The following is a 144,179-nucleotide window of genomic DNA, read 5'->3' as shown; positions in this document are numbered from 1 at the left end:
GTACCAGAAATTACCCTTTGGACATCTACATCATGAAAGAATGGGAACAAATATCGTTTGTATCCTAAGTTTGTGATACAAATCCCACCAATTGGGTGTCAGAGATCTGCCATTGTATTGCGTAGAGAAGGGAAGTGAACAACACTATCCGTTAGACATCGCCCCACCTAACAGAACTGGTAGTTCCTATCGACCACCCCTGCTTCCTCTTGAAACGCCTCCTCTTCATCATCTAATAAACTCAGACCAGCTGACTCTTCTTCCATAACAAATAAATACAGAAAAATCTCAAACCGAAACAAGGAACTTAAAGGTAAAAGAGAAGAAAACCAGAATCTGACAAAAGAGAGAAAAGACAGAACCGCAACAAGACTTCGTGCCAAAAGGCAAACAGAGAATTCGTGCCAAAAGGCAGACTAGAATTTTGACTAACTAATTGTAAGGGTTTAGTTAAAAACACAATAAACTTATCAACATCTTAAATGCACTTTTTTGATTTAACCAAATTAAATCCATGGGTGAAAATTATTTTATATGAAATCAAGATATAATCGAAATTTCAACTGTGAAATTTAAAAGATATTCGTTATATACAGTGGCAGAGCTACTAAGAAACCTAATGGGCCATGACCCCTAAGGTCGAAGATTTTTTAATTTCCTCTTTATATATATACTATGGCCATCCCAAATATAGAAGTAGATCCCTCTAATATTTTTATAATATTAAAATAATATTAAAAATTATTTTTAATAAAAAAAATCTTCTTGAAGAAACTAAATATGAGTAAAAATTGAAATATGAAAACAGTAGTGCCCACTTTTTTTAAATATGCATTCATATTATTATTTTTTTAACTTGTATATATTTGAAAATATAATGCAGAACATAATTTTTATCCAATTTTTTTAGAATAATTAACATATATAATATATGTTAATAGGAAAAAAATTTACCTGCTACGTCTAATTTTAGTTTGGTCCTGTCAAAGTTAACATCCTTACTCTGCCGCCGATTATATATATGTATGTTTTAGATTTATTAAAAGATGCTTTAAATTATATATTATTGATTAAAGTTCTTGACTTGTATGGATAATAGAAGATGATTTGATTTAATTTTATTTATATTTCAATATAAACAAAATGCAGAGTGTATGTTGATGCCCAAAGCAATGGCGAAATTAATAGACTGTAATCGCCTCAATCTGTGTTGTCTCTTCAACTTTAGACGGAGCTTCTTCTATCCAACAAGTAAATCGTCGTCTATATCCTTCCTTCACTAGCAAATGTGCCACTTTGTTGCCTTGTCTTTTGATATGCTGAACTTTTGAATCCATCAAAACCTTTTGCTATCTGTTTTGTTTCCCAAATGTAAGCACTCATCACCTGAACTAGCTGCTTTAATGTTTGCATGAAATCCAGGATCAAAATTTACCTTCACAAATGGTTCTAGAGTCGGAACCCAACCCTCATTCATGTTTGACAATTGTTGATGTTGTCTGATATGCACTGTAAATGGGAACTTCAAAATAGGAATACAAAGTATCCTGCCAGCTTCAACAGCAGTAAAGAAGGTTCGGATCAGCTCTTCATTCCAACGCCCTTCTTTGTTAATTAAATCAGCAACCACATTGATATCGCTAACTCTTGGTGATTGAACCTTGTAGGGGCCCTCTCCAGGTAACCAAACATCATCCCGCACCGATACCGTGCTTCCTGAGCCTACTTTCATCCTGGTGCCCAACTCCAGCAGACCATGAGTACTCCAGCATAGGGGTGAGCATTTGTCAAATCGAATCGAATCGAATCAAAAATTTTCGAGTTAATCGAATTTTCGAATCTTATTTTATCATCCTAACTTAATTTAAAGTTTTCTTGAATCGAGTCAAGTGAGATGGAATTCGAATCGAATCGAATTGAATATATTGGTTCGAGTTAAATTTTTTAAAAAAATGACTTTAGTTTTGTTTATTTTTATGTAATTTTTCAAAAAAATATTTTTTAATATAACAAAAAATTGAAGTAAATAAGTGAATAAATAAGTGAGTAAATAACTAAAAAATAATTAAGAATAAGAAGAAGGAAGGAGGGTTTATTTTAGGGTTTTCTAAAAAAAATAGATTTTAAGATTTGAATTGAATGGAAATGGAGAGAAGAAGAAAAATAATTTAGGGTTTGGATTTTGCTGAGGGTTTGGTTTGGGGGAGGAATTGGGATTTGGGAAAATAAATCTTTGGGGCTTGGGTAGACGGGCTTGGGGAAATGGAAAATATAAAATGTTTGGGTTTGGGTTTGGGAGAAATTGGGTTTAAGTAAAAACCTAAAATTTAAAAAAATTTAAAAAATATAGTTTATATTCGGTTTATTCGAATTATTCAAGTTATTCGAATTCGAAAATTCAACTCGACTCGAACTCAAAATTCGAAAAAAATTCGAGTTGATTCGATTAACTCGGTTCGAATAATTCAAAATTCGAAATTTTTTTCAATTTTTTCGAATCGAATCGAATTTTGCTCACTCATACTCCTGCATCTCATCTTTGAGCCCAGAAAAAGCAGCCTTCCTATTCCTCCCAACCAGTGTTGGTAGGCCCAGATACCGTCTAGGATTATTAGAACTTCGAACCCAGGGGCGTAGCCAGGGGGGCTGGCATGGGCCCCGGCCCCCCCCTAAAATGGAAATTTTCATTTTAGGCTCTTGAAATTTTTTATAAATTTTAAATTAGTAAAGGTAAAATTACACTTTGGTCCCCCTAAAATTATAAAAATTCAATTTAATCCTTTACAAATTATAAAAATATAAATTATAAAAAATTAAAATTTCATCCGGCCCCCTAAAAAATTTTCTGACTTCACCCCAAGCACATTCTATATCATCTCCCAATTCCCATGATCAACATTGCTGCTGAAAACAAATCAATGATTTGTCGAAATTTATACATTGCCCCCAACAGCTTGCATATATCTGTATAAGAGACTTAATATTCTCCGCCCTATCCACTGTTGCATCACCAAAAAAGAAACTATCATCGGCAAATAATAGGTGTGTAATCGAACGCCTTCCATGTCTAGCTTTCACCCCAGCTACCAAACCTGCATCTCTTGCCTGATTCAACAAATTGTACCCTTGTTCCTATACTTCATTTAGATCACCCTCCAGCCAAAACTAATCACCGTTGAAAACTGTACAACAACATTTTACATACAATGAATTTGGATTTGAAGAAGTTTCTAGCTTCAACAGAATAAATGCTCTTTTAGTCTCCTATAAAAATTATCAAAGCCTTTTGTTAAATAGACGTTTTAGGCTTGCAAAAATCTAATCAATGTGAATTTCAAATTCCTCTAAAATAGCATTAGAATAAGTCTTAAATATAAGGAATAAATTTACAAAGATTTTCTTAGTATAAATATCCTTATAAATCTAACATCTTCTGTTAGTGTAAAAATAATAGTGACAATAAAATTATATAATATAATAATATTATAATACGAGATAAAAAATAAACTAATTGCACCGCATTTACTGCTTATCCAAATCCACCCTAAAAATTCTCAAAAACATATTTTCTCGACATGATTCTTCCACGTTTTATCATTGATCAATGAACTTCTAAAATCTTAAAGCCATATAATAAATGGCAGGTCAAAGAAAATTTTGAAAACTAATATTAGAAATGCGAAAATTTCCATAAAAAAACAATAACGCAAAAATGAGTGGTACAAGTTTTAAAAATTCATAAAATAAAATAAAATACTAAACTTTTTATAAAAAAATATAAACTAAAAAGAAAATTTCAAAATTTTCAAAATTATGTAATTATTAAACATAGGAAAGTTGTCATTTTTTATTTCGAAATCATATAATTTTTAAAAATATAAAATAAATAAAATTGAAAATTTTTTCGAAAAATTAAGATTCTTTTTTAAATTTATAAAAAAAATTGCAATTAAAACAAGGAAAATAAATCTAACTTTTTTTCTAGAAAAAATTAAAACATTCAGAAATTTTAAAAAATAAGAAATCTGAAAATTTTAAGAAATTACAAGAGCACAAATAGATTGTAAAAGAATTGTTTTAAATTTATAAAATTCTAGAAAAAAAACTTATAATTCTGAAAAGTTACAAGATTTTTAATTAAAATTCTAAAAAGAAATCCCTCAAATTAGAATATCGTAAAAATTCATAAAATTCTAAAATAGATTAAAAAAAACTAGAAAAGTTTCGGATATTGTTCTTAGAATTCCCTGGATTTTCTGAGATTTTTTTTTTCTATTTGTTTCAGAATTTTATGAATTCTTTTGTACTTTTTTGTTACTATAATTTCAATTTTTTATTGAATTCAGAAAAGTTTATGAATATTTGGATTTTTTTTATTTTTTGATAATTTTGTGCTTTTTAATTTGTGTTATTATAATTTTGAAAATTGGATTTTTTTTTCGAAGTTTCAAACTTTTTAGAATTATGAAATTTTTAGATGTTTTGGGAATTATATATACTAAAAAATGGGAACTTTTTAAAAAATTGTAAAAAAGTCTGAATTTTTCAATTTTTTGAGAATTTATTTTTTAAAATTTTTTATTTTAAATAATTTCAATTTTGAAAATTTCAGAATGTTTTTTTTTTAAAGTTTCAGAATTTTTATTTATTTTTCTTTTTATTTTTATTGGATTTTTTTATGAGATGATGTGGTTTTTAGGTGGAAATCTGTGAACTTGTCTCACGAATTTATTGGTTATTTATTACCATGTCCTTTTCGTTTTTGCATGAGAAAATAGTGGGGGATGGATGGGAACGAAAGTTGATGTGTCAAACCGACCAAATTTTTTCAAGTACCAACTTGATAATTTTCTTATTTTACAAGGGTTACTTTACGAATTAAACCTAAAAACTGGGAGAGAGGGTGAGGCCTATACTCTATTATTGAAAGTAGTTTTTATTGGGTATGGTCTCTTTATTTTTAGTTTCTAGTTTAGAGAAGTAGATCAAATTTTGAAGCTTTTTATTTTCTTCCATTCCTTTTAAGTGTGTGTTTGGATGAGCGGTGTGTTTACTTGTGGTTAGTATAAAAACAGCGGTGACTATGAAATTAGATACTGTAACGTGAGACAAAAAAAAAACTAAATGCTTCACACTATACCCAACCGCCTATCCAAGTCCATCGTGAGTGGAAATATAATTCGAATTTATAAGGCCACAAAAGCACCAATTAAATTAACTCATTATATTATAGACAAGTTACGAAGAACAGAGGACTATGTTGTGTGGAGAGTTCAACGATAGGGAGATATGGATTGACAGGCGACAACCCTAATCAACAAAATCAGTAATTAGTGAAGATTTTATATCTCTAAATCTAATAATATGTGGTCACCAATTTTTTGAGCCGGCGGCTCAAGTACCAACTCTTCACTCGCATCACTAACTCATCTCTTGTTAGTCGACTCACTTTTTTATTCAATGTTAGTAGGCTCCCACATCGGGCTTTTTCCTCCTTCCAAACATCAGATCAGAATATAAATTAATTATCTTTAAGGCATTTAAGAATTAAATTTATGTGCAATTATTTGGAGTTATATAAGATGATACGTTTGGATAGTTATTGTACTTGATTGGTCTTACTCGATTGAGTATGATTAAAGTACTCAATTATATTTTTTAATTCTTAAGGTAAATATGATAATTAGAGTAATTACGCAAATAATTACATCGAAAATGAATTTTTAAAATTTATATTTTATATAAGTTTAAATTATAATTTTTTATATTATAAAGTAGGGGTGAGCAAAATTCGATTTGTTTTGAAAAAATTGAAAAGAATTTCAAGTTAATCGAATCGAGTTATTCGAGTTATCCGAATTATTCGAGTTAACTGGAATAACTCAATTTGAGTTTTGAGTTCAAGTCGAGCTGAATTTCACAATTCGAAAACTTGAATAATTCGAATAACAGATTAGTGTAAATACTCTTTTGGTTCCTATTAACTTTGAAAATAAGCAAACTGGTCTTTATAAAAAAATTACAAAAAAAATCAAAATAATTTTTAAAATTCAAAATATTTATAAGATTTTAAAAAATATATAATTTTTTTAAAAAGTTCTAAAATATATATAAAAAAATTTAAAATTTTAAAAAATTTCTAAAATAATAATTTTGGAACCTAATTAATGATTCAAAATTATAATACTCAAGTATCTTATTTTTATTATTATTTTGCATTGAAAAGAATTTCAAATATATAACATTTCAAATTTATGTACTCTAACATTGAATTGGTCATATTTTAATAATATTTTTATTTAACATGTTTAATTTTTTAAATTTAACTCGAATAATTTAACTCGACTCAATGTGAAAAAATATCAAATTGAGTTAGGGTGATAAAATAGAACTGTGAACTTGACTAACTCGAATTTTTTTCACTTAATTCGATCGAACGCTCACCCCTAATTATAAGTATGAACATGTATGAGTGTTTGGAATAGTTATAGCGAAAGATTTATTATATTATAAATCCTAAAAATATATTATAAAAATAATTTATTTGTGTTTTATAAAGTTATAACAAAAAATTATATAATTTAAATCTTAATTTTTAAAATTATGATAAAAAAGTTTATTATAAAAATAATTTACATTTCATAAAAGTTCTATAATATATTTAATTGTACAATGTTACGATTAAGAAATATGGACATAACTTGTTATAGGCCAATTTTGGCCCAGTCCATTTACAAATAACCCAATTGTTAAACAGCCCAAACCCAATGGTCCATTACATACCCAACTCACAAACCCTAAACCTAGCCCACTAGTACTAAACATTTTCCAGCAAAAAGAGAAAGGAAGAAACCCTAGCCATCTAGCCACTTTCCCACTTGCCCCATTTTTCTCCCATTTTTGATATCCATTGTCTGCCACCATCACCTACAAAAGAAATAGAAAAAGAAATAATAGAAAATCATGTAAAAGATGGCTATAAAAAGCCATTCAAAAATCATATAAGAAAAAAGAGAAAAGAATTTTTGGCTATCAATACAAAGAGGTTTTTTTTTTTGCATCAATACTAGTAGGTTAAAATACAAGAATAATTCCAAAATACCAAAACAGTGCAATATCATCGAATCAGATCAAACCCTAAGATGAATCTACTATTTTTTTTAATTTTATTTTTTGTTCATTTTCGAATCTTTTTGTTCTTTCCTATCTAAATACATAAATAGAAATAAAAATAATATTTTAAAACATAAAAAAAGAGGAAAGCGACGGTGGTCCGGCGATCGGCCGGTGACCGGCCCATGGCCTGAAATCTCCTTCCCCCTCCCTTCTCTCTTCCTTTTCTCTCTTTTTTTTTCTTTCTCTCCTCACCAAATGATTTTTTTTTTTGCAAATTTTAGCCCTTTTATAGCCCCCAAAACGACGTCGTTTTGGGGTTGGCCTTTAAACCCTAAAACAATGTCGTTTTGGCCTAACCCTTTTATTGACCCAGCCCGCTCCAAGGATCTGTGTGTTTTTCATTAGAGGGGCTAATTGCACTTTTAGTCCCTCCGCTTTTTCATGCTTCTACAATCAAGTACTTTTTCAGTTTTTTTAATTTGGCCACAAAGCATGTAACGCTTTGTGATTTAGTCCCTTTTGTTGTGTTGTGTTTTGAGGGGGGAATAATTGTGTTTTTAGCCCTCATTTGTTTTGTGCACGTCCAATCAAGTCCTTTCTTTTTGTTTTTTTGCGAATTCGCCCCAAGCTTTCTGTTTTAATTTTGATTTAATATTTTTTTTATGGTTTAGCTATTTTGTCATTAAATTAGTTAATTTTATCATTTTTGCTATTATTTATACTGCTGTTTCCTATTATTATTATTGTTACTAATATCAATCTATTACTATTATTAATATTACTATGTAGTAATGTATATTTTACATACGTATATGTATATATATATTTATATATGTTGTTAATTTATTACTTTATTTTAATATCTTTATTATATTTACTTTCTATATTTTAATATTATTATTATCATGATTACTATATATTAGTGTATATATTTTTTTTATTTATATATATGTATATGTTTTTAATATATTTATGTATATACTTATGTAGCATTATTATTAGTCGTTTTTATCCCTAATATTTATGTATTATGTAAATATTTTAATATTATATTATGTATATCTATATATTTTTCGTATATATTATGTATATATGTTTTCAATATTGTATTATATATATATTATTGTGTATATATTTTAACATTATTAGTTTTACATCTTTTACACTATTTTATATATATTTCTAATATCATTGTATATTTCTAACATCATTATTATTTATATATATATGTATGTATTTATATAGCGTATGAATAGTTTTTATATTATTATCATTTCTAATATATATTATATGTATTTTATATATTATATATATATTAATGTTATTAGTTACATATAATTCTTATGCTGTTCCATGTATATATTTTTTATATCATCTTATGTACATATATAAATATTATGTTATATACATATATGTTATATGCTTTTTAATACCATATTTTGTACATATTATTATATCTATTTTTATCCCTATTATATTTATTGTTAATACTAGTACATATATTTTATTATATGAGTATATGTATACTTTTATATATAGTATTATTTTCATACATTATCATATTTATTATTATACCTATTATTTTCACTATTATCACTTATTATTTTATTTTAATATTATTATATATGTTCATATATGTTATGTACATATATATTTTTTTATATCTATTTTATACATATGTATATATTATATATATCTTAACATTACTAGTTATGTTTTCACTATTTTATGTATATACTTCAAACACTATATATCGTATATTTCTAACACTATTACTATTTATAAATATATATATATTTTACATACATACTCTTAATATCTTTATTATGTATATATTCGTTGTTTTTATTTCACATTGGATACTATTATTACGTTTAATATATCGCATGCATTGTTATTGTTTTAATATTGTTGTCATATTTATTATTTGTTTCAATGTATTTCCAACTCGTTTATTTTTGTCTCCCGCCTATTTTATATCATTCTGTTGTTCATTACTTTAAAGATTTTTATTCATGTTTTTACTAATTTCAATAAATAAGGCAATGTTTCGCATTTTGTAACATCGAAGAATTGTGCCCTAACTTACGGGGTTTCGGTTCTCTTGTTGGTTCTAAATAGCTAAATATCCTTTTGAGTTTTGAAATGCACGGATTTCCAATTTAAATCAAAAGACGACCTTGTGCTCGGGAATTCATGGTATTGTATCCTAACTTACGGGATGTGATACTCCGATATCTCGAGATAAGGAAATCTTTAAACAAATAGATTTAAGCTAATTCAAGAATTTTAAAATCAGCATTAATAGAAAAGATCGTATTTCAAGTCCCTTCCCGATTTTTAATTTTCGACATTAAGACACTAACTAATCAATTCGGTACCAATTTTTTGGGCGTGTCGAGGGTGCTAATCCTTCCTCGCACGTAACCGACTCCTGAACTCATTCTCTCAAGTTTCGTATACCAAAGGCCCTGTTTTAGTACACTAAAATTGATTTATTAAAACAAAGGTGATCCGATCACACCTGATAAAAGATTGGTGGCGATTCCTTTTTTAATTTTCACTTTCAAACAAAGTCGATCCCCGTTTTCAAAAGAATGGTTTCGACATAACTTATTTATGTATTTATGCAATATATTATAAAAATAATGTTTATTCATTAAAAAAAAGTGTTATAGTTTATAGCTAAAATTTATATTATTTATAAGAAGTGTTATGAAAATTATCGGACATTTTATGAATTTTTTTTATAAACGTTATTTCTTATAAATTTTATATTATTTTCACTTAATTTACATATTATAAAATGGCTTATAACCTAACATAATTCTTTCTCCAAATTAAGTTTATAGAAGTTTTTTATAATTAAAGCTACATACTATTTGCATTAAGAATCCAAACATTACATGGTAGATGTTGATTATGTAAATACAAAATGTTTTCTTGCACCATATCGTGGGGTAAAATACCATTTGAGAAAATAGAGCTAGACACAAGCACTAAAGACGACTCATGAACTCTTTAATTTGGGACATTTAAGGCTTCAAAATGTAGTTGAGGCTTGAGAGGACTTTTGTTTGTTATAAAAAAAATATTTCCAATATTAACAACACCACCTTAATATAGTATAGAAAAAATAAAGTTGGATTGTTTTAGCACGTTGCATACTTCATAGCTTCATTCGTAGGTGGATTTTGGATGATCTATACTTCAAAGAGTATATGGAAAAAAAATATTGATAATTTTAATGGTTAAAATCTAGATGATGATGAACTTAGTCAAAGACCAACATCTGATGAAAAGGAGGTTCTATGAAATATTAAGGAGGGAATAACTCAACAAATATAGAACACTAGAATAATTAGATAAAATTACATATGGTGTTTGTTTTTCTTGTTATTTTTATTAGCAATTTGTATTATCAACTACTTTTTTTGGATTAACATAATACATATGTTGATTTGATTTTAATTTATTACTTGTTTAGAAATTTTTTCATCTTGCTAATAATTTTTTAAAAATATATAAATTATGTGACTGTGTAATTAAAATTTTTACTATCAAATATGATATAGAAAATCACAATCTAATTACACTCCGTCAACTAATGTCTAGAGAATTACAATTTTTTGTAATTACGAAAAAGTGTAGTTACTACACTAGTAGTTACATTTTCATTCAATTACTTTGTGTTATCTAAACAGATCCTAAATGCTTTATTTGATCAATATTTGTTAATTAAAACTAACTCAAACAGAAATAATGTTTGAATTTGCAAATATATATATATTTATATTTGTATTTATTAATAATGTAATTTTATTTTTTTTTAAAATGTTAAAATATTTATGAAGCCATAAATTCGGAACATAAATAATAAAATTCACATTAAAAATAAAAAAAAATCTTTTAAAATAGAGGCCCAAAAGTTTTTTTTAAGTTATAATTTGGGCTGATCCCGTTAATCCACTGGCACCTCTAACATTTTTGGGCCTATATTTTTAAGACTAGCTATCTCCTTCATTAACTTTTTACATTTTGGGCCCGAAAGTCGTGATCATTTTTATGATAAAATGTTAAATTCTAATATTAGTACCTATACTATACATAAGTTATGGATTTAGCCCCTATTCTTTAATTTGATCATTTTTAGTCCTTGTTCTTAACAAAATTTAATATTTCAGTCTCGAAAAAATGACAATTTTAAATGCATTAGTTTAAGTTATAATATTTTCAAAATTTGATGCGGCAAACTTATTATCGTATGTGTAATGTCATGTCAATTTATTATTTCAGATATTACTAAAAACACCAATTAATAAATTTAACAATGGTCGTTTACATTAAAACTAAAATTTTAAAATTCGAGGAATATAGTGGCTAAGAATGATCCAATTGGAGAACATGGACTAAACCTACAACTTTACACATAGTGCATTATTAATAGTAGAATTTAACCAAACATATTTAACTACTATCATTTGGTTAGGACTAGGATTTCAAAATTAAAATGTACATGGACTAAAATTAAATACTTCGAAAAGTACTATAGCAACTAAATTTAATCAAATTAAAAGGATTAAATCCCCAACTTATGCAGGGTACATGGACTAATAGCAAAAGTTGACCATAGAAAAAAAATGATGTTATAAACCAGTTGAGGGGTTTCCTTTCAAGGTTTAACCTTGGACAGTATTAATATAAACAATCTTATAAATCAATATGATAGAGATATCAGATCGATTTGAAATTTTACATAAATGAATGTACAATTATATTAATAAATTCAACGATTAAATTATTAAAATATCAACAATAATTCTAAATATTGTATAAAAAATATTTAAATATTTTATAAAATATATTCATATATTTTTATATATAATTAAAAATAGCATAAATATAATAAAAGTTAAACGAGACATGCTTACACTAAAGGATAACAGCGTTTATCCAACTTAAAAATCAAGAAAATAAAATTATATATACATTTTGGTGCAAAGATAAGGATTAAACCATAGCTTAAAATAACAGGGTTCAAGCCATTCCAAAATAATAATTATGTAATAACAAGAGGATTTTATCCGACAGTTGCATGAAGAAGTATCTATCCACCAATCTTAAAAACGCCATTAATGCTAACCCATCAACTACCTTATTATTCACTCTAAAAGTACGAGTAACTTTAATCATACATGTAAGTTGTTACATATTTTTAATAGCACGTGCCACAGTTTAATAATACTAATTAACTATATTTTTTTAAATAATTTGAATAGCTTCAGTACTGTCTAATTTGAAAATACTCGTATTAATCTAAAATTGTTTTTTTTTTTTGAAAGAAAAAAGGTGACGAGTAACGAAGAAATGGCGGTTACATGATAATTAAAGCGAGTTATATAAGAAGCAATTGGGGGGGGGGGAGGGGGATATGTTGAAACAAATTTCTATAAATCACATGCAATGCAATTGGTAATTGACTACACGGCAACGCACTTAAAATATGCGTCTCCCTTCTTTCCATCTAAAATTTAATTTAATTTAATCATTATTTTATGTTGTACCACGTGTCGACATCAGAATATATTAATACAAAAAGGAATCTACAGTTGCAGATTACGTTACAAGTAACTTTCGGAGGCTTTTTTTTATTAAGAACCTAATTTGAGGATTCCGTACAACGACAGTTGTTGTACTCTTTGAATGACGGTACAATTCCGTAATCCCTCCCTTTCGAATTCAAACCCAATCCCCCCCCCACTCATTCGCCTAATTTTTTGGCATCAATTTTAAACTATATTTTTTATTAAATAAAATAAATAATTAATTTCCATGTATTTATAAACAATCGAACAATTTGATAAAATACGAAAATTAAATTCTAACCAATTAAAATAATGATAAATTATTAAAATAATTATTTTTGTCAATGAGTTAACGTAGCATATTAAATTATTGTTTTAAATGAAGATTTTAGGTTAAAAGAGAAAGGAGAAAAATAGGAGAGAAACAGAACATAATAGAAAATAAAGAAAGTTAAAAGAATAAATTGCTCAAAATGAAAAAGAAAATTTAGAGACCAATTATATAATTTAACTTAAAATTTTTATTTAAAATAATGATTTATCATAGCAAATTAACTTACCGTTATACCGTTAATTACAATTAACAACTCAGTAATTAAAATATTACAATATATTAAAATAAATGTCTAAAACGTAATATTTTAAACATAAATAACTAAAATATAACCCGAAAAAATAAAAGTAATATTTTAATAATTTAGCCTTAAAATAAAAGAGGTTAACTGCTCAATTTCTCTAAAGTAAATTTTAAAAAGTCTACTTATCTAATCTAAGCTACTAATTATTCAGAGCTTTAGTAATAAGATACTTTATTTTAATTAGCTTAAAAGTTAAGTTTAGCAATAATATTAAAATAAGTGTGATTAACAAACTAATTCTAATATATCTGCAAAAAATCACTCAAATTATCAAAAGAAAAAAAGGAAATAAAATAAATTACTCGCTTCTTTTTTATTTATAATAATCAAATTTCTTAAGGAAAGAAAGGAGTCTTTAACTTTAATTTTGCTGGTTTTTTCAACTAACTGCTATTTTACAGCAAGGAAAACTACTTTCCCTTCACCACATTATATACAAAGGACAACGAGGAATCTCACCTAATAAGAATTATCGTTTTTTTTTTGAAAAAAAAGAAAGAAAGAAAGAAAGGAAAAACAGCATTCTTCCTTTTTTCTTTTTTATCTTAGTAATTATGTAAAAAATCTAGATCAATTCATCTAGGCTTGAGGGATCTCGACCTTGCCTGAGAGATTCAAGAACACGTTCAAATACGACGATGTTAATGGGGATCCTCAACACTCCCCTTTGCTCGTACCCGTACTCTTGAGCCGATCTGTTCAACAACTCAACAAAGATCGGACGCCGCAGCAACTCAGCACTGACGATGAACCTACGTGTCGACGACTGATCCATCCCGACGTAAACAGGGAAATGCCCTTCCGGTACGTCGGATCTTCGCTTGGTGGGGTCCGCAGGAGGATCGGATGCCTCGGATCGGAGCATTGAGTACTGAGTCGAGTGGTTTACCCTAACTCGTGACAGTCTCCTCATCAGTTTCTTCATTATACCTAGAAAAAGAAAGATCAAAAAAAAAAAAAGAAAGATCAAAGAAGAGAAAAAAAAAAGCTGAGAGTAAAAAAAAAAGCGTTTTATTTTATAGAGAGGAGTGAAAATGAAAGAGTTAAGGTACAAAAAGGAGTACTTTAAAAGTACATAAAATATGAGAGAGAAGAGAGAGAGAAGGAATCAAAATATTTTTAGATTACAAGGGTGCGTTAGTTTTTTTCTTTAAGAGGGAGTAATGGAAGAGCCACATATCCCAACCACATGCATCATTTATCATAAAAAAATATTTAAAATGCGAAAACGAATATACACTTCATAAAAATATGGTTTAATTGCCCATTAATATTTTCAAGGACTTATATAATTGAGAAATTTCTTTTTATTTTACAAGGAAAAAAGATTTTGAGTACCTAATTAAAATTTTCAAAAATTTATTGAGAATGTTTAAAGTTTTTAGTAGATTTAATTAAAACTTTTAAAAATTTTAAAGACCTAATGGGAATTGATAAAAATTCAGGAAGGATCTAATTAAAATTTAAAAAGAATAAAAAGGTGTAAAGAAAATTTTCAAATTTTCAAATAACTTTGGGACCAAGGCCCCTGGGCCCTCTAATTATACTAGATAATATCCTGTGTTTTTCTTATTGTTTTAAATTTTATGGTTTTTAAAATTATTCCTTAAAAGATAAGTACTAACAAGTTTTAAAAAGGTTTAACGATAATTTTGGCCACTAACGTTTGCATGTTTTGTTAAAATGATCCTAATTATATTTTTGAGCTTGTTTTGGCCATCAACCTTTGTTCCTTTTTTCAATTTGCTTTTTCTAACAATTTTAATGAAAGTACGGTTAAAAAAGTTAATAGGGATTATGTGGAATTTCATGTGTGGAATATTTTTAATGATAAATAATTTATTACTTAGATAACTTAATAAGATAATTACACGTGAAAAATAATAAAATAAATAAATAATACATTAAATTAAAAAAATAACTCTTAATTTAAAGCAAATAAACGTAATTATCTAAAATAATTAACTCAGTAGAAAAACTTTTCAATAAACAAACATGAGAAAGATTGAAACCTTGAATTTATTCATTAAATCTCGTAAATTTATTTATTAAATCTGTTAGAAAATGTAGTTTGAAAAAAAAATCAAAGGTTGATGGCCAAAAAAGACTAAAAAATACAATTAGGACTATTTTGATAAAAAAATATAAATGTTAAGTGGTCAAATTTGTCATTAAGCCTTTTAAAAACTTTATCATTGATGGGTAAGATAAATTTTATGAATCCAATTTCTTATGGAATTTAAGCAAACTAACAACTCAAATAATTTAGTGTAATATTTAGAGGGGTTAATATATTATTTGGTATCTATATTTAATTTTAGAGTTCGATTTAATATTTATATGTTCTTTTTTATTTTTATACTTGAATTTGGTTTTAATATACAATTTAGTTTAATTGAACATTGGCTCTAAATATAATTATCAAATGGTATATTAAGCCTATTAAAGTTTAAAAAAAAATAAAATATTAAAAAATTTCATTTTAGGTCATTTAAACACCATCATTATATAATTTGATCAATTTGAGCGCTCCCCTTAAACTTACACACGAAAACCCACTTAGAAATTTTTTCCTAACATTCCGATTTTCCACCTATTTTTTGTAATTTCCAGCACAGCCTAATGCATTAAAAAAGAAAGCTACAGTTAAGATTCCTTCTTCAATGGGGTTGAGGCGGTGGTGATGATAAATTGGCAACTTGAGATTCTCATCTTCCCCAAAATTTCCAAGGAACAAAGCAACTGTAGCTGGCTACAGTTTAATTCCAATTTTCTATTGTGGTCCAAGGACAAACCTTCCCCATTTTAGCAAAATTTACGTGACAGAGGACCTTAAAATTTGGGGACATTTGCATTATTTTTGCCCCTTTTCTCTGGTACTAGTGATACAGCAGTGAAGACAAGAAATTGAGAGGGAAAAATGAAAGAAAGCAAACAGTGTGATGACAACGAAAAAGAAGAGGCATAAAGGATTGTCATCAGAGAATGAAAATCCACCATGGAGAGGTTCATCGAGAACGGCGGAAGAGAAGGTGCCGGAGAGCGTAGTGGTGATGAAGAAATCGGAAGATTCGTATGAAGACTTCGAGAGGTCGATGTTAGAAATGATAACGGAGAATCAAAGTCTCACCTCTAGGCCCTAACTCACCCTGTAATTTTTTCCTCGCCGAAACAATTGACTTAGGGTTAAGCTCCAATGGAGTTTTTTGCCCACTGACATGGAAATGAAATTATTAGCTGAAATTTTTTAAATAATATTTTAATTTAGAAAAAAAACACCTATGTTTTCCATATTTTCCATATGCAATTTCGACTAGAATGCCTAAATTGATCAAAACGAAAACTTTGAATAGTTAGGTGACTATTTGTGGAATTTACCTAAAAAACAAACCATCAGTGGTCCGGCTTTACTTTATAAGCCCATATACTATCCAAAACTCAGTGTGCAATGGTGTGGCCCACCATCCATAAAGAAGGCCTGCAACAGGAATGAACTCTACTTCTAAAATCTATTAGTCTTGGGTGAAAGTAATAAAAATATTTTTAAATATATTTAAATAATGAAAAATAATCATTATTGATAAGATTATTAAGTATCAAGATAGTGATTTTTTCATTTTAAAAAATAAATTACTTATATAAATTTATTAATATATTGTTTTTATTATATAATTTTAATTTTTTTCATTTTTTTCAATTAAATTAATATTCGACTAACACATTATGTAAGAAAATATCGAAAATTGAAATTAATCCTTTTGAGAAAATAAAATGTTCACGAAGTATTGAAGTGCTAAAGGTGATCGATCATGCTTCTTATTTATATAGGGAAATTATGCAAGAGTTTAATCAAAACAGTCAAAGCGGAGAAGTGTTAGTCCTATAAGGACACCCCATGGCCTATGGATTTCTTAGGGGGTTAAGAAACCCCATGGCTGACCATGCTTGTTCGAATTATCTTTGCTTGGGTGACAAGTAATTTATATATTTAAACAATTTCTAAACTTCAATTCTAATTTTGTTAAAATTATTTCAATTTTACTATATTCAAAATTATGTGCAAATTTAATTCAATGTAACTATAGATTATTTCAATTTCGAATAATATCATATTTAATTTATTTTAAAGTTTGGATTAAATTATTTATTTTATTCATTCAATTTAATAATTATTCAAAGAAATTAAATTAATCATAAATAATTTCTTGTTATTATGAGAAAATATAATTACTTTAATTAATAAACAATTCATACATAGTTGTAATGAGTTAATTAAAAAAATTAATTTAACAGATATGATATGAACTACAATAGTATATAATTAAGTTTCGATTCTTCATTTATTAATTACATAGCTTTATAATATGGTGTTTCGTCTATAAAGATTTTTGGAGGGGAGTTGTGCTTCATTTAGAGACGCTTGATGAATTTAGTATCAAGTAACAACCAATCTAAAATAAAATGATTGGGTGAGGATATAGATCTTATTGATGGTGGCGTTGTCATAAATATAGCAGATAATATTCCATAGATTTAATTTGTGGAAACTGGCCAAGAGATTTACGTTGCCACAAATACATTAGACGGCATTCCATCGATCTAAATCTCGGAAATAGATTAAGAGACTTATGTTGTCACAAATATAATAGATGACATTCCATCGATCTAATTTTTGGAAACGGGCTAGGAGACATGCGAGCCATATGCCCGTTCGAGAAAGAGAGTTAGGGGTTGTGGATGGTGGTCGAGAAACGGCCTAGAAGACTTGGGGGAAAGGAAAGCTGGAATTAGGAGATAATTCAGGCGGTATAATTGGGGATCAAATTTTAGTTTATTAGCTAATATCCAGGAGGAGATTTCGAATGGAGATGATGATGGCTTAACTAGTGGGAATAATCATTCAAATACAACAGGATTACCACACTCTACAAATGGGCTCAATTAATAGAAGCAGTGACAATGGATCAGACTAAAGGAAATGGGAGTTGGGGCTTTGGGGTTTAAGGCCCCACAAGTTGAAACTAAGCTGGACAAGTAGACAAACCCTATTATGCTTTTTTTTAATAATTTGGGTTGAGTAATTTTTTAATTCATTTTCCAGATTTTTTTTAGGTTGGATTGCTATGCCCAGTTTCGACCTGAAAAATGAGCTTAAATTTTTACCCCAGCGCGACTTAAATAAAATAATAAAATTCTGCCCCGGCCCATTGTATTAATTATTTTATATATTTTTTATATGATTTTAATATATATAATACAACAAAAATACTAAAAACATTAAAATAAATATTTCCCTACAAATTAAAAATAAACTAAAAACAATATGTATACTTAAATAACACTAAGATTTGTGCAAATTAACAATAAAATGCTTTTAAAATAGCAATAAAATCAACAATAAAACAATAATTATATAACATCTAAATAATAACAAAATAGTAGCAATATAATAATAATAATAATAAAGTTAGCAACAAAACATTACAAAACAACAAGAAAACAGGAAAAGAAAAAAACAAGAGTTTTTTTTTTTTTTTGCATATTTGGGCTTAGATTAGATGGGGCAAAAAAACCTTAGACGAGGCTTGTCCGTTTTTTAAATGGATCTTATTTTTTTTTCTAAGTCTATTTTTTAATTTTATATTTTTTACCTAAACTCTCTTATTTTTTAGACGAGTCTTTAGACCGAATCGGATAACTAGATAGACGGGTCTATTATACTTCAATTGCAACACAAGCATTTAACAATATCCTTTCATATAAAATACGAAGATTAATTTATAAATTTTTAGTAAAAAATTAAAATATTATCAATTGTGTAAAATTTTGACTTCCATAGTATTTTTACGCTTTTACTCTCAAAGCTACTGTGAATGTAGAGTTGACCAGGGCTCAAATTTTGCCTACCCATTTATGGATGATGTAACATTATGTTTATTGGTTTCATCTTATCACGTCAAAGGCTTGTACGAATCAGTTCATAATTGGTATTGCGGTTTGCAAGGAAATGTTTTTGGGGAAATTTGTAGCTTTATTTCCTTTTTGCCTTCATGAGAGTGTGGCATTCGAGCTAAGGGATTGCTTTCATATGTTGAAGAGCTACGGATTCCATAGAAAATAAAATTGTTGAATTATAAATATACCCGATAAAAGTACCATAGGGATTTTTGTATTAAGAGTTTGATTACATTTTATTTTTTTACTAAAAAAATTGACGAACCATTTTTTGTACATTAGATAAAAGAGTAAATTAGTACTTTTATTAAAAATTTTATCTATTTTTATTTTTAAAAATTGGTCTCTATACGTCAATATGATGTACACGTGGCATGTCATGTGTCATAGTCTTATTATTCTATCAACTACTCCAATTTTTAACAATATAAATTGATGGAATTTTTAACAAAAAAGACCAATTTGCTCTTTACTCTAATATATATAGATTAATTGGATAATTTTTTTTTAAAAAAATAGAGCAAAATACAATTTAATTTTTAATACAATGACTTTTATAGTAGTTTTACCTAGAATATCATTTATCATAATGGGAAACACATCCTTGATGGTGGAAAAGTCCAAGGTTAGCCACTATAATAGAAGGAAAAGAAAAGTAATTTTGGCTTTTTTATTATTATAAAAATATAAAAAAATTTGATTATTTATAAAAATGATCCACTTTAAAAATTATCTGCGTAAATGACCTGTTTTGAATAGTAAACATCAGTGATGCCATTGTCATTGGCGTCACCACCTCTAATTTTTTTTTAAATAATATTTTTGAGTACCGTTGTTGTCATTAGCGTCATCAGACTAAAGTATAATTATATAAAAATTTCAAAGATATGATGAAGCAATTACCCTTTTTACTTTGATGGAAAAAGTGGTTTCAAAGATACGACGAAGCAATTACCCTTTTTAATTTGATAGAAAAAGTGGTGACGCAATTTCTTTTAAACTTTTAGTTTATTTCCATGTTAGGTCTATTCTGTTTTAAAATTAAATTTAAATAGTTCTTTAAAAATATAAAAATAAAAAAATAAGCTCTTTTCAAATTTAAAAAAAAAGTTATATAAAATTCTTATTTAAATTATCTAAATATATCTCTCAAGAATTTTCCTCAAGTAAAAATTCTTATTCAAAAATAAAAATTCTTATTTTTGACTTGAGGAAAATTATTGAGGGATATATTCGGATAATTTAAATAAGATTTTTATATAGTTTTTCAAGTTTATTTTTAAAAAAATAAAAATTGAAAATGATTTATTTTTGTTATTCTTATATTTTTAAGGGCTATTTAAATTTAATTTTAAAAGGGGATAGACCTAATATGAAAATAGGCCAAAAATTTAAAAGCATTTAATTGGTGGAGTATGAGGAATGGCATCACCACTTCTTCATCCAATTAAAAAGGGTAATTATTGTCTCTAAAATTTTTATATAATTATATTTCAATCTAATGATGCCAATAGTAACAACGATACCTAAAAAAGTTATTATCTTTTAAATTGGAGGTGGTGACACCAATAGAAATGGCATCACCAATGTTTACTGTTTAAAATAAGTCATTTGCGTACATAATTTTCAAAATGAGTAATTTTAATAAAAAATCAAAAGTCATTTTTACAAAAAAAAACCTTCCATTTTCATCACAAAATTCCAGTCATACTTTAAAAAGTAAAGAGAAAATTTGCGAGCTCATCTCTCTACTTTCTTAATTTGGTGGGGGGTTTTAGCTTGCCGGGCGCTTTAAAGTCAGTCAACGTTCGGCTTCCAATTCCACGTGCTGTTGAATGTAAGGAAAAGGTGTTCAATTAAAGGGATGCTTCAGAGTGGACTTATATAACTGCAATATTCACTTAACTATAAAAAAAAAATTACAATTTAAACATCTTCGTTACATAAGAAAAAAAGGGTTAATGGCATGGATGGCCCCTGTACATAGGATTTTGTTCTAAATGTAGCCCTTAAACTTTCACATGTTCAATTAAACTCCTGTACTTTATTTTCGTTTATTAAAATAGCCCCTGGCCCTAACTGCTGTTTTTTGCTGACATGGCTCTTTTGTCCAATGATATTCCACCACGTGTACAAGTGTTGACTCATTGACTGAGTTCAAGGGCCTCTGAACAATTATACCTTTTTTTCATTGTTCCCTTATTTCCTTTTTCATTATTCTTTTTTTTCAACATTGTTTTCTTTGATTCTTTTTTCTTTCCCTCAAAATCAAATAAAAACATGATAAAAAAAGTTTAAATTTAAATATTTTATTTCAAAAATACAATAAATCAAATTCCTATTTCGTTTATATTTTTTTTTCTTTCGTTTTCCTCTCATTTTCTCTGCCTTCTCTCTTCTTTTTTTCCGGCAAACAATTTCATTGCATAAACCTCGTCAAAAAATCCTAATCATCTAACAACAAAAACTAAGTACAAAAATCCTCACATGTAAAGGTGAGAGAAATCCGATCCGATTTAAAAAACTCGATAAAATTTTTAAATTTTGAATTAAATAATTTAAGTTATTTGAGTTAATTAAGTTATTTGGATTAACTCGAATAAAAAATTAAATTTTTCGGTTTAACTCTAATATGAATTATACAATTCGAGTTATTTGAAAATCCGAATAAGAAATGGCAAAACTATGCCATTTTAATAAATGTTTACCTTTTCTAAAGTTAAAAGTCAAAACCATTAAGTTAAAAGGCAAAACTATATTGTTTTGATAAATATTTACTCATTAAGTTAAAATTTAAAACCATTATATTATTTATGTAGTTAAATAATTTTATATCAGTTTATGTAAATGTAACATTGAGTATAAATAATATGATTCGTTAACTCGACTCGACTTGACTCAAAATTTTTTTACTCGATTCGGTTCGATTTAAAAAAAATTTAAATTGAATTTGTTTACTAAAAAAGATTATCAACTCAACTAATTCGAAATTTTTTTAATTTGATTCGACTCAACTCGAATATTCACCCCTACTCACACGCATCAAGCAAGGCCTTCATCAAATTTGAACCATCCTTTTTTGAAACAGTGACAACAAATGGGACGCTTGCTTTGTTATCCCTATCATGGCCTTTACCTTCATCTTATTCATGATGACCATTTTCCATCTTTATGAAGACCATTTTTATTTCAAAGAACTGAAACTAAAAACATGAAACAAAATTAAAAAAGAACACCTTAAATAAGGTCGCAAAATTTCCATTTTTATGAAATAAAATAAAAACTCATCAAATTCAAAAATTCATATTTTTCGCTTAATTTCCCATAAAAAAAAGGGAAAGGGAAAAAAAAAAGAACACAAATTACACAAAGAAAAGGGGGAGAGACTTGCGGCGAGGCTGGGGTCTTGAAAGGACGGAGATCGGATGGTGCATGGAGGAGATCGAAAGATTGAAGTTCCAAAAGTTGTGAAGAGATTTAGTAGCATTTGTGAGGATTTCTTAAAAATATAAAGTGAGATTTAAGAAGGGGATACGAGAAGGAACTGTCCAGTGGCATTATTTAGTTCGAAGGCGACACCGTTGGGGTGGTTCCGGTTGATGGTGGCTGAGAAGATTGAAGAGTACAAAACAACCATCGTGAAAAGAAGAAAGGAAGAAATTACAAAAGTAAGTTTATGTTTTTTAGTTTTAATTTAATTTTGTTAAAAGAAATAAAAATAAAATGGACAATTTGCTTAGATGCCTCTAATCAATTTATTAACAGTAGACCAATTGGCTCATGTGCCATATCAGTTAAAAAGTTAACTCTATTAGAATCAATGACCACTTTAATAAGCGAAAATAAAATGCAAAAGACTAATTGGACATTTTGAAAATATAAGGACCACATTCAACAAACCAACGGGGGCCATCCATCCATTCTAATCTAAAACCTTTTTTTTTTCCCCAAATGGGTTTGTCTTCATCATGTTGTTTGTTGAAACACCATTTAATTATTAGCTCTATCCTTGGCATATCCATCATCACAATCTCACATGTCAGTGGGTGCTTTACATCAATCTTTCAGCTTTGGTGATTACTTAATTTAGGTTTAGCATGGAGAGATTAGAAATAGCGATAAAATTAGTTATGATAATAATGAGATTAAATATTATAGTAAAGAGATTAGGAATAATGGTGAAATATATATTTGAATTTAAACGCAATTGTAAAGATAATATGAAAATAAAAAATGACCATTAAGAATAATAATAAAATTTATTTTATTTAAAAAAATAACTCAAAAAAGGTTATTTTTGTAAAACAATTCTCTACCTAATTATATTTACTCTCATTGGAGCAAAAAGCACTAGGCAAAATTAAGGGGTGTGGTGCAATTCAATTACCCCACCACGGTTCATCACAGGTGTAAAAAAAGAGTTACTTCACCGTTTAAATTAAAGGTATAGACACTGTTGATTCCATCTAACTAGGGGTGAAATGGTATCCAAACGAGTCTTATACTATATCAACTATTCAACTTACCCACTATGATTTTCCTCTTCTCTAATTTTCAACTCAGTTCCCTCTGCAAATTGAAATAAGTATGACCAACAAACAAAGAAAATGAAAAAAAAAATGTTGGAACCTGTTTAGGGTACAGTTGAAGTTTGAATTTTATTAGGTTTAAACTTGAAAATTTAAATATTAGGTGAAATTTTGAACGGAAATAATAAAAATAAAGTAATTATAATTACAAATTTTTTATTATAAATATAAAAAATAAGATTTTTTAATAATTAAAAACTATCTATAAAAATTATTGAGGTTGGCGTTGACGATAACGAAGACGAAGACGATAGCATCCAAGTCATTGCCCAATAATAAAATAATATTGGACAGGAAGAATCCCGTCAACTTGCTCATGCACGGAAAGTTGCTGCCATTTTCGTCGGTGAGTGATGAGCTTAAAATAATAAAGAAAATTTATAGCGGGCCCAAATTGAGCTAAAAGTCAAGGAAAAAATAAAAAAGAATGAAAAAGAAAAGTTAAAATAAACTAGTTGTTAATATAAGTGGGGATAACTGATGATGAGAACCATTTGTGAAAGGGAAAAAGAAAAATAAGGAAGATAATCTTAAGGTTGAGGATGAAGCCACGAGTAACATCTTCTTGGAAAAGCTTGCTCTATTACTTCTTCTTCTTGCTGGTGGTGGTTTTGTTTTCATGCAGTCAATCCATTACTGCCCAGACTAACGCCACCACCGATCCTTCCGAAGGTTTTCTTCTCTCTCTCTCTTATATATTATAGTAAACTACACCATTAATCACTAAATTATGAATAAATTTTTATTTTAGTCACTTAATTAAAAAAATTATAATTTAACTATCAACATTTTTGAAATTATTTTTTGTCACCCTACTATTAAGTAAAATTACAATTTTAGTACTTAATTTTTATATTTTTTTGTTTAATTTGACTTGAATTATATATACAATAATAAAAATTTGAAATTCTCTTTTTAAAAGTTACAAAATTCTAAAAATAGAATTTAAATAAAAGTAGGAAATAATTTTAAAACCAGATAGAGGGAGAGAACATAAGGGAGAATTGCTTTTAAACTCTCCAAAGTTTCTCTTTGTGTTATCTATATAGAAATATCGAATATCTATTCTCTAAAAAACATAAAAAAATAAAAATATTGATTTTCTATTTTTTTACCTTTTATGCATTCTCTAAAAAAACTCAAAAAAGTAAAAATATTGATTTTTTATTTTTTTTAACTTTCATGTTTCTTGACGTAGTTCATGTGTCATAAGAAAAGAAAAAAAAAATTCAGAATATAAATTGTTTTTAAAATTAGGGTTTTGAAAAATAATTTAAATGAATTGAAAAATTAAATTGAGCTTAAAAAAATTATGATATATTTTATATTTTTGGCTAAAAAAAGTATTAAAGTCAATTTCACGAGACTATGTAATATCAATTCTAGATTTTCTTAAAGGATATGAAGTTCGAAAATATTATTAATTTGACTTTGAGAAACATTGAGGAAACATGCAATTATTTAACTTTTTTTTTAAATTTATTCTGTTTTTATTTTTCTAGAGTTTTAGTATAGAATTTTTAATTTTTAAATAAATTTGAGTTTTTTTTATAAGTTTCATATAGAATGAAGGTGAAGTTGATAGAAAATATAAAAGTTAATGACTAAAATTATTATTATATTAATTAAAAAAGTATCACTAACGGTCGGATGATAATTTTATTAAAAAAATGGGTGATAAAAAAAATGATTTCATAAATATTAATGATCAAATTATAACTCTTTTTAGTTGAATGATTAAAACGAAAATTTACCCGTAATTTAATAATTATATATTATATGCAGCTAAGCTAGCTTACATAAGTTATTTGGGTTAATTTTCGAAGTACTACTGCAGCTGTTATTCACTAGTTTCCTCGCACTAGGTGGGGTTTAAAAGAAAATATTAAATAATAATTATTTTTTAAAGTTCAATATATTAATTCAGTAATATTAATATAATTATGAAAATTGAATTATGATCATTATGAAGATAAAAGGAAACAAAGTGAAACGTCACCGTATTTTATCCCTTGAAAATAATATTACAAACGACAGATAATTATGGGCATAAAATTATTTATAAATTTATAAATTTAAAATTTTTATAAATTTTTGTTATAAATTTTGTTTATAAATTTTATGATTTTTTAAAATTTAAAAGGTTTTAATTGAACTTTTTAATTTGTTACTAAGTCTTTTTGACCTTTAGTATTATTAGTTTCAAAATTTTTAATTTACTTCCAATGAAAGAGAAAGGGTCAAATTGAATAATTGTGTTAAAGTTAAGGGATAAATTTATTATTATACCTTATGTATAAACGCCAAACTTTACGAGAGTTAATTTACCCATTTTTTCAATAAAAAAACTAAAATACAATTCATGATATAATATAAAGAATTTTGTGGTATTTTTACCGACTTGATACATAGTAATATTCTTATAAAAATACATATAGTTAATATTAATCTCTCAATATTTTTTATCTTTGAATAGTATTTTACTTTAATTTAGTTTGAATGTCATGGTTTTTTTTATTAAATACATCCAGTAAATAAACTCCTGAATCCATAACTAAGAAGATTATGCACCTAAGTTTACTCGAACTCACATATTCTTACATTAATAATAATGTGATACCAATTGAGCTAAGCCTCAATCCAAAATATGAAATTATTATTAATTTAAAGTAAAAAGTTTTCCTAATTACAGATGTGATGAAATGATAATCACCTAACATGATGATTATTTTATTTTTACCTTTTTCTTTTTCTCTTCAATTAATTGATTAATGAATTGGGTACAGTAAAGGCATTGAACTCGATCTTCCAACAATGGAATGCACAAGCAGTAGCATCATGGAACACCACTGGAGACCCATGCAGTGGAACTGCTCTTACCCAAAGTCTTTCGGAATTTGAGGATCCTTCTAATAACCCAGCTATCACATGTGATTGTTCTTTCAACGATAACACAGTTTGCCACATTACTCGGCTGTATGCTTCTTGCTCTCACACACTTCTGCAATATCTTTAAGCCATTATAGTATAACAATTGAAAAAGTTGAAATGGGTACTCTTATTGGTAGTCTAATATTTTAATTTTTTTTCTCAGAAGGGTATTTGGACTAGATAAGCGAGGAGCATTACCAAAGGAACTTTTGGATTTGCCTTATCTGGATTTCTTGTAAGAATAATCTTACTTTTTCCTCTCTATTTTCTCCTTACATTACATCTTCATAAGCTAACATTCATTTTGAAAATTTACCAAATGAATACAAATGGTTACAATGTGTCTTTTAGTTTGACAGCAACTCATTTGTATTGTTGGGTGATACAGGAAGCTGGATAGGAACTTCTTCTCTGGTCCTTTGCCAGCATTCATTGGAAATATGTCTAGATTGGGTTTACTGTGAGTACTTAACTATGATATGATAAAAAGCATTTCAATTGTTTTATGGTTCAACACCTTCCAATCCACTTTGTTTTTTAGATGACAGACTACATGCTAGAATAATAAATCATTCTATTCCTATTTCTTTGAATTATTTATTTAATTATTTTACTTTGTGTAGTTCACTTGCTCATAATAATCTCTCTGGAACTATTCCAAAGGAGTTTGGAAATCTCAAGAAGCTATACCTGCTGTAAGAATTGAAGAAACTCTCACTAAAATCTTTTTATCAACATTACAAAGGATAAAACAATCCATTTTTAAGCAAACACTTGTTAAAAGAAATTTTTTATTTGGATCAATATCATGCAGGTCGTTGGGTAATAATGATATCTTTGGAAAATTGCCTCCAGAACTTGGTAATTTAGCTGAGCTTGGAGAATTGTAAGTTCTAACTTTCTTTAGTTCTTCGTAGGGGATGTACATGATTGTCTTTACAAGTTACCCTTGAAATTATTATAACAATTGGTTTATGAATTTGGCAGATACATTAACAGTTGTGCATTAAGTGGTGAGATCCCCTCAACATTTGCTAAACTTAAAGAACTGCGAACTGTGTAAGAAAGACTTGCCTTTTCTCCCTCATGGTCTTGCCAATTGCCCTTTCTCCCTCATGGACTGAGTGATAAGCTGTGTTGAATTTCAGGTGGGCGTCTGATAATGCTTTCACAGGCAAAATACCAGACTTTTTTGGTAACTTGACAAAGCTTACAGCATTGTAATTCATCAAAACATCTTGGTTAATCTTCATTTAAGTTCTCCTTGAATCAGACATCAAGACTTTGCTTAAATTTTTCATCAATATGACTAGCCTTATGTTTATATAGGAGATTTCAAGGGAACTCTTTTGAAGGTCCAATACCATCCAGTTTAGGAAATCTAACCTCATTGACTTCTTTGTAAGTAGAGATATTTTGCTTTTCTGATAGTAATCCTACCACCGAATGACTCTCTCCCTTTGTTTGCATATTCATGCGTGATATATCTACGCATATAGACATGTTTTTTATAATCGTACATCATGTAGGCGAATTGGCGATATATATAACGGGAGTTCTTCTTCTCTTGATTTCATAAGAAATTTAAAGAACTTGACCGACTTGTGAGTTAACCACACTCTTTACTTCTTGCATTCTTATGTTTTCTTTTCTTGGGAAAAAGATGAAATGTTTTTATCTAAATTTGAGGAATTAATATATTTTTTCATTTTCTTATAGGGTTCTAAGAAATGTGTTGCTCACTGGTAATTTGCCATCTTATATCACGGAAATACAATATTTGCAAAAGCTGTAAGTTCCATTTAAAAGTTATCTGCTTCAAAAATCCACGGTATTTGCTTGCTTCATGTTTCAAATTTCTTTCTGTTCCAGGGATTTGAGTTTCAACAACTTAACAGGCCGAATTCCAAGTGTTTTGTTCACTATGAAATCTCTTGAATACTTGTAAGCAACAAAAAAGAAGAAAAAGAAAACCATCCCATCAAGAATTGAAAATATAGCATAAGACTCATGGTTTTCACTTAACATTTTTCGTCTCTTTCATGCTATTGAAATGGTTAGGTTTCTTGGAAATAATGGTCTGTCAGGTTCTATTCCCAGCCAAAAGAGTGAAACTCTTACGACCATGTAAGTCACTACCTCATCAACTTATTCCATATGATGTTAGTTTTAGATGTCCACCATCTGAACGTTAACCATTATTAGCTTCTTCCGTTTGGTGAACCATCAAAAAGAAATCACAGTCTGTCAGGTTTCTGACTAATATACTTTCTATGCAGAGATTTATCATACAATTTTCTATCAGGAAACTTGCCTTCTTGGGTAAACTCACGCTTACAGCTGTATGTATCTTAATCCAGGATACTTTACTAACTTAACTTTGCTCTCTAATTTTAACACCACTTTGTAGCTTGTGACCTTTTTAGTGCTCAAATGGACCTTGTTTTCTTATTGTTCATATCGCATTGCAAAATAGGAATCAATTAGAAATCAATACCAACGAGATATTGTTTCATGGAATTTTATGTAGGAACCTTGTGGCCAACAACTTTACATTTAACAGTTCAATCAATAGGTGAGTTATCGTCTCGTAGCACTCGATTTTCCCTTCTAAACTTCATTGGAAGAATTCTTTCACCTTTATGAAAATAAAGGCTGGCTTGCTTTATCTCTGCTATGCGATGCATTCTTTTCAAGTTCTAATTAAGAAATTGTTTTGAAATTCCTCAGGCTTTTACCAGGATTAGAATGCCTCCAAAGAAGCTTCCCATGCTTTAGAAATGCTCCACGATGTACTAGCTTAAACTTTTGAACCAGTACCTATTGTCGAAGTCATAATTATAAGATTGAATCAAGACCAAAGCTTAATGCTCTGCTAACATATTTCAACGTCGGCATTGGCAGATGCAAATTTTTCTATCAAGTGTGGTGGACCAGCGATGATAGCTGATGGGATATCATTCGATGTTGATAATAGTACACTTGGCCCAGCAACATTTAATATATCCAGTATACGAAAATGGGCGGTTAGCAATGCAGGCTTGTTTGCAGAAAGGCCAATTCAACAGTATGTGCAAAACTTCGCAGGAACAGTGAGTGGTACCAACACTCCGAAGCTCTATGAGACTTCAAGGCTATCCCCCGGATCACTCAGATACTATGGCCTAGGCCTTGAGAACGGGTCTTATACTGTAAGATTGTTCTTTGCAGAGACTGGTTTCCCGGAGCTTGCCTCACAGTCTTGGAAGAGTCTAGGAAGGCGTGTTTTTGACGTTTATATTCAGGTAATATGTCATTTAATGTAGAAATTCATACCATTCTAAGCTGCATATATCTATAGATATATATTCATTCCATTTCCTCTATCCGCAGCGTTTTTATGATCACAATCATGTTCCCATAGTTTTACACTTAAAAAATACCTAGTGCTACAATATCTTATCAATGCTTCATCAGGGAACCCGACAACTAAGGGATTTTGATATATCAAAGGAGGCTGGGGGTGTTAATAAAGCAATAATTAGGAATTTCACCACTAATGTAACTGGGAACCATCTTGAAATTCACCTGTTTTGGGCTGGTAAAGGGACTACTGGCATACCAACAACCGGTACTTACGGTCCAGCCATTTCAGCTATTAGTGTTGCTCCAAGTAAGACATCTTAAACTTATGAATCCTCATGTTATAAATGTTTCACGTGTCTATCTTTGGTTCTCTATTTCTAATACATCTATTTTGTTCTTGAGATTTCAAACCAAGTGTCAGTGGGTTACCACCGGACAATCCTAAAAAAAAGAAGCACACAGCATTGATTGCTGGTGTTACAATTCCTGTAGTAGCATTGGCTTTGATACTTATATTCTCAATTCTTTATATGAAGAGAGAAAAAGAAGAAGATGATGATGATGATGATGAGGGTAAGAGCACTGGTTTATTATAAAATATTGTATATTCTATGGTTATTCTGAGTCACATGTTGCTAATTGCTTTACTTTACTCTGTAGTGCTTCTTGGAATCAGCCCTAGACCAAACACGTTTAGTTATTCCGAGTTAAAAGCTGCCACCGAAGACTTTAATCCTTCAAACAAGTTAGGAGAAGGGGGGTTCGGACCTGTGTACAAGGTAAACAGTGTTTATAATTTTTAGCATGTTGACATGCTTGTCATGTAATGATTAAATTACCAAGAGAGGATGATTTATTACAGTGTTACTAAATCCTAGTATGCTTTAGGGTACACTTTCAGATGGGAAAGTTGTAGCTGTAAAACAACTTTCAGTAGCATCAAACCAGGGGAAAGATCAGTTTGTTACTGAGATAGCTACCATATCAGCAGTACAACATCGTAATCTTGTCAAACTATACGGGTGCTGCATCGGAGGAAATAGGCGCCTCCTTGTTTACGAGTATCTTGTGAACAAAAGCCTTGATCATGCACTTTGGGGTACAAGAAAAGTCAAACATAAAATTTTGTGCTTTCCATTTTTTTTTTTGAATAGCTGTACGAGATTCATTGTACTACTAATGCAGGACAAAAGGACTTGCATCTTGATTGGCCAACTCGCTTCAATATTTGCCTTTTAACTGCAAAAGGCCTAGCTTATCTTCACGAGGAGTCTAGGCCAAAGATTGTTCATAGGGATGTCAAGGCAAGCAATATTTTGCTTGATGCAGAGCTGTGCCCCAAAATATCTGATTTTGGATTGGCAAAGCTTTATGATGACAAGAAAACACATATCACCAGTCGCGCTGCTGGAACAGTGTAAGACCTTTCAACCTCAGTAGCATGTAATTTCTGTTCCCAAATTGCTAGATTTAGTAGTTTTATTAGGAGAAATTAATCACCAGTGCAATGTAATTATCTTGAAGTGGCTATCTGGCACCAGAGTATGCAATGCGCGGTCATCTTACAGAGAAAGTAGATGTTTTTAGCTTTGGTGTTGTTGCTTTGGAGATTATAACTGGTAGACCAAACTCTGACAATAGATTAGAAGATGGTAGAGTTTATCTTCTTAATTGGGTAATCCAAAAGGATAACTTTCCCTTTTGCAATACTATTTATTCAAGCACCTATTAAAATTTAAAGGACTTAATCATTATTAATTTGTTCCTACAAATGTCTCTAGGCATGGACCCTGCACGAAAATAACCAACTCTTGAGCCTCCTTGATCCTACGTTAGCGGAGTTCGACGAAAACGAAGCTCTTCGAGTGATAGGGGTAGCATTTTTATGCACTCAGGCATCACCGTCATTGCGACCGTCCATGTCTCGTGTTATTGCTATGCTTGTAGGAGATACTGAAGTGGGCAACGTTACAACAAAACCAAGTTATTTAACTGACTGCGATTTTAAGGATGTAACAGGGGATTATGAGGATAAAACAGACACCTTCATGGATGAAGAATCTCAAAAGTCCAATGCATCCGATCATAGTAGCAATGGAATCAAGAGTAAGAACAATACTCTTTCAGGGCTAAATGATCAACCAATGCTCTCCCCAGTAAATGTTTCTGGATTCAGGGAGAGCATTGGAGAAGGAAGGTGAGAGTTGTTTGTTCCATGCATGCATGCTATAATGGCATATCAGATTGTCTTAAAAAAACATGGAATAATGAAAAAAGAAAAAGAGGTTATTGGGCAAATTGTCACCATAAGTGAATAATGAAATTTGCCACCAAGCTTTGTTTTGATTGATATTTGTCATTTTGTTTTATAAATTTATCCTTATATTTAAAATTTTAGAATTTGACCGAATCAATTTGGCTGAACTAAAAATCAGCGATCTGATTAGTGATATATAATAAAATATTAGAACAAACAATTGTGAATGAAAAAAAAGAGAAGAAGATAATAAAATCAATTATTCAATTTGTTTAACCGATTATGAAATCTTTTATAATTTTTAACAATTCTTATGAATTTTATTTTTTAATTACAATCGAAAATCAATCTGCACAATTTTATCATTGATTTCATTTTAAAATATTGTTTACATCTAACTTTCAATTTTGCCACTAATTTTATTTTTTAATTAAAATTTACCATTCAATATTGATTCAACACCAAAAAAGTATTTCAAATATTTTATGTTAATAATTAAGAATAAATCAATTTATAAAACATTAATAAAATAAATAATTTTTTGTTTAGTAAAAAAAACTTGAAAATTTAAAAAAAAAACAAAAAAAAAACTAAATTTAGTTTGTGTAAAGTAAACATTTCGTTAACGAATTTATTATTTTTAAATGTTAAAATAAAATAATTAAAATAATTATTTTAATTCAGTCTTGTTTTCAAATTATTTAAAATTGAATCTCAAAAGGAAATTCAAAATAAAAATTTACTAGTAAAATTCAATCAATCATATATAAACGCAAAATTCAATATTGAATTAAAATTTATGATGAGTTTATCTTAGTATTAAAATATATATTTTATTTATCTACTAGATAATCCCTTTACTTTAGATGAGCTAAAAGAAACAGTTTGGTGTTGTGATAGCTTCAAGGCCCCCGGACCAGACGGATTCAACTTGGGGTTCTTCAAGGCAACGTGGGATCTACTTAAAGACGACCTTTGGAAGTTTGCAAGTGATTTCTTCACTAAAGGAAAATTTGAACCTGGCCTTATTTCTTCATTTCTCGTATTGATTACCTCAAAGATTACGGACCCATTAGCTTGGTTAGTTCGTTGTATAAAATTCTGGCTGAACTCCTTGTGAGAAGGCTGAAACTAGTTATGGGAAGTATCATTAGCGACACAAAAACCGCCTGCATAGCTGGACGTCAAATTTTGGACACAGTGCTAATAGCTAATGATGTAATTCATTCAGTGAAAAGTATGAAGCGAAAAACAGATTCTCTCATCATCAAACTTCATTTCGAAAATCCCGTTGATTGTGTTAATTTGATTAGGGTGATTAAAATTTGATTCGATTAAAAAAATCGAAAAAAATTTCAAATTTCGAATTAAATGAATTAAGTTATTTGAGCTATTTAAATTATTCGAGTTAATTCAATTTTTTTTCAAATTTCGAGTTCGAATCGAGTTCAATTTTTGAATTCGAATAACTCGAATAATTTGAATAAACCGAATACCAAATTATAATATTTTATATTTTTATCCCAAACTTCTAAATTTTTAATATGCATGCAACAGGGAGACCTAGAGACGGAGCCTCAGGATCATGGTTGAAATTGTGTTTAAGTGTGAATAGAATATTATTTTAAAACTAAGCAAATATTCAACATGTTAAAGCTACTTTGTGAAATAATTTGTATATTAAATTAAAGCTACATAATTGAATTAAATTCATGTAGGTGACGAGGCCAATTAGATAGTGTTTTGGTAATAACTATATTGAACATGAATGGCAGAACATATATTAAAGAATGTATTTGATAAATTTCGGATATGAAATATAGCACTTTGTACTCGGATCTAACGATTGGGCCGGGTATGAGGTGTTACAAGAACTGTGGATAGCGACTAATATTTTTAAAATTACTTGTTAACCATTAGCTAGATTATATAATTAATTAAGTTAAATAATTATAAAATATATAGTATATTAGAAGGAAGCTACTCATTCCTTCTTCATCATTCGGTTCAACATAGTAAGAGAAGGAAAGAAAAAAAAATTCGTGGAAGTTCTTCATTGCCGTGGCTTGCTCATAAAAAAATGGTAAGTCTTCTTTGAACCTTTGGCGAGATTGATGACTTTAGGTGATAGCTAGGTATGAACCCATACATTTGAAGCTTGAATTTTGATAGGAAAATGCTTAATAGTTGAGTACTTAGAAAGCTTAGAGAGTGAGAAAAGAACTTTGACAATAAGCATGTTTTTGGGTAGCTTGAAGTCCTTCAATATAGTTCTAAAATTAGAATCAAATACAAAGGGGATAATTACGAGATATGTGAAAATTGAACATTAGGATTCTAAGAAGTTAAAACTTGATGAGGTTATGCTTAGCATGTTTGAATTTAGATGATTTATTGGTTGAGTGTGAATCTAACTTTATATTAAGGTTTGGATTGATTAATGTAGCTAAAGTCAAGGCGAAAATGTTGAAAAACAAGGTAAAAGAAAAAAAGATAGATGCGTGATGACTTTGGTTGGTTTGTTTTGATATAATTTTCTTTCTTTACATGAATTTATTAAGTAATTAGGCTTAAGAAACTTTTATGAATGGCTTGATGTTATGAAATTTGCTACTATGATTTACTGGTTTGAAAATGACTTTCATGATATGACAATTTGGTAGAGTTATTATGATGAGTAATATAAATGATATGTGATATAGAGTTTTATACCTTCGGGCCTTGCACTTATGTGTTTTGATGTGTTGGGAGGATATGATATGGTGCCATCGAACTCTATACAATATGTACTTTGGTGTATTGGATGATTATATTCTTGTGAGCTCATTAGTGTGATGAATAGTCCCATATATCTAATCATTGAGTTAGAACTCTATTATTAGGGCTAAACATATATAAATGGAATGCGGTTATGATATAGTACTGAAATGTGACATGTTTGGCATATGAGATCAAATTATAAATACCTTGAGGTTGTATCCGAATTTTGATATGTGTTTAATAAAATGATGTATTGGTATGATGATTTGTAATATGTATAATTAATTTAACGAAAACGAGATATGATGTATGTATGAAAGAATAATGATGTATGTAATTATTATTTAATGATATGGTAATTGGTAATGATATGTTAAATTAATGTTAATTAGTATGCTTTACCGCTTAATATGGAACTTGGGCTTAATGATATGATTTAATGTGATGTTAGTATGCTTATTCCGTGACTGAAATGTACTTACGTTTATAACTTCAACATATATATACAATGTTAAAATTGAATGTCGATAATGACAATGAATCGTAAAGAAAGAGAGAAATAGAACACACAGAATTTGAATAATATAAGAGGAGAGACGATTACGTCTATTTATAGGATTAAAAATATTATTTTAATCAAAGTCAAATAGAAGTAACGTAATAAGATTAAAATACTTTATTCTAATTAACATCAAATAGAGAAAGTAAACTTCTATCGGATTTTACTTGTGCAGGTTATACCGTAGATCTTCCTATATATTTTGCCACTTGTATTTTATTTTTAATAGAAATTTAGATCTCACAACTTCAAACACACGAGATATTTTGAATTGTTTATATTGACTAAGAAGAAGGCGAGAAGCATCCGAGTCATTGCGTGGAATGCTAATGTGAAAGTATCTAGTTGTAACCCTACTACTAGATTTTAATCTAAGTGGTGGGCGATAGAAGGAAAACATTACATTCGTGAAGTGAAAAGAAAAAAAGATGATAATATTAAGGTTGACGATGGAGCACTAACCAAACATTTTGGTTTATTTCCAAACCATCACCTCATCCTTTATTGGTTCAATTGCAATTATAGGCTCCAACTTTTCCAACTTTAGTGATTATGTTACCCACATACTTAAACCTTCTATTTTTAAACCTTTTTACCAATTGGTCTATACTTCTACTAATAAATCGTATTTTACTCTTGATTTATCGTTAATTTTCTGTGTCTAATTAGTTAATTGTTTAGTATTATACAATTAAAGGAAAAGAAGGGAGGGAGGGAGAGGGAGAGGGAAAAAGAAAAAGAAAAAGAAAGGAGAGTAGGAAAGGAATTGGAGAAAAAAAAAGTAAAAAAAAAAAATTCTCTTTGGTCCCTTTCAATTTTGATATTGAGCAAATTAGCCCTTTTTAGAAAGAAAAGTAAGCAATTTAGCCCCTATCAATTTCGAAGCTGAGAAACTAATGAGCATTTTTTCCATCAATTTATTTCACTTTTGATTGGTATAATAACAAATTTAACCTTCAATATTTATAAATTATATTATTTTGGTCTTGATTCTAAAAATTCAACAAATTTAACCCTTATTGGATATCAAAAAATTCAGAATCAAAACCAATTTGATAGAATGTATAAATTTTCTTTATTTTTTAAAAATAAATTTTAGTTTTTTCCAATAAAAAAATCCAGAGTTTTATAATTTTTTTTTGAATTTTTAATGCTACAGCCATAGGTATAGTAAACAAAATCATACGAAAAGAAAAAGGGGTACGAAATAACCATAACGGATGCCTTGGATGGACATCAAGTGGTTGATATTATCCCCCTAGGACAAGAACTTCATGTTTCAGAGGGTGAATCTATCAAACTCGATCAACCATTAACAATTAATCCTACTGTGGGTGGATTTAGAGGTGATCATGGGTCGGGCTGGGTTGGGTTCGGGCCAGGCCCAGATAAAATTTTAGGCCCGCTCGGGCCCGAAATATGAGCCTAAAAATTTGTCTAAGCCCGGCCCGAAATAAAATTACTAAGCCCGAGCCCGGCCCGGTCCAACCGATATTAAATTTTTTTTACTTATTTCATTAAATAAAAAATTTTAAAAATATAATAAATCAAATATATTTAAAAACATAAAAACAAATATTAAGACAAATAAAAATAATACTAAAACAATTCTTAAAACAATACACAAATTGACAATATAATAAAAAAAGGTTATATTAAAAATTTAAAATGATTAAAAATAAAATAAAAATAAATATTAATATATAATTTGGACCGGGTCGGGCCCGAGCAAAAAAACTCTTACCCGAGGCCCGGCCCGTTTTCTAAACGGGCCTCATTTTTTTGCCCAAGCCCATTTTTCGGGCCTATATTTTTACCCAAACTCTTTTATTTTTCGGGCGAGCCTTCGGACCGGGCCGGGCCGCCTAGCCCATTATCAGCTCTAAGTGGATTTAGTCAGGGATGCAGAAATAGTACAGACCCACTACGCGTCCAAGATCTTTTGTTCTGCTTGGCATCTATTGTTTTTGCTCAAATCTTTTTGGTTCTTAAAAAGAAACAATTTGAGAATGTTCAAGTGTCCGAAATGAATTTCTAGATCCGTGAATTTAAAAAAAAAACATTTTCTTTTATTTTTTTTAGAATTATCTTTTAAATTTTATTTTATCTATCAATTTGTTTATTAGCTTTTAGCACATTTGCGTCCCTACTTCCCACCTTTATCGTACATATCACATTGGCAGCAATGTCACAATAACTTTGGCATCACTGACTTCCATCTAATAGCAAGTTGGTACTGTGTGTTTCGATAAGAATTGTTATTAGACAATAACTCCCATTCCTCTAGTCTTAGTCTTCCTCAATATAAAGAATCCAAAATAACTCATATACATTAATTAAATAATCAAATTTGCACCTTCCATCTAATAGCAAGTTAGTACTGTGTGTTTCCATCTAATAACTCCCTTGTTCATAAGTTGGTGAGCAGGGGCGAAGCCAGAAAATTTTTTTAGGGGGCCGGATGAAATTTTAATTTTTTATAATTTATATTTTTATAATTTGTAAAGGATTAAATTGAATTTTTATAATTTTAAGAGAGGCCAAAGTGTAATTTTACCTTTACTAATTTAAAATTTTTTAAAAATTTCAAAGGCCTAAAATAAAAATTTTCATTTTAGGGGGCCGGGGCCCATGCCAGCCCCCTTGGCTACGCCCATGTTGCCCCCCTTGGCTACGCCCATGTTGGTGAGGATGGAATGGCACGACTTGCAACAGTGTGACAGTGTCTTATGCTATTATTATTTCAAATTGACTGCTGACCCTGAACTTATCCACCACCGCGAATATGTTTCACATTATAATTTAAGTACCTATTCCATTAATTCATCAGCTTTTTCTTGATTGCCAGTTTGTAGGCCAAAGGGTGACGATAAACTGTCTTAACTAACCACCTACGATAATGTCAAACTTCCTCCACGTGGTTCGAATTTGTCTGCTTCTTTATTCTTAAGGTCTGCAATGCATTTTTGTTTTCCCACTTCAAAACTGTTCTTGAGAATATGAATGAATGAATGAATGCAGTAAATATTACAGCAGTCCATTAACTCAAGTGCCACACGTTCATTTCTGGATTGTTTAAGGCAGGCAGGCCAAAAGCATTACCTTGTAAACTGTAAATTTATGTTTCAATTGTGAAGTGTTTTTATATTTACCAAGACGAAGGCAAGTGGCTTCCCATTCACTAATATTGCCTAAAAGTATTTCCTATCGAATGAGACACCGCCAACTTGCTCGTTGTCCAAGCTCTCAGTTTCTGTCCATTCATGTCAGTGGTGGGCCTATACTATAATATATTATCTCCGTACAAATGCCGATTTAATTAATATATACAAGTTATTTTGGATTTTTTTATATTGACCAAGACTAAGATTAGAAGCATTGGAGTCATTGCGTGGTATGATGATGAGAAAAAAATCTAGTTACCGTACGACTAGATACTAATATAAGTGGTGATCGCTGATCACAGATTATGAGAAACAATTCTGAAGTGAAAAGAGAAAAAAAGAAATGATGAAGCCACGAGTACCATCTTCTTGGAAAGGCTTGTTCTTATTCTTGGTGGTTGTTTTGTTTTCATGCAACCAATCCATTAATGCCCAGACAAAAGTCACTGCCACCACCCATCCTTCCGAAGGTACTCTTCTCTTTCTTTTTCTCCCTTCATATATCCAAAACCATGCTGCTAAGCTAGCATACAATTCAGCTTGCAGTTGCACATAAGTTTAGGGTTTATTTTTTCAGGTATGTCAACTTTTTATACATTATTCACTTTATGTATATATACTACTAGTCTAGTCTCTAATCCAATCTGAATAATCGTTCCCCTCATACCTATAAACACTTCTTTTTTTGCTACATTGGACTGCAATGTCAAAGAAAACACAGCAGCATCCAAAAACAGAAAAACAAGCAACAAAAAACATAATAAAGACAAAGTCCAAATACAACGTAAGAAACTGATAATTCTTGAACAGAAAACCTCACCACCAAGCTTTAAACATTTGCTGCCGATTAATACCAGCCATCGCCAAAGACGATGCCAAAACATTACCTATCCGATCTGCCAGAGAGAAAACAACATGACCCACCTTCAAAATTGCAGACTCAATTTCTGCAAAAAACTGGCAAAAGCGACAAAGGCCTCAGCGCCTTGTTAACACTTCTTTAATATATATGTTGGCGAAAATACGTTCATATGTACCTTTGGTCTCATATACTTCAATGGTTTATAGTCTTTTCTCTTCTATACATCAGTACTTTTTATAACCACATATACATATAAATTTCGTAAATATTTTGTGAGTTTTAAGTCATAGATTCATACACTCCTAGCGATTTCATCATTTCGTCTCTTAATTGCTATCCTTTTATTCAATGATTTTAACTTCTCATATATCATGTTAATATGTTGAAACTTGTTCAGGGCTTATAATTACGTTTGACAATTATATAATAAATATCATAAGATTTTTTTCATCTATTGACAATACTAGAAGAAATTATCTCTCATTGATCTCTTTGTCAAACATATATTTTTAAGACATTTGAATTTTTTTTCTTTCCAGTGAATAAAATCAAACCATGATGATGTACAATGAGACTTACCAAAATATATTTCCACAGAAATGCGAAAATTGGAGACAATTGCTGTCCGGATTCAATGATTTTAACTTTTTGTCAATATATGTTGAAACTTTTTGAAGCCTTCCTATTGTCACATTGACTTTCTTCTTTAATATAATAAGATCACCAAAGCTTAGTTATCTTCATTCATCTTTTTGTCTAACATTATTAAGACTTCTTGATATATATATATATTAAAAAGTGAATTTTACAAGTTCCATTTTCATCTTTGAAAAAAATCTTGAAAGTCTTAATCTTAGTTCCTAAAGGGTTTTGTTGGTATAAGTTTGAATTTTTTTTAACAAGCTACAAGTATAAATAATACTTTTAAATAATTATAAATAAAATCAAACACTAAAATATACAATGGATTTAATAATTAGATATTTATATATGATAACGTTGAAGTGATAATACATAAGAGAAAGAATATCTATTCATGATTTCTAAACTATTAACATCATTAAACCTACTATTAAATCAAAACCTCACTTTATTCATAAGTTTGAAATCTTAACTAATATTGTTTTAAAATAATTTCTTTAATCTTAGTTTAGGGGTTAGTGGGTAGTGGATATGGATTTGAAAACTTGATTAATCATAGGGTTTATTCATAGGTTTTGTTTTAGTGCAAATTTTGGTTGATTTTGTCCGTATTAATCGAAATATAGTGTACTAATCGATACTAAAAAAATAATTTTAAAATTAAACTTTTAATATTTTTTTTGAATTTATTAAATTATGAATTGTTACAATAAAATAATCTTATTATTTGATTTAATGGCTATTTGGCATTTCAACAGGAAGTAAATAGGTTAGGATTGTGTAGCTATTTCATTTAATGGCTTAATGGCAGCCGAATAGGTGTTGATGACTGAACTAGAAGTCGAAGGTTAAATCAATTTCATCTTCAGTTCGGTTTCTAAAACATTAATCGATATCAGTTTGAGGCAATTCTTAAACAATATTTTGATTTAAAGGTAATAACATTATGTAGTGACACATTAGATTTTGAGTTCAATCTCAAATAATTTTATCCTTGTCTCCAATTATATATAAGCATACACAGTTCATTAGTTGATAGGAGAATATCAAATCAATAAAAAAAATTGAATGGTATTAAATGGTTAGGGTGAATTGTCTCACAAAGTAGATGTGTTTATAGATGGGCCAAATCAAGTTCGAATCAAGATCATGCACAATATTAGTAACATATATATTTGCCCAAACTTAAATCAACTTAAAATATTGATATCAAATTTTACCCTAATTTGTCTATATTTATAAATAAATAATTTGAGTTCATTTAGGTCCACCAAATTATTTTTTTACTCCTTAAAAATATAATTATTTTTATTTAATATTTCATATTTATATATATCTTCTACTGTTCTTCTATATTTTTTCTTTTATTGAATTTTTAATTGAGTACTTATCACAATAAATTAATTAATTAGACCTCTTTGTTAACGTTAACCATGTTGGACGTTAAATTTTGTTGATGTGTCAAACAACATATGATAATGACACTTAACATGTCACGTGTAACTAATACTAACGTGACAAAGAAATATTAAAAATATTATTTTTATGAAAAATATATAAAATTTTTAAAGAATTAAAAATTATCAAAAAGTTATAAAAATTAGACAAAATTTATAGAAAAGTATAAAAGTATAAATATATATAAAGTTAAAATATATAATAAAAAAACTAGAGAAAAACTATAAACATTATTAAAATTTATTCCTTTTGTTTTTCTCTCACACATTGCCTTATATCAAATCTCACTCTATCCTTATTGTCTTTCATAAGATCATCACTTCTCAACCTAAACTATTAACTATTACTTATCCTAAGCCACTAAGCACTAAACTCATCATCATTTAAATCACTCACTTGACACCCACACACAAATCCAATCACTATTACACTTCAAATTCTCAATTTCCCTATTATAAAAACCATCATCACCATTAACCAACTCATCATCCAACAACCTTTTTTAAATCAAAACCACCGAGCAACATTGTAACACCCCTAACCCGTATCCGTCGCCAAAACAGGGTTACAGAGCATTACCGAAATAAACAGATCAAATACAGACATTTCATATCATTTCTCATTTATATCAGAAATCAGTCATAAACAATCTTATTACCCCTTATATGAACCCTCGAGGCCCAAAATATACAATAGAAATAAGTTAGAATTAATTCAGGTATTCAGACAATTTTTCGCAAAATTTTAATATTTTTCCTAAGTGCAGAGTACACACGCCCATGTGGTCAGGCCGTATAGCTCACATGGTCGAGAAACACACCCGTGTCTTAGGCCGTGTGGACATTTGAAATAGGGACACACGGCTGTGTCCTAGCCTGTGTCCAAATTAGGGTGGTTATTGACTTGGGTAAGACGCCCAAGCCACACGCCTGTGTGCTAGGCCGTGTGAACATTTTAATTTACATTAATTAGGTGCAGGGGCTACACGGCCAAGTCACACACCTGTGTGCCAAGCCGTGTGCTACACACAGCTGAAACACACGCCCATGTCTCTACCCGTGTGAAAATACCTGAGCATTTTGTTTTAAAATTTTAAAGATGCAGGGGACACACGGTCAATCTACACACCCGTGTGCATGGCTGTGTGTCACACATAGTTGAGACACACGCCCGTGTCTCTATCTATGTGGACAAAATAAAGCCATTTCCAAGCCTTATTTCTCACCCAAACTTATCTTTCACCTACAATAACATTTAAACACATCCCAATCTAATATAAATCATTCTAATCAAGCCAAAATAATTTTTATGTAAAACATATCAACACATATATTCAACTATCTATACTTACCAAAATATCATTCCAATTCAAACACACATTAAGCATATTAAGACCATTTTATATATATATATATCAAAACATACCAAATTACAAGCCATATCAAATGGCTCATTTCAACCATACATATACATACCATCCATGACTACTTTAGCTTATACATGCCATTATAACCAAAATGTATTTACTTTTTATATCGAAACGAGTTGATGGATAGTGTGAAGTATCTCCGCCAAGCTTCCAACCCAATGAGCTTTTGAAGTGCTATAAAATAGAGGAAGTAAAACAGAGTAAGCATTTAATGCTTAATAAGTTTGTATAACATGGAATTTAACTTACCATTTAATCACATTAAAGGTAAGAAAATAAAACATATTCCAAACAACATGGCCAAAAGCCTAACACATATCCTCAAAAATCATGTTAGTAAAATAAACACCAAGAAATATATATGAGCTCATCAATATTCAATTTCCACATACATGTATTTATTACTTCAAGTGTTCATGAACATGTACATATCATATCTTTGTATTTCAAGTATTTATCATAGTAATTCATCTTGAATTCATATCATCTCGAATCATAACTTTTCTCGTTGAATCATTTAAATTATCGATAGATACAAAGGTAGTACACATGAAGTGTGCAAGTCTGAAATCCTTCAATTCATATTCAGGAATGCTCATTGAGCATTTAAACATGAAGCTCTTCCAAGCCAAATAACAGAAAGCTCATGTAAGCTTGTAATGAGAAGCTTATATATCCGGGCTTAATAACAGAAAGCTCATAAAAGCTTAAATCAGAAAGCTCATGCGAGCTTAACGGGTAACTCTGAAGAGTTATTATCAGAAAGCTCATGAAAGAGCTTTTAATCGGGAAGCTCCGGATAGCTATATATAGGGACGCTTATAAGAGCTGCGGTGTGTCCACAACACATACAGGATCACTACCAATTAGAATACTTATTAGAGCATATAAACGGGAAGCTTGGAAGAACAATGTATCAGAAAGCTCAAGAGAGCTTATATCGGGATGCTCATGTGAACTATAACAGGATGCTTTTGCGAGCTATGGTGTGTTCGCAACATATGTAGAACTGCAACCACTCCGGGAACCCTGTATCCATCTAATTTCATTTGTTCAAACGAGATTTATTATTTTATTAGGCATTATCGGATATGTGATCAATTTCATACATATGGCATTTATACAATTCACATATGCAACATCCAATTCAAACATATAAATATACACAATCTAGTTACACGAACTTACCTCGACACTTGCTCGTGTACAAAAACCTACTAATCCGACACTTTTTCTTTTCCTCGATCTAACTCCTTATTTGATCTTTCCGGATCTATATAAATGAATTTAACATCAATTTAATACATTTCATATTCAATTCAATCCAATTCACATCTTAGTAAAATTACCATTTTGTCCCTATACTTTTAATTAATGACGATTTTGTCCTTAGGCTCGGAAAATAAATTTCATGCAACTTAACCCTGATTCCAAGCCTAGCCAAAATTTTCATATAACAATAATAGTCCATGTATTTCACAAAAATCAAAATTTTTCATAAATTTTACATCTTTTCAATTTACTCCCTAAATCACAATTTTAAGAAAATTTCCTTTACAAAAGTTGATTATCTATCAACAACCTTTCCATTTCTACCATAAAACTTCATAACTCATGCATATTCATCCATGTCAAAACTTTAATACTTTGATAACTTTGCATATTAATCTCCAAAATAGTTAGATTAGGTTACTACGATCTCGAAAATATAAAAACTAAAAACAGGACAAGAAAACATACCTAATTAAGCCAACAAAGTTTGCTTGAACTTTTTTCTCTTAGCTACGGTTTCCATGTATTTTAATTTTGGGGAAAATGATGAAATAAGATGATATTAGTTTATTATCATCTTTGATTATTTCAATTTCCAATTTAGTCTTTTTCTTTTTCTAATTTTCCATGGATGATTCATCAAATTTATCTACTAACTTCTCTTAATGGTCCATTTGCCATATAAGGACCTCAAATTTTGAATTTCATTACTATTTGATGCTTATAGCTACTAGAACTCAACTTTTGTATTTTATGCAATTTAGTCCTTTATTAAATTAGACATGTATTCGGTAAAATTTTCTTAATGAAATTTTCATATGTTATTCCTATTATAATATAGATCGTGCCCTAATATTAAAATAATTTTCTTTTTGGCTCGGATTCGTGGTCCCGAAATTACTGTTTCGATTTCACTAAAAACGGACTGTTACAAACATCATTCCCCAACCACCATTCAAGCCCTCACAAATCCCTATTCATAAAACTCACCAACAGTTTCAATAATCACATAATTTTACATAATAAATTCTTTTAATTTACTTATATTTAATAATTTAAAATTTCAACTTACAATTTTACAACATAGTAGATTTTAAAACTATCTTAAAAAATAACTTTTTAAGTTTACCAATATCTTTAGAAATTTTACATTAAGCTCGAATAACCAATGTGACTGACGTGACTCAAACCCAAGTCACACGTAGGACGATAAATACCTTTAACCATCAAACCATCACATGGGATTCACGAAAGACGCTTTTTTTAACACTTAAACCAAAGCCTTGAATATTAAATAATGTGAAATTTAGGATTTAAAAAAATCTCATATCTTCAAATTTAGCAAATCAACAAGTGAACATACTTTTGATGTAAAAACAAGAGATAATTTATCTTACCCCACTAATTAACTTGTGATTAGCAACAACGATAATCAGATAACTTCCTACCACACTCCTAAATAACATGTACCTAGAGACATGGATAATAAGGCAATAAACAAATTTAGCAAATTGATGAGACAATATGCTTTTGAAGGTAATTTATCCTACGCCACCTCTAATCAATTTGTGACTAGTAACAACGATAATTGAATGGCCCTTTACCACACCCCTAAATGACTTCTACTTAGAAACATGGATAATAAGTAAACAAGGTGAATTTCTTAAATCTCAACCTTGAATGAATAAACAAAATGAAATCTCTCAAGTTCCATTAAAAAGCGTTTCCACGGGATAGAACCTCCTCAGGGAATATGTAACACCCCTAACCCTTATCCATCTTCGAAATAAGCTTACGAAGCATTACTTTTCAAATCAAAAACAAATATCTCAGATCATTTAACATACATAACAGAAACTATTCATAAATCATTCATATTGTCCCTTGGACGAGCCCTCAGGGCCCAAAATACTTATTAGAAATAAGTTGGGACTAAACTGAAAACTCAGAGAATTTCTCTTAAAATTCTAAAATTTTCCCTTAAGTACAGAGGTCACACGCCAGTGTGGCCAGGCCGTGTGGCTCACACGGCCAAAAGACACACCTGTGTCTTAGGCCATGTGGGCATTCAATGTGAGGCACACGGGTATGTCCCAACCTGTGTATATGCCCGTGTAATTCTCTGACTTGGGTCACACGGCCAAGTCACACACCCGTGTGCTAGGCCGTGTGTTATGAAATTAAGGTGCAGAGGTCACACGGCCAAGCCACACGCCAGTGTACTAGGCCGTGTGCAAAAATTTGGGCATTCTGTTATCAATTTTAAAGATGTAAAGGACACACGGCCAGACCATACACCAATGTGCTAGGCCGTGTGTCACACACGACTGAGACACATGCCCTTGTAGACGAAAATAGGTCATTTTATGGCCTCTTTTCTCACCCAATCTTTGTATCAACCTAAGCACAACCATTTGCACATTCACGAATCACAATAAGACTTTCAATTCAAGCTAAAACCAAGTTTTATACCTAACATATCATCACATATGTTCAAATATCCAATCTTGCCAAATTAACCATATACACATATATGCATATTTTACTAAATTTACTAGCTCAAACCATGCCTCAATATGCCTATTGAATACCATCATTTAACCATTTCAAACACACATCAAGTATGATTAAAGCATACTTACATAAGTTGATTGGAAATATAAACAAAATGTAACTCATAACATTTACACAAACCAACTATACTCAAAACCATTCCAACCCTATACATGCCATATAAACCTTAGTACACGTTGCAAAATATAACGGATTAAGTTGGATAGTGTGGCTTGATGTGTTGATTCGATCTCCCAACCTTACATTAATCTACAAGAACATTAAACAACACAAGTAAACTTAATGAAGCTTAATAAGTTCGATAGATTAAACATAAATCTTACCGAACTTAATATAATACATTAAATAGTAAATTAATCATGCACTTTCCCTGTTAAACACAACATAAATCGATGAACAAACTTCTTTCAAATTAATATCAATAATAAATAATAAATCTTTTAATTTTAATTACATAAGTCATTTATCAAATCTTACCTGATCGGAGAACGGCTTACAGATATGAGCACATCATTTTCAGAAATCCGAAGGCTAAACAGAAACCCGTAAGGGTTGAACGGAAGCTTATAAGAACTTAACAGAAACCCGTAAGGGTTAAACAGAAGCTTAAAATAGATGAACGGAAACCCATTAGGGCTGAATGGAAACCCATATCAGTTAAACAGAAGCTCGTGAGAGTTAAACTGAAAATAAACACGAAAGTTCGTAACAAATGCTGAACCTCAGTTTACTTGGGTAATTTTCCGTCAATTCTTCCTTTGCTGATCTCCACACTACGATTGTACTCAATCCCGCGTTCCATTTAAATTGGATATTCACTTCAAATTCATAATTTAACAATATTCCATTTTACAACAATATACTAAATACATAATATCATACATCAATTCAATATAATTATTAAACTTTAACCATACGAACTTACCTTGGTTAAATTGTAAGATTTGTAAAAGTTTAGGGGCTATTTTGCTAATTTTTCTTTTTCACGATTATCTACGAGCTCTTAGTCTAAAATATGAAATTATTCATTCATTAGCATATATTTTAGTTCCAATTCACATCACACTTAATACCCCTCAATTTTGAAAATTAATTACCCCAACTTTTACAACTTTTACAATTTTGTCCCTTTACTAATTAGTCTATCAAATGAACTAATTTTTCTCAATTGAAAATTTATCTAAATATTCTAGGCTATCATACAGCCCTTAGTAAACATAAATTTAATACCAAACCCTAATACTTAACCTTTTCACAATTTGATCTTAAAATAATATTTAACAAAATCACTTCATAAAATCATCAAATAACAAAATTAAAGCTCTAAATCCATGTTTATTCATCTAATACATTCTATATTCATCAATGGTAACTTCCAAAATTTCCAATAAAATAAAAAACTAATGAAATAGATTGTTGGACCTAATTGTAAAAGTATTAAAAACATAAAAATTCTAATAAAAAGACAAGAATTGAACTCACTTGTAACAAAATATGAAAATAAGCTTCTTAAGGGTTCTACAATGGTGTTTTTAGGCTGAAGATTGATGAAGAATTGCCTAGAAACTATTAAATCTCATTTTAGCTATTTTAATTTCAATTTTAATTTCCATTTTGCCCTTGTTTCACCTAATTTCATGTTTTTTTTTTCTGCATATGCCGCCTCAGCCATCCCTTGTGTGTTATTTTTCCCTTTTGGTCCTCCCTTATTTATCATTTGGGCTATTTAATCACTATTTCTTTAATTAGCAAGTTTTGCACCTTTTTTTATTTAGTCCTTTTTAATTAATTAACTATCAAAACGTTAAAATTTTTTAACGAAACTTTAATACTACCTTAATGACTCTCCTTAAATATTTTTATAAATATTTACAGCTTGGTTTATAAAATTGAAGTTTCGATACCTCGTTTTCTAAACCATTTAACCTAATAAGTCCTTATAAAACACAAATCACTAATTCAAAAAAAATATTTCTAAAATCACATTTGACTCGTAAATACTAAATAATATAATTTACGAGCTTAATCGTCGAATTTGGTGGCCTCGAACTATTATTTCTGACACCACTAAAAATCAAGCTGTTATAGAATAGAAGGTTTTCATGAGGCTGATCTTGAGCTGCCATCCAAGCACAGATACCTTCGTTTAAAATAATATTTTTGGTGTAGAAAGTCTCAAATTCAAGATTTTCTGCCGTATAGATTTCCTGGGAAACAAAGTCATAAGCACGTAGGTTTAGAGCCAGACCGACTACTCCAAGAGCACTCATCCATAAATCGGTTACTGATACAAATAACATAAAGAAATGTAACCAACGTTTATTGGAAAAAGCAACCCTAAAGATTTGGGACCAAAAGCGGTTAGCGGTGACCATTGAATAAGTTTCTTCGGCTTGAGTTAGGTTAAAAGCACGGAATATATTTGCATCATCACCATCTTCAAATAAAGTATTCTCTAAGGTAGCACCATGAATAGCACATAGCAGAGCCGCGCCCAATACACCGTCAACTCCCATCATATGAAATGAGTTCAATGTCCAATTATGAAATCCTTAGAAAAAAAGGATGAATCGAAATCGAAAAGAAAAGCTAATAGCCAAGTTTCGAAGCATTAATATGCTAAAGTTTAAAGTAAATATTAACTCCTGAAAACTAATTAAAATTTGATTTTATAAAATTAAATCTCCTAAATTAACTTCTCTAACTAAAGAGTTCTATTTACAATATGTTTCGAATAATTAAATATAAAACTTTTAATAAAAATCTTAAATTAAAATAAATATCTAAAATCCACTTAAGCTCATATCAACATCAAATTAAAATTTATGTATCACATTACTATTAAAACAAAATTTATATATAGTTTTAAAATTTATCCAAATAATTAATTATATGAAAAAACTATAGCAATTATAGCCATTTTTCATAAAACCAATTAAATCTTTGATTAAATATAAATATATTTTAGTTAACGAGGTCGTAGCATAATAGCATGGCGAAGGTCTTGGCATCTTTTAGCCTCAGTTTGTTTTCTAAAAAATAACTTTTATTTTTATTTTCATTTTTACATTTTTAAATTGAAAAAAAATACATTTGATAAATAGAAATAAAAAATTATTTTAAATAATAAAAATAGAAAAAAAACATGTTTACTACGTATTTTCTTATAATTGAAATATGAGAAATAAAATAAAAAGTCTGTACCGTACCGTCCCATAGATCCCTCTATCCTGACATTTTTTTAACAAAAATTTGAGTCACACAAACTTAACAAAAACAATTTTAAAAATTTAAACTAACCAAATTTATAGTAAGTGTTATTTAATTTATTTTTTCTGATTATTAATGTTAATAGTAATTATGAATTTTGAAAAATGGTAATCACTTAACATGATTTCTTTTTTCTTTTGCCAATTGTTTAATGAATGGGGAAATAGTAAGGGCATTGAATTCAATCTTCCAACAATGGGATGTACAAGCAGTGGATTCATGGAACACCACTGGAGACCCATGCAGTGGATCTGCTCTCAGCCAAGATGATTCTGTGTTTGAGGATCCTTCTAATAACCCTGCTATCAGATGTGATTGTTCTTTCAACGCTAGTACTGTTTGCCATATTACTCGGCTGTATGCTTCTTGCACTCTTACTCTTCTGCAATACTTTTAAACCATTTTTATCATTATAGTATAACAATTCAAAAGCTACCCCATTCATGTTAATTAGTAATAAGTTGAAATGGTTCTTCAATATTGAGGGTAAAGAAAAGTTGAAGCACGTGGTTTTTCAACAACATAGATCTTCATTACTAAAGGGCTTTTGTTGGGAAGTTTATAATAATTAATATGTCATCTGTATTATTACTTTACATGTTTTTGAACACTTTTATCAGGAGGGTATATGGTCTAGATAAACGAGGAGAATTACCAGAGGAGCTTTTGGATTTGCCTTATCTGACATTCTTGTAAGAATGTTTTCCCACTTTTGATCTTCATAAGCCAATGTTGATTTTCCAAATGAGCACATATTTTATAATGTTTACAGTAACTGATGATAATCATTTATATTGTTTCACAATGCAGGAAGATTGATTTAAACTTCTTCTCTGGTCCTTTGCCAGCATTTATTGGAAATATGTCTAGACTAGGGTTACTGTGAGTGCGCAAACATATTTTGATAAAAGCATTTTATTTTTTGGTGTATATTAAGAACAAGTTTTGAAATAACAATAGCTAATAATTAATAAGAAAATGGTGCAATTATAAGTTACATTGCAACACTGTTAATGTGGAAAACCACGAACCCTTCCTGTATGACAAACAATGGCTTTTCTGACATACTGGAATAGGAAACCCTTCTTTGTATATTTTTCATTTTTTTTACATTACTTGTTGGCTAATTTCTTTGGTTTATTTATTTGTATAGGTCAGTTGCCCACAACGTTTTCTCTGGATCCATTCCACAGGAGCTTGGAAACCTTAAGGAGTTATATTTACTGTAAGAACTGAAAAGTAGTCCCAATGAAATCTTTTCTGTTTCCATGGCCATGTGAAGGATCGAATAGTGGTGTTCTTGAGAAAATTTTTACTCGTAAATACTATTATATGTCCTTTAAAGGATTAATAATTGAAAACTTCTGATTGGAAGCGTAATACCGTAATAGTGTTGTTGCATCAATACCATATGAATCTAAACTTCTCTCTATTAAAATTAAGGATATAGTTTATGAAGAAATAAAAATGCCTTTTCATTATTTTTAATTTCAAGTTTCTTCAAACGAAATTATATGTGGATCAACGTAATGCAGGTCTTTTGGTAATAACAACTTCTCTGGAACATTGCCTCCAGAACTTGGTAGTTTAGTCAAACTTCAGCAAATGTAAGTTATTTCTTTGTAGGGAATGTGCATGATTAAGTTTCCAGGCTACCATATGAAATTATGACAATGATTATTTTATGAATTTTGACAGATACATTAACAGTTGTGGATTAGTTGGTGAGATTCCCTCAACATTTGCCAACCTTGAAAACCTGGAAATTGTGTAAGAAAGACCTTTTCTATTTCCTGCTCCTGCAAATTGTCTACCTTATCTAACAGTAAGCTTTGTTGAATTTTAGGTGGGCATCTGATGCTGCATTCACAGGCAAAATACCGGACTTTATTGGCAATAACTGGACGAAGCTTACATCATTGTAATTTATCGAAACATCTTTGTTATAATCTTCATATAAGTTCTTTATGAATAAGACATCAAGAATGATAGTTTTTACCTTAATTTTTCATATGATTGACTTGTTTGTCAAATGTTTATACAGGAGAATTGAAGGGAACTCTTTTCAAGGACCAATACCATCCAGTTTTGCGAATTTAACCTCATTGGTTTCTTTGTAAGTAGAGATATCTTACTTTTCTAATAGTATCTCCTCCCTACCACTGGTGGACTCTCTTCCTTTGTCTACATATTCATGCTTGATACGTGCATGTATACACATATGTATACATGTATTGTAATCTTAAGCTCGTACATCATGTAGGAGAATTGGCGGTATATACAATGGGAGTTCTTCTCTTGACTTTGTAAGAAATCTAAAGAACCTGACTGACTTGTGAGTGCATACGTTTACTTATATTAATCTATTCTCTTTTTGGCTAATATACTAAATAAGTACTTGAAATTTATCATTTTTTTTGAATAAGCCCTTATATCTTTTTTTACGCCCAACTAAGTCTTTAGAACTTTAATTGGTATCCATATAAGCCCTTCAGCTTTTAACTTGTATTGTATCGAAATAAGCTCTTAACTTTTAATTTATATATAAAAAAAATATTTAATATTAGATTATAACACACCCACAATTTAAACCAAACAAAATATATATAATTAAATCTTTAAAGTTGAAATGATAAAATTAAAACTTTAAAGTTTCCTCAAGTTTAAATCTATCATATGTGATTATTCTTATAAATTTATTCTAGGGTTAAACAGATTTTTATTGACATAAAAGATAGAAGATAAAAATATCTTCATAGTTATATTTATTACTTAATAAAAAAATGTCTCCTTTTATCATTTTTCTATTGAATTGTGTCCGGTAAACTAATGATACCAACTTCATTAAAAGCTTAATTGTAGTATATAACAATAAGTATATACCAACTTTATTTTTATATAAATTTTAACATTGCATGTCATTTTTTATATTATGTTTTGATTAGTTGAATTCTAAAGCAATTATAATTAAAGATAATTCAATAAAAGTTTTTTTATTTAAATTTGAGAGTTTATTTATGTACCAATTAAAGTTGAAAGGGGTTATTTGGATGTAAGAAAAGTATAAAGCTTATATATGATAAAGTTTAAAGGCTTATTTAATACATTATCCATGTATTTATATAAATTTATGAATTAATGTACTTGTTTTTCCTATAGGGTTCTAAGAAATGTGTTGCTTAGGGGTACTTTACCATCTTATATCACGGAATTACAATCTTTACAAAAACTGTAAGTTTTATTTAAAAGTTAAGTGCTATATTTGCTTGCTTTATGTTTCTAATTTTTGTCTGTTTCAGAGATTTGAGTTTTAACAACTTAACAGGCGAAATTCCAAGTGCTTTGTTCACAATGAATTCTCTCCAATACTTGTAAGTTAAAAAAAAAAAAAAGGGCATCCCCATTATTAGTAGAAAATCTCAGGTCTGGCCTTATGGTTTTCACTTTGACATTACTCCCCTCATTCATGCAATTGAAATGTATCAGGTTTCTTGGAAATAATAGTCTATCAGGTGCCATTCCCAGCCAAAAGAGTGAAACTCTTCAGACTATGTAAGTCATTATATCACGGTCACACTAACATATTTCATATAATATTCATTTAGTGAACCATCAAATAGAGAAAGCAATTAAATTCTTCTGATTCTGGCAATATATTCATACTCTATACTCACTTTCTGCTAATGTACTTCTCCGTGCAGAGATTTATCATATAATTTTCTATCAGGAAACTTGCCTTCTTGGGTAAACTCAGGCTTACAACTGTATGTATCTTAAACCAGAATACTAAACTTACTTTTGCTTTCAAATTTTAACACCCCTTTGTAGATTATGGCCTTTATGGTGCCCAAATGGAGCTTATTATTATTGATAAGGAACCAATTGAAAAACAATACTAATAAGAGCTTGTTTCATGGAATTTTATGTAGGAACCTTGTAGCCAACAACTTCACTCTTAACAGCACAAACATAAGGTGAGTTATCATTTCCGCAACACCTACCTTAAAAGAGTTCTTTCACCTCTACGAAAACAAATGCTTACTATTTTATCTACTATGCAACGCATTCCTTTAAATTTCCTAATCCAGAAATCGTTTTGAACTCCTCAGGCTTTTACCAGGATTAGAATGCCTTCAAAGGAGCTTCCCATGCAATAGAAATGCTCCACGATGTACTAACTAAAACTTTTGAACCAGTATCTGTTGTCAGGGTCTTAATTATAAGATTTAATCATGACTAATGCTTAATAATTTGTTAACATATTTCGGTGTCGCCATTGGTAGATGCAAACTTCGCGGTCAAGTGTGGTGGACCACAGATGACATCCACTGGGATACTATTTGAGGCTGAGAATCGCACACTCGGCGCAGCAACATTTAATGTAACCAGCACACAGAAATGGGCAGTCAGCAATGCAGGCTTGTTTGCAGATAGAGAGGATCCACAATTTGTGCAGAACACCTTAGCACAAGTGAAAAGTACCAACACTCCGGAGCTGTATCAGACTTCAAGGCTATCCCCTGGATCACTCAGATACTATGGCCTAGGCCTTCAGAATGGACCCTATACTGTAAGATTGTTCTTTGCGGAAACAGGTTTCCCAGACCGAACCTCACAGTCTTGGAAGAGTCTAGCAAGGCGAGTTTTTGATGTTTATATTCAGGTAATATTTTTTTAATGTATAAATTCATATCATTCTAAGCTGTATATCATTCATTTCATACCCCCTATTTGCAATGCTTTCATGATCATAATGATGTTCACTTAATTTCACACTTAGAAATCTTTATTGCTATAATGCTTTATCAGGGAACTCGGCGATTGAGGGATTTTGATATATCGAAGGCAGCAGGTGGTGTTGAGAGAGCAATAATTACGAATTTCACTGCTAATGTAACTGAGAACCATCTTGAAATTCACCTGTTTTGGGCTGGTAAGGGACTTGCTGCACACCAACACAAGGTTATTACGGTCCATCCATTTCGGCTATTAGTGTTGTTCCAAGTAAGACACCTTAACACATGTGAATCTTTATATAACATAAGCTTCATGTGCTTATATTTAGTTTTTCTCTTTCTAATACATTTATTTTGTTTCCCAGATTTTAAACCAAATGTCAGTGGGATACCACCGGGCATTCCTAAAGAGAAGAACCACGTAGCATTGATTGTTGGTGTTACAGTTCCTATTGTGGCATTGGCTTTCATACTTGTATTTGTAATTATTTATGCGAAGAGTCAAAGAGATGATGATGATGAGGAATGTAAGAGCATCATTCTTTATCATATAATATATATCATGTTTGCAATTACAGACTACTAATTGACTTACTTGAGTACTCTGCAGTGCTTCTTGGCATCAACCCTAGACCAAACACATACAGTTATTCAGAGTTAAAAGCTGCCACTGAAAACTTCAGTTCTTCAAATAAGTTAGGAGAAGGGGGGTTCGGACCTGTATACAAGGTAAACAATGTCTTATTATTCTTAGCATGCTTAACTATAATAATAGCTTGTCATACGATAAAGAAATTATCGAGAGAGAGGATGATTTATTACACAGTGTTACTAAATCGTATAATGCTTTAGGGTACACTTTCTGATGGGACAGTTGTAGCTGTGAAACGACTTTCTGTAGCATCAAACCAGGGGAAAGAACAATTTGTTACTAAGATAGCTACCATATCAGCAGTGCAACATCGTAATCTTGTCAAACTATTAGGGTGTTGCATTGGGGGAAAACGACGCCTCCTTGTTTACGAGTATCTTGAGAACAAAAGCCTTGATCAGGCACTCTTTGGTAACAGAACATGCTAATAGACTAATACCATGTTTTTATATCTTTGTTTATTAATGAATCAGTTGTTTGATATTCCTTGCACCATAAATGCAGGAAAAATTGACTTGCGTCTTGATTGGCCAACCCGGTTCAATATCTGCTTATCAACTGCAAGAGGACTAGCTTATCTTCACGAGGAGTCTAGGCCAAGGTTTGTTCATAGGGATGTTAAGGCAAGCAATATTTTGCTTGATGCAGAGCTCTGCCCAAAGATATCTGATTTTGGGTTGGCAAAACTTTATGATGACAAGAAAACACATGTCACCACTCGCGCTGCCGGAACAATGTAAGACCTTTCAACCTTTTTGTTCATGAATCCTGCCTAATTAGCAGCATAGAATTTATGTTTTTGAATGGTTAGATTATTCACCAATGCAATGTAATTATCTTGAAGTGGTTACTTGGCACCGGAGTATGCAATGCGCGGGCATCTTACAGAGAAAGCTGATGTTTTCGGCTTTGGGGTTGTTGCTTTGGAGATTTTAAGTGGTAGACCAAACGCTGATAACACCTTAGAAAATGACAAAATTTATCTTCTTGAATGGGTAATCCATAAAGAAATCTTTCCCTTTGCAGTACTATTTGTTGAAGAACCTATTAAATTCTGAAAGACTTGCTCTTGATCATCAGTTTGTTTCTACAATGTCTCCAGGCCTGGGCCCTGCATGAAAATAACCAACTCTTGAGCTTGGTTGATCCAACATTACTGGAGTTCAACGAAGACGAAGCTCTCAGAGTGATAGGGGTGGCATTTTTATGCACTCAGGGATCGCCATTAATGCGGCCGCCCATGTCCCGTGTTGTTGGTATGCTCGCAGGAGATTTCGAAGTGAGCAAAGTTACAACAAAACCAAGTTACATAACTGACTGGGCGTATAAGGATATAACACGCAGCTTCATGACGGAAGAATCACAAACATCCAATGCATCGGATCATAGCAGCAATAACGTCAAGAGTATGAACAAGACTACTGTAGGGACAGATGATCCATCATTATACTCTCCAGTCAATATTACTGAATTCCAGGAGATAATTGGAGAAGGAAGGTGAGAATTGTTCGTTCCATGCCTGCAATAATACCATATCATACTATCTTTAAATAAGACATAGACTTTATGTAGTGTTAGAAACTATCATTTCTATATAAAGCGAGTTGTGTTGTAATATATTTATAACAATATTATGAAAATCAAGACAAACAAAGACTTGTGGTCGTTGGGAATGCTTTCCAAAGCATTAAAAAATAGCAGATTATGCAGTCTAAAACTAGCTAGTGAGACACAGTTTGCTTATAATGTCTATAGTTTGTCGTTTTATCTTTATAGAGATATGTTGGCAGCTAATTAACAATCAAGTGTTTTGAGAAAGATAAACAAATTTTTTGTTCATTAAAATACTAGGTAACTTGACGTGTGAAATTGCATGCTAAATTTGGATTGGAATGGGAAGCCTTTGTACAAGATTGACTCCATCCCATCCTTAGAAACATTTTTGTCAAACACAAAAAGATAAATATATCATGCATTGAACTGAGATAATTAGGAAGAGTATTTGGCAAGTGGGGGATCTAAGCTAGCCACTCATATCCCACATGGATCAAAAAGAAAAAGTTAAAACCTCTTGTTGTGTTGTTAACATTAATCAGGATTAGTTATGAAAATATAGAGAAAAAAAATCAGATTAGAATTGAAAAGTCAAAAGTTGACGGGGGAGGGGGTCATGCTTTCATCAGTATGCCGACTGCAATAAGCCGATGCTTGTATAGATGTGAACTGAATTGGGACCTTAAACGCATATGCCTAACGTTAATTCACCATCCCAACTGCAGAAACGGACAATGGTATACAGCGGGTTTCCACTTGTTTGACAATAATGCATTAATCATTGAACAGCTTTGGCCACTGTTTTGCTCTATATTTTGAAAATCCTTCTTTGATAATGAATTGTTTTCAAGGGTGGTTTTTGTGGTAGAAAAGGTGGGAAAAATAAATGCGGATACTCGGTGTCAATTAAGTAGGTTATTCAAAAGGGAAAAAAAAAAAGGACATTTAAGTAGGGAAAATTTTTTGTCAAAAGAAATGGCGCCACCGTGGAGGAAACGTGTCAAATGGTTAGTTCGACAAATGGTGGTAGGTGGCAGGTTCGTACAAAAAGTATAATTGTTTGATTAATTCCTTCTTTTGGGCTTCCACCTAGAAAAAGAAATAAATGGAATTAAATAATTATCAAATATTTTATTTAAGCTTATATGTAAAAATAAAAATCTCTTAAAAATGCAAAAAATTAATGAAGCTCTTATATTAAATTCGCACTTAATTAAATATTTTTCGTTGACTAAAATAATTAATTAGATCTCTTCATTAACAGTTTTCATCATTAACTATGTTAACTTTAAAATAATTTGACGGATCAATCAAATGATGACATGTGAAAAATTTTGGTTTAATCTAATATTTTTCTCATAAAAAATTATTAACAAATCATAAAAATTATAAATTATTAAAAATAATATAAAATTATTAAAAATATAAATATTGTAAAATATAAAAAATATAATTATTAAAAAATATTAAAACCCATTTGAAATTAAAAAAGTATTAAAAATTTTAAAAATAATAAAAAAAATATTAAAATTGATATAAACTTATAAAATTACAAAAAAAATCAAAAAAATTTGAAGTTAGCCCAGAATCAATAAGGGTATTGGTCCATGGAAAGTCATTATATCGGTTGATTTAGGAACCGAACAGGCGGTTGAACTATTTTTTAAAAATAATTTTATCAAATCGAAATTTATTATCTAATTATTAATATATGTCAGAATGAAATATTCTAACTAATGCTTTCAGAAGTAGATTGATGATTGAACTGATCAGGCCACCAGTATGCCAGTTCGACTGATTAGTCTAGTTCGATTAAATAAAGTATTAAAAATAAAAAAAATTGGTTCAACCATTTGGTTCCTAGATCAATCGGTCTAATAGTTTTCTTCGGATTGATACCTTTGTTGATTTCTGTCTACTTAGTCCGACCGACTAATCCAATCTAGTTCAAGTTCTTACAATTTTTTTTATAATTTTTATAATTATTTATCAATTTTAATATTTTATATTATTTTTACGATTTTTATACGTTTTATAAAATTTTAAATATGTTTTATTAATATTATATATATTTCTTAATTTCTTAATTTTTATTTTTTGAAATATTTATAATTTTTATATTTTTAAAAATTTTTTATGGAAAAATATTATATTAAACCAAAAATTGTCATGTGTTATCATCTGATTGATTCGCCCATTTATTTTAATGGTCAATATGGTCAATGACAGGAGCTGTTAATGGAGGGACTTAATTGATTATTTTAGTTAATGGTAGTAGCTTAATTGGGTGCGAATTTAATATAGAGGCTTAATTATTTTTTTTTGTATTTTCTCAAGGGTTTTTTTATTTTTACATATAAGCCTTTTATTTATATGTACATATATATACATATCTAATATTTGGTTAAATATCCATAGGTCCCTTACTTTTTACAAATTTGGATTTTAGTTTTTATACTCTTATTTTTTAGGTTTCAAAATTTAGGTCCAATTGTTAATACTGTTTTTTTTACATTTTATTTGTATGACATTTTGGTAGTAATGTAACTAAAAAATTGATGTTGTAATGAAACTAATTTTAACAAAATAAATTTTAATAGTGTTAATAGTTGGACTTAAATTTTGAAATCTAAAAAGTTAAGGGATTAAATTCAAAATTTACGAAAAATACAAGGTATGTCGTATTTTAACTTTAATTTATTTTGTATTTTTCATATTCCTTTTCATCAATTCTAGTTACAAAATTAATTTCGAAACATTATTTTTATTGGTTTTCATGATATTTATTTATTTTTTAAAATTTAATGCATCCATATTACATATTTTTCTTAATCTATTCTTAATATTGTTATTTCTTTATGATAATTAATTTATAAAATTTAAATATTAAAGTTTTCTTTCTAAAAATATACATTTAAATAATATAAATTATAATTACTAATATTTTAAATTAATAAATACATCTTTTTATTCTATTTGACTCTTCGTAAAGTCTAAAAACTTCCTAGCATAATGTGAAACAGATTGATGGGAGCGGTAAGCAAAGTCTAAGATCAGCGGTCAAAATAGAAATTAAATGTTTTGACAATTTTGGAGATTGAGTCTCCTTTCGCTTTCTAATTTTGGTAAATATCCAAAAGGAGTTTAGTTAAAACTAAATATCGAATAATATATATTTTTTTAATATCTGTTGGAGTGGAGGTGGACTATTAATTTATTCCAACTTGCTGATACTTTTGGTTCAGCAATCATGTCTTCTTCCTCTCTCTCTCTTTTCTTTTTTGTTGAGCAGCAATAATGTTTTCAAGTTGACCTGGGCATTAACAGAAAATTGACAATTTGAAGTATGGTGAAATCTCCAAGCAAATAAAGCTCAGATTAATTAATGCCCAGTAATAATTCTTATCGAAGACGAAGTCGAGAGAGCCATTGGCTCATTGCGTGGAGTAGATGTGAGTGGTGACTGATAATAAGAAACACTTGTACGCCCAAATCCCGTATTTATTTTGTGAAGAAAGAAAAAAAAAAAAAGAGAGATGGCTTTAAGGTTGATGATGAAGCCACCACTGTCTTCTTCCAAAGGCTTGCTCTTCTTCTACTTGGTTGTTTTGTTTTCATGCAGCCAATCCATTAATGCCCAGACTAACCAGACTAACGCCACAACCGATCCTTCTGAAGGTTCTCTCTCTCCCTCTCTCTGTATATATGTATAACAACGAACAAATAATTGATTTTAGGGGGAAAGCTATGGTACTTATAATCGGTTTTGATAAACACAGTACATGTTCAACAAAATGTAAATATATTTATCAGTATTGTTTATTAATATTAAATGCTTCCTCTGTTCTGAGTAATTATTGTTTGGATAAATGGTAATCCTTTGTTAACGAAAACAGTGAGGGCATTGATCTCAATCTTCCAACAATGGGATCTACAAGCGCCGGATACATGGAACATCAGTGGAGAGCCATGTAGTGGAACTGCTCTCACCACAAGTTTTTCTGAGTTTGAGGATCCTTCTAATAACCCCGCTATCAGATGTGATTGTTCTTTCAACGCTAGCACTGTTTGCCATATTACCAGTCTGTATGCGTCTTGCTCTCACACGCTTCTGCAATATTTTTAAGCCATTACTATATATCATTATAGTATAACAGTTTATATAAGGCTAATTTGATCCAAAAGCTACTCCATTCACATTAACTGGTAATGGATCTTCTGGAAAAATTTAAGCATATAGTTTTCCAGATTATACACAGCAAAAAACCTTTCATTATTAATGGCCTTTGTGAGAAGTCTAATAATGATTAATATATCATTTCTACTAACATTTTACATGTTTTAAACTCTTTTATCAGGAGGGTATTTGGACTAGATAAACGAGGAGTGATACCAGAGGAGATTTTGGAGTTGCCTTACCTGGATTTCTTGTAAGAATGTTCCTTTTTATTCCTCTTTATTTTCTCCTTGCTTTTGTTCTTCATAAGCCAACATTGATTTTGAATATTTTCCAAATGAATACAGATTTTGAAATGTTTACAGAATGTTTTTTAGTTAAGGAAACCGGTTGGCTTTACAGTAACTGATTATAATCATTTCTGTTGTTGGTGATGCAGGAAAATTGATAAAAATTTCTTCTCCGGTCCTTTGCCAGCATTCATTGGAAATCTGTCTAAATTAGGGTTACTGTGAGTACTCGAAGGGAATCTGATAAAAGCATTTCATATTTGGTTGATATTATTTCTTTGTTGGTTTTCAGGCCTTAAGAACGACCTTCCAAATAACAGTAGTTAGGAAAAAAAATTTTGGACGAAACAGTAGTTAGAATTAACATCATAGGAATGCAGAAAATGTATAGGCTGCTGTTTTATGGTTCAACACTTCCAAGTCTAATTGTTTTTTCATAAACCTCCCAATACCATACATGTAATTGCTACCAATACTTGGACTCAATACAAGAATGGATTCTGATATGTGATTGACACTTAAATTTTTTTTAAAGTTTTCTTTTTCATATATTTGAAGGATCATATCTCCATACTGTGTCCAAAAAATTAAGAGTTGAAGCAACATATGTAATAGGTTAACAATGAGGTTACCTTGACTATCTTTCAAAATAATGACTAGTGGAATTCGATGGCTGATCTGAAATGAAGTTGAAACAGTAGTGTGTGAAGTCCACTCTGTTTTATATATGACAGACAATGGCTCTTCTATCATACTAGAATAAGAAATCATTCTGTTCCCTAATTTCTATGTACAATTTTCAGTTTGTTTCATCCTAATTTCTTATATTCAAGAATACTCCTTTCTTTGGATTGTTTATTTATTTATTTTACTTTGTATAGGTCAATTGCCCAAAACAATTTCTCTGGGCCCATTCCAAAGGAGATCGGAAATCTCAAGAAGCTATATCTGCTGTAAGAATTGAAGGAACTCTCAACGAATTCTTTATGTCACCATTGTAAAGGATAAAATATTTCTTTTTTAAGCAAGCATTTACTTGTAAAAATGGTTTTTTTTTTTCAAAAAGTTTCTCAAAAAAATTATGTGGATCAATGTTACGCAGCTCTTTGGGTAATAATGATCTCTCTGGAACATTGCCTCCTGAACTTGGTAATTTAGTCGAACTTGGAGAACTGTAAGTTATAACTTTCGTTAGTTCTTTGTAGAGGGACGTACATGATTGTGTTTATAGGTTACGCTTAAAATTATAACAACAATGGGTTTATGAATTTGGCAGATACATTAACAGTTGTGGATTGAGTGGTGAGATTCCGTCATCATTTGCTAACCTTAAAGAAATGCGAATTGTGTAAGAAAGACCCTTCTTTATGCTTATTTCCTTTTCTGTCTCTTGTTCTTACAAATAGCCTTACGTACCTTAAGTCTTTACCTTACCATAATAACAGTAAGCTCTATTGAATCTCAGGTGGGCATCTGACAATGCATTCACAGGCAAAATACCCGACTTCGTTGGTAACTGGACAAAGCTTACACAATTGTAATTCATCAAAACATATTGGTTATATTCTTCATAAAAGTTCAATCAGACATCAAGAATGATAGCTTTGCCTAGATTTTTCATCAGTTTGACTACTCTGTCAAATATTTATACAGGAGATTTGAAGGGAACTCTTTTGAAGGTCCAATTCCATCTAGTTTTTCAAATTTAACATCTTTGAATTCTTTGTAAGTAGAGATATCTTTCTTTCAAGATAGTATACTCCTGACCACCGTAGTACTCTCTCCCATTGTCTACATATTCATGCGTGATACATGTAGGCATGCATGCATGCATGTATGTGTATATATACGTACTTATTTTTTATGCTCGTAAATCATGTAGGCGAATTGGTGATATATACAATGGGAGTTCTTCTTCTCTTGACTTCGTAAGAAATCTAAAGAACTTGACTGACTTGTGAGTTAACCATACTCTTTATTTCTTGTAATCATCGGTTTTCCATTTTGAGAAAAAAAAAGATGAAGTGTTTTTATCTAAATTTATGTAATTAACATATTTATTTTTCCTTTCTTTTCATTCCCTATAGGGTTCTAAGAAATGTCTTGCTCACTGGTAATTTGCCATCTTATATCATGGAATTACAATCTTTACAAAAGCTGTAAGTTTCATCTAAAAGTTAACTGCTTCAATAATCTATGGTATATGCTTGCCTCATGTTTCAAACTTCTTTCTGTTCCAGGGATTTGAGTTTCAACAACTTAACAGGCCAAATTCCAAGCACTTTGTTCAATATGAATTCTCTCATATACTTGTAAGCAATCAAACAAAAAAAAAAAGAAAAGAAAAGAAAACCATCCCTTTAGTAGTTGAAAATCTCAGCTTAAGACTTATAGTTTTCACTTCATATTATTCATCTCTTTCATGCTATTGATATGGCCAGGTTTCTTGGAAATAACAGTCTATCAGGTTCCGTTCCCAGCCAAAAGAGTGAAACTCTTCAGACCATGTAAGTCATTTTATCTCATCAACTTATTTCATAAAATGTTAGTTTTAAATGTCCACCATCTCCTATTAACCATAGCCCCCCTCCCCCCTTCCATTTTTAATGTAAAATTGCCTTTTATCCCTCTAAATACATATCCAATAATATGTTAAATTATGTTTGGCTCCCCAAAAGTATTTTCAATCAATTAAATAGTTTAATTTACATTAATCATGGTATTAATATTTATGTCTACCAGCTTTTTTTTTTTTTTTGGTGAAAGTCTACCAACTTATTTAATTTACATTTAATAGTCATTCTAACTCATCAACTTATTCCATAAAATGTTAGTTTTAGCCACCATCTCATATTAACCATAGTCAGCCAAGGGGAGGATATAAGGGGGCTGGCACCCCCCCCCCTAAAAATTTTTTTTTTTTGTAAAATTGCCTTTTATCCCTGTAAATACTTATAAAAAAATATGATAAATTATGTTTGGCTCCCCAAAAGTTTTTTAATTTGATTTGTTTTTGAACTTTCAATCAATTAAAGTTTAACTAGCATTAATCATGGTATTAATATTTATGATTATATATTCATAACAAAAAAAAAAAGAAAATTTGATTATATATTCATAACAAAAAAAAAAAGAAAATTTTAAGTCAGCATCTTCCATATAGTGAATCTCCAAGTTGAAAAAGCAGGTTACATTCTCCTGATTCTGGCAATATATTCGTACTCCATACTCACTTTCTGCTCATATTTAATGCAGAGATTTATCATACAATTTTCTATCAGGAAACTTGCCTTCTTGGGTAAACTCACGCTTACAATTGTATGTATCTTAAACCAGGATGCTTCCTTTACTTACCTTTGCTTTCTAATTTTAACACTACTTTGTAGCTTATGGCCCTTCTGGTGCTCAAATGGAGCTTACTATCTTGTTGTTGATATCTCACTGTAAAAAAGTAATCAATTGCAAAACAATACTACTAAGAGCTTGTTTCATGGAATTTTATGCAGAAACTTTGTGGCCAACAACTTCACACTTAACAGCTCAAACATAAGGTGAGTTATGTCCCGCAGCTCCCGACTTTCCTTTCTCCTAAACTTTCTTGAAAGAATTCTTTTACCTTTATGAAAAGAAATGCTTGCTATTATCTCTACTATGCAATGCATTCTTATGGAAGTTCCTAATAAAAAAATTGTTTTGAAATTCCTCAGGGTTTTACCAGGATTAGAATGCCTACAAAGAAGCTTCCCATGCTTTAGAAATGCTCCTCGATGTATTAGCTAAAACTTTGGAACCGATATCTGTTGTTGAGCTCTTAATTATATAATTGATCAAGACCAATTGTTAATGCTTTGCTAACATATTTCAATGTCGGCAATGGCAGATGCAAACTTCTCACTCAATTGTGGTGGACCAGCAATAATACCTGATGGGATACAGTTTGAGGCTGAGAATAGAACACTCGGCCCAGCAAAATTTAATGTAACCAGTACGCAGAAATGGGCAGTTAGCAATGCTGGCTTGTTTGCAGACAGACAAAATCAACAGTTTGTGGAAAACAACGGAGGACAAGTGAGAAGTACAAACACTCCAGAGCTGTATGAGACTTCGAGGCTATCCCCTGGATCACTCAGATACTACGGCCTAGGCCTTGAGAATGGACTCTATACTGTAAGATTGTTCTTTGCAGAGACAGGTTTCCCAGAGCGAACCTCGGGGTCCTGGAGGAGTCTAGCAAGGCGTGTTTTTGATGTTTATATTCAGGTAATATTTCTTTTGAAGTACTAATTCATATCATTGTAAGCTATATATAAATCATTTCACTGCCCCTATTTGCAGTGTTTCTATGATTACAAGTACGTTCACATAATTTTACATTAGAAATACTTATTAGTTTGATTTCTCATTAATGCTTCATCAGGGAGCCCGGAGACTAAGGGATTTTGATATATCAAAGGAGGCTGGTGGTGTTCAGAGAGCAATAAGTAGGAATTTCACTACTAACGTAACTGAGAACCATCTAGAAATTCACCTGTTCTGGGCTGGTAAGGGGACTTCCGGCACACCAGAAGATGGTTATTACGGTCCATCCATTTCAGCTATTAGTGTTGTTCCAAGTAAGACACCTTAATACTTTTGAATCCTCATGTAATAAATGCTCCATGTGCTTATCTTCTGTTTTATGTTTCTAATACAGCTATTTTGTTCTCCAGATTTCATACCAACTGTCAGTGGGATACCCCCAAGCAATCCTAAAGAGAAGAACTACACGGCATTGATTGCTGGTGTTACAGTTCCTGTTGTAGCATTGGCTTTGATACTTATATTTGCAATTATTTATGTGAAGAGAAAGAAAGAAGATGATGATGAGGAGGGTAAGAGCATTAGTTTATTGTAAAATATATATTATTGGTTATCCATTGTATATCAGAAAAAGGTGCTTCTTTACATCTCTGTTCAATATCAATGGAATCGTTTATATGAAAAGACCCGATTAACAGAAAAGAGAAAAAAATCTTCTGCTTTTAAAATTGGTATGCCCCGCAAAGTTCATTAGTCTTTCAAAGTAATATCTAATCATGGTAATCGGTAATATTAGAGAAGCTTTTTTTTTTGGCTTCAACTTACAGGTTACTGATTGCCTTGTCTCTGCAGTGCTTCTTGGTATCAGCCCTAGACCAAACACATTTACTTATTCAGAGTTAAAAGCTGCCACTGAAGACTTCAGTCCTTCAAATAAGTTAGGAGAAGGGGGGTTCGGACCTGTGTACAAGGTAAACAATGTCAAACATTTTTAGCATGCTAACTTGCTTGTCATACAATGATGAAATTATCCAGAGGATGATTTATTACATAGCATTACTAAATCATAGTACACTTTAGGGTACACTTTCTGATGGGAGAGTTGTAGCTGTGAAACAACTTTCAGTAGCATCAAACCAGGGGAAAGATCAATTTGTTGCTGAGATAGCTACTATATCAGCAGTACAACATCGTAATCTTGTCAAACTATTAGGCTGCTGCATTGGAGGAAATAGGCGCCTCCTTGTTTACGAGTATCTTGTGAACAAAAGCCTTGATCAGGCTCTCTGGGGTATGGAAACAATTTATTGTAATAATTTATGCTTTCCATTCTTTTTTTATTAATGAACAACTATATCAGATTTGTTGTACCACATATGCAGGAAAAGAGGACTTGCATCTTGATTGGCCAACACGCTTTAATATTTGCCTATCAACCGCAAGAGGGCTAGCTTATCTTCACGAGGAGTCCATGCCAAGGATTGTTCATAGGGATGTCAAGGCAAGCAATATTTTGCTTGATGCAGTGCTTTGCCCAAAGATATCTGATTTTGGATTGGCAAAGCTTTATGATGACAAGAAAACACACATCACCACTCGCGCTGCTGGAACAATGTAAGACCTTTCAACCTTTTTGTTCATGAATCCTGCCTTAGTAGCATGTAATTTCTGTTCCCAAATTGCTAGATTTAGTAATTTTATCAGTAAACATTGTTCACCAATGAAATGTAATTATCTTGAAGTGGCTACCTGGCACCGGAGTATGCGATGCGTGGGCATCTTACGGAGAAAGTAGATGTTTTTGGCTTTGGTGTTCTTGCTTTGGAGATTATAAGTGGTAGACCAAACTCATATAATTCTGTAGAAAATGACAGAATTTATCTTCTTGAATGGGTAATCCAAACGGATATCTCCCTTTTGCAGTACTATTTATTCAAGTACCTCTTAAATTCCGAAGGCTTTGCTCATTATTATAAATTTGTTCTTACAATGTCTCTAGGCGTGGACCCTGCATGAAAATAACCAACTTTTGAGCCTTCTTGATCCAAAATTAGTGGAGTTTGATGAAGATGAAGCTCTCCGAATGATAAGAGTAGCACTTCTATGCATTCAGGCATCACCATCAATGAGGCCACCCATGTCCCGTGTCGTTGGTATGCTTGCAGGAGATATTGAAGTGACCAATGTTACAACAAAACCAAGTTATATAACTGACTGGGATTTTAAGGATGTCACAGGCACCTTTATGGATGAATCGCAAACATCCATTCCATCTGACCATAGCGGCAGTGACATCAAGAGTAAGAACAAGATCATTTCAGATGCAGATGATCAACCAGTACCTTCTCCTGTAAATATTTCTGGGTTCAGGGAGAGCTTTGGAGAAGGAAGGTGAGAGTTGTTTGTTCCATGCCTGCTATAATAGCATATGATAATGCAGTTTCTTCAACTCTGCCTACTTTGTTGTTCTAGAAATTATCATTTCTGTATAGATTGAATTGTCTTGTAATATATGTATCGTAATATTATGAAATTCAGACAAACAAAGACTAGTTGTTGGAATACACTTCTTTTGTTCAATGAAAAATAGCAAATTATGCAGTCCAAAGATTAACCCCCGAAATAACAGTCGTGAGACATCGTTGCAACAGAATAATATTGTTCAGTGTGTAAATCTGGTATATGCTAGGTAGGCCAGCCGACCTGATTTCCTTTTTCAATAGTTCTAAAAAAATGACTTTTTCTATAATTGAACTTTAGATGCTGAAATGTGCTCTAAATGTCCATAGAAATTAAGTTTTTTGAGAAAGGTAACAAATGTTTTGTTCATTAAAATACTTGGTATTTTGACATGTGAAATTACATGCTAAAATTGGTATATAAAATATATGTATGTATTGGACTGAGATAATCAGGAAGAATATTTGGCAAGTGGAATGGTGGATAGATAAAAAATGGAAGTTTGGGTCTAAGCTAGCCACCCAAATCTGTTGGCTTGACTGATTTTTATATAAATAAAATTCGCCATATCCAACTTGCAGCAAAACGTTCATTTTAAAAAAATCACTTGAAAGCAATATACACCACTGAATATTTGGCCAAATGATTTAGAGACACTATGAATTTGGATAACTCTCCAAATCAGCTTAGATGTGGACCTTACAAGTTCCCGCTCCGTATTCCATCCCCATTCAATAAGGCACTGCCCACTTCCCTCCCTGCAGTACAGGGCAGTTCCATGGGATTGGTTCATATCAGATTGTAAGACCTATGAATTTGTCACAGTCCTGTGATAAGTTCGACTTTGGGACATTGGGTTCTTTCATGCCTGGTCTTATGCAACTCTCTCAGCCATCGCTGCCCTAACCAATACGGCAAAAAAAAATATTTATATTTGTCTATTTTTGACAAGGCAGCTCCTTCCTATAGCTAGTTGTGTTTTTTATATCAAATAAAACAATACAACGCTGGATTAACAACTAAAACTGGCGGCCAAGTCCGACTGCATATATAAATGTTGAGTCACACTAACTATATCGGTGAAAGGAATCAAAAGAAAAATGATATTGAGTGAGGAGCCGCCATCTTGTTTCAAATGCATGGTGGTGTTATTCATTTTCTTTATTGCTTGCACCAAATATTGCAATGCTCAGACTCCGACAGCTACCACCGATCCATCTGAAGGTATTTTCTCTGTCTGTAGCTTTGTGTCCATCTTTGCAAAATCCCAGGTAATCTGCCTTCACCATCTACAATATCTGAAAGATTCAAATATGAAAAATTTTAAATGTTAAGACTTAATTTAAATGTATGATGATTAAGTGCAAAGATATATTATAATTTCTTGTTCATTTAATTGTTTCAATTGATTTCCTCAAACAAAAAATGATTTTGTTTCAATTGATAGCTAAGTTTATGAGATGGAACTGTTGGCATATAATAATACAAGTCTCAACTGACAAATAAATATTTTTTCTTGCAATATTCATGGTAGATGGAGTCCAGTAAATTTAAGATTAGTTATTTGATACGTTAACAATGAAGCAAAGTCTTCTTCTTCTTCTTCTTCTTCTTTTGAAAACAAGTTAAAGATTCCTTGTAAGTGTTTTTATCATATAAAAAAGTTTAGGGTAAACTACACTACAAGTCACCCAACTATGGGCCTGTTTCTTTTTCAGTCACTTAACTATGAATTTTTTTAAATTGGTCACCCAACTTTTTGAGTTTTTTTGTCAATTTCTGTTTAGTGCTGTTAAAAAATTTGTATAATAAAAAAATTTAACCTTCAACGTTTACATATTATATCGATTTAATTATAATTTTAAAAAATTACCCTCAAAATTTACAAATGGTCTCAATTTGGTCCTAATTTTAAAAATTCAAAAAAATGTATAAAAGTACATAAATATTTTCATAAAATATAATAATAAATTTAAAAATATAAGAAAATAAAAACAAAATTATCGATATCAAATTGACTTGGGTCTAAGGTATAGTCTTCTACTCGTTATTTAGTCGAACCGATGAAATGACAAAATCCATAAAAATAATTCAAACAGGTCCTGGAAGGAATTATTGAGGGTCCCTATGAAAATTTAGATATCTATTGTTTTGATCGAGAAAGGGATCCATAATGGAATGATTTTGAATCGGTTCATTAGTAAAAAACCTTCTCCCACCTTTGAATTACCGAGACAAAAACTTTATGCGAGAATAGAAGCCCCAGTGGGAGAATTAAGAATTTTTCTGATAAGGGATCAAAGCGGTTTTCCTTAAAGATGGAAAATTCGCCCGCCAGATTTTATTAATTTGCAAATTCTTCCTCAATTAGTTAAAAAAATGAAATTGACTGATATTATGACGATACTAGGTAGCATAGATATCATTATGGGAAAAGTGGATCATTGAGTCAATAGGTATTGATCCACCAATCATCGAATCGTCACTTAAATGGAAACTTTCGAATAGTTCGCTGATTAAATTGTAACTTTTTTTAGTTAAATGACCAAAATAAAAACTTTCCTATAGTTTAGTGACTAAAAGTGTAGTTTACCCAAAAAATTATATTTAACTTCAATTAAAATTAGGTATTTAAAATTTATATTTAACTCAATTATATATTAGAACTCACTAAAATATTTTTATGTAAAATTAATTAGTTACCAGAATATTTCAATGAAAAAAGCTCGCATTTCACTGAAAACAACTTACAAGAAATAATTTTTTAAAAATAGATTGATTTTCTAGAAAAAAAAATTAAGGGTATGTTTCGTTTTAGAAAATGTTCTTTGTTTTTTTATTTTTTTTATTTTCATTTTTAGAAAAAAAATTGTTTATTTTTTGAAAATTGGAAAATATGTTTGGTGAATGGAAATAACAATTTATTTCAATAATGAAAATAGTGAAAACGAATTTGGTATGCATTTTTCAAAATAGAAATAAAAAAAAAAATTTAAAGTATAATTTATTTAAATTGTATTATAATAGTAAAATAAAATTTAATTAAATAAAAAATTTTAAAGATTAAAAAATAAAAAGTTGTTTCTAAAAGGATTCAAACCCAACCATTTTAATATATAAAATGAAGCTTTAAAAAAATCCCTTATTTTTAACTCTTTCCATTTAATCAAAACAATTTTATTAAATACAATGAAAATATGTTTTTTATTTTTTAGTTTTTACATATTTTTATTTTTATTTTTCAAAAATTATTTTTTAAAATTTTTAATTAAACATATTTTCTTCACTATTTTCTAAGAAAATTAAAACGAAAATAATCCTTGTTTTCTAAAACCAAACGCACCATTATACTTTCCTGTGTTTGAATAATTTTGTATAAATTATTTTTTCATTATTTGACAATTTTTTCTGAAATTATTTTCTAAAAGTTATTCTTAGTGAAACAATATTTGTTATAAAATATTATAAAATATTTCCTTTTGACAATTAAAATTTATTTTTTAATAAGATAATATTTTATAATAATTAATATCTTATATAAAATTAATAATAAACAATGCTTAATTGAAAATCTTACATATATGAGAGTGAATAGTGACATGTTAAAGTTAGAAGGGATAAATGAAACTAAGCATGATTTAAACAAATAATCATATTTATGTAATTAAAATATTCATATTTTATACTATAAAATATTTATAAATTATAATATTAATATATTATTAAAATATTAATATAAATATTTTTCAATCATAAATTAAGAATATTATTTGAAATTTAAAATTATTATTGTTAAAATTTATTACTAATATAAAATTGTAATACAATTATTATATTAATTATATTAATAATTTATTATATTATCAAATATAAATAATTAAAATATTCATGTTTAATAATATTGAATATTATAATATTAGATTTTAATATTTTAATATTTTAAAATTTAAAATAAACATTTATTGTTAATGTAATAATATTAGGTATGATTCAAGTTAATTTTTATATAAAAATAAGGGTAAAATTCCACTAACAGTTACTCAATTTTGATGCAGCTGACAAAACAGTCACTTGATTTCAATTCAGTCACTCAACTTTTAAAAAATTACAAATTAGTCACTAACGTTATCAAAAAGTGACAAATCAATCACCCATTAACATTTTCTGTTACAGGCCTAACGGGACAAGTGATGTGACCAGTTAACTTGCCACGTCGGGCGAGGCAAAGTTTCAATTCAATCACTCAACTTTCAAAAAATAACAAATCAGTTATTAACGTTATCAATAAATAATAAATCAGTCACTTAACATCGTTATTGAAAATTTACAAATCAGTCACTCATTAACATTTTCCGTTACAAGCCTAATGGGACATGTGACGTGGCTAATAAACTAGCTAATGTGGCCAGTTAACTTGCCACGTTAGATGAGGCAAAGTTGAGTGACTGTTTTTTTCATCCTTCCTTTTCTGTTTTTAATAAATGACCAATATTTTTACTTTTTGCATAAATGACCCAATATGTTTATACTTATTTCCAATTCCAACAATCTGGTTGTCGCCGTCTCTGCCACAACTATCTTTGGCGTCACCATCGTTGACCTCCAAACCACCATTCTATCTTTCTTTTTTTTTTCTTTTTCAACCCTCCAATAGAAAAACCACCACGATTGGGATCCAACTGTCTTTTTCTGTTGCCCAAAGTCATTAGCTTTGAAAAAATCGGACCAAAATGGGATTGGAGACAATTCAAGAACCAAATTGGTAAGGAGAAAATCCTCCAAAGCAACATTCAAGCAATTCAAGAACCAAAACGACTCGGATTTGTCGAGATCTTTATGGGATACGATGATATAAACAAAAGGACCGTCAATTAAGCTAAACAACACAAACTCCATTGCTAACATTATTAAGTTGCATAAAACAAAATCAGAAGCAAAACAAGGGGAACATCTAGACAAACCAAACAATCAATTGAACTTATGATTTTCGAGAACAAAGGAAGCGGTTCATCTAAAGGGACAACTAAATGCCGACAAGTGATATTCTAGGTTAGGTCAGTGATTATGTTGGTGCTGTAACTGAAACTAACAGATTCAGTGCAGACTTGTTAAGCAAGTCTCGTGACTTGCTGAGCAAACAAGAGAATTCGAGCAAGAGGAAGGAAGAAAAGCTAGGAAAAATGAGAGAAAAGTTGATGAACAAACTGAACTTCATTCATCGGTTGAACAATGGCATAATGCCAATACATAAACCAAGCAATTTGCTTGTCAAAATCTGCATAATGATACCTAATCATCACCTACTACCATTAATACATTGTAACTTGAAAAACTAAGCTTGCACACTTAAACAAAGCTAATTTAACAGCTCAATTGTCATCAAAATTACATCAATCATAAACCTAACATAGTTCTAAATGAACTAAAGTACATTACATTAACTTAAGATTACAAGATGAACAAAATAGGAATAGTTCAGCTCGTTTCAGCAGCTCCTGCATGACTTGGTCTTCATGGCCTGCATGCTGTCGAGTTTGCTGCATGCTGAACCAACTTCATCACTCCTCCTTGGTTTGCATGGAGCAAACACCTAGCTTCTTTCTTAGATATTCAAACCTTGTGACACTAAGAGCTTTGGTTAAAATGTCTGCAAGTTGATCCTCTGAATTACAGTGGATCAGCTTTACTTCTTGAGCTTGCTCCATTTCTCGAACAACATGCAACTTGATGCTGAAATGTTTTGTTCTTCCATGGAACACTGGATTTTTAGCAATTGCTACTGCAGATTGGTTGTCACAGAAGATCTCAGTAGCTTCCTCTTGATGCACATTCAAGTCAGCCAATATTTTCCTTAGCCATATGGCTTGGTTGACAGCACTTGCTGTTGCCACATATTCTGCTTCAGCAGTAGATTGAGCTACTAGACTTTGCTTCTTTGAGCTCCAGCAAAACATGGCTGAACCAAGGTTAAAAACATACCCTGAGGTGCTTTTCATGTCATCTATCGAGCCAGCCCAGTCACTATCAGTGTAGCCAACCAGCTTCAGATTTCCTTCTTTGCTGTACTTCAAACCATAGTTTAAAGTGCCTTTGACATATCTCAGCACTCTCTTTGCAGCTTGGAAATGCTTCTCATTGCAGCAATGCAAGAATCTTGAGAGCAATCCTACAGCATACATGATGTCTGGTCTAGTGGCAGTCAAGTATAGCAAGCAACCAACTAGACTCTTGTAGGTTGTTTCACAAACTTTCTTAAAATCACCTTGGCTCGATAGTTTTTCTCCAACAGCAACAGGTGTTTTAGTTGCCTTGCTGTTTTGCATGGAGAACCTGGTCAGAATCTTTGTGGCAAAGCTTCTCTGGCTTAAAAATATCTCATTCTGTACTTGAGACACCTCCATTCCAAGAAAATATGACATCTCCCCAAGATCAGACATTTCAAACACTTCCTGCATCTTGGTCTTGAAGTCAGCCAGCACTACTCGATCTCCTCCTGTCACTAGAAGATCATCAACATACAGGGACACAATGAGTTGTATTTGTGTCCCTTGTTTCATGACATACAGTGTTGGCTCACTCTTGCTTCGATCGAATCCCAGATCAGTCAAGTAGCCATCGATTCTGCTATACCAAGCCCTTGGAGCCTGTTTTAATCCATATAGGGCCTTCTTCAGTTTGTAGACCATATGCTCTCTGCCAGCTATTTCAAACCCTTGTGGTTGTTCAACATAGATGTCTTCATCTAAGAAACCATTCAGAAAGGCTGATTTCACATCAAGTTGATGGATTTTCCATTCGAGCTGTGCTGCTAAGGCAATCAGCAGTCTAATGGTGTCGAGCCTGGCCACTGGTGCAAAGGTCTCCAGGTAGTCCAAGCCATACCTCTGACTGAACCCCTTGACAACTAGCCTTGCTTTCAGTTTGTTCAAGGTACCATCAGCATTCTGCTTGGCTTTGTACACCCATTTCACCCCAATCACCTTCCTTTTGACTGGCCTTTCAACCAATTCCCAGGTCTGGTTCTTCTCAATCATGCTGATCTCCTCAGCCATTGCCTGCTTCCACCCTTGCTGAGCCTCAGCCTCTTCAAAGTTGCTTGGTTCAGCTATGGCTACATGAGCCCTTTCATAAATCTCAGCCAATGACCTTGTTCCTCTGACTGGTTCATCATCAATATCCATTTCAGGGACATTTTGGTCTGGCTCAGCTTGGTCTGCTGCAAGTTCTTCAGAAACTTCTTCAGGTTCATGTCTTTCCCAGTTCCAACATGACCTCTCATCAAATACCACATCCTTGCTTACTGACACTTTTTTTGTTGAAGGATCTAAAATCCTATAGCCCTTCTTAACAGTACTATAGCCCACCAAAACACCAGGTCGAGCCCTTTCAGACAATTTGTCCCTTTTAACAGCAGGTAGATGTGCATAACAGATGCATCCAAAGACCTTCAGATGAGCCAGTGATGGCTTGAAGCTAAACCAGGCCTCGAATGGGGTCTTTTGATCCAGAGCCTTGGTTGGAAGTCTATTTTGAATGTATGTTGTAGTGTTAACTGCTTCTGCCCATAGTGCTTTAGGCAGATTCTTCTGAATCATCAAGCACCTGGCCATATCCATCAAACTCCTATTCTTCCTTTCACTTACCCCATTCTGCTGAGGTGTATATGTGTTGGTAAGTTGATGTTTGATGCCTGCCTTATCACAGAAGGCTTGAAACTGAGCTGAGGTGTACTTAGTCCCATTATCAGACCTTATGGTCTTCACCTTGCAGCCTGTTTCAATCTCAGCAGCAGTTTTGAACTTCCAAAACACAGTGGCCACCTCTGATTTCTTTTTTAAGAAGTAAATCCAGCAATATCTCGAGAAATCATCAATGAACAGTATGAAATACCTGTTTCCACTTAATGACTCAGTCTTTATAGGGCCACACACATCAGTATGCACCAGTTGGAGTTTTTCAGAGGCTCTCCAGGCTTGATTCGAGGGAAATGGGAGTCTGGCCTGCTTTCCTAGCTGACATACTTCACATACATCATCATGGTCCACTGAGTTGATGAAGTTTTCAGCCAGGTCTTCTTTGATCATTCGGGCCATCGATCTGAAGTTGGCATGTCCCAGTCTTTGATGCCACAGCTTGGATTCATCTGAAGTGGCTGTGTAGGCAATGTCTGACTTTTTTGTCCAGTCAACCACAAAGCTCTTATCAACCATAAGGACTGCCATCAGTTTGGATCCACTTGGATCACTAATTTGGCACTGGTGGTCTTTAAACACAACTAAATAACCTTTTTCCAGCAACTGAGCTATGCTGAGCAGGTTTCTGTCAATTTCAGGCACCAACAGCACATTTGAAATCACTTTGGTACCTGTAAGAGTGCATATCAGCACATCACCTTTGCCTTCAGCTTGAATAAAATGACCATTTCCTATCTTGACCTTAGTTCTGCAGCTTCTGTCTAAAGACTTGAAGATTGCAGCATCAGGTGTCATGTGGTTGGTACATCCATTGTCTAGGAGCCAACCAGATGATGACCTTTCCTGAGCAGCTGATCATGACACAGCAAAGACTTGCTCCTCTTGATCACTGTCCTCCTTAGCTACTCGAGCCTCAGCTTTCATCTGTTGAAACTGATTCTGCCTCGATTTGGTCTTACTCTTGCAGACTCTCTCAACATGACCCTTCTTCTTACAATACTGACACACAGCATCTGGATTGAACCAGTATTTTTCTTCTGAATGACCAGCCTTTCTGCAGTGCTTGCAAGTCTGACCTTCTCTCCTTGCAGCATCATTCTTTGGCTTGTCTCTCCAGGCCTTCTTGCCTTTGTAGGCAGTATTTGTTCTTGCCTGAAAGGCACCTTCTTGGTGCTCCTCCAGTCTGCTTGCTCTCCTCTGCTCTTGAGCATATAGAGCATTGATCAACTCTGTCAGGGAGATGGTGGACAGGTCCCTTGAGTCCTCGAGAGATGAGATTTTTGCCTCATACCTCTCAGGCAGAGTTGCTATAACCTTCTCCACTATCCTAGCTTCATTAAACTGCTCTCCAAGGAGCCTGATGCTGTTAATCACAGCCATAATCCTGTCAGAATATTGCTTGACAGTTTCTTCTTCCTTCATCTTCAAATTCTCGAAATCTCTCCTCAAGTTTAACAACTGTTGCTGCCTTGTCCTCTCTGTCCCTTGAAACTCTTCCTGCAACCTGTCCCAGGCCTGTTTTGGTGATTCACAGGCCATAATCCTTGTGAAAATCACATCAGACACTGAGTTTTGGATGCAAGACATAGCCTTGTGCCTCTTGGTCCTTTCATCAGCATGCTGCCTGATCTGAGCCACTGTTGGATTAGCTCTAAGTGGCTCTGGTTCAACATCAGAGTTGACCACCTCCCACAGATCGAAAGCCTGCAGGTAGGTCTTCATTTTGACCACCCATATGTGATAGCCTTCTCCATTGAAGACTTGAGGTGCAGCTGGTGAAAAGCTTGATGAAGCCATGGATTTGTGTAACAGATCCCTTAAGAAATAGGCTCTAGATACCAATTGTTGGTACTGTAACTGAAACTAACAGATTCAGTGCAGACTTGTTAAGCAAGTCTCGTGACTTGCTGAGCAAACAAGAGAATTCGAGCAAGAGGAAGGAAGAAAAGCTAGGAAAAATGAGAGAAAAGTTGATGAACAAACTGAACTTCATTCATCGGTTGAACAATGGCATAATGCCAATACATAAACCAAGCAATTTGCTTGTCAAAATCTGCATAATGATACCTAATCATCACCTACTACCACTAATACATTGTAACTTGAAAAACTAAGCTTGCACACTTAAACAAAGCTGATTTAACAGCTCAATTGTCATCAAAATTACATCAATCATAAACCTAACATAGTTCTAAATGAACTAAAGTACATTACATTAACTTAAGATTACAAGATGAACAAAATAGGAATAGTTCAGCTCGTTTCAGCAGCTCCTGCATGACTTGGTCTTCATGGCCTGCATGCTGTCGAGTTTGCTGCATGCTGAACCAACTTCATCAGATTAGCAATATCCCAAAGTAGAAATCGGACTAGGTATTGTAGCAAAGGAGGATGAGAGATGGATCAGAATAAGAGCACCGGAGATGGTCGACAATGAAAGTTGTGGTTGAGGTGAGATAAGCCCAGTCCTTGGAAAGGGATTTGAATCGGGTCACGAACCTAAGGGGTAATCTAGAAAGGATATCGAAAAGGGTATTTTGGTTTAATGACAATGAGGAAACCATGGTTTTCAACTTTCTTCCTAAACAAGAAGAATTCATTAAAGGGTTTTGTTTGTTCTTTTTTTTGGGTATCTAGTTTTTGAAAGTTAGTAGGACTGATTTATTATTTTTTTTAAAAGTTGAATGATTGAATTAAAAGTTGAGTGACTGTTGATGTAATTTACCTTATATATATTTTGGATTCAAAATAACGTGGTGGCCGGTTAAATTTCAAGTCACTTTTTGTTACATACATAATAAAAATGGTTAGTAAGACTAATTTATTATTTTTTAAAAGTTAAATGATTAAATTAAAATTAGAATGACTATTTTATCAGCTTGAGTGCTGTTGATGTAATCTAGCCTAAAAATAAAAACATTGATGAAGGAGTTCTCGAAAAAAAAAAGAACTTACAAGAGGGTAATTCAATTTGTAGGAAAAGGGGCTTACTTTTTATTTACCAAACTGTTTTCATGAAGCAGACACAAAGTATTATAATCTCTCTTGTTACTGCTACCCAAAGGTTCCTTTAAGAGTATATTTAGCACTGGCTTTTCAGTTGCCTGTTGTTTGGATGTTTTCTTTTGACCATCTTCACTTCATGAAGTGCAATTTTCAGTCTTTGAATGTCTTCAATCAGGGTCTGATACTCTGACAGTGCCCCCGGTCAAATTTTTTTACTCTATTACTACAATTCCACAACGACTAATGCACCCTTCAGTTCTCCCTTCCCCATCACATAGCTCGCCACTAAATGGCTGTATCAACCCAAGTTTCACCTTGTTGAAATGAGCCATCTTCCTCCAAACACTCTCGGGGCTTCTCTTCTTTTTTGGTTCATCTTTCTATTTTTGCTCAAACCATTACAGCAATCCTCTATAAGAGCTTTTGCTACCATTATGCCACTTACATATATAGTAATCTTTTTATTTTTGTTGATGTGAAGTGAGGGCATTGAATGCAATATTCCAACAATGGGAAACTCAAGCGCCAGAAGGTTGGAACATCAGTGGAGAGCCATGCAGCGGAGTTGCTCTCAGTCAAAGCGATTCAGTGTTTGAAGACTCTGCTAATAATCCATCTATCAGATGTGACTGTTCCTTCGAAAATTCCACCCTCTGCCACATTACTAGACTGTATCTCTATTTCTCTATGCTCTCCTTCATCTCTTCCATATATTATACTCATCTTCTTATTTAATTTCCATTTATGTTTTGATGATCTCAGGAGGGTATTTTCTCTGGAGAAACGAGGAAGGATACCTGAAGAGCTTTTAGCTTTTAGATATCTCAACTTCTTGTATGAACATTCTCTCTCTCTCTCTCTCTCTTCTTTCTCTTTATGCATGCCATTCAGTTGTTTAAATAACCCAAGATTTAATACTTTAACTAAATTTAAGGCCTTCCAATGAATAAAATTTTTTGTTCTTTTATAGTTGAATACGGGACATATACGTGTGCGTATGTTTGCTTGAAGATTTTTGTTGTTCTAATTATAGTAAGGAAGATTCATTAATAGGTTTTGGTGATGCAGGAAGATTGATCAAAACTTCTTCACAGGTCCCTTGCCAGCATTTATTGGAAATATGTCTAGACTAGGATTACTGTGAGTGCTCCAATATTATCACTTATATATAATTTTTAAGGTCTTTCTAGTAATATGACCAATGGAATTCATACTATTTAATATAATTAATTACTGTCAAAATTAAGCCAATAATATACTTATTGTGTTAGTAACAATTTTCATCTGTTTCCTAGGAATTCAAGCATTTTATTTTAATGAACGATATATTATTCATACTCATCTCCTTTTTTAACTTTCTGATCAAAATGGTGATTATGAACTCATTTGAATTGCAAAATGCTATTGATTTAACCTATTATTGTTGTTGGTGATTTCTTGTATTGATCCAAGACGTACTGATTCTTTGGATGACACTTTATAAAAATGACAGGTCAGTTGCCCAGAATTCATTATCTGGACCCATCCCAAAGGAGATTGGAAATCTCAAGGAGCTCTATCTGCTGTAAGACTTGAACAAATTCTCCACGCATAAAACATACATGAATGATCTTCATCATACAGCACATATATAATATGTATACTTATAAGTTTGTTTTTCTCTTTATAATACAAATAGTACCTATTATTGTTCTGAGTTCTTCACCCAAAACATAAAATATAAATTTTGTGGTTGTACATCATGCAGGTCTCTTGGTATTAATAATTTCTCAGGAACAATCCCACCAGAGTTGGGTAATCTAGTTGAGCTTCAACAACTGTAAGTTGTAACTTGATCTCTACTTCTTTTTTAGGCATGTAATTAATATTGTATTAATATGTTTATCATCTGAATAATTAAGATAACTTTGGCTTATGATTGTTGTTGACAGTTACATTAACAGTTGTGGATTGACCGGTAAAATCCCCTCAACATTTGCAAACCTTCAAAATTTGCAAATTGTGTAAGAAATTTCTACGACTATGAATATCTTATTCTTCTATATATATGCTTGTTGGTTTTTGTTCTTCAGTTCCGGAAAGTTGCCTTGGCCTAGCTTAGCTTAATTATAATGGCTTGTTGAATTTCAGGGGGGCATCTGACAACGCTTTCACAGGCAAAATACCTGAATTTATTGGAAGTAACTGGACAAGGCTTGCATCATTGTATGTTTTCCAAACATGAGAAATAACCGTGAATGTAGATTTTTCTTGTGCTACTTCCCCGACTAATCTGTCAATCTATAGGAGACTTGAAGGGAACTCTTTTGAAGGGCCTATACCATCTAACATTGGGAACTTAACCTCTCTTACCATTTTGTGAGTAAATTTAATATTTTGTATTCCATGTTATTCCCCCACCCTCCCAATAGTCCCTCCCAAGCCTCTCTTCTCCTCATGCTCACACATCAATGCATGTAATATCTTCTGATATATATGTATTTGTTTGGTCCTTGTGTATAATCATGTATATAGGCGAATTACCGGTATATACAACGGGAGCTCTTCGCTTGATTTCGTTAGAAATTTAAAGAACATATCAGACTTGTGAGTTAAGCATACCATTTAACATCTTGATCTTATCTCTATCTTTATTTTTTCTTTTTTTCTTTTTTTTTCCCATTTAGTTTCATGGTTTTACCTAAATTTACGGAATAACAAACTTTACTTTTTTTTCTTTTTTTCCTGTATTGTAGAGTTCTAAGAAACGTTTTACTCACTGGTAGCATTCCCTCTGACATCTCAGATTTCCAATCTTTACAAAAGCTGTAAGTTCTATTCACAAATTTATTGTTAATACTGTATACTAAATGAAAAGTCCATTTCTTTACTATTAATGTCTTTTCTTTCTCATCCAGGGATTTGAGTTTTAACAACTTAACTGGACAAATTCCAAGTAAACTGTTCAATATGAATTCTCTTACATACTTGTAAATTCCAAGAAACTCTCTCTTTCGTTGCTTGAAAATCTCACTTTATGTCTAGTTGATCGCTAATATCTGCTTCAACCACATTGTTTCCACATAACGTAATTATTTATGTTGTTTCTTCTTTTCATGATGTTGAAATGGTCAGGTTTCTTGGAAATAATAGTCTGTCAGGTACCCTTCCTAGCCAAAAGAGCGAAATTCTTAAGAGTATGTAAGTCATCATATCACTGTGATGTATGTCATTGAATTAGTTAACAAGTTTTCTTATGATTTATGTTTTGAGTTTAAGATTTTTCCCTGATGCATCATTTTTAAATCCCAATCAATGTTTATCCCTTTCTGCACATGAGGAGTTTTTGATGTTGTAGGCACGCACCATTTATAATATCTGTAGTTGTAAATCTATCATTGTTAACTAATCTACTCTGATGCAGAGATGTGTCTTACAATCAGCTATCGGGAAATTTGCCCCCATGGATAGATTCAAGCTTACAACTGTACATCTCTTAATCCATGACACTTCCTATCTTTGGTTTCCAATTCAGTACATTGCTTTGAGCATGAGGCTTGCTAGTGCTCAAATGGAGCTTTTATCCCCCTTATAATCACCATGAGTTTAGATGTACATATGGACATTAAAAACAATGAATGTGCCGATAAGTCCAATATTTGAGGGTCTATACATAATACACATGGGGGATGTGAAAATTAATTCATTAAATATTTTCTGATATGGACTAGGAGTAAGATTTTTTTCTGGAATTCTATGTAGGAATGTAGTGGCCAACAACTTCTCACTCAATAGCTCAGACATAAGGTGAGATATTGTCCAACCATCCTCTGTTTTCCCTTTTCCTTTCCATCTTTTCCCCATGAGTAAGCAGTTGCGATCATTTCATCCATGGAATGCATTATTTTCAAGTGTCAAATCCAGATGGACTATAAATATTTTTCAAATTACAGACTTTTACCCGGATTGCAGTGCCTTCAAAGAGGCTTCCCATGCAATAGAAATTCTCCACGATGTAAGCTTAGCTAAAACTTTGGCATCAGTCTATGTTGTTGAGGTTTGAATTATATATAAATTCCAACGGGAATTTTGACCATTTATTAGTTATTTGCTAAACATGTTTCAATGGTTGCATGGCAGATGCAAACTTTGCAATCAAGTGTGGTGGTCCGCAGATGACGGCTGATGGCATAGTGTTTGAGGCTGAGAATAATTCCTTGGGCGCAGCAACATTTAATGTAACAAATACGCAAAAATGGGCAGTTAGCAATGTAGGATTGTATGAAGACAGGGAGAACCCACTGTATGTGCAAAACACAAATGCACAAGTGAAAGGCACCAACACTCCTGCGCTTTATCTTACTTCAAGGATATCCCCTGTATCCCTCAGATACTATGGCTTAGGCCTTGAGAATGGGCCTTATACAATAAACTTGTTCTTTGCGGAAACAGCTTATCCAGATAGAAGCACTCAGTCGTGGAAAAGTTTAGGAAGACGTGTTTTTGATATTTATATTCAGGTAATGCTTGCTTTATATGAAAAATGAAATCATTCTCAAGAGTAGATTATAAATTTTGTTACTTCTACAGCTCCATTTCGAGTGTTTCTATGAATACAGTTATGTTTATATCTCATCACCACTTTCATAGGGGGGTCTTCAAGTTAAAGATTTCGATATATCAAAGGAGGCAGGTGGGGCTGAGAAAGCAATTACTAGGAGATTCATTTCTAATGTGACAGATAATCATCTTGAAATTCACTTGCTTTGGACTGGTAAGGGGACCTGCTGTGTACCAGAACTAGGTTATTATGGTCCATCCATTTCAGCTATTAGTGTGGTCCCAAGTAAGAATATTAACACACATCAGCCAGTCTTTCTTACAAGATCCTTCAAATGTGCTTTTGTTTTCTGATTCTGATACCTCTACTTTGTTGGCTTAGATTTCAAACCAACTGTTAGTGGGTTACCACCAGGCAATTCTAAGAGGAAAACAGCACTGATTGTTGGTATTGCAGTTCCTGTTGGAGCTGTTTCTTTGATGCTGATATATGTAGTTATTCACTTTAAGAAAAGAAAAGAATACGATGATGAGGAAGGTAAGAGCATCACTACTTTACATACAAAGTGCATCATTGTCATAGTGGTTATATTTCTACAAAAGATGTCTGTTGGTTGAGAACAATGAGGCATGTCACTAATTCAATCCTTTATGTCAATAGTTCAGCCAGATAGTAGGCTGTGGATAATGATTTGTTGATGGTAATTCTCTATGCTCTTGATAGTGGTAGTGAATGACTTAACTTCTGAATAGTAATTAACTATATATATAGAGAGAGAGAGAGAGCCCTAAATTTAATGAGCAATCCTAGAGCATATCTAGTCTTAAACTAGGTTACCTTAAACTTGGTGAGTGTTGGATAAGGATATGTACCGATACAAGTATACATTTTTTTCCAAGCTTTTTCATATATTTGGAGGATCATACCCCATGTTCATATCTAAATATGTGTCAAATATGGTTGTCGCATATGGATTCTTTAGACATGATTTTGTACCTTCACAAACATTGCATATCGAGTACCGAGCATCTAGAACTCTAGTACAATTAACAAAGTCAGCATTATAATTAATATTGAAATATTAGATAAAGTTTTTTTTTTTTCTCGTTTTATCACTACAACTTACAGCCTACTACTTGCCTTACTTGACTCTGCAGTGCTTCTTGCAATTGGTCCTAGACCAAACACATTTAGCTATGCTGAGTTGAAAGCTGCAACAGAAGACTTCAGTCCTTCAAACAAGTTAGGAGAAGGGGGTTATGGAGCTGTCTACAAGGTATGCTATGTTTTACATTTTTAGGATGCAATAATCATATTGATTGAAGCACTTTTGAGAGGATGGTATATATTTCAACATTGCTAAGTTAGATTACCTTGTAGGGTACATTATCAGATGGGAGGGTGGTAGCTGTGAAGCAACTTTCAGTAGCATCTCACCAAGGAAAGAGTCAATTTGTTGCTGAAGTAGCCACCATATCAGCAGTGCAACATCGCAATCTTGTCAAACTACATGGATGCTGCATTGAAGGGAAAAGGCATCTTCTTGTTTACGAGTATCTTGAAAATAAAAGCCTTGATAAGGCACTCTTTGGTATGATCACACTGTAATATATGATTAACAAGTGCAAGATGCTTTTCCCTATTCAGTCTTTTTGCAGGAAATATATGATGATGAGCATTTGAATTTACTCCATTTTTTATTACTCATAAGCATTTGAATTTACTCCATTTTTTATTACTCATAACTGAACCAGTTGATTAAGTTTTTTGACACTATATATGCAGGACGCAGTGACTTGCATATCGATTGGCCGACCCGCTACAATATCTGTTTAGCAACTGCAAGAGGGTTAGCTTATCTTCATGAGGAATCTAGGCCAAGGATTGTACATAGAGATGTTAAGGCAAGTAATATTCTCCTTGATGCAGAATTGTGCCCCAAAATATCTGATTTTGGATTGGCAAAGCTATATGATGACAAGAAAACGCACATCAGCACTCGGGTTGCCGGAACCATGTAAGTCTCTTTAGACTTCTGTTCAGGAGTTCTTAATGCCTTTTTTTTTTTTTTTTGCATTCATATATTCATGAACAAATGTAAACCAAGTAACTAGATAAAGTAGTTTCATTGATAAACACTCACAAAATGGGATTTAATTTATGTTGAAGAGGCTACCTGGCACCGGAGTATGCAATGCGTGGCCATCTCACTGAGAAAGTTGATATTTTTGGATTTGGTATTGTTGCTTTGGAGATTCTTAGTGGTAGACCAAACTCTGATAATAGCTTGGAGGATGATAAAATCTATCTTCTTGAATGGGTATGTATTGGACAATCTTTTTTCATTTCTCGTACTCGGTTGTTTTTCATTGCCTTCAAAAGGACATGTAACTCATGATGAATGAAATGCATTTTCTACAACGTTTCCAGGCATGGGCTCTACATGAAAATAACCAAAGCCTGGATCTAGTTGATCCAAATTTAGTTGAGTTTGACGAAAATGAAGCTCTCCGAATAGTCGGGGTTGCCCTTTTGTGCACTCAGGGATCACCGTCGATGCGGCCACCCATGTCCCGTGTTGTGGCTATGCTTGCTGGGGATATTGAAGTGAGTGGTGTTATAACAAGACCAAGCTATCTTACTGACTGGGATTTTAGGGATTTAACAAGCAGTTTTGTGACTGAAAGTATACAAGCATCGACTGCATCCGAGGATAATGACAACCATAACCAGAACAGGATTAGCTCAGGCCCAGGGGCGGCACCAATTCTATCTCCAGTAAATGTCAGTGACATTCCTGAAGAAAGATGAGAGGATTATGTATTTGCATGCGTCTTATTAAGACAGAAATTTGCTACTTTTTGAAGTTAAAAATAAATCATAGACTTCTACATACATATGGATTATAGAGTGAAAGATGTAAATGGCAAAGTCATTTGGATGCGTTTGCAAGTATAAATGAAATTTGTCAATGGCGCATGCCCTTGTTAGGTACTACATTGTCAAGCAAGAGCTTTTACCACGACTTTCACCATGTCAACATTTCTGGAAGAAGAAACCAACCACCATTGTTAATTGTTTGAATAATATTGTTTATGAATTGGAATTTGCTTTGAAGTTCAGTGAAATCAAATCAAATTCAATATAGTAAATAATATTCAAATTAAAATTGAACATAACATTACTTCAATTTTTCTTATATTTTTCACTCCGCCAATTTAAAAAGTCAATAATCAAATACATTAATTATCACATAATTCAAAACATAAATAACCCAATTCACAGAAAGTATCACAAATAAATTAAAAAATACTGCATTTTTCAAGTCCCATCACTAAGGAAAGAGTCAATTTATTTCTTATTATCAATTTAATTTACGGACACAGTATAAAAAAATTATAATTATAAAAATTTTAAAAAAAATTTATTATGTATAAATTATAATTATTAGTTAAATTTATAGTTTTTAAATGTAATATGAGCAAAAGAAAACTATTATCAATATTGTTAATTGTTATATCAGACATATTTTAGACAGAAAAATTATTTATTTAGAATCTGCTTTTTTATAAAAATATTTTTTGGTAGAACTTTTTTTTAAATTAATTGGTAAAAGACCTTTCTATTTTTTGTTTTAAAGTGGAATAAAAAATAATAATAAATAAGTAGGATTACCAAGTAATTAATCCTATTTAAGGTTTGGTGTCAGTCACGCCGACATTTTTTTTCAGCTGCTAATTAAAATAGGAAATCTATATATCAGACCCCTAAATATTTTAGGTCATCACATTTCAGTCTGATGTTACCAATGTATTAGGTGACATCGGTGGAATACTGTAAAAAATATCTATTCTCGTAATTAATCTATTTCTTATACCTTTTTCGTAATTATTTTTTTATATATTATTTATGTAAAAAACTAAATTGTTATTTTGGATTTTTGGGTGTTTTCATATTAGGTATTTCTCCAATCATATTTAGTTTATAGATTTGGTTTTTTTAGCTTTTTAGGTGAAATAGTCATAAAAAACAATAAAATTGAAAAAGAAGATCAAATTACACAATATGTAACTGTTAAAGGTTAAAACTTTTAAAATCAAAACTAAATTATTGAGGGTTAAAACTTTTAAAATCAAAACTAAATTAACATAATGTATAAATATTTAGGGTTAAAATTACTATTATGTTAATTTTAAAATCAAATAATTAAGTGATAATTTTATAATTTTTATAATTAAATGATAAAATTAAAATTATTAATAATTAAATGACTAGGATGCAATTTATTTAATGTAAAACAGATTCGTGCTTAGTGTTGGAAAAGTCCAGGGTCAGCCGATCAAAATAGAAAACACCGTTTTTGAGAAATTTGCAGGGACTCATCTCTCGCTTTCCAAATCAGAAAATGTAATTGTTTGATGTGATTTAAATGAATACAAATATACTGAACTAGCTTTAAATCTTATTATTATTATTATTATTATTATTCAGAAGTTAAGGGGTACTTTTAAATATTCAAAACCTATTCGATTAAAATTGGATTAAGGCATACTCAGAAATCGAGAAAGAATAAAATTATATAATTAATATATCTATAAAAACTTGATATAATTATAAAAAATTTGATATAAATAAAGGTTTAGTTTGAAATAATAGAAATATTGAAATTTATGTTGTTCAAATATTATTATATTAAAAATATTTTTTAAATAATATAATTTATTTGATAAAATAATAATATTTTTTGGTGAAAATAAAAAATAATAATTTTTAATTATTATCCGAGTTGTAATTAACTTATAATAATTTAATATATAGTATAAATATTGAATTCAAGGCATTTATAAGGTAGACTTCAAATTCCCTCCAAAAGAAGGTAAACTTGAAGTGGGTATACCCCTGACTTGGACTTTGATTATATCAACTTAGCAAAACTTGGGTGTAAAATTAATGGTTTCGAGCTGACCACTTGACTTAGCATTAAAGGAAAATTGATATTTAAAGACGAAGATGAGAGAGCCATTGGCTCGTTGCGTGGAGTAGATGTGATGATGAGAAACTCCCATGAATGAAGGAAAAAGGATGACTTCAAGGCTGACGATGTCTTCTTCCAAACCCTTGCTCTACTTCTGCTTGGTTGTTTTGCTTTCATGCGGCCAATCCATTAATGCCCAGACTAACGCCACCACCCATCCTCCTGAAGGTAACTCCCTCTTTTTATATAACAATGAACAAATAATTATTTATTTATTTTGTTGAAAAAAGCCAATATTTCTCTCCAGATCTACTTTTTATGTATTTTATTCTACCTTCATTTCTAATTATAATATAATAAAAACTTAATCACATATTAAAATACTAATAAAATTTAATTTTTTTTATTTTTTTATTTTGATCATTAAACTATGTTTGTTTAAATTACTTTTTGGTCATTAAAATTTTAATTTTTTTATATGATTACTAGCGTTATTGTTTTGTTATGTTGTAGTCTATTAATTACATTAATAATGTGATGACTGATGTAACGCTTTAATATCAACATTTTAGATAAAAATTTAAGTTAATTTATATAATTAATCCTTATAAACATTTATCGAGTAATTTAATTTTTGTTTCTTTTATTTTCTCTTAACCATCCCTTCCCTTTTCCTTTTTTCTTCTTTTCTCTCTTTCTTTAATGGCAATTTGTCACAAAATACACATAATATGTCCCTTGATAAACAAAAATCTGCACTTTCTTGCATAATACGTGGACGGTTCATGAAAATTTTCCAACCAAGCACTGTGGTGCTACAATTAAATTCTCATAAGTCACCAACAGTGATAGAAAACATGCTTGGAAGTAGGAAAATTTCAGTAAGAGCCTGAAGTTCTTGATGAAAATTTTCCAAATTCAAACACCAAAGTCCTGCAACTACTCCTAATAGAATCACCAAGCATGTATAATAACTCATTAGACCAAGAATTAGGAAGAACTGTTGGAGTTTAGAGAAGTTGAAAGAACAAATACAGAGAAAAACAAAGAAAAATACTTAGCAGAATTTTTTACTGCTATCAAAATCTCTCATCGTCATTCATTCTGAAAGTATTATAATATATATGGGTGTAGTGGTTACAAATAATTCAACTAATCTCACTAAAACTGTAACACTCCTAACTCTTCTCTGTTGTCAAAATAGGGTCACGAGCATTACAAACCAATTAGAACATTTAATTACAATATAAGTCAAGGTGTAAGTTGACTATCTACATCACATCATACAGGGAGCATTATAAACTAATTTAATATTTCCATAAGTAATAACCTTAAACAACTTAGAAATAAGATATGCTAAGCAATGTTAAATTTGGTCTTCCACTATCTACACTCGTATTACTATTTATCTCCTCTTGAAAGCTAGAAGTTGGATACATAACAAAATTATTTCAATTATTAGCATTAGAGTATCGGTCTATACTCTACCTATCTACTTTTGATGATATTAGTAGAATGACCTACTTCACCTAATTTAGGTTTGTTATTTCATTCCAAATCAAAGTAAAAATACTCTTACAATCCTTAATACAAGTTTACGGGACCCTAAAATAGTCTAAAAACAAACAGGGACTAATTTGAGACAATTTTGAAAGTTTTAGGGCAATCTCAAAAATACCTAAAAATAGGGGTCACACGGCCATGTGGCCAGGCCGTGTGGAACACACCAGGCAATGTGACTTTCGAAGTTGGGACACATGACCGTGTCTCAGCCCGTGTAACTCGCTGACTTGGGTTACACGGCCATGTCACAAGTCGTGTGTCAGCCTGTGTGGGAACCGCACCTATACTATTTTACAACATGTTCAGGGCACACGCCCGTGTGTTGCCCTTGTACGTCACACAGCCATGTGACATATCATGTCTCAGGCCGTGTGTACCTAAATATACCTTAAAACTCAAGTTTACCTAATTGTATTTACATGGACACTAAGGAACCAATTCACCAGTCATTTAACCTATTCAAATCACAATTAAACATACTCAAAACAAGCTAAAATAACCATACTAAGTGCCTAACCAATGTACCATCATTGGTACCACATTTTATATCTTCAAACATATTAACAAAGAATCAACCATTCAGAACTTTCATTCATGCCAAATTTACCAAAATTGAACTAATATTTAGCTACTTAGACCACCAAGCTTTAAGCTAAAACATATACCAACACATTAAGCTAGGCTATCATACCAAAACATAGCCTCAACCACAACCATATATACAAATAACCATTCATTTTACTTGAAAACCAAAATACCATCACATTATCAACCATATCAACCAAAAGACCTCCTAGGTACATGCCATTACAAATTAGAACATCACCGCACTTGAGTCTGGAATTCATTGTAAATAAATAAAAATGTAAGATGCAATTAAGAAATGATATATAGAATACCAAGTTCATCATACTAATTTATTCATTCTTGTTCACATCCAATAAATATTACACATTTTAATATATGGCAATAGCATTTCATGAGGCATCTAATAAATCAACTCATACAAAGGCATTATTCATTTTCATTTCCAATTCACGGGTTCATTGCTCATAATCCATCAATATTCACAACAAAATCCACCATTTCATTGTAACGCCCCTTACCCGTATTCAACGCCGGAACAGGGTACGTAGCATTACCTTACTTAAACACAATTAAACATACACAAATCTGAATCATAAAAACTCATTCCAAATTAAATATTATTCAAACACATGCTTAAAGTTCCTTACACGGACCTATGAGGCCTAAAACATACATTGGAGATAGTTCAAGACCAAACCAAGAACTTTCAGAGTTTTGAGAAAATTTAAGAAAGTTTTATCATGAAACAGGGCCACACGCCCGTGTCTCAAGCCCGTGGAGCTCTCTGACTTACATTCAAGAAAAAACTCGAGTTATACGGCCTGAGCACACGCCCGTGTTGCTAGGCGCCCGTGTTGCTCAGGCCGTGTGATAATTAAATTTCACATTTGAGGTGCAGACTTTACACGGCATCATCACACGACCATGTTGGAGCCCGTGTGAGTGGCACAGCCAAGCCACATGCCCGTATGCTAGGCCGTGTGCCCAAAACTAGACATTCTGTTTCTCATTTTTAAGCTGCAAAAGACACAAGGCCTTATCACATACCCATGTGGTAGACCGTGTGTCACACACGGCCTAGACACACGCGGATGTGTCTACCCGTGTGGACGAAAATAGGCCATTTAAGGCCACATTTCTCACCCTTTTTTATATCACCTGTACAAAATCACATTTATACATTAAAAGAGTCCAACCAATCAATTATTTCAAGACAAAACATGTATATTTCATTTTCAAACATAACATCATATTCAACTTACTTATATACTTAATCATTCATACAATTACATTACCAAATCAACCCCTATATATGCCATATAAATCAAAAACTTGATTAACAAAATCTACCGGAATAAATCTGGATAGTGTGATCCTTGATGTAGATCCAATCCTCCATACTTATATAAGTCAATCTACAAAACAAATAACATATACAAGTAAGCTTATAAAAGCTTAGTAAGCTCATAGGCATAAAAGAATAAATCTTACTGAACATCGTACACAATCATATATTTTATAATTTAACTAAATTTTCCTGTAAATCACCAAGTTATTAATAAGCTCATTTGAATAATTTCCATGTCGCTATTCACAAATTTTAACTCCCTTATGCCCATTTCTAATTTACTTCCTTTGTCAAATTAGGGAACACTAATGGAATTGAGTACTTCATTATCACATTGCTATGATAAACCATGGACTTGCACATAGTCACTGTAAGCACTAAATTTTTGTCCGACTAGAATTTGTGTTTAATTTTCAAAATTTCAAAAAAAAATTAAAAAATAAAAATTGCATTTTGACCCCTAAACTTTTCCTAAATTTCATTTTGACCCTTAAACTTTCTTTAAATTTCACTTAGACCTCTAAACTTTCATTAAATTTCATTTTAATCCTAAATTTTCTAAAAATTACATTTAGCCCCAGAAGTTTTGCTGCATTTGTGATTTGGTCCTTCAGACAGGTTACGTGATTTGGGGCACCCACTTCCTAGATTTTCAGGCCACAAACATGGGTGGCTGCTCCTTCTTCACCTACCACCTGCAAAAAGGAAGCAAATATCAACTATAAAATGGGTTTAAAACCCCAAAATCAAACCCCCACACCCACGAAAAAAATCAAAAAAACTTGCAAAAAGAGAGATTTTTTCGAAGGAAAAAAGAAGAAAAAAGAAGAAAAGAGAAAGAGGAGAGGAAAAGAAAGAGTACCGGCGTCGGAGGAGGTAGCGGCGGCGCAAGCGGTGGTGGAGGCTAGACTTTGAAGAAGAAGAAGGAAGAAGAAGGAAGAAGAAAAGAGGAAGAAGAAAGAAAGAGAAAAGAAAAAGAAAAGAAATAATAAAAAATATTATAACAGTCGGGTCAACCCGACCCGACCCACCTACGACCCGATCCGACCCAGCAGCCCAAGAAAAAACGACAAAAACAAAAACAAAAAAAAGAAACAAGCCCAAAAAAAAAGAAGAGCAGGCCATTTCTTAGCAGACCAGCAGCAGCCCAAGCCCAGGCCCAGCGCAGCCTAGCAGGCCAGCACCAGCAGGCCAGGCCCGCACGCACCAGCCCAGCAGAAGCAGGTCCAACGGGTTGGCCCAGCAGAGAAAAAAAAAGAAAAGAAAAAGAAGAAAAAGAGAAGGAAAAAAGAAGGAAAAAAAGAAAAAAAAGAGGTTCAATTCGTGTAACCCGTTCGACGAAGCTCGTGTTTCGGTAGCTTTTCGGTAATTTTGTTTATTTTATTTTAATGCTCGTATTTTTATGTTATTTCGTTTTAATATTATTAGCATTTTATGCATATTTATATTTATATTTTTAATTTAATTTGATTTTTATTTTATTTTATTTTAAATAATTTTAATAAATAAGGCAACGAATCGATTTAACGTAAAATCGTTGATTTCATCGCTATGTTGGGTGAATATCACCGGTTTGCGTTAAACTCGATACGCCCTTTTAAAAATAAAAAAATATTCAAAAAAATTGTAATTTCTATAATCCTCGTGCTTTTAAAAATTCTCATGTTTCAAAAATCTTCGTGTTTTCAAAATTCTAGTGTTTCAAAAATTTTCTTGTTTTCAGAAAAAATTTTCGTGTTTCAAAAATCTTCGTGTTTTCAAAAATTTCGGTGTTTCAAAGATTTTCGTGTTTTCAAAAACTCCGGTGATTTTAAAAAAAAATTGTTTTCTAAAAAATTTCCGTGTTTCAAAAATTTTCGTGTTTTAAAAATTTTCGTGTTTTTAAAAATTCTCGTATTTTAATTTTTTTTAAGAAAAAAATTGTGTTTCAAAAAAATGTCTTGTTTTAAAAATTTTTGTGTTTCTGAAATTTCCGTGTTTAAAAATTCTCGTGTTTTAAAAAAAACTTTCATTTTTTTAAAAAAATTTTCGTGCTTCAAAATTCTCGTGTCTTAAAAAAAGTTTTCATATTTCAATCGGATCACGATTAAATATTAAATGGAACTCGTATTTTTGAAAATTAAGATAACACGCGTTTAACGAGATACCAATTTTGGGCGTTGCGAGGGTGCTAATACCTTCCTCGCGCGTAACCGACTCCCGGACCCTAATTTTCTCTGGATTTTTACGTGGACCTAAAATTACCTCTTTTTTAGAAAAGTTTAAAAATAAATTTTTCTTCTAAAAAGAGAATTTTGTAGGTGTCCGATCACACCTAGAAAAAATATCGGTGGCGACTCCTTTTTCAAATAAAATCGAGATTCAGTTTTCAAATTTTCAATAATTACTTCGACTAGCGCCCGTGCCCAATTTTTAGGTCGCTACAGCTGGCGACTCCACTAGGGACCCTTTTTGAGAGTCGTGTCTGGAATTAAACTCGCGTTGTCAAAATTTTCAAAGTTCCTTGTTCAAATTAACATTTAGTCGTGATCCTTAAATTTTTTGTTTTCAAAAACAAATCATGCATTTGCATCGTGTTGTATATATTCTAACTTGTTTTATCAGGTTGTTTTTCAGCTTTAAATTTTTGCGGTTTTATTTTTGGTTTAGTTTTTCTAAATAAAACGTAAAGGTTTACAAGTTTCTCCCCACACACCCTGCACTTGCATTTTTTGCATAACATGAGCTCTATACCCGGGCTCCGTCCCTGTTAAGAGAAAGTAAACGCTACGCCTTCGTGAGTTAACTCGTTCCTCCGCACAGGCTAGTGAATACTTTCGGGTTACATATGACTTATGCTTTCGTGAGTTAACTTGTCCCTCCGCATAGGCATAAGTAAATGTAATCCCTCGAATTGATCTCGTAAGCCTATGATGGGCCATGACCGAGGCTCTGTACTAATCTTAGTAGATGACAGTGCAGACGATTCGAGTACCCACCTAGAACCAAAACCGCATATAGTGAACCATACGAGCTATCCAACTAGAGCCATGCTGAACCTCCGTCCGTTTAGTAGTCACCAAAATAAGTGCACGGGAGGAACGTCTCTTACCTTTTGCACTTTCGCTTTCTATGCAAGGGAATCGAGTCCATTGGACCAAGTAGCTTAATTTGTTAGATTTTTCACAATTTTTTTCTGATCATATGTGTTTTGCTAACCAATGTTGTTTGTCTGTATTTCTATTTTTCATCATGCATCATATACATCTTGTTAGGAAAGGGTTGATTAGAGATTGGTTGCCAAAAAGGGGTTTCTGATAGAGGAGTCAATTACACGAGTGACCGAAACGTTGTGTAATAGACTCTTTTGATTAAGGAAATGCCTAAATAGGAGCTATCTTGAAATTAACACCAATTTCTTGCATTTCTTTCATGACTAACAGTCATTTGACATTCATGCATTCATTCATTCATTGCATATTCCATACTCGTTCGCTGAGGTTAAAACATACAATTCGCTAGTTGTGCATACCATACGGGAAACCAGGGACATTCCACGAAAAACTGCCTAGCCTTTAAGAGAAGAGTTCAAGGACTCATTGATGCAAGTATCCTACGATTCGATAGTGCCAGTAATGCAACTAGGAACCCATTCCCTAACCATATCGAAAGGGATGTGAGCATAGTGGGGAACGTGGACGAATGGAAAGTTAGAAGATGTGTTTCAAAAATAAGGACGCCTCTGCAGAAAATCTGGGAGGTACTGGTTAAGAAAGGATTGCTTTGTCACCCCGATAGAATTCTCGGAGAAGAAGGTCAAAGTTTTTGCAATTTTCATGGGATTGTTGGGCACGACATTTAGTCGTGCGAGGACTTTAAAAGGTTACTTCAAGACCGGATGAATAATAAGGAGATCAAAGTCCTTAACAAGAGTGAAGATGCCAACGAAAGAGAAGTATGCGTCTCTGATAGCCAATCATCAGGGCCCCCTTATAGTGCTGATCGACCTTTGGTAATTTATTATGACGCGATGAGAGAGCCATTGAAACCACAGTTGGTAATTGAAGTACCATCTCCTTTCCCTTACAAGGACAATAAAACAGTACCATGGAAATATGACGTTAATATCGTCACACCTGAAGATGAAAAACCCAAAGCCATAACTGGAAGCGTCGGGGAAGTAGGTCATTTCACTCGTAGTGGAAGATGTTATTTAAAGGAGATAAAATAGAACAGTGACTTGAAACAGAAAGGAAAAGCAGTGATGCACGAAGTCGAAGTCGAGCAAGAAATTCCACCCGTGCAAGAAACCAAAAAGCCTGTGAATGAGGAAGAAGCTCAGGAATTCTTTATTGAAGGTGTTAAATCAAGCTTATGTGGCCAACAACATATCCATTGAGAAGCTTGATAGGTGGGTAAATAATCTAAATGCAGATAATTTCATCTCTTTTAGTGATGATGAGATACCGCCAAATGGTAGAGGCTCGGTGAAAGCGCTACATATCACGACTCACTGCAAGGGCTACATAATACCGAACGTACTCATCGATAATGGGTCAGCGTTAAATGTTATGCCATTGGCCACGCTTTCTAGAATACCGATGGATTTGTCCTACTTAAGGCCCTGTCATTCCACGGTAAGGGCATTCGACGGGACGAGGCGTGAAGTCATGGGAAAGATCGAAATCCTTTTGGAAGTGGGCCCTTACATTTATGATGTCGAGTTCCAAGTCATGGACATTACACCCTCTTATAACTGCCTTTTGGGAAGACCCTGGATCCATTCCGCTGAAGCAGTCCCATCATCCCTCCATCAAAAAGTGAAATTCATCATGGATGGCTGTTTGGTCACAGTCGAGGGCGAAGAAGACATCATCGCATCTATCTCTGCTGATGCGCCATACCTGGAAGTAAGCAAGGATGCAGTGGAATGTTCCTTTCGATCCCTTGAATTCATCAATGCCACTTTCGTCGCTAAGGGAAATAGAATTCTGATGCCAAAACTGTCGAGAAATACCAGAATGGGTGTCAAGTTGACCGTAGGAAGGGGAGCTCGTGCGAGAAGAGATTTAGGGAGACATCTGCAAGGGATAGTGAGGGCTTTAAAGCCAGTGCACCACAAGGCCCGATACGGTTTGGGGTTCCAGCCTGACATGCGCCAAAGAAGAAGACAGTGGAAGAATGATCAAGAGAAAAGAATTGCAAGAACTTTGGGCCGAGAACCAGAATGGGAACCAATAGAGTACCCTCCTTTGTCAAAAACATTTACATCTGCGGGAATGATGTACCCTGGACAAGAGGATCCACGAAACATGCTGGGATTAATTGAAAAGGATTTTCAGAATGCTAGTATAAATGTCATTGACAAAGAAGCTGGTGCAAGTAAAGATGTCTCGAGGATACGCCCTTGCCCTCCTGGTTTCATGTTGAACAATTGGATTGCTGAGGAGCTTCTTGTAGTTTATAAGCCTTCAGAGTAATGCCAAACATCAACATTCTATTGTGTCCTTAGATATAATAGAGTTCTTTTGTAAGAGTTTGCATTCGCTCTTTATCATTTAAATGAATTTCAATGAAGATGTATTTTGTCATGATTTTTCGCATTATCACTAATTTCATAATCATTTTCTCATTTCATAGCCTATCCTTACATTTGCCTCATTGCCATGACATAACATTTTGTTTGTTGTTTCCAATACTTGGATGTCCCCGATAGCTTTCTTTTCCATTCAACTTTCAGGTGCTCAGATATTGACGACATGAATAAGCCCGTTACGAATCTTGAAATTGATGTTGAGAATGCTGTTTGCTTAGGAGAATTTGAAGACGAAGAAAATGCTGAAGATTATGTCTCGTCTCCTGAATTGTTAAGAATAGTGGAACAAGAGGATAAACAGGTTCTGCCTCATGAAGAATCTGTAGAAACAATAAATTTGGGCACTGAAGAGAGGAAACAAGAAGTGAAGATTGGGACTTCTATTTCAGAAAGTACCAGGCGTAGTTTGATCACTTTACTTCGCGAATACAAAGATGTTTTCACGTGGTCATACCAGGACATGCCAGGGCTAGATGAAGATTTAGTGGTCCATAAGCTCCCATTAAAGCCAGAATGCAAGCCCATCCAGCAAAAATTAAGACGGATGAGGCCCGAAATGCTGTTGAAAATAAAAGAGGAAGTCAAGAAGCAATTTGACGCTGGCTTCCTACAAGCCTCCAAATATCCAGAATGGGTGGCTAACATAGTCCCGGTACCAAAGAAAGATGGAAAAGTACGAATGTGCGTGGATTATCGTGACCTGAATCGAGCAAGCCCAAAAGATAATTTTCCCTTGCCACATATTGACACGTTGGTGGACAACACAGCAAAACATTCATTGTTTTCTTTCATGGATGGATTCTCGGGGTATAATCAGATCAAGATGGCTTCTGAGGATATGGAGAAAACTACCTTCATAACAATGTGGGGAACGTTCTGCTACAAGGTGATCAAGATGGCTTCTGAGGATATGGAGAAAACTACCTTCATAACAATGTGGGGAACGTTCTGCTACAAGGTGATGCCATTCAGGTTAAAGAATGCTGGGGCAACATATCAGAGGGCTATGGTGACGTTATTTCATGACATGATGCATAAAGAAATAGAGGTCTACGTCGACGATATGATTGCTAAATCTCGAGGAGAAGAAGAGCATGTAATGAACCTCAAGAAGTTGTTCGAAAGGCTGAGAAAGTTTCAGCTAAAGCTTAATCCAGCCAAATGTACATTCGGGGCTACCTCGGGAAAGTTGCTAGGCTTCATTGTCAGTGAAAGAGGTATCGAAGTTGATCCAGATAAAATAAAAGCCATCCAAGAATTACCACCTCCGCGCACGCAAAAGGAAGTTAGAGGATTTTTAGGGAGATTAAATTACATCGCCCGATTTATCGCTCAACTTACCAACCAATGCGACCCAATCTTTCGGCTTCTTCGAAAACATAACCCGAGAGAATGGAACGAGGAATGCCAAGTGACCTTTGATAAGATAAAACAATATTTGTCCAGTCCTCCAGTGCTAGTACCGCCAACTCCGGGAAGACCATTAATTTTGTATCTGACAGTGTTCGAAAGTTCAATGGGTTGCGTACTGGGACAACATGACGAGTCAGGAAAGAAAGAAAAGGCGATCTACTACCTCAGCAAAAAGTTCACTGAATATGAGGCAAAATATTCGTCCGTTGAGAAATATTGTTGCGCTCTGGTTTGGGTAGCTCGGAGACTCAGACAATATATGTTGTATCACACGACATGGCTAATTTCAAAGCTGGACCCAATAAAATACATGATGGAATCGCCGGCACTATCAGGAAGAATGGCACGATGGCAGCTCCTCCTTTCGGAATATGACATTGCCTATGTAAGTCAGAAGTCAATAAAAGGGAGCGCAATAGCTGACTTCTTAGCAACTCGAACGACAGAGGAATATGAGCCTTTAAGATTCGATTTCCCAGACGAAGACTTAATGTGCATCACAGAAATAGAATCCGAGTCATCAAAAGAGAAGTCATGGAAGATGTGCTTTGATGGTGCGTCAAATGCTTTAGGGCATGGAATTGGAGCAATCCTGGTATCACCAGACGGGAATCATTATCCGTTCACTGCAAGACTGAACTTCTTCTGTACCAATAATATCGCAGAATATGAGGCCTGTATCATGGGGCTTCATGCAGCTATCGAACGAAACATCGAGATCTTGAAGGTGTACGGGGACTCAGCCCTAGTGATTTACCAAATCCGTGGAGAATGGAAGTGAGGGACTCAAAATTGATTAAGTACAGCGATTTAGTGGCTGGATTGATCAAGGAATTCAAAGAAATAACTTTTCATTACTTCCCACGAGAAGAGAACCAACTGGCTGTTGCCCTAGCCACTTTGGCTTCAATGTTCAAAGCAAGTAGAGAAGCAGAAATAATGCCCCTCAAAATGAGCATATACGAGGTCCCTGCACACTGTTGTAACATTGAGAAAGAAGTAGACGGACGGCCTTGGTTCCATGATATCTTAGAATATATCAAGAATCAAAGGTATCCCGAACAAGCGAATGAGAACGATAAAAGAACAATTAGAAGAATGGCAGTGGGATTTGTTCTTGATGGGGATATCCTGTATAAAAGAGGAAAGGATCAGATGCTTTTGAGATGTGTGGATGATGTTGAAACTAGAAAAATACTTGAAGAGGTCCATGAGGGAATTTGCGGAACGCATGCCAATGGTTTCAATATGGCCAGAAAGATCATGAGACTCGGTTATTATTGGCTGACAATGGAAAGTGACTGCATCAATTTTGCCAGAAAATGCCACAAATGTCAAATCTACGGCGATAAAATTCATGTAGCCCCTTCACCCCTTCATGTCATGACTTCTCCGTGGCCTTTTTCTATGTGGGGCATGGATGTCATAGGGCCAATTTCTCCAAAAGCTTCAAATGGACATCGATTCATTTTTGTGGTTATCGATTACTTCACAAAATGGATTGAAGCCGCTTCGTTTGTCAATGTGACGAAGACTGCAGTGTGCAAGCTTTTGAAAAAGGAAATCATTTGCAGATATGGTTTGCATGAAAGAATCATCTCAGATAATGCCACGAATCTGAACAATAAGATGATGAAAGAAGTGTGCGAGCAGTGCCAAATAAAGCATCATAATTCCTCGCCCTATCGTCCAAAGATGAACGGGGCTGTTGAAGCAGCTAACAAGAACATTAAGAGGATCATTGGGAAAATGACTGAGACATATAAAGATTGGCACGAGAAACTTCCATTTGCTTTGTTTGCATATCGCACATCTGTGCGAACATCTACGGGAGCAACTCCTTTCTCTCTAGTCTATGGAATGGAAGCTGTGCTACCTATCGAGGTTGAGATCCCCTCTCTGCGAGTATTGATGGAATCAAAGTTAGAAGAAGCAGAATGGGTTCGAGCTCGATATGATCAGTTGAACCTCATTGAAGAAAAACGTCTAAGGGCAATTTGTCATGGGCAAATGTACCAAAAGAGAATGATCGCAGCCCATGACAAGAAGGTACGACCAAGAGAGTTCCATGAAGGAGAACTCGTTCTGAGAAAGATTCTCCCAATACAAAAAGACCTGCGAGGAAAATGGGCACCAAATTGGGAAGGACCATACGTTGTAAAAAAGGCATTCTCAGGAGGAGCTTTAATCCTTACCGAGATGGATGGGAAGGAGTTACCGAATCCGGTGAATTCGGATGCGGTGAAGAAATATTATGCTTAAGATGAAAACCCGAAAAGGGCATCTTAAAAAAAAGGGTGAAAACCCGAAAAGGGCGTCTTGATTAGTACAAAAAGATTAGGATGAAAACCCGAGAGGGCGTCCTAATGAAACAAACCTGGCGGTCGAACGATAGGTCAAGTAGTGAGACTACAGTATTTGAAATACTTCTGAAAGCTCGAAATTTTCTACGCAAGAAGCCATGCTCGAAAAGATTATTGATTGAGGAACGTGGAAGAGTTCATGTGTTGAATATCTAGAGCATTTGTATCCGTTGAATAGGACCTTTTCTTTCTTTTTGACATTTTTACTCTCATTGGTTAACTTTCTTTGTTTGCCACACTTGAAATAAAGGAATATGAGATATCCTTTGTGTCCCTACCTGACCATTTTCATGCATCTCATTATGTGTTTATTTAATGATAAATAGTGAAATGACATACTCTAAACAAAAGAAACGTCAAGCATTACCCGGATAAGAATTTGATAAGTGCAAGATCTTCAAAGCAAGAACAAAGTTTAACCAAGGGCAAAAAGGGTGATATCTGAGAAACGTCAATTACTCGTAAAGCTCGAAGACAGGTATGAGGCCTGAAGAGAAGGTCGAGAATCAAAGCAATGAACGCAGATCCTCAACAATCATGGCGAAAATGACATACGACCAATATGCTTAAGGAGCACTGCATAATCATGTAGGCATAAAGGCATTTAAGACAAACATGTGCATATCATGATGACATCATGCATGGCATATACAGGTAATCCAGTAAAGCAAGAAATCTTGAATGAGAGTCGCACTGAATCAAAGGAAAAGATACCCGAGTTCTACCAAAGGACTTGTAACACCCCTTACCCGTATTCCTTACCGGAACAGAGTATGAGGTATTACTAAATTTTTAAAAATTTTCGACAGCATTCCTACTTATTTTTGCTTAAACCTCCTGCAAATTTAGAACACATTCCAATATACCAACCAATTTCATTTGTATAAACACACATATAGTTTAACTATTAATAAACACTACATTTAAAAGGGAACCATAACATATATTTACATGATGATCCCACATTACATAAAGTGTCTATACATGCCATAAAATTTCGGAACACAGTAGTAAAATACCCCAAATGTGAAGGATAGTGTAGATGATTGTCTGACTTCGTTCCAATTTCCGAGTTGTTGGAAGTCACTATAACCAAGAGAAAAATAAAATCGAGTAAGCATATAGCTTAGTAAGTAAACACAGATAAATAAGTAATTACTCCATAACTACACCAAAATATAAACTTATTCATGAATAACTTTATTGTTTAGGCAATTTCCAGCAAGCTGTTTTTCTGCGTCATAGTCGCTAATTTATTTTTATCTGGAGCTACAGGGCTCCAAATTGAGTTTCGTAAATTTTCCCTGAAACTAGACTCATATACCATTTCACCATAAAAATTTCAGAATTTTTAACCCAGCCAATTAGTACAGTTTATTCATTAAACCTTCCCCTGTTTCACTGCCCAACGGTTCTGACCCTTCCTCACTAAAATTTACTTAACTCTCTGTACAAAATTTGAAAAATGGTTTTTCTTGTTTCTAATAAAATAGACTCAATAAGGATTCCAGGAATATAAATTTCATGCCATAATTATTTTTTTACAATTTTTGGTAATTTCCAAAATTAGAACAGGGATCTCGAAATCAATCCAGCCCTGTTTCAGTAAAATTCAGATATCTCCAAAAATACAACTCTTTTGCTTATTCTATTTCTTTCATATGAAAATAGACACATTCAGCTTCAATTTCATATATTATTCAGCTTCCCATTCATTTTCCACCATTTATGGTGATTTTTCAAAGTTACCCAACTGCTGTTGTTCAACACAGTTTATAATTAAATCGTTCCTTTTGCGTTTTTGATATTTTCTCCCATCTCATACATGGGTCGATTTAGTATTCAACTCAATATTTACCCCATAAAATTTTCCACCATATGGAAATATTCATCTTCCACACTTTTTCGTTGAACACTTGGAATGTTAACCGTTATTGGTGGATCTCGCACTTAGCACCACCGCTGAATCTGGGAATCAGCACTTAGCAACCCCTCGGGGAATCAGCACATAGCAACCCCTTTCACATTTCAAAGATATGGTGGATATCGCACATAGCACCACCAATAAACCGGGGAATCAGCACTTAGCAACCCCTCGGGGAATCAGCACATAGCAACCCCCTTTTCACATTTCAAAGATATGGTGGATCACGCACATAGCACCACCAATGAATCGGGGAATCAGCACACAGCAACCCCTTTATATACAACATACTCCGGCTTATTCCGAGTGTTCAACCCATAAACCATATATTGCAACCCTTTACCACCTTTCCCGATTTAACAACATTTTTAGGATATGGCCAAACATTTATTTTAATTCCAAATAAATCTCAACATATATCAAATAATATCAAAATAATACATTAAGTCACGTGTTTACTTACCTCGGTGCAAAATATCGTAATTTTGCACTTTACTCCCCTATCTTTTCTTTTCCCCGTTTGATATACTCTTCACGTCTTTCTTGATCTATAATAGCAAATTTAACTCATTTAATGTTCACACTCATTAAAATAATCCACCACCCAACTTTTTAAAAAATTACAATTTTGCCCCCAAACTTTTGCGTAATTACACTTTTGTCCCCAAGCTCGGAAATTAAACTTCATCACTTATTCTTAAGTTTTATAACATGCTGAACATTTTTCCCTTCTATAGAAACATCAAATTCCCACTCCAACACATACTTTTGAATATTAATTATTTTTACCGATTATGTCTATTTACCCGTTTTCGCTTAAAATTGCTTAGGAAAAGTTGTTTAACATAATTTATAGCTTCATATTCCACCATAAAACAGCAAAATAAACACATTTCACCTATGGGTATTTTTCCAAATATGAGCCCTAACACGAATTATTGCTAGAATAAGCTAAACCGAGTTACGAGGATTCCAAAAATGCGAAGAACATTAAAAACGGGGCTAGGATGCACTTACTATGAGCTTGAGAAAGCAAAGAAACCTTAGCTATGGCTTCCTTCAAATTTCGGCAGCAACTAATGAGGAAGATGATGATTTTTTGTCATCTTTTTCCCATTTTATTTTTTTTATTACCAAATGACTAATATGCCCCCACTTAAAAAAAATCTATTTCTCTCATTTCTTATGTCTATTTTTGTCCATCAACTAACTAATGGTCTAATTACCACATAAAGACCTCCAATTTAAAATTTCATATCAATTAGATACTTCTACATATAGAACTCAACTTTTGCACTATTTACAATTTAGTCCTTTTGACTAAATTGAGTGCCCAAACGTCGAAATTTTTGAACGAAATTTTTACGAAAACTTTCCGTGAAATTGTAGATCATAAAAATATAATAATAACCATATTTTCCCTCATCGGATTTGTGGTCCCGAAACCACTATTCCGACTAGACCCAGAATCGGGCTGTTACAACTCTCCCCCCCTTAGGGATTTTTGTCCCCGAAAATCTTACCGGAAAAGAGGTTTGGGTACTGTTTCCTCATAATTTCCTCCGGTTCCCACGTAGCCTCTTCCATTCCATGTTTTTGCCACAACACTTTCACTAAGGCTACACTTTTATTCCTTAACTGTTTGACCTCCCGAGCCAAAATCTTTATGGGTTCTTCTTCATAAGTCATATCTGGTCGAACCTCAATCTCTGTAGGGGAAACTATATGTGAAGGATCCGAATGATAACGTCGCAACATCGACACATGAAATACATTATGTATCTTTTCCAACTCTGGCGGTAAAGCTAACCGATATGCTACAGGGCCAACTCTCTCGGTAACTTCATATGGTCCAATAAAACGTGGACTTAGTTTGCCTTTACGACCAAATCTCAGAATCTTCTTCCATGGAGATACTTTCAAGAACACTTTATCACCCACTTGAAACTCAATTTCTTTTCTCTTTAAATCCGCATACGACTTTTGCCGATCTGAGGCAGCTTTTAGGCAATCACGGATTATTTTCACCTTTTCTTCAGTTTCTTTCACCAGGTCGACTCCATGAATCCAATTCTCACCGAGTTCAGTCCAATATAAAGGGGTTCTACATTTACGCCCATATAATGCTTCATACGGTGCCATTTGTATACTTGACTGATAACTATTATTATAAGCAAATTCAACCAGTGGTAGATATTTCTCCCAACTGTCCTTCATTTCTAAAATACAACACCGGAGCATGTCTTCAAGAACTTGAATCACCCTTTCTGATTGCCCGTCAGTTTGCGGATGAAATGCAGTACTGAAATTCAATTTCGTACCCAAAGCTTCCTGTAACTTTATCCAAAACCTCGAAGTAAATCTCGGATCTTTATCCGATATAATAGATTTAGGCACCCCATGTAGTCTCACTATTTCAGCAACATATAATTCAGCCAACCTGTCAAGTGAATAATCAATGCGTATCGGAATAAAATGGGCTGACTTTGTCAATCTATCCACAATTACCCAAATAGCATCTTTCTTCTTTGGAGTTAAAGGCAATCCTGTCACGAAATCCATCGTGATACTGTCCCACTTCCATTCTGGAATCGTTATCGGTTGAAGTAAACCCGATGGCACTTGATGCTCAGCCTTCACTGGTTGACAGATTAAACACTTTGATACAAATTCCGAGATATCCTTTTTCATGCCTGGCCACCAATACAACTTCAAATCATTATACATTTTCACACTACCCGGATGAACTGACAAGTCACCACTATGTGCCTCACATAAAATGGTCTGAATTAACTCATCATTTCTTGGTACACATACTCTATCCCGGAACATCAAGCAATCATCTGAACCAATTTGAAAATCTGAGTCAACACCTGCTTCACACTGAGCTCTCTTGGCTTGCAATTTACTGTCATTCTTTTGAGATTCCCGAATTTGCTGAAGAAATAATGGTCTAGCTCTCAATTCAACCAACATTGAGCCATCATCAGATAAAGTTAACATCGTACCCATAGCTCTCAAAGCAAATAAAGATTTTCTGCTCAAGGCATCAGCAACCACATTAGCTTTCCCGGGGTGATAATCAATCACTAGCTCATAGTCTTTGATTAGCTCGAGCCATCTTCGTTGCCGCAAATTCAAGTCTTTTTGACTCATCAAATATTTCAAACTCTTATGATCAGTGAAGATTCGGCACTTTTCACCATACAAATAATGACGCCAAATTTTTAAAGCAAAAACAATGGCAGCCAATTCTAAATCATGCGTCGGATAATTCTTCTCATGTGGTTTCAACTGTCTCGAAGCATAAGCTATTACTTTGCCCTCTTGCATTAACACACACCCAAGGCCATTCAACGATGCATCACTGTAAATTACAAACTCCTTCCCGGACTCAGGTTGCACCAACACTGGCGCCTCAGTCAATAATGCCTTCAACTTTTCAAAACTCTGTTGACATTTATCGGTCCATTCAAACTTGACATTCTTCTGCAGTAACTTAGTCATAGGAGAAGCAATCATCGAGAATCCCTTGACAAACCGTCTGTAATACCCAGCTAAGCCCAGGAAGCTTCTAACTTCAGTCACATTCTTTGGTGGCTCCCAATCAACAATTGCTGAAATTTTGCTTGGATCAACCCGAATACCTTCACTTGAAACTATATGTCCCAAGAATCCAACCTCACGAAGCCAAAACTCACTTTTGCTGAATTTAGCATACAATTTCTTTTCTCTCAGAATCTGCAACACAGTTCTCAAACGTTCTGCATGTTCCGATTCATCCCGAGAATAGATTAAAATATCATCTATGAACACCACCACGAACTTGTCTAAGTACAGCCGAAAAATTCGGTTCATCAAGTCCATAAAAATAGCTGGAGCATTAGTCAACCCAAAAGGCATTACCAGAAATTCATAGTGTCCATACCTCGTTCTGAAGGCGGTTTTCGGCACATCAGACTCTTTAACTCTCAACTGATAGTAACCAGACCTCAGATCGATCTTGGAGAACACTGTTGCCCCTTTTAATTGATCAAACAAATCATCAATTCTCGGCAAAGGATACTTGTTCTTTATGGTCACCTTATTGAGCTGACGATAGTCAATACAAAGTCTCATAGAGCCGTCCTTTTTTTTTTCACAAATAACACAGGAGTACCCTAAGGAGAAAAACTCGGTCTCACAAATCCTTTATCTGTCAACTCTTGTAACTGAGCTTTTAATTCCTTCAACTCAGTCGGAGCCATTCGATACGGTGCAATAGAAATCGGTGCAGTACCAGGTAACAGATCAATAGAAAACTCAACTTCTCTAATCGGAGGTAACCCAGGCAATTCCTCTGGAAATACATCTGGAAATTCACAGACTACCGGCACTGATTCAAGCTTCGACCCAGTTATATCAGTATTCAACACATAAGCAAGATAAACTTCACATCCTTTTCTCAAGTATTTCTGAGCAGACATGTGCGAAATCACCATAGGCAACTTATTCGGCTCCTCTGTTTCAATCCGGAGAATTTCACCATTTTCACACTTTAATTCAAGAATTTTCTGTCTACAATTCACCTTGGCATCATGCAATATCAACCAATCCATCCCCAAAATAACATCGAACTCATCAAATGGTAACAACATCAAATTAGCCAGGAAACAGTGACCTTGAATCATCAGGGGGCAATTCTTGCAAATCTTATCAACTAAGACATACTTGCCTAATGGATTTGATACTTTAACTACATATTCAGTGTTTTCAACAGGCAATTTCTTACTAGATACCAATTTCATGCATACATATGAATGAGTAGAGCCGGGATCAATCAAAGCAATAACATCTATATCATGAAGAGAAAATGTACCAGTAATCACATCGGGAGATGAGGCATCCTCTCGAGCACGTATGGCATAAGTCCTGGCAGGCGCTCTAATTTCTGATCCTCCAGCTGCATCTTTCATCACACTTTTACCACTGACTTTGCTTCCCACATTTCTCGGCGGTCTCCCTCTACTAACAATATCACCCGATCTAGCTCTTGGCAAATTTTCTTCCTCTCTTCTCTCAGGGCAATCTCTTACGTAATGCTCTTGGGAACCACACCTGAAACAAGCTCGTTTAAATCCCCAACACTCACCAATATGTCGCCTGCCACACTGTTGACATTCAGGCCGGGTGTTTCCTACATTGCCCACACTTGCTACAGAGGTAGCTCGAGTTGTAGCTCCAGAATACGACCTCCCTCGGTCTCTGCGTGAATACCCAACTGAACCAGTTGGTCGTGGATCCATCCCTTTAAACTTCTTCGAATGAGATTGAAATGTTCTGCCCATTGTCCTCTTCCTTACATCTCGAGATTCCATCTCTGCCCTTCTCTTTTCTCTACTCAGTTCTTCAGCTTTACAGGCCCGATCAACTAATACCACAAATTCTTTTAACTTTAAAATTCCAACATGTAATCTGATGTCTTCATTTAGCCCCTCTTCAAATCTTTTACACATAATAGCCTCCGTAGGCACACATTCCTGGCATATTTACTAAGCCGGACAAACTCCCGTTCATATTCTGCTACTGACATTCGGCCCTGTTTCAATCCGAGAAACTCTTTGCGCTTCTGATCAATAAACCGTTGGCTTACATATTTCTTTCTGAATTCTTCCTGAAAGAAGTCCCAAGTAACTCTTTCTTTTGGAACCACCGTTATTAATGTTTTCCACCAACGGTATGCCGAATCCTTCAATAAAGACACAGCACATTTCAAACATTCCTCAGGGGTGCAAGATAATTCATCAAATACCCGAATAGTATTTTCAAGCCAAAACTCGGCTTTTTCCGGATCATCATCAACATTGGCCCTAAAATCTTCAGCCCCATGCTTTCGAATTCTATCAACAGGTGGCTTACTTGATCTCACCAATTCGGCACTCCGTGGAGCTACGGGGACCGGTTGAGGAATAGGAGGGGGTGGAGGAGGAGGAACATTCGGATTTACACGGACATATTCTGTATACCAATCACTCATCATTCGGAGGAAGGCTTCTCGAGCCTCATCCTGTCCATGTGTCTCATGTCTACTCTCTTCATGCGCGGTCCCTTGTGCGGGAACCGGCGTGTTACTTTCAACATCATCTGCCATACTTCGATTAGGATTCATTTACTATATAAAACAAAATTTTAAATTGTCAGAAATCATCACACTATCACAATAATTTTATGGCATGTATAGACTGACTTCCACACGTATTTTATTGGTCCGAGAACCGACTAAACCGTAGCTCTGATACCACTAAAATGTAACACCCCTTACCCGTATTCCTTACCGGAACAGAGTATGAGGTATTACTAAATTTTTAAAAATTTTCGACAGCATTCCTACTTATTTTTGCTTAAACCTCCTGCAAATTTAGAACACATTCCAATATACCAACCAATTTCATTTGTATAAACACACATATAGTTTAACTATTAATAAACACTACATTTAAAAGGGAACCATAACATATATTTACATGATGATCCCACATTACATAAAGTGTCTATACATGCCATAAAATTTCGGAACACTAGTAGTAAAATACCCCAAATGTGAAGGATAGTGTAGATGATTGTCTGACTTCGTTCCAATTTCCGAGTTGTTGGAAGTCACTATAACCAAGAGAAAAATAAAATCGAGTAAGCATATAGCTTAGTAAGTAAACACATGATAAATAAGTAATTACTCCCATAACTACACCAAAATATAAACTTATTCATGAATAACTTTATTGTTTAGGCAATTTCCAGCAAGCTGTTTTTCTGCGTCATAGTCGCTAATTTATTTTTATCTGGAGCTACAGGGCTCCAAATTGAGTTTCGTAAATTTTCCCTGAAACTAGACTCATATACCATTTCACCATAAAAATTTCAGAATTTTTAACCCAGCCAATTAGTACAGTTTATTCATTAAACCTTCCCCTGTTTCACTGCCCAACGGTTCTGACCCTTCCTCACTAAAATTTACTTAACTCTCTGTACAAAATTTGAAAAATGGTTTTTCTTGTTTCTAATAAAAATAGACTCAATAAGGATTCCAGGGATATAAATTTCATGCCATAATTATTTTTTTACAATTTTTGGTAATTTTCCAAAATTAGAACAGGGGATCTCGAAATCAATCCAGCCCTGTTTCAGTAAAATTCAGATATCTCCAAAAATACAACTCTTTTGCTTATTCTATTTCTTTCATATGAAAATAGACACATTCAGCTTCAATTTCATATATTATTCAGCTTCCCATTCATTTTCCACCATTTATGGTGATTTTTCAAAGTTACTCAACTGCTGTTGTTCAACACAGTTTATAATTAAATCGTTCCTTTTTGCGTTTTTGATATTTTCTCCCATCTCATACATGGGTCGATTTAGTATTCAACTCAATATTTACCCCATAAAATTTTCCACCATATGGAAATATTCATCTTCCACACTTTTTCGTTGAACACTTGGAATGTTAACCGTTATTGGTGGATCTCGCACTTAGCACCACCGCTGAATCGGGGAATCAGCACTCAGCAACCCCTCGGGGGAATCAGCACATAGCAACCCCCTTTCACATTTCAAAGATATGGTGGATATCGCACATAGCACCACCAATGAACCGGGGAATCAGCACTTAGCAACCCCTCGGGGGAATCAGCACATAGCAACCCCCTTTTCACATTTCAAAGATATGGTGGATCACGCACATAGCACCACCAATGAATCGGGGAATCAGCACACAGCAACCCCTTTATATACAACATACTCCGGCTTATTCCGAGTGTTCAACCCATAAACCATATATTGCAACCCTTTACCACCTTTCCCGATTTAATAACATTTTTAGGATATGGCCAAACATTTATTTTAATTCCAAATAAATCTCAACATATATCAAATAATATCAAAATAATACATTAAGTCACGTGTTTACTTACCTCGGTGCAAAATATCGTAATTTTGCACTTTACTCCCCTATCTTTTCTTTTCTCCGTTTGATATACTCTTCACGTCTTTCTTGATCTATAATAGCAAATTTAACTCATTTAATGTTCACACTCATTAAAATAATCCACCACCCAACTTTTTGAAAAATTACAATTTTGCCCCCAAACTTTTGCGTAATTACACTTTTGTCCCCAAGCTCGGAAATTAAACTTCATCACTTATTCTTAAGTTTTATAACATGCTGAACATTTTTCCCTTCTATGGAAACATCAAATTCCCACTCCAACACATACTTTTGAATATTAATTATTTTTACCGATTGTGTCTATTTACCCGTTTTCGCTTAAAATTGCTTAGGAAAAGTTGTTTAACATAATTTATAGCTTCATATTCCACCATAAAACAGCAAAATAAACACATTTCACCTATGGGTATTTTTCCAAATATGAGCACTAACACGAATTATTGCTAGAATAAGCTAAACCGAGTTACGAGGATTCCAAAAATGCGAAGAACATTAAAAACGGGGCTAGGATGCACTTACTATGAGCTTGAGAAAGCAAAGAAACCTTAGCTATGGCTTCCTTCAAATTTCGGCAGCAACTAATGAGGAAGATGATGATTTTTTTTGTCATCTTTTTCCCATTTTATTTTTTTTATTACCAAATGACTAATATGCCCCCACTTAAAAAAAATCTATTTCTCTCATTTCTTATGTCTATTTTTGTCCATCAACTAACTAATGGTCTAATTACCACATAAAGACCTCCAATTTAAAATTTCATATCAATTAGATACTTCTACATATAGAACTCAACTTTTGCACTATTTACAATTTAGTCCTTTTGACTAAATTGAGTGCTCAAACGTCGAAATTTTCGAACGAAATTTTTACGAAAACTTTCCGTGAAATTGTAGATCATAAAAATATAATAATAACCATATTTTCCCTCGTCGGATTTGTGGTCCCGAAACCACTATTCCGACTAGGCCCAGAATCGGGCTGTTACAGGACTGGTTTTGGTATTTTGATGTTTAATATTCATGCTTTCCAAGGAAAATCAACTCATATTGCGAGAAATGAGTTGAGCCTCAAGACACGTTGAGGTATTTTTAAATTTTTTAAAAAATCAACTCATATTGCGAGAAGTGAGTTAAGCCTCGGGGCACGCCGAGGTATTTTTAGTTTATGTTTTAAATTGACTCATATTGCGAGAGGTGAGTTAAGCCTTTTAATTTTTGTTTTTCAAAATCAACTCATATTGCGAGAAATGAGTTGAGCCTCAAGACACGTTGAGGTATTTTTAAATTTTTTAAAAAAATCAACTCATATTGCGAGAAGTGAGTTGAGCCTCGGGGCACGCCGAGGTATTTTTAGTTTATGTTTTAAATTGACTCATATTGCGAGAGGTGAGTTAAGCCTTTTAATTTTTGTTTTTCAAAATCAACTCATATTGCGAGAAATGAGTTGAGCCTCAAGACACGTTGAGGTATTTTTAAATTTTTTAAAAAAATCAACTCATATTGCGAGAAGTGAGTTGAGCCTCGGGGCACGCCGAGGTATTTTTAGTTTATGTTTTAAATTGACTCATATTGCGAGAGGTGAGTTAAGCCTTTTAATTTTTGTTTTTCAAAATCAACTCATATTGCGAGAAATGAGTTGAGCCTCAAGACACGTTGAGGTATTTTTAAATTTTTTTAAAAAAATCAACTCATATTGCGAGAAGTGAGTTGAGCCTCGGGGCACGCCGAGGTATTTTTAGTTTATGTTTTAAATTGACTCATATTGCGAGAGGTGAGTTAAGCCTTTTAATTTTTGTTTTTCAAAATCAACTCATATTGCGAGAAATGAGTTGAGCCTCAAGACACGTTGAGGTATTTTTAAATTTTTTAAAAAAATCAACTCACATTGCGAGAAGTGAGTTGAGCCTCGGGGCACGCCGAGGTATTTTTAGTTTATGTTTTAAATTGACTCATATTGCGAGAGGTGAGTTAAGCCTTTTAATTTTTGTTTTTCAAAATCAACTCATATTGCGAGAAATGAGTTGAGCCTCAAGACACGTTGAGGTATTTTTAAATTTTTTTAAAAAATCAACTCATATTGCGAGAAGTGAGTTGAGCCTCGGGGCACGCCGAGGTATTTTTAGTTTATGTTTTAAATTGACTCATATTGCGAGAGGTGAGTTAAGCCTTTTAATTTTTGTTTTTCAAAAATCAACTCATATTGCGAGAAATGAGTTGAGCCTCGGGGCACGCCGAGGTATTTTTAGTTTATGTTTTAAATTGACTCATATTGCGAGAGGTGAGTTAAGCCTTTTAATTTTTGTTTTTCAAAAATCAACTCATATTGCAAGAGGTGAGTTGAGCCTCGGCTCACATGCTGAGGTATTTTCAATTTATGTTTTTTTCAATCTATGCTTTCAAAAATCAACTTATATTGCGAGAGGTGAGTTGAGCCTCAAGGCACGCTGAGGTATTTTCAATTTCTGCTTTACTAATTCTACTTTTCAAATCAACTCATATTGCAAGAGGTGAGTTGAGTCTCAGGCCACACGCTGAGGTCTTTTCAAATTCTGTTTTTAATTTCTATTTTTTTAATTTCTGTGTTTCAAAAAAAATCAACTCATATTGCAAGAGGTGAGTTGAGCCTCAGGGCACGCTGAGGTATTTTTAATTTCAACTTTTTAATTTCTATTTTTCAAAAACCAACTCATATTGCGAGAGGTGAGTTGAGCCTTTTTCTATTTTTCAAAAAAATCAACTCATATTGCGAGAAGTGAGTTGAGCCTTTTGCAAATTCTGTTTTCGAAAAATCAACTCATATTGCGAGAAGTGAGTTGAGCCTTGGCTCACGTGCTGAGCTATTTTCAATTTCTATTTTTAATGTCTAGTTTTAAAGAGTCAATTCATATTGCGAGAAATGAGTTGAGCTCAGGATCACATGCCGAGTAAAGAATAAAGATTGGACAATTGAACAAAATTTAGTGCTTTTAAGTCTTTGCACTATCCTTGTTTCACAATGATGAGCAAAGAGGGGTAGTTGTAAGCACTAAATTTTTGTCCGACTAGAATTTGTGTTTAATTTTCAAAATTTCAAAAAAAAAATTAAAAAATAAAAATTGCATTTTGACCCCTAAACTTTTCTTAAATTTCATTTTGACCCTTAAACTTTCTTTAAATTTCACTTAGACCTCTAAACTTTCATTAAATTTCATTTTAATCCTAAATTTTCTAAAATTACATTTAGCCCCAAAAGTTTTGCTGCATTTGTGATTTGGTCCTTCAGACAGGTTACGTGATTTGGGGCACCCACTTCCCAGATTTTCAGGCCACAAACATGGGTGGCTGCTCCTTCTTCACCTACCACCTGCAAAAAGGAAGCAAATATCAACTATAAAATGGGTTTAAAACCCCAAAATCAAACCCCCACACCCACGAAAAAAATCAAAAAAACTTGCAAAAGAGAGATTTTTTCGAAGGAAAAAGAAGAAAAGAAAAGAAAAGAGAAAGAGGAGAAGAAAAGAAAGAGTACCGGCGTCGGAGGAGGTAGCGGCGGCGCAAGCGATGGTGGAGGCTAGACTTTGAAGAAGAAGAAGGAAGAAGAAGGAAGAAGAAAAGAGGAAGAAGAAAGAAAGAGAAAAGAAAAAGGAAAGAAATAATAAAAAATATTATAACAGTCGGGTCAACCCGACCCGACCCACCTACGACCCGATCCGACCCAGCAGCCCAATAAAAAACAACAAAAACAAAAACAAAAAAAAGAAACAAGCCCCCCCAAAAAAGAAGAGCAGGCCATTTCTTAGCAGACCAGCAGCAGCCCAAGCCCAGGCCCAGCGCAGCCTAGCAGGCCAGCACCAGCAAGCCAGGCCCGCACGCACCAGCCCAGCAGAAGCAGGTCCAACGGGTTGGCCCAGCAGAGAAAAAAAAGAAAAGAAAAAGAAGAAAAAGAGAAGGAAAAAAGAAGGAAAAAAGAAAAAAAAAGAGGTTCAATTCGTGTAACCCGTTCGACGAAGCTCGTGTTTCGGTAGCTTTTCGGTAATTTTGTTTATTTTATTTTAATGCTCGTATTTTTATGTTATTTCGTTTTAATATTATTAGCATTTTATGCATATTTATATTTATATTTTTAATTTAATTTGATTTTTATTTTATTTTATTTTAAATAATTTTAATAAATAAGGCAACGAATCGATTTAACGTAAAATCGTTGATTTCATCGCTATGTTGGGTGAATATCACCGGTTTGCGTTAAACTCGATACGTCCTTTTAAAATAAAAAAATATTCAAAAAAATTGTAATTTCTATAATCCTCGTGCTTTTAAAAATTCTCATGTTTCAAAAATCTTCGTGTTTTCAAAATTCTAGTGTTTCAAAAATTTTCTTGTTTTCAGAAAAAATTTTCGTGTTTTATAAATTTCCGTATTTTCAAACAAATCATGTCTTTCAAAAATTTTCGTGTTTTCAAAAAAATGACCGTGTTTCAAAAATTTCCGTGTTAAAAAAATCTTCGTATTTTCAAAAAAATTTCGTGTTTCAAAAATCTTCGTGTTTTCAAAAATTTCGGTGTTTCAAAGATTTTCGTGTTTTCAAAAACTCCGGTGATTTTTAAAAAAAATCGTTTCTAAAAAATTTCAGTGTTTCAAAAATTTTCGTGTTTTAAAAATTTTCGTGTTTTTAAAAATTCTCGTATTTTAAATTTTTTTAAGAAAAAATTGTGTTTCAAAAAAATGTCTTGTTTTAAAAATTCTCGTGTTTCAAAAAATGTCGTGTTTTAAAAATTTTCGTGTTTCTGAAATTTCCGTGTTTAAAAATTCTCGTATTTTAAAAAAAACTTTCATTTTTTAAAAAAAAATTCGTGCTTCAAAATTCTCGTGTCTTAAAAAAGTTTTCATATTTCAATCGGATCACGATTAAATATTAAATGGAACTCGTATTTTTGAAAATTAAGATAACACGCGTTTAACGAGATACCAATTTTGGGCGTTGCGAGGGTGCTAATACCTTCCTCGCGCGTAACCGACTCCCGGACCCTAATTTTCTCTGGATTTTTACGTGGACCTAAAATTACCTCTTTTTTAGAAAAGTTTAAAAATAAATTTTTCTTCTAAAAAGAGAATTTTGTAGGTGTCCGATCACATCTAGAAAAAATATCGGTGGCGACTCCTTTTTCAAATAAAATCGAGATTCAGTTTTCAAATTTTCAATAATTACTTCGACTAGCGCCCGTGCTAAAATTTTTAGGTCGCTACAGTCACATATCACACACCGAAGCCATAGCCCCGCCATGGTCTTACACGGATTACATATCATACCGATGCCATATCCCAAATATGGCATTATACGGAATCACATTATCACATCACACCGATGCCATAACCCAGCTATGGTCTTATACGGGAACACATATCATATCTTTTCCTTCAATTCATCATGGTCATAAAAATAAAAGCACTCAAAACCATTGTTCCAACTAATTTTTACTTTTAGTTAAACATTATTTAGTAATTAATACAATTTGATAGTATTTATCTACAATAAGATATCTTAGAAATCATAAGATTTTCATAACAAAATATTAAATTTTTCCATATGAATTTACCTAGGCTGATTTTCAAAAGTCGTAGAATTTTCAAGGACTATTCTTGTAATTTCTCCTTTCCACGATTCACTTCGTTTTCTTGATTTATAATTATAAAATCATTCCTTAATTAGCGTCTAATTCAATTCAATTCTATTTCACAATTTATGCCCTTTAATTTTTGAAATTATACTTTTACCCCAAACTTTCTAAATTGTTACAATTTAATCCCTGCTCAATTTATTCATCAATTGAACTAATTTCTCTCAAATAACACTTTATCTAAACATTATAATCTATTTCACAGTCTTTGGCACTCAAAGTTTCAACATAAAACCCTAATTACAAAAACTTTTACAATTAGGTCCTAAAAATCAATTCCTAGAAAAATCTCTTCTTAAAATCATCATATAATAAAATTAGAACCCCAATTCCATACTAAATCATCATATACTTTCAGCTCTTACTCATGGTAACTTTCTAAATCATTCATCTAAGTAAAAACTAATGAATTAGATAATAGAACCTAGTTGTAAAAGTCTCAAAATCACAAAAATTACAAGAAATAATCAAGATTTGAACTTCCATGCTGTAGAATATAAAACCAGCTTCTTAAAGGCTCTCTAATGGTGTTTTTAGCTGATTAAGATGAAGAAAAATAATGAATTCTCTAGAATTACCAAATACATCATATTTACAATTAAATTTTACCGTATTTCCAATTTTTCCCCTTGTTCACATTTGATTTTTATTTTTTCTGCACACTCGTGCCATCAACCCACCTAATTTGGGTCTATTTACCTTTTAAGTCCTTCTTTGATAATCTCTTAAGCTATTTAATCATATTTTATAGTTTTGTACTTTATTCAATTCAGTCATTTTTCTTCAATTAATAACCGAAATGTTAAAATTTCTTAGCGAAACTTTAATACTAACTTATCAACACTCCATAAATATTTCTAAAAATATTTATGGCTCGGTTTATGAATTTGAAGTCTCGACACCTCGTTTTTATCTCATTTAATCTACAAATTTCCTTTAATTTATAATTTTACTAATTCAAAAATATTTCTAAAACCATATTTAACTTTTACTTACTAATATATAAACTCACATGTCGAATTTAGTGATCTCAAATCACTATTCCGATATCACTGAAATTTGAGCCGTTACAACTCTCCCCCCTTAGGAAATTTCGTCTTCGAAATTTCGTACTTGAAAACAAATGTGGATATTGTGATCTCATTGATTCCTCCGTTTCCTAGGTTGCCTCCTCCAAACCATGTCAATGCCATAACACTTTTACTAATGGTACTCGTTTATTCCCTAGCTCTTTAACTTCCCGAGCTAATATTTTCACTGGTTCCTCCGAATAAGTGATATATGATTGTAGCTCTATCTCAGTATGAGGAATCACATGTGAAGGGTCTGATATATACCGTCTCAACATAGATACATGAAATATATTATGGATTTTCTCAAGTTCTGGAGGCAAAGTCAATCTATAAGCTACTGGACAGATCGTCTCAATAACTTCATACGGCCTGATAAATCGTGGACTAAGTTTTCCTTTTCTACCAAACCATAGAACTTTCTTCCACAGGGAAACTTTCAAGAACACACAATCGCCCATATTGAACTCTATATCTCTTCTTTTCAAATCTACATACGACTTCTGACGATCGAAAGCAGCTTTCAAACTATTTTTAATAACTCGAACTTTCTCTTCAGTTTCTCGAATCAAATCCACTCCTACTAAATTCAACTCATTTAATTCTGACCAATACAACGGACTTTTACATTTTCTTCATATAGAGCTTCAAACGGTGCCATTTTGATACTAGCTTGATAGCTATTATTATAAGCAAATTCAGCCAAAGGTAAATACCTTTCCCAGCTACCGCCGAACTCAAGTATACAACACCTCAACATATCTTCCAAAATCTGAATCACTTGTTCTGATTTTCCGTCGGTCTGAGGATGAAAAGCTGTACTAAATTTTAACTTAGTACCTAAAGCTTCCTGTAGTTTACTCCAAAATATCGAAGTAAACCTCGGATCTCGATCAGAAATAATAGACGTCGGCACTCTATGTAATCTCACAATTTCTGACACATATAAATCTGCTAATTTTTCAAGCGGAAAATCTGTTCTGACCGAAATAAAATGCGCTGACTTAGTCAATCTGTCCACATCACCCAAATCGAATCTTTCTTCTTCTAAGTCATAGGCAACCCAGATACAAAATCTATTGTCACATGTCACCACTTCCATTCTAGAATCATTACGGGTTGTAACAAACCCGTGGGCACTTGATGTTCAGCTTTTACCTGCTGACAGATCAAACATTTTGCCACAAATTCGCAAATTTCCTATTTCATACCAGGCCACTAATACATTTTCTTCAAATCATAATACATCATCGTACTACCCGGATGAATCGAGTACATACTACTATGAGCCTCTAATGAGATATCATTCTTCAATTCTAAATTATTCGGGACACAAATTCTACTGTGATAATATAACATACCACTATCATTAATAGAGTACTCTAAGTTCAAGTTATCTTGAACCATCTGTCGTTTTAACACCAACTTCGGATATTCATCTTGCAACTCCTGAATTCGTGGAAAGAATACTAGTTTTGCCTTTAATTCGGCTAACACAGAACCATCTTCATTAACAAACAAATGAGCATTTAACGCTCAAAGAGTAAAGAATGATGATTTCCGACTAAGTGCATCTGCCACTACATTTGCCTTACCCAGATGATAATCAATGACAAGATCGTAGTCTCTCAGTAGCTCTAACCATCGCCTCTGTCTCAAATTCAGCTTTTTCTGTGACATTAAATATTTCAAACTTTTATGGTCTGTATACACATCACATTTCTCCCCATATAAGTAATGTCTCTAAATTTTTAAAGTAAATACTATGGCAGCTAGCTCAAGATCATGTGTAGGGTAGTTCCTCTCATGTGGTTTCAACTGGCGAGAAGCATATGCTACAAATTTTCCTGACTGCATCAGTACACAGGCTAAACCATTCAGAGACGCATCACAATATACTACATATGGCATACTTGATTCGAGCTGAGTCAACACTAGGGCCTCTGTCAACATTTTCTTTAACTGATCAAAATTTCGTTGGCATTCTTCCGACCATACAAATTCAACATTCTTCTGTAGTAACCGGGTCATCAGTGAAGCAATCATTGAAACAATTTTCACAAATCGACGGTAGTAACCGGCTAATCCGAGAAAACTTCGCACTTTCGTAACATTCTTTGGAGTTTTCCAATTAATCAATGCTGACACCTAGCTTGGATCTACTAGTATACCATCAGCCAACACAATATGACCTAAGAATCCCACTTCATGAAGCCAAAATTCACATTTGTTGAATTTTGCATATAACTATTTTTCTCTTAAAATCTGTAACACAACTCTAAAGTGTTGAGCATGCTCGGATTCTGTCTTTGAATAAATCAATATATCGTCAATGAACACAACTACAAATCAATTCAGGTAAGACTAAAAAATTCAATTCATTAAGTCCATAAAAGCAGCAGGAGCATTTTTCAAACCGAATGGCATAACTAAGAACTTATAATAGCCATACCGAGTTCTGAAAGCTATTTTCGGTACATCACATTTCTTTACCTTTAACTGATAATACCCAAATCTGAGATCTATTTTTGAAAATACAGCAGCACCATTCAACTGATCGAATAAATCATCAATACGAAACAAAAGATATTTATTTTTAATCGTTACCTTATTGAACTGTATGTAATCTATACACAATCTCAGTGAATCATCATTCTTTTTTACGAATAAAACAAGTGCACCCCACGGTGACATACTCGGTCTGATAAACTCTTTGTCCAACGACTCTTGTAACTGTGTCTTCAACTCTTTTAATTCTGCTGGAGCCATTCTATACGGTGTCACTGATATGGGAGCTATTCAAGGAAGCACATCTATCACAAACTCAACCTTTCTATCGGGTGGTAAACCTGGTAATTCTTCAGGAAATGCATCTATGAATTCATTCACAATAGGTAATTATTCTAACTTTGATTCAGAACTCCGAGTATCAAGAATATAGAATATGCCTCATTTCCTTTACGCAACAATTTCTGAGCAGAAATAGATGAAATCATTCTAACAGTATCACTTAAATTTCCAAACTCAACCAAAATAATATCACCTGTATGACATTTCAAACTGATTCATTTTTCTCGACAATTCACTACCACATCATGTTTCATTAACTAGTCAATGCCCAAGATAATATCAAATTCCCAGAAGGGTAACAACATCAAATCAACAGGGAAATCACAACCCTTAACTTTCAGTGGACAGTTATGACATATTAGATTAACTACCACACTTTGGCCTAACAGATTTGTAACTTGTACATCATAATCAATTGGCTCAACAAATAAATTCTTTTTAGATGCTAACATAGTACAAATATATGAATGCGTAGACCCAAGGTCTATTAAAGCATACACAGGAACATCATAAAGATAGAAAGTACCAGCAATTACGTCCGGAGCTGTCGCTTCTTCTTTTGCTCGAATGGTATAAGTACGAGCAGGGGCTCTAGCTTCTGATCGACTAGCAGTATCTTTCGTACCTGAACGAGTTGCCCCAGTAACACTGCTCTGACTAGAACGTCTTCTTTTTTGAGGAGTTTTCTGTTTCTCTTTCTGTTCCACTTCTTCTATTTGTAATTGGGGACAGTCGCGAATAAAGTGATCAGTAGACTCACATTTATAACAAGCCCCTAACTTACTTCTACATTCATCGGGGTGACTTCTTCCATAATGTTGGCATTTAGGCCTTTGGGTATTTTGTACACTACCCACGCTAACAGTAGGTCTGTCAGATGCCTTGTAATCAGATTGTCTTGGTCTACTCTTTCCCGATCTTTCCGGTGCTGAAGTGGCTCGACTAAATTTCTCTTTAGATTTTTTCATCGGTAAAGCTGAAAATGTCTTAAATGCACTTCTTTTGAAAGATTCTTTCCTTCTTTTATCTCGTTGCATCTTTCTATTATGTACTTCTTCAAGTTTCTAAGCACGATCTGATAGAATAACGAATTCTCATATCTTAGTGCCTGCTATCATCATTCTAATCTCATCATTAAGCCCTTATTCGAATCTGATATACATTTCTTCCTCAGTGGGTACAATATCTCGTGCATATTTGCTCAGATAAACAAATTCTCTTTCATATTCAACCACTGTCTTGTTTCCCTGTCGCAAGTCGAGAAATTCTCTTTTCTTCTTATCCAAATATCTTCTACCAACATATTTCTTCTTAAATTCATTTTTAAAAAATTCCTAAGTGATTTTCTCAGCCGGTACCATAGCTTCTATTGTTTCCAACCAGTTATAAGATTCTTCTTTCAATAATGACACAGCACATATTAAGTAATCATCTGGTGAGCACACCATTTGCTTAAAAACCCTCATTATACTTTGCAACCAATACTGAACTTTGACAGGGTCATCATTTGTTCTTTCCCGAAATTTTTCAGCCCCATGTTTTCCGAGCTTTTCTAATGGAGAACGTTTACTAGATTCAGTTGTCAAATGAGGTGGAGGAGCAACTGGGGGTACTACTGATGTTGAAATAGGGGGAAGAGGTTGCTGAGTTTGATTTCTTTCTCGCAAAATCTCATTATACCACTGATTCATAAATCCATAAATCATATTTTTGAGTTCTTGTTCTCGCATCAATTAAATTGGAATTTCACTACTTGTTCCTTATTCAGAGGTTTGTACTCTACTGTTAACTTCTTCATGTTCAATTTTTTCTGTTCTATCTGACATCTTTTCAAATTGAAGATAATCTATACTAAAAACAAGGATTAGATCAGATCATACACATCACACTATCACAGATTTGTATGGCATGTAATTTTAGACACTCTTTACATCATACATATTTCGAGAATTGACTAAACCGAAGCTCTGATACCACTAAATGTAACGCCACTTACCCGTATTCAACACCGAAACAAGGTACGTGGCATTACCTGACTTAAACACAATTAAACATACATAAATCTGAATCACAAAAACTCATTCCAAATTAAATATTATTCAAACACATGCTTAAAGTTCCTTACACGGACCTATGAGGCCTAAAACATACATTGGAAATAATTCAGGACCAAACCAAGAACTTTCAGAGTTTTGAGAAAATTTAAGAAAGTTTTATCATAAAACATGGCCACACGCCTGTGCGGATAGGGACATGCCCGTGTCCCAAGCCCGTGGAGCTCTCTGACTTACATTCAAGAAGAAACTTGAGTCACACGGCCTGAGCACACGCCCGTGTTACTAGGCCCTGTGATAATTAAATTTCACATTTAAGGTGCAGGCTTCACACGGCAGCATCAAATGGCCATGTTAGAACCCGTGTGAGTAACACGGCCAAGCCACACACCCGTGTGCTAGGCAGTGTGCCCAAAATTGGACATTCTGTTTCTCATTTTTAAGCTGTAAGGGACATACGGCCTTATCACATGCCCATGTGGTAGGCCGTATGTCTACCCATGTAGACAAAAATAGGTCATTTAAGGCTACATTTCTCACCCTTTTTATGTCACGTTCACAAAATCACATTTATACACTAACAGAGTCCAACCAATCAATTATTTCAAGACAAAACATGTATATTTCATTTTCAAACATAACATCATATTCAGCTTACTTATATAATTAATCATTCATACAATTACATTATCAAATCAACCCCTATACATGCCATATAAATCAAAAAGTTGATTAACAAAATCTACAGGAATAAATCTGGATAGTATGATCCTTGATGTAGATCCGATCCTCCATACGTATATAAGTCAACCTACAAAACAAATAACATATACAAGTAAGCTTATAAAAGCTTAGTAAGCTCATAGGCATACAAGAATAAATCTTACAGAACATCGTACATAATCATATATTTTATAATTTAACTAAATCTTCCTATAAATCACAAAGTCATTAATAAACTCATTTGAATAATTTCCATGTCGCTATTCATAAATTTTAACTCCCTTAGGCCCATTTCTAATTTACTTCCTTAGTCAAATTAGAGAACACTAATAGAATTAAGTACTTCATTATCACATTACTATGGTAAACCATGGACTTTCACATAGTCACATATCACACCCTGAAACCATAGACCCGCCGTAGTCTTACACGGATTACATATCATACTGATGTCATATCCTAAATATGGTATTATACGGAATCACATTATCACATCACACCGATGCCATAGCCCAGCTATGGTCTTATACGGGAACACATATCACATTGTACCGATGCCATAGCCCTGCTATGGTCTTATACGAAAGCACATATTACATCTTTCCCGTCAATTCATCATGGTCATAAAAATAAAAGCACTCAAAACCATTGTTCCAACTAATTTTTACTTTTAGTTAAACATTATTTAGTAATTAATACAATTTGATAGTATTCATCTACAACAAGATATCTTAGAAATCATAAGATTTTCATAACAAAACATTGAACTTTGCCATATGGACTTACCTGGGCTGATTTTCAAAAGTCATAGAATTTTCAAAGACTATTCTTGTAACTTCTCCTTTCCACGATTCACTTCGTTTTCTTGATCTATAATTATAAAATCATTCCTTCATTAGCATTTAATTCAATTCTATTCTATTTCACAATGTAAGTCCTTTAATTTTTAAAATTACACTTTTACCCTAAACTTTTTAAATTGTTATAATTTAATCCCTGCTCAATTTATTTATCAATTGAACTAATTTCTCTCAAATAACACTTGATTTAAACATTATAATCTATTTCACAGTCTTTGACACTTAAAGTTTCAACAAAAACCCTAATTACAACAACTTTCACAATTAGGTCCTAAAAATCAATTCCTATAAAAATCTCTTCCTAAAACAATCATATAATAAAATTAGAACCCCAATTCCATACTAAATCATCATATACTTTCAGCTCTTACCCATGGTAACTTTTTAAATCATTCATAAAAAGTAAAAACTAATGAATTAGATAATAGGACTTAGTTGTAAAAGTTTCAAAATCACAAAAATTACAAGAAATAATCAAGATTTGAACTTCCATGCTGTAGAATATAAAACCGGCTTCTTAAAGGCTCTCTAATGGTGTTTTTAGCTGATTAAGATGAAGAAAAATAATGAATTCTCTAGAATTACCAAATACATTATATTTACAATTAAATTTTACCGTATTTCCAATTTTTCCCCTTGTTCACACTTGATTTTTATTTTTTCTGCACACTCGTGCCATCAACCCACCTAATTTGGGTCTATTTACCTTTTAAGTCCTTCTTTGATAATCTCTTAAGCTATTTAATCATATTTTATAGTTTTGTACTTTATTCAATTCAGTCATTTTTCTTCAATTAATAACCGAAATGTTAAAATTTCTTAGCGAAACTTTAATACTAACTTATCAACACTCCATAAATATTTCTAAAAATATTTATGGCTCGGTTTATGAATTTGAGGTCTCGATACCTCGTTTGTATCTCATTTAATCTTCAAATTTCCTTTAATTCATAATTTCACTAATTCAAAAATATTTCTAAAACCACATTTAACTTTTACTTACTAACATCTAAACTCACATGTCAGATTTAGTGGTCTCAAATCACTATTCCGATATCACTGAAATTTGGGCCGTTACATTCATATTTCATTTCACATCTCATTCCCTTTTCTCAACCTTTACTATTTCAAATTTTAAGCACATCGATTTTTATTGTTTATTTTTCCCTATTAACACAACTCGAACTCGGACGGGTACACAGATCCAACCAACGCACCAGTTTGGCACCCAGAACCTCGTCGAATAAATCCAAAGTAATAATTGCGCCTAACGCTATATAAGTTAACACCTAGTGTCTCATCAATTAAACTGAAACAATTTGGTACCTAGTGCCTCATCGACTTGAGGTCGAAGAAATCACTGAACTCTTCCTATCCTATAGCATGCAATCTATATTCGACTTAGCCCGAAACAGTTAATAGGATTTTATTTTACTTTTCAATACAACCAATGTCTCTATTTCATGAATGTATATTATCACATATAAGCATATATTCAATTCAATAGTCATAAAAATACAACATTTCTCAATATTCATAATCGAGTCATTATGATCATCATTTGACTCAATTCAGCCCAAATGTACAAGAGCTCTCACGTCAATTACTTACCATACACAAACAACTCAATATGCAATAATTCACAATTTAGTTCAGATTATAGAAACATAAACCGTATATTCTGAGCTACTCGACGTTGACCTTGTCTTTCCCTTTCTTACTCGAAAATTCCAAGACGATGTTCGCTAGGGAAAAAAATAATTATAATAGATTAATAATGCACAACTCAATTTTCATTAAATTTCAAATGTTATACTACATTTTGCTTAATCCTCAATTTAGTCCCTAAATCGAGACAAATTTTAATATCCATATTTAACCTCAAATTTTTATACTAATCTCACTCTAAGCTAAATTTAGCTCCCTAGTTTCAATTATACCCATTAATTTCAATTTTTTTACAATTTAGTCCCTATTACTCAAAATTAATAATTAATTTCACAATCTAGTCCTTTTCCACTTCTAACTTAAAAATCTATCAATTTAACCCCTAGTACTTAAACTATTCAACAATGACAACATCTAAAATCTTAAACAATACTAAAAGTTATAACAAGGGTTGGGTAGCTCTAAGTACCGAGATTCCCAAAATGTACAAATTACAAAAAAAAGACTAAATTGACTAACCAATTGAAATTTAAATGTTCTAAGCCCTTAGTGCCGTCCGAGCTTCTTTTATTCCCCCTAGTTTCTAATTTTCATGTAAAAGAGAATGAAACATTCTCTTTCATTCCACTTCTTTCATATTTCTTTAATTTTATTTATTATTTTATATATTGAAGTTAAGTATATATAATATATATAAGATACATAACATTAACAACCTTAACTCATGACCCGCCACACAACATTTATTTAATGGTATAATTGTTATTTTAGTCTCTTTAATTAATTTTAATCTATACTTCAATTTTTAATCCTTACATAATTTAGTCCCTATATCTTAACAACTCCTAATTTCACAAAAATTACTTAACCAAAATCTTATTCACTACTAAACTAACCTCATAAATATTTTTAATGGAGTCTCAAATCTCACTTTCCGTCACCCCTAACTATCGGGTCGTTACAAGAACACCTTGAAAATACAAAGATGAAACTTATACATAAACTGATTAGATAAAAAATTAGTACCTAAAAAAGAGTCAAATTAATACTAACTCTGCTTACTTTTAACAATTAATCTCAACAAACAAGCTAAATACAAAACACCAACAACAGAATATGCAAACCCTTCTTGTAATACATTTGGAGAATTCGCCAACAACACATAACAGCTCGCATCTGATTTAGCAAGCAACTTGAGTTGAGCTCGCATCTCTTAATGAGCTTATACTTTGGTTGAGCTCACAGCTTTAGGTGAGCTCGTAAATGTAGAGCTAGCAGACTTGTTTAAGCTTGCAGCTCCATCAGAAGAGTTTGCCACTGCATGAATGACCATTTCGCAACAAGAATTAACAATCAAAACCCAATTTAATTGGATTTTATATAACATAAATTCCAGAACAGAGAGAAAAACATTAGAACTATTCATCTGCTTCTTTCTTTAAACCTTTTGGATAAAAAACAACAAGGCGTGGCTACATTAAAACATAAATTACTGAACTCTAAACTCATAAGACCAGACCACCCACTAACCTTTCAGCCCCGATAGATTTAGCTAATTCTCCAATTGTAGAGACAGCTATATGCTTAAAAACAAAAGAATGATGGGATATTTGATCCTCATACTCTATCAAATCTTTATCAAATCTTTTAATGTGGTACATTTACTTTCAAAATGTCTAATTTAGTTTGATTCTGTTTACCAATTTGGTACCTAACTTTAACTGTGTCAAAACTTTTGCAGACATGGCAGAAGGACCTATTAATGCAAAGATATATCAATCTTTTGCTTGCAAAAAGTTTTTTTTTTACTGTTACATCAATTAAGAGGTGGATTAAGTGTGCTTAAATACGTTTTTAAAAGTTGGGCACGGTTATAGGTAGAATTGGCTATATTCAATCATCCTATTGTTATTGATATTTTTTTTCGGTTGATGTGAAGTGAGGGCGTTGAATGCAATATTCCAACAATGGGAAATTCAAGCAGCAGACGGTTGGAACACGAGCGGAGACCCATGCAGCGGAGTTGCACTCAGTCAAAGCGATTCAACGTTTGAAGATCCCTCAAATAACCCATCTATCAGATACGACTGTTCTTTCAAAAATGCCACCCTCTGCCACATTACTAGACTGTATCTCTATTTCTCTATGCTCTCCTTCCTTCATTCCTTCCATATATCATACTCATCTTCTTATTTAATTTCCGTTTATGTTTTGATGATCTCAGGAGGGTATTTTCTCTGGAGAAACGATGAACGATACCTAGAGAGCTTTTAGCTTTCAGATATCTCAACTACTTGTATGAACATTCTCTCTCTCTCTTCTGCTCATGCATGCCATTCATTTATATAAATAACCCAACATTTAATTTTTTTTCTAATTTTAAGACATTCCAAATGAATAAAGAAACTTCTTTTCGTTCATAGTAATCTGGAAGATATATGTGTGTATTTGTCTGCTTGAAGTTTCAGCTCTAATTTTAAGGAATATTCATTTATATGTTTTGATGATGCAGGAAGATTGATCAAAACTTCTTCACAGGTCCCTTGCCAACATTTATTGGAAATTTGTCTAGACTAGGATTACTGTGAGTTACTCCAAGATTATCACTTTATAAATAATTTTCAGTCTTTCAAGTAATATGACCAATGGAATTCATACTATTTAATATAATTAATTACTGCCAAAAGTTTCAGTTTATGTTTCCTATGATTTCAAGCATTTTTTTCTAATGAACTATATATCATTCAAACTCATCCCCTTTTCATCTTTCTGATAAGAGTGGTAATTATGAACTCATTTGAATTGCAAAATGCTATTGATTTAACTTATTATTGTTGGTTATTTCTTGTATTGATCCAAGAAGAAGCGCTGATTCTTTGGGTCACACTTCATAAAAATGACAGGTCAGTTGCCCATAATTCATTATCTGGATCCATTCCAAAGGAGATTGGAAATCTCAAGAGGCTCTATTGTTGGAACAATGGCAGCAGCAAGCATCAAACAAAGTTTCAAATCTGTATTTGTAAGACTGAAGCAAGAAGAATCGAAGCAAAGAAAAAGCCAAGCAATGAACAAAATTGAATACTCAGCAAAGTTGTAACTGAACATTGCATTTTTCATTCAAGATTTGAATATATAAAAGAGCTACAAATTTTGGTTCATTTGACAGATACCTAATGACATAACTACTCCCACTTAAACTAAACTAATACAAGCTTAAGTCAAATACAAAATAAGCTGACATATCAGCTTTTACATCATCAATCCAATCACAAACTTAATCCAACTAACTATTAAAGCTAGTTACAATCAAACTGAACTAAGTTACATCAAAACAAAACAGCAATATCAGTTGCTTCATTTGGTCTGAAAACCATTCGTGCACACCAAGCAAAATGAGCTGAGCTCGATAGCTGCTGGTCTCGACAGTAGCAAGCTTCTGGCTCCATGTTGCATTGCAGTCCAGCTTTCAACACTCCTCCTTGGACTGTATGCAACACATTCCAATTGCACTTCTCAAAGATTCAAATCGAGCAGCCCCTAAGGGCTTGGTCATTATGTCAGCCAATTGTGCTCCTGAGCTGCAATGCACAAGGCTGACTTCCTTTGCTTGTTCAGCCTCTCTAACAAAATGCAGCTTGATTTTAAAATGCTTTGTCTTACCATGGAACACAGGGTTCTTGGCTATTGCAACTGCAGACTGATTATCCACCCAAATTTCAGTTGCTTTATCTTGAGTTTCATTAAGGTCATGAAGCAGCTTCCTTAGCCAAATGGCCTGATTAACTGCTCCTGCTGCAGCAATGTATTCTGCTTCAGCTGTGGACTGAGCAACAGTTTGCTGCTTTTTTGAACTCCAGCAAAACATCCCCGATCCAAGTGTAAAGAAGTGTCCTGAGGTACTCTTCATGTCATCGAGGGATCCTGCCCAGTCACTGTCAGAGTAGCCTTCCAGTTTCAGTTGGTTCCCACTTTCAAACATTACACCAAAACTAGCAGTGCCCTTGATGTATCTAAGGACCCTCTTTGCTGCCTTCAAATGTGCCTCATTGCAACAATGCATAAACCTCGATAACAGACTGACACCAAACATGATGTCTGGCCTGGTTGCTGTTAGATACAACAGACAACCAACTAGGCTTCGATAGTGCCTCTCATCAACCCTCTGGTGATCACCACTGCTAGTCAGCTTTTCTCCTTGGGCCACAGGTGTGCTGACTGCTTTACAATTATGCATGCAGAATTTGTCTAGGATCTTCAAAGTAAATGAGTGTTGGCTGATGAAGATACCTCGATCAGACTGGTGAACTTCCATGCCAAGGAAGTAAGTCATGATCCCCAAATCTGTCATTTCAAACACTTGCTGCATTTGGACCTTGAACTCATCAATGAGCTCAATTTTGCTCCCTGTTACAAGTAAATCATCCACATACAAGGAGACAATCAGCAAGGTTTCATGTTCTGACCTTTTAACATATAGAGTAGGCTCACTAAGGCTCTTTACAAATCCAAGTTTGGTCAGGTAAGCATCAACTCTGTCATACCAGGCCCTTGGTGCCTGTTTCAAGCCATAGAGGGCATTTCTCAACTTATACACTTTGTCTTCATGTCCAGCAACTTCAAAACCTTCAGGTTGCTCGATGAAGATCTCTTCCTTGAGAAAACCATTCAGGAATGCTGATTTGACATCCAATTGGTGAACTCTCCACTGCTTCTGAGCTGCTAAAGCAAACAGCAGCTTAATTGTATCCAGTCTTGCCACTGGAGCAAAAGTTTCTAGGTAGTCAACACCATACTGCTGACTGTAGCCCTTCACCACAAGCCTAGCCTTGTGCTTGTTTAGTGAGCCATCAGCATTGTACTTGGCCCGGTACACCCATTTAACTCCTATGACTCTCTTGTGTTCTGGTCTGCTCACTAACTCCCAAGTCTGATTTTTGTTGATCATTTCCAGCTCAGCTTCCATAGCTTTCATCCAGCTTCTGTACTTAGCAGCCTCTTCAAAGTCTGAGGGCTCAATCACAGCAACATTGCACCTCTGATAGACATCAGCCAAAGTTCTGGTGCCCCTCACTGGTGTATCATCAACAGCATCATTACTTGGTCCTTCTTCTGCAGGTTCAGCAACCAAGTCTAACTGGTCCAATTCAGACAAGTCAGCTTCAACACCATTCCAATTCCACACCTTTTCCTCATCAAACTTTACATCCCTGCTGACTAAAACCTTCTTTGCTGTAGGATCATACATTCTATAGCCCTTCTTGTTGCTGCTGTAGCCAACAAAGATTCCTGGAGTAGCCCTGCTCTCGAGCTTGGTCCTCTTTTCCACTGGAATAAAAGCATAACATACACAGCCAAACACTTTCAAGTGTGCTACCACAGGTTTGACTCTATGCCAAGCCTCAAAAGGAGTCTTATCCTTGACTGCTCTAGTTGGCAGTCTGTTGAGCAGATACACTGAGGTGTTGACTGCCTCAGCTCAAAACTGACTTGGAAGCTTGCCTTGAAACAAGAGGCACCTGGCCATGTTCAGTACAGTCCTATTCTTTCTCTCACAGACTCCATTCTGTTGAGGAGTATAGACTGTTGTGAGCTGATGGTGAATCCCAGCACTGTCACAAAGCTTCTGGAATCTCTCAGACACATATTCAGAGCCATTATCAGTCCTCAAGGCTCTAATTTTGCAGCCTGACTGATTTTCAGCATAAGCCTTGAATTTGCAGAAGGCTTCAAACACTTCTGACTTTTGCTTCAAGAAGTAGACCCAGCACAACCTTGTTAAATCATTTATAAACAGGGCAAAGTACCTGTTCTCACTGATTGAAGGTGTTCTCATAGGGCCACAAACATCAGAGTGCATCAATTCGAGCTTGTTTTGAGCTCTCCAAGCACTGTCAGCAGGAAAAGGCAATCTAGCCTGCTTACCAAGCTGCCAAACCTCACAAACATTCCCACTAACTTCAATTTTTGAAATGTCATCAACCAAATTCAGCCTATGTAACAGATCGATGGATCTAAAATTTGCATGGCCTAGTCTCCTATGCCACAAGTCAGTGCTTTCAACAAGGCTGGTGTATGCCTTTCTTTCTATTTGGCTAACATCCAGCATGAAGCACCTATCAGTCATAGAGACTGTGACAAACCCAGACCATTCATGTCTTGAACAATACAACAACCATCCTTAAAAACCAATGTATAGCCTTTTTCAACTAATTGGCCTACACTAAGCAAATTCTGGTCTAAGTCAGGTACAAAAAACACATCTGAGATCAGCTTGTTACCTGAACCAGTGCTAATCAGCACACTGCCCTTGCCTTTAGCCTCAATCAGCCTACCATCTCCAATTCTAATCCTCGAGTGGAAGCTTCTGTTTAGGCCCTTGAACAGCTTCTCATCTGCTGCCATATGGTGTGAGCAGCCACTATCTAGTAGCCAATCATTGCTGGCCTTGGTTGTGCCAACAAAACAAGTTACTGTGAACACTTGCTCCTCCTGAGCTTGAATGTCCTCAGCAGGTCTAGCTTGTTGCAGAGCAGCCTCCCTTGGTTTGCCCTTGCACACCTTCTCCACATGGCCAAACTGCTTGCATTTTCTACACTGAATATCTGGCCTAAACCAGCAATACTTTTCTGAATGTGTTGTCTTCTTGCAATGAACACATGGTGGGAACACCCTTTTTGCTTCATCTCTTCCTGACTTGACCCTTCTATTGTGCCAAGGCTTCTTGCCTTTTGCAGTCACACTCGAGCCTTCACTGGCTTTAGCCTGGAAAGCAGCTTCAGGATTCTCCTTCTGCCTATTTGCCCTCCTTTGCTCAAGTGCATACAGGGAGTTTATCAGCTCAGACAATGAAATGGCTGATAAGTCCCTCGAGTCCTCAAGTGAAGAGATTTTAGACTCAAATTTCTCAGGAAGAGTTGTAATAACCTTTTCAACAACTCTGCTCTCTGTGAAGTCCACTCCCAGGAGCCTAATGCTGTTCACAATGGCCATTATCCTGTCTGAGTACTGCTTGATGGTCTCAGACTCCTTCATCCTCAAGTTTTCAAAGTCTCTCCTGAGGTTGATCACCTGCTGTTGCCTTGTCTTGTCAGTCCCCATGAACTCCTCCTTCAGCTTCTCCCAGGCCTGTTTTGGTGAGTCACAGGCCATGATACGAGTGAATATCACATCAGAGACTCCATTTTGCAAGCAGGCCATAGCCTTATGCTTTTTGGCTCGCTCATCAGCATGCTGCCTCATCTGTGCAATGGTGGGATTGGCTCTCAATGGAGGTGGTTCAGCATCATTCTCGATCACACTCCAGAGATCATGTGCCTGGAGGTAAGTCTTCATTTTGACTATCCAAATGTGATATTTCTCTCCAGTGAACACAGATGGAGGAGGTGGAGTGAAACTCATCCTGCTAGACTGAATCCAAATGCTTCGATCTTACCAAATTTTGAACTTGCTGTTGGTTTTGATTCGAACACAACAGATTGCATACAAAGGCCCCTCAAAGACTCGAGCTCATGATACCATTTGTTGGAACAATGGCAGCAGCAAGCATCAAACAAAGTTTCAAATCTGTATTTGTAAGACTGAAGCAAGAAGAATCGAAGCAAAGAAAAAGCAAAGCAATGAACAAAATTGAATACTCGGCAAAGTAGTAACTGAACATTGCATTTTTCATTCAAGATTTGAATATATAAAAGAGCTACAAATTTTGGTTCATTTGACAGATACCTAATGACATAACTACTCCCACTTAAACTAAACTAATACAAGCTTAAGTCAAATACAAAATAAGCTGACATATCAGCTTTTACATCATCAATCCAATCACAAACTTAATCCAACTAACTATTAAAGCTAGTTACAATCAAACTGAACTAAGTTACATCAAAACAAAATAGCAATATCAGTTGCTTCATTTGGTCTGAAAACCATTCGTGCACACCAAGCAAAATGAGCAGAGCTCGATAGCTGCTGGTCTCGACAGTAGCAAGCTTCTGGCTCCATGTTGAATTGCAGTCCAGCTTTCAACATCTATCTGCTGTAAGACTGGAACAAATTCTCCATACATAAAACATCATGGATAATCTTCATCATGCAGCATATAAATGATATGTATACTTATATGTTTGTTTCTCTCCATGTAATACAAATAGAACCCAATATTTTTCTGATTTCTTCACCCAAAAAATAAATGAGTTATGTGGTTTTATCTCATGTAGGTCTCTTGGTGTTAATAACTTCTCAGGAACAATCCCACCAGAGTTGGGTAATCTGGTTGAACTTCAACAACTGTAAGTTGTAACTTGATCTCTACTTCTTTTTTAGGCATGTAATTAAGTATTGCATTAATATGTTTATCATATGAATAATTAACATAAATTTGGCTTATGGTTGTTGTTGATAGTTACATTAACAGTTGTGGATTGACCGGTGAAATTCCCTCAACATTTGCAAACCTTCAGAATTTGCAAATTGTGTAAGAAATTTCTAGAACTAAAAATATCTTATTCTTCTATATCTATGCTTATTGGTTTTTGTTCTTCAGCTCCGGAAAGTTGCCTTGGCCTAGCTTAGCTTAATTATAATGACTTGTTGAATTTCAGGGCAGCATCAGACACCGCTTTCACAGGCAAAATACCTGAATTTATTGGAAGTAACTGGACTAGGCTTGAATCATTGTATGTTTTCTAAATAAGAGAATTGCATATGAGAAATAACCTTGAATATAGATTTTTCTTGTTTTACTTTCCTAACTAATCTATCAATCTATAGGAGACTCGAAGGAAACTCTTTTGAAGGTCCTATACCATCCAATATTGGGAAATTATCTTCTCTCACCATTTTGTGAGTAAATTAAATCTTTTGTATTCCATGTTATTCTCGCACCCTCCCAATAATCCCCCCAAACCTCGCTTCTCAACATGCTCACGCATCAATAAACGTAAATGTCTTCTGATACATATGTATTGGTTTGGTCCTTGTGTATAATCATATATATAGGCGAATTACAGGTATATACAATGGGAGCTCTTCGATTGATGTTATTAGGAATTTAAAGAACATATCAGACTTGTGAGTTAAGCATACCATTTAACATCTTGATCTTATATCTTTCTTTTTCCTTTCTTTTTCCATTTAGTTTCATCATGGTTTTACCTAAATTTACGGAATAACCAACTTTACTTTTGTTTCTTTTTTCCTGTATTGTAGAGTTCTAAGAAACGTTTTACTCACTGGTAGCATTCCCTCTGACATCTCAAACTTCCAATCTTTACAAAAGCTGTAAGTTTTATTCACAAATTTATTTTTAATACTGTATACTAAATGAAAAGTCCATTTCTTAGTATTAATGTCTTTTCTTTCTCATCCAGGGATTTGAGTTTTAACAACTTAACAGGACAAATTCCAAGTAAATTGTTCAATATGAATTCTCTTACATTGTTGAAGAAATGGTCAGCATGCAGCAACCAAGACTATCGAAGGCACTACATGCAGAAGCTGCTGGTTCTTCTAGTCAGCAAGCTGTTTATGTTTCATTTTGTAATTTTAAGTTAGAGTAATGTAACTTAGTTGCTTTATAACTATGTTAGGTTTATGTTTGATGTAATTTTGATGTTGATTGAGCTGATAAATCAGCTTTGTTTATTTGTTCAAGCTAATTAGCACAAGTTACTATGTGTATTAGTGGTAGTAGGTGAAGTTTAGGTCAACCTACTGTTTTGTCAAGATTGTAAACTTGTTTTATGTATTGGCTTTGTGCCATATTCAGTTTAAGGAATGAATTCAACAAGTTTTCATCCATATGCTCTCCGTTTTTAGTTTTGCTTCAAAATCTGTTTGAGTTTTCTGCATTGTTTCTGCTGCAAGTCACAAGACTTGCTCAACAAGCATTCTGTTGAAGCTTACTGCTGTTGCACTGAGATCCAACATTTGGTATCTAGAGCCATATTCTTAGAGGACCTGTTGTAGTTCAGTATCAAAAAAATGGCATCATCAGGTTTTTCACCAGCTTCACCACCTGTATTCAATGGAGAGGGCTTCAACATTTGGGCAGTTAAGATGAGGACTTACCTGCAGGCATTCGACCTATGGGAAGTTGTTAACTCAGATGCTGAGCCAGCACCTCTTCGAGCTAATCCAACAGTTGCTCAAATAAGCAACACACTGATGAAAGAACAAAAAGGCACAAGGCCATGTCATGCATACAGAATTGTGTGACAGATGTGATCTTTATGAGGATCATGGCCTGTGAAACACCAAAGGAGGCTTGGGACAAGCTGAAAGAAGAATTTCAGGGGACTGAGAAAACAAGGCAACAACAGCTGCTCAACTTGAGAAGAGATTTCGAAAATCTCAAAATGAAAGAGGAAGAAACAGTTAAGCAGTACTCAGATCGGATTATGGCTGTTGTAAACAGCATAAGGCTCCTAGGAGAGCAATTCAGTGAAGCTAGAATGGTTGAGAAAGTCATGTCCACTCTACCAGAGAGGTATGAAGCTAAGATTTCATCCCTCGAAGACTCAAGGGACTTGACAACTATCTCCTTAACTGAGCTAATCAATGCCTTGTATGCACAAGAGCAAAGAAGAGCCAGCAGACAAGAGGAGCACCAGGAAGGGGCTTTTCAAGCCAAAGAAGCCTCGAGTATCAAAACTCACAAAGGCAAAAAGTTCTGGAAAAACAGATCTAAGCCTGATGCTGCTAGGAGCAGTGACCAACTCTGCAGACATTATAAAAGAGCTGGTCATCCAGAAGATAGATGCTGGTTTAGACCAGATGCAGTATGCCAACACTTCAAGAAGAAAGGCCATGTTGAAAAAGTTTGCAAGAACAGAAGCAAACCAAGACAGAATCAATTTCAGCAACAAAAGGCAGAAGCTCGAGTAGCTGAAGAAAGCAATGATCAAGAAGAACATGTTTTTGCTGTGTCATGTACAGCAAATCAGAAGAAGGGTTCAAAGTGCTGGCTTCTAGATAGTGGATGCATAAACCACATGTCACCAGATGCAACTATCTTCAAAACCCTGGACAGAACCTGCAAAACCAAAGTAAAAATTGGAAATGGTTAGTTGATTAATGCTGAAGGAAGAGGAGATGTGCTGATTTATACCTCAACAGGTGGCAAAATCATTTCAAATGTACTTTTGGTACCTGAAATCGATAGGAACCTTCTCAGTATAACTCAACTACTTGAGAAAGGTTACTCAGTTGTGTTCAAGGAGAAAGAATGTCAAATTTTTGATCCAAGTGGATCAAACCTCATAACAGTCACCATGACTGATAAATGTTTTGAAGTAGACTGGCCAAATGACTCCACTGATGACTCAAGACTCTGGCATCAGAGGCTTGGACATACAAACTACAAATCCATAGCCCGCATGGTCAATGAAGGTCTGGCAGAAAATTTTATCGATTCAGTGAAGAATGATGAGCTTTGTGAGATATGTCAGCAAGGAAAATTGGCAAGATTGCCATTTCCAACAAGCACAACATGGAGAGCATCAGAGAAGCTCCAGCTTGTGCATACAGATGTGTGTGGACCAATGAAGACTGAGTCACTCAAAGGAAGCAGGTACTTTATTCTATTTATTGATGACTTTACAAGATACTGCTGGATTTATTTTCTAAAACAGAAATCAGAAGTTCCATCTGTGTTCCTGAAGTATAAAGCTGCTGTTGAAACTGAGTCTGGTTGCAAACTTAAAGCAATGAGGTCAGGTAATGGAACTGAGTACACCTCAGCTCAGTTCCAAGCCTACTGTGAAGAAGCAGGTATCAAACACCAGTTGACCAATGTGTATACACCCCAACAGAATGGGGCCAGTGAAAGGAAAAACAGAAGCTTGATGAACATAGCAAGATGTCTTCTGTTTGAGAAGAATTTGCCCAAAACTCTGTGGGCTGAAGTTGTTAACACAGCAGTTTATCTCCAAAACAGGCTCTCAACCAAGGCTCTGGCTGAGAAGACTCCATTTGAAGCCTGGTTTGGGTTTAAGCCATCACTGGCTCATCTTAGAACCTTTGGTTGTCTGTGCTACACTCAAGTTCCAGCTGAGAAGAGAAGCAAGCTAGATAAAAGAGCTCAAGCAGGGATCCTGATCGGCTATAGCTTGGTTAAAAAGGGCTACAGAATCCTAGAACCTGCTACAAACAAGATATTGGTTAGTAGGGATGTTGTTTTCAATGAAAAAGGACACCGGAATTGGGAGAAGGCTGAACCAGAGGCAGTGGCTGAAGATCTGGCATTGGACCAAGTTGAAAATGATGAAAACACACCTGAAATGGATGTAGATGATGTTCCAATCAGAGGCACTCGATCACTGGCTGATGTTTATGAAAGAGCATAAGTGGCTACTGTTGAACCAAGTTGCTTTGAAGAAGTAGAAAGCCAGGATGACTGGAAGTAAGCAATGATTGAAGAAATCAAGATGATTGAAAAGAATCAGACCTGGAGTCTAGTTGATAAACCAACAAACAGGAAGATTATTGGTGTTAAATGGGTTTATCGAGTAAAGAACAATGCTGATGGTAGCCTAAACAAGTTAAAGGCTAGATTGGTTGTGAAAGGCTTCAGTCAAAGATATGGATCAGACTACCTGGAGACCTTTGCACCAGTGGCCAGGCTAGACACTATTAGACTGCTAGTTGCCTTAGCAGCACAAAAACAGTGGCTGATACACCAACTTGATGTAAAATCAGCATTTCTGAATGGATTCCTTGAAGAGGAGATTTATGTGGAGCAACCTCAAGGTTTCAAGGTGTCTGGCAAGGAAGAAATGGTGTACAAGCTCAACAAAGCCTTGTATGGCTTGAAACAGGCTCCAAGGGCCTGGTATAGCAGAATAGATGGCTATCTGACCAGTCAAGGATTTGAAAGAAGTCTTAGCGAGCCAACTCTGTATGTTAAATCAACTAGTGCTGAAACTCAGCTCATTGTCTCAATATATGTCGATGACCTACTGGTGACAGGAGGAGATCATGAGATGCTAAACAGCTTTAAAGCCAAAATGCAACAGCACTTTGAAATGTCAGACTTGGGATTGATGTCTTACTTCTTAGGCATGGAAGTAACTCAAGCTAAGAATGGAATTTGGCTAAGTCAAAAGACCTTTGCTATGAAGGTTCTCAACAAATTCTCAATGGAGAATTGCAAAGCAACCAGCACACCAGTTGCTGTTGGAGAAAAACTCTCGAGCCAAGACAAGCATGAAAAGGTTTGTGAAACAACCTATCGAAGTCTAGTTGGATGTTTGTTGTATTTGACTGGTACTAGACCTGACATAATGTATGCTGTGAGTCTACTCTCGAGGTTTATGCATTGTTCAAATGAAAGTCATTTTAGAGCTGCAAAAAGGGTTCTAAGATACATCAAAGGAACTTTGTCCTATGGAATGCAGTTTACCAAGGCTGAGAACTTGAAGCTAGTTGGATATTGTGACAGTGATTGGGCTGGTTCCTTGGATGACATGAAGAGCACTACAGGTTATGCATTCAACATAGGCTCTGGTATGATTTGCTGGAGCTCAAAGAAGCAGGGAGTAGTGGCTCAGTCGACTGTAGAAGCAGAATTTGTAGCTGCTGCTGCAGCAGTCAATCAAGCCATATGGCTTAGAAAAATTTTGAAAGATATCAATCATGAGCAAAAGGAAGCAACTGAGATAATGTGTGACAACCAATCAGCAGTTGCTATTGCAAAGAATCCTGTTTTTCATGGAAGGACCAAGCACTTCAACATCAAACTTCATGCAGTTCGAGAAATGGATCAAGCTCATGTTGTTAAGCTGATACATTGCAGTTCTGAAGAGCAAACTGCTGATATTTTAACAAAAGCACTAAGTGTTTCCAAGTTTCAACACCTGAGAGCTAATATGGGAGTTTGCAACATGCTAACCAAGGAGGAGTGTTGAAGAAATGGTCAGCATGCAGCAACCAAGACTATCGAAGGCACTACATGCAGAAGCTGCTGGTTCTTCTAGTCAGCAAGCTGTTTATGTTTCATTTTGTAATTTTAAGTTAGAGTAATGTAACTTAGTTGCTTTATAACTATGTTAGGTTTATGTTTGATGTAATTTTGATGTTGATTGAGCTGATAAATCAGCTTTGTTTATTTGTTCAAGCTAATTAGCACAAGTTACTATGTGTATTAGTGGTAATAGGTGAAGTTTAGGTCAACCTACTGTTTTGTCAAGATTGTAAACTTGTTTTATGTATTGGCTTTGTGCCATATTTAGTTTAAGGAATGAATTCAACAAGTTTTCATCCATATGCTCTCCGTTTTTAGTTTTGCTTCAAAATCTGTTTGAGTTTTCTGCATTGTTTCTGCTGCAAGTCACGAGACTTGCTCAACAAGCATTCTGTTGAAGCTTACTGCTGTTGCACTGAGATCCAACATACATACTTGTAAATTCCAAGAAACTCTCTCTTTTGTTGCTTGAAAATCTCACTTTTTGTCTAGTTTATCTCTAATATCTGCTTCAACCACATTGTTTCTACATAACGTAATTATTTATGTTGTTTCTTCTTTTCATGATGTTGAAATGATCAGGTTTCTTGGAAATAATAGTCTGTCAGGTACCCTTCCTAGCCAAAAGAGCGAAATTCTTAAGAGTATGTAAGTCATCATATCACTGTAATGTATGTCATTGAATTAGTTAACAGCTTTGCATATAATGAGTGATGTTCTGAGTTTTAAGATTTTCCACTGATGAACCATTTTTTGAATCCCAATCAGTGTTTATCCCTTTCTGCACATGGGAATGGTTTGTAAAGTTGTAGGAGAGGGATGATGAATGATGTTACTTGTGGACACCCAACATTTATAATATCTATAGTTGTAAAGCTATCATTTTTAACTAATGTACTCTGACGCAGATATGTGTCTTACAATCAGCTATCGGGAAATTTGCCCTCATGGATAGATTCAAGCTTGCAACTGTACATCTCTTAACCCATGAAACTTCCTATATTTGATTTCAAATTCAATATATTGCTTTGAGCATGAGTCTTGCTGGTGCTCAAATGGAGCCTTTTTTCCCCTTATAATCAGTATGGATGTAGATGTACATACAGATAATAAAAACAATGAATGTGCCAATACGTCCAATATTTGAGGGTCTATACATAATACACACGGGGGATGAGGAAATTAATTCATTAAATATTTTCCAACATGGATTAGGAGACTAAGAATTTTTCATGAAATTCTATGTAGGAATATAGTGGCCAACAACTTCACACTAAACAGCTCAGACATAAGGTGAAATATTACCCAACTATCCTCAGTTTTCCCTTTTCCTTTCCATCTTTACCCTACAAGTAAATAGTTGTAATCATTTCAGCCATGCAATGCATTATTTTCAAGTAAATATTTTTCAAATTACAGACTTTTACCAGGATTACAGTGCCTTCAAAGAGGCTTCCCATGCAATAGAAATGCTCCACGATGTAAGCTTAGCTAAAACTTTGGCATCAGTCTATGTTGTTGAGGTTTGAATTATGTATAAATTCCTAAAGGGGTAATGACCATTTCTTAGTTATTTGTTAAACATCTTTCAATGGCTGCATGGCAGATGCAAACTTTGCGATCAAGTGTGGTGGTCTGCAGATGACTGCTGATGGCATAATGTTTGAGGCAGAGAACAATTCTCTAGGCACAGCAACATTTAATGTAACAAGTACGCAAAAATGGGCAGTTAGCAGTGTAGGATTGTACGAAGACAGTGAGAATCCAATGTATGTGCAAAACACATTTGCACAAGTGAAAAGCACCAACACTCCTAGGCTTTTTCTTACTTCAAGGACATCCCCTGTATCACTCAGATACTATGGCCTGGGGCTTGAGAATGGGCCTTACACTATAAACTTGTTCTTTGCGGAAACAGCTTATCCAGATAGAATCACTCGGTCTTGGAAAAGTTTAGGAAGACGTGTTTTCGATATTTATATTCAGGTAATGCTTACTTAACATAAAAAATGAACTCATTCTCAAGTGTAGATCATAAATTTTGTTACTGCCATAGTTCTATTTCCAGTGTTTCTATGAATACAGTTATGTTTATATCTCATCACCACTTTCACAGGGGGTCTTCAAGTTAAGGATTTCGATATATCAAAGGAGGCAGGCGGGGCTGAAAGAGCAATTACTAGGAGATTCGTTACTAATGTGACAGATAACCATCTTGAAATTCACTTGCTTTGGGTTGGTAAGGGGACCTGCTGTGTACCAGAATTAGGTTATTATGGTCCATCTATTTCAGCTATTAGTGTGGTCCCAGGTAAGAAAATTAATACATATCAGTCTTTCTGACAAGATCCTTAAAATCTGCTTTTGTTTTCTGCTTCTGATGCCTCTACTTTGTTGGCTTAGATTTTAAACCAACTGTTAGTGGGTTACCACTAGGCACTTCTAAGAGAAAACAGCACTGCTTGTTAGTATTGTAGTTGCTATTGGAGCTGTTGCTTTGGTGCTAATATATTTAACTATTCACTTTATGAGAAGAAAAGAATATGATGATGAGGAAGGTAAGAGTATGATCAGTACTTTACATACAAAATACTTCATCATTGAAAGTTTTCAAGAGAGCTTTTAATAAAACTGTTCTATAATTATTAACTAAAAAACTGAACTTAAATAGAGAAAATAGTCTAATCCTAAATGGGAAAGTAGTTCCCTTATTCCAATAAACTACTAAAACATAAGGGAAAATAGTTCTAAAAATATTCTTAGAATATGAATAAAACTTATCTTCCTAAATAAGATTTATCTACCTAAATAAATTTAAAATATATACATATTTATCTTCCTAAAGAAGATTTATCTACCTAAATAAATTTAAAATATATACATATTTCAACACCCTCCCTTAAGTTGGTGCATATATATCAATCATGCTCAACTTGCTTACAAGAAAATCAAAACTTGTCTTAGAGAGTCCTTTGGTGAGTATGTTAGCAATCTGTTGTTTTGAAGGAACAAACGGCATGCACACTTGGCTTTCTTCAATCTTCTCCTTGATAAAGTGTCTATCAATCTCAACATGTTTAGTTCTATCATGTTGGACTGGGTTGTGAGCAATACTAATGGCAGCTTTGCTATCACAGTACAACTTCATTGGTGAAGTTATTGGTTTCCTCAGCTCTTCCATAATTCTTTTTAACCACATCATTTCACAAATGCCTTGACCCATTGATCTAAACTCAGCCTCTGCACTACTTCTTGCTACAACACTTTGTTTTTTGCTTCGCCAAGTCACAAGGTTAACCCAAACAAATGTACAATATCTTGATGTAAATCTTCTATCTGTTATTGAGCCTGCCCAATCTGCATCTGTATAAGTATCAATTCCTCTTTGTTTGGATTTCTTGAAGAATAAGCCCTTTTCAGGTGAACTCTTCAAGTATCTTAGAATTCGAAACATTGCTTCTTCATGTTCCTCCATTGAAGAGTGCATAAATTGACTCACTAAACTCACTGTAAAAGCTATGTCTGGCATTGTATGTGATAAGTAAATTAACTTACCAACTAATCTTTGCTACTGCCTTTTATCAACTAATCGACCTTCTTTATTTCTAAATTTTACATTTGGATCAATTGGTGTGTTAGCTGGGTAGCAAGCACTCATCCCAACCTCTTTTAAAAGATCAATCACATATTTTCTCTAAGAGACTACAAGACCTTTCTTTGATCAAGCAACTTCCATTCCAAGAAAGTATTTCAAAGGACCCAGGTCTTTGATCTCAAACTCTAATGCTAGA

At 33.2% G+C, this 144,179-nt stretch overlaps 4 protein-coding genes and 1 pseudogene across 7 annotated transcripts; 4 read left to right on the top strand and 1 right to left on the bottom strand.

Annotated features, from left to right (window-relative positions):
* Positions 1-13,628: 13,628 nt before the first annotated feature.
* On the bottom strand, positions 13,629-14,514 carry LOC121208583 (auxin-responsive protein SAUR71). Its single transcript, XM_041079653.1, has 2 exons — positions 14,404-14,514; positions 13,629-14,269 (listed from the first exon to the last, which is right to left on the bottom strand). Exon 2 carries the CDS (start codon positions 14,262-14,264, stop codon positions 13,905-13,907), a length of 360 nt encoding a protein of 119 aa, XP_040935587.1. The 5' UTR covers positions 14,265-14,269; positions 14,404-14,514; the 3' UTR covers positions 13,629-13,904.
* A 9,842-nt stretch (positions 14,515-24,356) lies between these two features.
* LOC121203543 (probable LRR receptor-like serine/threonine-protein kinase At1g56140) lies at positions 24,357-32,503 on the top strand. 2 transcript variants are annotated; one of them, XM_041079651.1, is made up of 24 exons: positions 24,357-24,555; positions 26,670-26,859; positions 26,978-27,049; positions 27,203-27,274; positions 27,438-27,509; positions 27,629-27,700; positions 27,802-27,873; positions 27,963-28,034; positions 28,144-28,215; positions 28,344-28,418; positions 28,534-28,605; positions 28,687-28,758; positions 28,876-28,941; positions 29,094-29,156; positions 29,345-29,389; positions 29,545-29,606; positions 29,719-30,098; positions 30,271-30,466; positions 30,562-30,732; positions 30,820-30,938; positions 31,048-31,258; positions 31,345-31,576; positions 31,684-31,834; positions 31,941-32,503. In XM_041079651.1, the coding sequence occupies exons 1-24, from the start codon at positions 24,426-24,428 to the stop codon at positions 32,358-32,360; spliced, it is 3,159 nt and encodes a 1,052-aa protein (XP_040935585.1). In that variant the 5' UTR covers positions 24,357-24,425; the 3' UTR covers positions 32,361-32,503. The 2 variants fall into 2 exon arrangements, with proteins under 2 accessions (XP_040935585.1, XP_040935586.1); XM_041079652.1 differs by lacking the exon at positions 31,684-31,834.
* Positions 32,504-39,155: 6,652 nt separating this feature from the next.
* Positions 39,156-57,571, top strand: LOC107952308 (probable LRR receptor-like serine/threonine-protein kinase At1g56130; annotated as a pseudogene).
* Positions 57,572-60,550: 2,979 nt separating this feature from the next.
* Positions 60,551-68,715, top strand: LOC107943517 (probable LRR receptor-like serine/threonine-protein kinase At1g56130). Of its 2 annotated transcripts, XM_016877262.2 has the most exons (24): positions 60,551-61,026; positions 61,245-61,434; positions 61,707-61,778; positions 61,965-62,036; positions 62,697-62,768; positions 62,918-62,989; positions 63,092-63,163; positions 63,281-63,352; positions 63,469-63,540; positions 63,698-63,772; positions 63,903-63,974; positions 64,056-64,127; positions 64,257-64,322; positions 65,071-65,133; positions 65,322-65,366; positions 65,523-65,584; positions 65,696-66,075; positions 66,233-66,428; positions 66,525-66,686; positions 66,967-67,085; positions 67,195-67,405; positions 67,497-67,728; positions 67,857-68,007; positions 68,114-68,715. In XM_016877262.2, exons 1-24 carry the CDS (start codon positions 60,885-60,887, stop codon positions 68,507-68,509), a joined length of 3,138 nt encoding a protein of 1,045 aa, XP_016732751.1. In that variant the 5' UTR covers positions 60,551-60,884; the 3' UTR covers positions 68,510-68,715. The 2 variants fall into 2 exon arrangements, with proteins under 2 accessions (XP_016732751.1, XP_016732752.1); XM_016877263.2 differs by lacking the exon at positions 62,918-62,989 and having other exon boundaries at positions 60,557-61,026.
* Positions 68,716-69,396: 681 nt separating this feature from the next.
* Positions 69,397-86,808, top strand: LOC107943515 (probable LRR receptor-like serine/threonine-protein kinase At1g56140). Of its 2 annotated transcripts, XM_016877260.2 has the most exons (24): positions 69,397-69,798; positions 79,756-79,945; positions 80,037-80,108; positions 80,343-80,414; positions 80,767-80,838; positions 81,022-81,093; positions 81,206-81,277; positions 81,405-81,479; positions 81,561-81,632; positions 81,789-81,860; positions 82,010-82,081; positions 82,172-82,243; positions 82,389-82,454; positions 82,678-82,740; positions 83,016-83,060; positions 83,207-83,268; positions 83,394-83,773; positions 83,904-84,099; positions 84,196-84,351; positions 84,972-85,090; positions 85,195-85,405; positions 85,600-85,831; positions 85,984-86,134; positions 86,245-86,808. In XM_016877260.2, exons 1-24 carry the CDS (start codon positions 69,675-69,677, stop codon positions 86,623-86,625), a joined length of 3,099 nt encoding a protein of 1,032 aa, XP_016732749.1. In that variant the 5' UTR covers positions 69,397-69,674; the 3' UTR covers positions 86,626-86,808. The 2 variants fall into 2 exon arrangements, with proteins under 2 accessions (XP_016732749.1, XP_040935584.1); XM_041079650.1 differs by lacking the exon at positions 80,343-80,414.
* Positions 86,809-144,179: the final 57,371 nt, after the last annotated feature.

This window comes from Gossypium hirsutum, chromosome A10 (genome assembly GCF_007990345.1).
Source record: "Gossypium hirsutum isolate 1008001.06 chromosome A10, Gossypium_hirsutum_v2.1, whole genome shotgun sequence".
NCBI lineage: Eukaryota > Viridiplantae > Streptophyta > Magnoliopsida > Malvales > Malvaceae > Gossypium > Gossypium hirsutum.
The sequence above is the reverse complement of the archived record's forward strand: the minus strand, read 5'-3'. Positions and strand labels throughout refer to the sequence as shown.

Coding starts and splice junctions, on each gene's coding strand:
- LOC121208583 (XM_041079653.1), bottom strand. CDS start 14,264: ATGAAGAAACTGATGAGGAGACTGTCACGAGTTAGGGTAAACCACTCG.
- LOC121203543 (XM_041079651.1), top strand. CDS start 24,426: ATGAAGCCACGAGTAACATCTTCTTGGAAAAGCTTGCTCTATTACTTC. Junction 29,157..29,344: donor GTAAACTCACGCTTACAGCT/GTATGTATCTTA, acceptor AATTTTATGTAG/GAACCTTGTGGCCAACAACT. Junction 31,259..31,344: donor CCTTGATCATGCACTTTGGG/GTACAAGAAAAG, acceptor CTACTAATGCAG/GACAAAAGGACTTGCATCTT.
- LOC107943517 (XM_016877262.2), top strand. CDS start 60,885: ATGGCTTTAAGGTTGATGATGAAGCCACCACTGTCTTCTTCCAAAGGC. Junction 65,585..65,695: donor CTTTAGAAATGCTCCTCGAT/GTATTAGCTAAA, acceptor CGGCAATGGCAG/ATGCAAACTTCTCACTCAAT. Junction 66,429..66,524: donor AGCTATTAGTGTTGTTCCAA/GTAAGACACCTT, acceptor TTTGTTCTCCAG/ATTTCATACCAACTGTCAGT.
- LOC107943515 (XM_016877260.2), top strand. CDS start 69,675: ATGATATTGAGTGAGGAGCCGCCATCTTGTTTCAAATGCATGGTGGTG. Junction 80,109..80,342: donor TTTAGATATCTCAACTTCTT/GTATGAACATTC, acceptor TTGGTGATGCAG/GAAGATTGATCAAAACTTCT. Junction 84,100..84,195: donor AGCTATTAGTGTGGTCCCAA/GTAAGAATATTA, acceptor TTGTTGGCTTAG/ATTTCAAACCAACTGTTAGT.